Source organism: Vulpes vulpes, chromosome 1 (genome assembly GCF_048418805.1).
Source record: "Vulpes vulpes isolate BD-2025 chromosome 1, VulVul3, whole genome shotgun sequence".
Taxonomy (NCBI): domain Eukaryota; kingdom Metazoa; phylum Chordata; class Mammalia; order Carnivora; family Canidae; genus Vulpes; species Vulpes vulpes.
The window spans coordinates 21,306,871-21,450,673 of NC_132780.1; the positions used below are offsets into that span (position 1 = coordinate 21,306,871).

The window sequence follows — 143,803 nt, forward strand, 5'->3', positions numbered from 1 at the left end:
CCTTTCTTTTCTTTTGCTAGTAACTTTCTCAACCCCTCTCTTTCCCATAAAAACCCTCCACATTATAGCACTCCTCAGTGCTCCCCTGTACTCATTAGATAGTTTATTACCAGATTCACGAATTCTTTAATAAAGACAATTAGAGGGGAACCTGGATGGCTCAGTCTGTTAAGCATCTGCCTTTGGCTCAGATCATCATCTCAGGGTCTTGGGATCCAGCCCTACTTCTGGCTCCCTGCTCAGCCAGGAGCCTGCTTCTCCCTCTCCCTCTGCCTGCTGCTCCCCCTGCTTGTGCTCTGTCAAATAAATAAAGTCTTTTTAAAAATCAATTAGATCTTCTATATACTCAGCTGAATTTTGTTTTATAGCAGTGCCTCTGAAACTGGAGAAGTTTGACCTCATCTGCTTCTATCCGAGCCTGCAACAGGAGCAAAGATTCGGTTCCATCTTGAGCTGTTTACGGAGCATGAGTCAGGGAAGGCCTGAGGATGCCTAGCTTATGGCTAGTCTTCCTTTCCAATAGTCATCACACTATGATGATACACAATGGTTTTAATCACCTATCCTCTCCAGATACACCTCCACCGCACCGTCTGCTTGTATCACTATCACAGAAAGACGACACTTAGGAAATTTTACTGGAACTTGGAATGTGCAGATCTGAGCACCCCACTCTCCCCCGCAGCCCCGCCCAAGTCTCATCCCGGTCTTTCTCCAAGGAGAGGAAGCCACGTACCGAACCAAAATCTCCCAGGTTCCGGGCCAACCGAAGGGCCCCTTCACAGCCCGGCACCACCCACGTGCCACGGTGGCTTCTGTGTCTCCTAAGCCGCGGCGTGCGCAGGCGTGCGTCTACCGCCGTAGTCCTGGAATGCTGAACACGACACAGTCCTGACCAGTTAGAGAGGCCGAATTCGGCAGCGAGGAATGGATGTAGAACTGGAAATGCCTGGGTTCGTAAACGAGCTAGAAGCCTTTATCCAAAAAAGCATGGTCTCCTCTCCCGTGTGTCGGGGCTGGCATGGTGGGGGAGTTTTCGCGGCTAGGAACACGCAGGCCTCCTGTTGGCTGCGGAGGCGGGGCCTCAGCTCACTGGGTCTCCGGTGTGCGGGTCGGAAGGGAAGTCGTTTGCGAGTGTTGGTACGCGCATGCGTGCGGTCCTTGGGGGTGGGGGGGTGGGCGTGGTTTCGTTGTCTTAGGAGCGTGGTGGGCGTGTGCTGCGCACGCGCACAGGGCACCGCTCTCGGGTGTGACTGAGGTGTTCGGGAGCTGGAGGTAGGGGTATCCACGCTGTGTGAGGTGGGCCTTCTTGGGGGTCGCCCGTGGTGACGGGTACTGGGGGGGCGTTGATATGTGGGCGGCCTGTCCCTGAGCTAGCAGATCTCCAGGCGCCCTTGGGGGTGTTGCATGGACCAGTCTTTTAGCTGCAGAGACGCTGTGTGACTTTTCTTTTTTAAAGATTTTTATTTATTTATTTATTGAGACAGAGAGAGGCAGAGACACAGGCAGAGGGAGAAATAGGCACCACGCAGAGAGCCGGATGTAGGACTCGATCCCGGGTCTCCAGGATCAGGCCCTGGGCTGCAGGCGGCGCTAAACCGCTGCGCCACCGGGGCTGCCCGCTGTGTGACTTTTCGCTGATCATCTTTCAGGGCTCCAGCCTGTGCAAAATGGGGCGCTGCTTTTTTAAAAAAGATTTTTATTTATTAATTTGAGACACAGCAAGCTTGGAGGAGGGTCAGTGGGAGAGGGAGAAGCAGACTCTCCGCTGAGCAAGGAGCACCGTGCGGGGCTGAATCCCAGAACCCTGAAATCATGACTTGAGCCGAGGGCAGACGCTTAACCGACTAAGTCACCCAGGCGCCCCAGGGCGGCTGCTTCTTGAACAGCTGATAGTGTCCTGAGGATTAAATGCCTGAAATGGCACATAGCCCCAAATAAGCAGGGGCCTGGTTGGTGTGGAATGATTTTTTTTTTCTTTTTTTGAACTTGGATCTGGGGTTTCAGAATCCAATCTGGCAGTTAAATCTGTCAGAGGAAAACTTAATCTCTGTTTTGTAGCAGTTGTGCTGGTTAGAGAGATGACGTGCAGAGGGCTCACTTATGTTATGACAGTACCGCTATTACTGTTACTAAATGTGGGGTAGACATAGGCATGGAGAAGTGAAGCTGTGCACTGGAGCTTCTATGGAACATGCATGGAGTTGTACTTGCAGCCACTAGAGCTCACCGCTCCTTCAGAATCTGCCCCAGAGCTCTCTTTCCAGTTTGGTATCAGGTCTAGACCCAAATTAGGTTGATCCTGGTTCCTTTTCTGACTCTCATGGGCTGACGATACCAAAGTCCCTCAGTCATTAGTGTGTGGGTAATTATGTGTGGCGGTGCCTGTCCTGTCCCCAAGGATAGATGTCTTCATTTTTTTTAATAGATGTCTTTATTTTTAAGAAAGCTTTATTAAAATAGTACAGATCTTAAGTGTTTATTGTAAAGGGTCATTTTTTAAAAATTTTTATTTATTTATGATAGTCACAGAGAGAGAGAGAGAGAGAGAGAGAGAGAGAGAGAGAGAGGCAGAGACATAGGCAGAGGGAGAAGCAGGCTCCATGCACCAGGAGCCCGACGTGGGATTCGATCCTGGGTCTCCAGGATCGTGCCCTGGGCCAAAGGCAGGTGCTAAACCGCTGCGCCACCCAGGGATCCCTAAAGGGTCATTTTTTAATGAAGCAAATTTAATTTTAATATTCTGATTTATTGCCTAATGTTAGCCTTGAAAATTGAAAATCACTTATTTTATGGACAAAAAAAATTTTTTTTTCAGGAATAGCAGATACAATTGGGGATGTGCAAGCTAGGGCAGAACCACAGGCAAGTCTGGAGAACAAAGGTGAGGAAGGGAAAAGAAAGAGAGGGACGCTCTTGTACAGAGGAAGGGGGAGAGTTGGGAGACTTATAAACACAAAGTCCATGGGAATAAACTTGGAGTTGGGAGTACAGTGGCTTCCAATAGCTGGGCTGTTGCTAGGGGAGGAGGAAAACCTTCCTTTCACCTGCTGGGATAGTAAAGTGATCTCTGAGTGCAAGGTCCCTCTTTATCTGTTAGGTCTGCAGTTGTCCAGGAGAGCTCCTCCTGTTAGCTTCCCAACTCTATGTTAGTGAGGTTTCCTTTTTATTAATTTTCACACTAAAATAGCTAAAAACTATTTTACTTGGTTCTCAAATGCTTTCATTAGCAATATCATGAATTCATGTGGTAAGATATCACTTCCTTACACTTGGTTCAGAAACTCCTGGAGAAGAATGATATTGACAAAAGTGCCATTACCCTGCAGGTCCTCTCTCTCCTTAATATATTACTTGCCCCTCCTGAGGATTTTTTTTCCAGCCTAGAAACCCTCCAGCAGTTCATACTCTTACGTGATATCTAGCTTTACTGGTGGACTCTGGGTAGGCAGGCATAAAGTGTCCAATGCCCTTCTTCTTGAGCGGTCATTATACCTTCAGAAAAGTTTGTTTAGCAAACCAAGTTGATAGCTTACTTGGAAATACTCTGTATACCTAATTTCTATAAGGAAAGTTACTGTGAGAAACTTTTATACCTGGATGAATCACTTTCTCATCCATGTCTTTTTTTACTTTGATGGTTCCACTTTTCTTAAAAATAGAGGATAGAAGCAAAAAACAAAAGATGTGAAGACAAGAAGTTGGAAGGAATTGAAATGGTCAGAAGAACAGATGAAAATGATTTTATCCCAGTGAACTTGAAGTCATTTCCTTGCAGTATAAGCTGAGTGATACCAGGTGGGAGTGGTGCCACAGCTGGAGTTCCCACCACATCTGGCAGACTCTAAGGATTCCACCTTTTCCACTACCTCATGGTGTTCATTTGAAAGTTCATAGTCCTCCTGTGTCCTGTAATGCCTAGACTATCACAGGATTGAATTTGATACTGGAGCAGCATTTTATGAAGGATTTTAATAAGGTGGGAGGCCAGGATGATGGAGAGTCTGGAAATTCTGTCTCATGAGAAGGGGTAGAAAAACCTGTGTATGTTTGCCTGGAGAGGAGATGGTTGTAGAGATATGTGGAAGTATGTCTCTGGTAAAAAGGAATTTAAATTGCTGTTTTCTTCTATGGGTTCTAGAAGTAGAACCAGGTAGAAATAATAGAGTAGCAAAGTCTGACTAAAGTACTTTTCTTAATTAAAAAAATTTTTTTAAAGATTTTATTTATTTATTCAAAAGAGACATACAGAGAGAGGCAGAGACACAGGCAGAGGGACAAGCAGGCTCCATGCAGGGAGCCTGATGTGGGACTCGATCCCGGGACTCCAGTATTACACCTTGGGCCGAAGGCAGGCACTAAACTGCTAAGCCACCCAGGCATCCCCTCTTAATTAAAATTTTAAAATTGAAGTATGGTTGACAAAAAAAAAAAAGTATAGTTGACATGAAATGTTATATTAGTTTTAGGTGTACAACGTAGTAGTTAAACAATTCTGTATGTCTGTAATGTTCACTATAAGTATAGTTATGCAAAGTTATTACAATATTATTAACTGTATTCCCTATGCTATACTTTTCATGGCTGACTAAATACTTTTAACAAGTTGTAATTAAAAAATTGAATAAGCTTCCCAATGAGGTTATTACATGGTTTATTATGATGATGATGACTTTACTTTTTGGCATATCTTCAAATTTTAAAAAATGGTACAAGAAAAGTACAAAGAATTCTCCTATCCTCCTATTTCAATTCCTCAAATGCTAACCTTTTACTACCGTTGCTTTATTCATATATTTCTCTATACACATATTATTTTTTTTAACCCTTTGAAAGCAAATTGCTGATGTGATGCTCCTCTACCTAACCTAAGCATTTCAATTTCTTCCATAACTACAGTGAAGTTATCAAAATCAGTTAATTCACATTAATCGTCATCTAATCCTAGGTTGGTTATCTTTGTGATGTCTTTTATAACAAAGGAATATTGAATGTCCTACATTGCAGTGAAGTGTCATGTCTCTTTAGTTTTTCTGAATCTGGCCGACACTTCCTCAGTCTTTATATTTCATACATCCCTCTTTTAAAAATGTTATGATGGGGTGCCTGGGTGGCTCAGTTGGTTAGGCATCCAATTTTTTTTTTTAAAGATTTTGTTTATTTATTCATGAGAGAGACACAGAGAGAGGCAGAAACATAGGCAGAGGGAGAAGCAGGCTCCACAGAGGGAGCCTGACGTGGGACTCGATCCTGGGGCTCCAGGATCATGCCCTGGGCCAAAGGCAGGTGCTCAACTGCTGATCCACCCATGCATCCCTAGGCATCCAATTCTTAATTTTGGCACAAGTCATGACCTCAGCGTTGTGGAATCAAGCCCCACATCAGGCTCTGTGCTTAGCGTGGAATCGGCTTGTTCCTCTCCTTCACTCCTCCCACTCTCACACATTCTCTCTTTTTCTCTTTTTCAAATAAATAAATAAAATCTTTAAAAAACAAAAATGTTATTATAAATAATTTTGATCTTAGAGAAAATTTGCAAAAATGGTACAAAACTTCCACATTCCTTTCATCCAGCTGTACCTGAAGTTAACATCCTGCATAACCATCACAAAACTATGAAATTAATATTGATTAAATACTGTTAATTCATCTATTGATTTTATTCTAATTTGACCAGTTTCCCCACTTCTGTGTTTTTTTGTTGTTGTTTCAGGATCCAACCCACATTGCATTTAGTTGTCCTGTCTCCCAGGTCTCCTCCAGTTGATGACAATGCCTTAGAACTTTGTCTTTCATGACCTTAACACTTTCTGGAGTCTAGACCAGTTATTTCATCTTATTACTACTATTATTTTTAAAGATTTTATTTACTTATTCATGAGAGACACAGAGAGAGGCAGAGACATAGACAGAGGGAGAAGCAGGCACCCTGTGGGGATCCCAATGCAGAACTCGATCCCAGAACTCTGGGATCATGCCCTGAGCCGAAGGCAGATGCCCAACCACTGAACCACCCAGGTGCTCCTAAACCAGTTACTTTATAGAATGACCTTCACCTTGGGTAGGTCTGATGTTTTCTCATGATTAGATGGAGGCTATTCATTTTGAAGATGAATACCACAGAAGTCATGTGCTCTCTTAAGTACATCATATCTGTCAGGCAGCACATGCTTTCAGCTGGGAATGATGACTTTGGTAATATGGTTGGAGTGATGCCTGACAGGTTTCTCCATTGTGAAGTCATTATTTTAGTCCCTATAATTAACAAGTATCTTGAGAGGAGGTGCTCATAATTATTTGTTTTGCTCAAGCTGTCCCTAGTTTTGCTATTGGGAGCACCCTGTCTCTAGTTCCTGTGTGTTTTAGACATGTCCCATTAAGTTATGAGCACTTCCTTGCTTTCCGGTACCACAAGATGATAGAGGCACATTTTATACTTTTCTCTGTCCTAGCCCTGGAGTCTCTCTTTCTCCATGGCATTCTGTTTTTTTCTTCTTCCTCTCTTTCTCCCTCCCTTTCTCCCTCTTTCTTTTCTTTTCTTTTCTTTTCTTTTCTTTTCTTTTCTTTTCTTTTCTTTTCTTTTCTTTTCTTTCTTTCTTTTCTTTTCTTTTCTTTTTTCTTTTCTTTTCTTTTCTTTTCTTTCTTTTCTTTCTTTCTTTCTTTCTTTCTTTCTTTCTTTCTTTCTTTCTTTCTTTTTCTTTTTTTCAGGAGACTGGTACTTAGAAATCAAGAGGTGAGGCTGAGTAGGGGCTGAGTGTGCTTATTACTGGTTGGATGTTATTTCTAGGCCCTATTGTCTCTAGGACTGATGAAATATCCTTTTTATTTAAAAAGATTTTATTTATTTATTCATGAGAGACAGAGTGAGAGGCAGAGGCAGAAGGAAAAGCAGGCTCGATCCCAGGACCCCATGATCATGACCTGAACCAAAGGCAGACACTCAACTGACTGAGCCACCCAGGTGCCCTGGATGGGATATCCTTTCCTAATGGATATTCTAATGTATACATTCATATGCACATCTTTTATTTATTTATGTATTTTGAGATTTGACATTTGATCATATTTATTTGTTACTCTTAGAAAATCTCACTTGACAGGACTTAGAGGCAGAAGCTCTCAAGAGGACAGCCTCCATCTCTCAGCAATCTGTTCTTGGTGTTTTTCTTTGGCCTCTTCTCTTGGCCAAAAGTTTAGCACACTCTGCAGCCTCTTCCTTATTTTTCTTAGTATCGTATTTCTTCAGAGAAGCACACCAACGTTTGTATTGCAGGATGCGTGGAGTAACAAGACAATCTTGGAGGCTTTGATTCTAGATTTCTTACCTTCTTTGTTTAGGACTTTTCCACAACATACTGGTGAACATCATCTTTAGAGAGATCGGAAAGTTTGCATGGTAATATCAATGAGTCCAGGAGTATCTCTCTCTTTTTTCTAGTAACCAAGTTGAGAACACCCCAGTTGACATCCATAGTGCAACCCTAAACAGATTTGTATTTTCTTTCTCCAGTCCTCCTTGATCTGTAATGGGAATGCCCCTTTCTCAGTATCCAGTGGATATGGTCATGGGTCAAGACACCCTGCTTCATGGAGAAGCCTTGTTTGCTATTCCCAACACAGATTTGGACCACATAGCCCTTCCATTCCTCACCATCAGCAGCAACTTCTGTGACCGTTGACTTCTCATGAAAGGTATGAAGTTTGCGTTCATCATCTAGTTCAATGAGATTCTGGCAGCCAGTAGCTGGGAAAGAGATAATCAGCTTCATCCTGAAGCAGGCAGTCACCCATACATCTGTTTTTATATCTTGATTACATTTATTAAAACCAGTGCATTCAGATAACTCCACAGAGTTCATTCTATAATTCTGTTTTGTTCTATTCTATATTTCTCTTCTGTGATAGGAGGAAACCTGACCCTCGGTAACCACAACATATGAGTTACTTGCTTAGTCTCAGAATTACTTATTTGCACGGAGTATTGGGATTGCTAACACACAACCTATCTGGGGGGTATGGGAGCCTTCTTTCTTTCTTTTTTTTTTTTTAAGATTTTATTTATTCATTCATGAGAGACGCAGAGAGAGAAAGGGAGAGAGAGGCAGAGACACAGGCAGAAGCAGGCTCCATGTAGGGAGCCCAATGTGAGACTCGATCCCGGGACTCCAGGATCATACCTTGGGCCGAAGGCAGGCACCAAACCACTAAGCCACCCAGGGATCCTGACTAGGATGTTTTAAAGGGGAAATAGCAAGAGTTTAGGTTTTTGGTTTTGTTTTTTTTTTTAGATATTATTTATTTATTTGAGAGAGAAATAGCGAGACCACGAGCAGTGGGGAGAGGGAGAAGAATAAATGTATCCATCCAGGAGCTGCTTAGTGGGGAGCCAGATGTAGAGCTCTATCCTAGGATCCTGAGGTTATGACCTGAGCCGAAGGCAGACACTTAACCACTGAGCCACTCAGATGCCCCATTTTTAAAAATTGTTCCCTTCTTCTCAACCCTGTACCTACAGGACTCTGTTCTTCAAGAGAGCAGCTCCGTGAAGGGCAGGATAACCACTGGACTTCTAGAAGGCACATCACTAGTGAGTTTTGATTTCATTTTTTTCTTTCACACAATGAGACCATTACCAATGTGAACTATAGTCCAACTGACCTGACCCCATGCTTTATAGTTCAGACTAGAACACAGCTACATGCCATGAAAGAGGCAGAGTTAGCAAAGATGCTGGGAAATGAAAAGAATAAAGTCATTTAGTGAAATGGAGAGCCTCCTGAATAGCACAGACTTTTAAGTGTCCCAAACTTTAATTCCATGTCCAAGGACAAATTTAAAAAGAAGTGAGATTTTTCTTTCTTTCTTTCTTTCTTTCTTTCTTTCTTTTTTTTTTTTTTACTAGTTACAGCTTCCATTTCACACATATAGATTTAGGTAAGTCTGTTTCCCAGTATTTTAGAAAATTGTGAAATATGCTTACTAAAATTGAAATCCATACTCCCATAACCAGTTTTAACATTTTGGTGGATAATATAGTATAGTTGTTTCTATCCAAAGAGCTGGTTTTCACTGTCCAGATATATGTACATATACTTGGCCAAAAAAGATCTGTAGTACATGCCACAGCACCTATATACCATGCATGCTTTCTTTCAGCCAAGACTTTGTCCTTCTCTTCAAGGCCTTGTGAATAACAAAGTGTTTATAGTGGTCTATAACATTCCAAGATGTGGCCATTGACTTCTCCCAAGAAGAACGGGGATTCCTGAACCCTGCTCAGAGAAAATTATACACAGCTGTGATGTCAGAGAATTATCAGAACGTGGTCTGGCTAGGTCAGTGCACCGAGCCCTGAATTCAGCATCTGGTCTCTGGTGTAACTTCCTCCTTCCAGTGGAATTCCCCGGGGGAATTACTATGGCCTTTGCTTCATTTTTTTTTTTTTTTTGTTCCACGTCTCATAAAGAACACTGTTGGTAGTATATAGCTCTCTCATACTGATCCTTCAGAAAACCTTTAAACTTTGCCTGGCCATTTTCATTAGGGCTTTTATTCCTGATTGCTGTGGTAGAATGGCTTAATTTTTGGGTAAAAATGGCATGGCCAGTTGGTGTCTCTTTTTTTTTGCTCAGCCATTTCTGTCTCTAAGCCTGATGCAGCTTTCCTGTGGAGCAAGGAAAACAGCTCTGGGGGATGAGGAGCAAGAAAGCAAAATCTCCTTGAGCAGATGAGATCAGAGGAGAGGTGACAGGTGCAAAAGGCCAGCAGCTCTGACTTACAGCAGCTTGGAGGTGTTTGGACACCTCCCTTCATAGGGCCCTTTATTAGTTCAACTCCATTGATCCTCATTGATCACTGTCTGCTCATATCTTTTTAAATAATTTTTTCCAGCCTCCAGATGGAAGTGTGTTTCCCCTCCCTCCTTCCACCCATTTATGATGAGCTTCCTACCTTTACTCTCCAGGTGGTTTTTCACCAGCTCATCTTCCTTCATTCTTTCATTCATACAGCTGTTCTTTTGAAAATATTCCTCTTCTTTATCCGAAAAATACTCATTCTGTCCTCTGAGTAATTGAATAAATAAATGTATGCATCAAGAGTTATTCCATGAACAAACATATTTGATCTTTAATTCTGGACTAGAGTGGGGGTTATCTAAGAGAGTATAACTAACCAAGGAATTTACTATTTACTTAATTTTTAAAGATATTTATTTATTTATTCATGAAAGACACACACACACAGAGGCAGAGACACAGGCAGAGGGAGAAGCAGGTTCCATGTAGGGAGCCCAATGTGAGACTTGATCCTGGGACTCTAGGATCATACCTCGAGCCGAAGGCAGACGCCAACCTAGGCATCCCGGAATTTACTATTTAATAAAGGGAATGACAAGATGTTCTTAAGTACCTCATCAAAGTAGAAGCCAAAATTAAGCAGAGTGATGACTGTACAGGCATTGGAACGGCCAAGGGTTGGCACATCAGTGGTAGAAGGTATGGGAGTCTGGATATTTAATGTGTACCGCTTACCTGTATCCTCTAGATCTGTTCTAGCCCAATCCTGGATGTACCTCTTTTTTTTTTTTTCTGGATGTACCTCTTAACATCTCATGAAAGAATGCTGCTGGTCTACCCACTTGAGAGCTGGTGGTATGGACACTATCCAGTTCATGTTGGCAGCTTTGGCCACATAAATATAAGCATTTGATGTCTGTCTTAGTCTGTTTGAGCTTTTATAACAGAAAAAACACAGATGATATGGCTTAAAAACAAGCATTTAGGGGATCCCTGGGTGGCTCAGCGGTTTAGTGCCTGCCTTTGGCCCAGGACGCGATCCTGGAGTCCCGGGATTGAGTCCCACTTGGGCTCCCAGCATGGAGCCTGCTTCTCCCTCCTCCTTTGTCTCTGCCTCTCTGTCTCTCTCTCTATGTCTATCATAAATAAATAAATAAATCTTTAAAAAAACAAACAAAAAAAACCCAAACAAGCATTTACTTCTCTCTCTCTCTTTTTTAAAGATTTATTTATTTTAGAAAGAGTGAGAGACCATGCATGAGAGTATGCAGTGGGGAAGGGCAGAGAGAGAGAATCTTAGGCAGACTCCCCACTAAGCACAAAACCCTACCCAGGGCTCGATTTCATGAGATCACATGAACCAAAACAAAAGTTGGATGCTTAACTGACTGTGCTACCCAGGTGCCTCAACAAGCATTTACTTTTCATGGTTCTAGAGGCTGGGAAGTGCAAGATCAAGGCATGTATAGATTCATTGTGTGGTGGGGGTCTGCCTCCCGGTTCATAGATGTCGATCTTCTTAGTGTGTCCTCACCTGAAGGAAAGGGAGAAGGAACTCTCTAGGGTCTCTTATAAGGGCACTAATCTCATTTAGGAGGGATCCACCCTGATGACCTGATCACTTCCCAAAGGCCCATCTCCAAATACTGTGCCATTGAGAGTTAGGATTTCAACATAAGAGTTTGTGAGGGACACAAATATTCTCTTCATGACAGTATCCCTCAGGAAGAGGGTCTCTCTTAGTACTGATATCACGCTAAGAGATATTTTTAAAACGGCGTATAGTTGTCTGCTGTAGGTGGCATAAATCTAGGGTGTGAACTATGACTCCTGTTGACATTCCATATGGCATCTTTTTCTACCACAGATGCCTCTAGTCCCATGGGATCTGCCCAGTGATGGCCCAGGCAGCAAGACTGCTCATAACACAACTTGGACCTTGTTCTGGGTCTCAATAGAAACTGGTCCTTTCTGCATTACCCTGTAAGGGGATCAGAACAGTATTTGCAAGATGGAATGTTACCTCCTCTCAAGGTACCTCTCACTGTACCTCTTCCTTGATAGAAGGTGTGAGGTGCAAAGATGTATTCTTTACCTTGGCAGCAGTGGTCCACCATCCCTCGGACCATAGGACCCCTAAAATCTTTCCTGTGTGCTGGATCCCTGAGTCTTCGTAGTGTTTTTCTATCACCTTCCGGAGCAGATGTGTCCTACCAAGTCATCTGGATTACTTGCCACTTTGTGTTGTTCAGTTCTCATGAACATGATATCATCAACATAGTGGACCAGTGTGATGTTCTACAGAATGATCAGATACTCCAGAGTCTTCAGATTATGCTTTGATAGAGAGCAGGAGAATTGACTTCACTACTGGGCCAAGAGCCTTGGATCAGTCTGTTTGGGCTGCCATAATAAAGCTCCCTAGACTGGATGGTGTAAGTAGAGATATTTATTTCCTCAGGCTGGAAGTCTGAGATCAAAGTGTCAGCAGTGTTGGTTTCTCCTGAGGCCTCTCTCCTTGATTTGTAGATAGGCCATCCCTTTCCTGTGTCTTCTGTGGTCTTCCCTCAATGTGTGTCAGTGTTGTAATATATTCTAAGAATACAGTCATACTGTATTAGGGTCCATCCTACTTACTTAATTTTATCTCTTTTAAAGGTCCTGTCTTAGGGCACGTGGGTGGCTCAATGTGTGGTCCTGGGGTCCTGGGGTCAAGTCCCGCATTGGGCTTCCCATAGGGAGCCTACTTCTCCCTCTGTCTATGTCTCTGCCTCTCTCTGTGTGTTTCTCATGAATAAATAAATAAAATCTTTTAAAAAAATAAAGGTCCTATCTCCAAAGATCTGCCTATCTTTGAAATTTTGTATCACTCATTATCTATACCAATTGTATATGTACTCTTCTTGTGTTGTGTTTCATTGTGGAAATGATTGGATTGAGTGAGTAATGACTAGTTACAGCACGAGATGATAAAAATCTTCTAAAATTATAAAAATAAGATGGGTTTATTTTATTAAATATCCAGCGACATGCTGTAAAAAGAAAAAAATGATAACCTCTTTGTATGTTTTCATTCTCACTACCCTAGAGGACCAGTGCTGGTAATATAGTAGGTGTACATTCATGTTTTTTTTTTTTTAATGTTTTTTTAAATTTTTATTTATTTATGATAGTCACACACACAGAGAGAGAGAGAGAGAGAGAGAGAGAGAGGCAGAGACATAGGCAGAGGGAGAAGCAGGCCCCATGCACCGGGAGCCTGACGTGGGATTCGATCCCGGGTCTCCAGGATCGCGCCCTGGGCCAAAGGCAGGCGCTAAACCGCTGCGCCACCCAGGGATCCCCTACATTCATGTTTTTATCCATGCTAATAAATAGTGCGTGCACACACACACCCAGCCCCAGGGAGCATCTTACTATTTCTTGCTCTTAGAGAAGAGATATCTTTCTAGTTGTTACTCTGCAACCTGGTCTTTTCTGTCACCTTTCTCTTTTCCAGTCAACAGAGCTGAAACTCATTATTTTTAATAGATCTGAATGAGCCAGACTATTGGACATATTATCAACTCAAATAAATACTTTTAATGGTTGTTCCAGCTTTTTTTGCCAAATAGTGTGACAATAAATGTCCTTGTACATGTATATCTTTAAGTACTAGAGTCTTTAAGCTTAGATTGTCAACAGTGGGAGTATGTGTGGTTATTCATTTTAATATATTTACATACTCATTTTTAGAGAGTGAGTCAATAGGGAAGAGCAAGGAATTGCCTCTAATGAAGACTATAAAAGAAGAAACATTCCAATGTGAAATAGTGATGAAAAGAATAGGCAACACGTGTAAAGAATATGCAGAAACTTCCTGTACCAATACTTGCCTTCTTGTCAATCAGAAAATTCTCAAAGAGGAGTGCTGCCGCTGCCAAGAGTGTGGGAAATCCTTTAGCTGTCGATCAACCCTCGAATATCAGAGAATCACGCAGGAGAGAGACCCTATAAATGTAGTGAGTGTAGTAAAACTTGCAGTCAGAGGGCATACCTTAACCAGCACGAGTGCATTCTCACAGGAGAGAGGCCCTATGAGTGTAAGGAATTTAGGAAAACCTTCAGCCAGATGACACATCTTATTCAGCATCAGAACACACATACTAGAGCAGCCCGGGTGGCTCAGTTGTTTAGCGCCTCCTTCGGCCCGGGGTGTGGTCCTGGGGTCCTGGGATGGAGTCCTGAGTCGGGCTCCCTGCATGGGGCCTGTTCTTCCCTCTGCCTGTGTCTCTGCCTCTCTCTCTCTCTCTGTGTTTCTCTGCCTCTCTCTCTCTCTCTGTGTTTCTCATGAATAAATAAATAAAATCTTAAAAAAAAAAAAACATACTAGAGAAAAGTCCCATGAATGCCTTGACTGTGGAAAGGCCTTCAGCTGTTCCTCAGCTCTGATTGATCATCAGAGAATTGATAGTAGGGAAAAGCCCTACAAAAGTAAGAACTGTGGCAGAGCCTTCACTCAAAGTGCACAGCTTATTAGACACCAGAAAATCCATTCTGGAGAAAAAAAACCCTACGAATGTAGTAAGTGTAAGAAGTCCTTCATATGTCTGTCTTCCCTGATTGAACATGAGAGAGTTCACACTGGAGAAAAGCCGTATTAGTGTAAGGACTGCAAAAAGACCTTTTGCCATATTATGCAACTTACCCTACACAGGAGAATTCATACTGGCGAGAAACCCTATGAATGTAAGGAATGTGGAAAAGCCTTTACATATAGGTCCCCATTTTGTCATTCATAGGAGGAGTCATACAGGGGAAAGACCCTGTGAATGTCATGTTTGCGGGAAAACAACAGTAACCACTCCTCACTTGTCATGCATGATAGGACACATAGTGGAGTGAAGCCTTTTGGATGCCATGCCTGTGGAAAAGCTTTTAATACTTCCTCATCACTTTGTTTACATAAAAGGATTCATACTGGTGAAAAGCCCTTTGATTGCCATGAATGTGGAAGGCCCTTTAGATGCAGGTCACAGCTAACTCGACATCAGCAAATTCATGTTGAGGAATGTTAATGAAAGCTAACTGGGCATGGGAATGTTAATATTCTAGTTACTTAAGAGTCAAGAACTTGGTAACAAGCATAAATGATGTTGATTCTCTTAAAAAGCAGTTTATTCTGTGTCTTAAGTTCTCATTATATGGATGGAATAGCAATGAACCCACTTATGAAAATGGAGAGGAACAAAGTACATTTGGTTTAAGAGCAGAGAGTGGTTGAGCATCTGCCTTTGGTTCAGGTCATGATCCTGGGGTCCTGGAAAGAGCCCTGCATCAGGCTTCTGGCAGGGAGCCTGCTTCTCCTGCCTGTGTCTCTGCCTCTCTCTGTGTCTCTTATGAATAAATAAATAAAATCTTAAAAAAAAAGCGGAAAGTGAAACCACTACCCCGTGACATGGGCAGCTCTGGCCCCTTCCTCCCACATGAGGCCTACACTGTGCCATCAGTAATGAGCGGTAGTGCTCTACAGGTGAAACTTTACAGGTCCTCAGTCTCTGTCATGTCACATTAAGTATTCTGAAACCAAGACCTCAGTGCTTGTGTCATAACTAGCAGAAACTAGTCAAAGAGATCATCTCTTGGCTTTTGCTTCTATCCTAACAAGAAACACATTGTATCCTACTACATTAGCACACAATGGAGAGTTCCCCTCAAATGGGAGAACATTAGGCATCACACAACATGAAAGAACAAGCAGCTGCTACTTGCTTTGCATCCTAATAATGGCGCCCAAATATGGTTCCGAATGTAGGTTTGGATTACCTGACCATGGTGTCACCTGAGTTTTCTCCCACACTTCCTACAATTGCTGCATTTTAAAGATTTTGTCACTTTTTTTTTTTTAAGATTTTATTTATTCATGAGAGAGAGAGAGAGAGAGAGGCAGAGACATAGACAGAGGGAGAAGCAGGCTCCATGCAGGGAGCCCGACTTGGGACTCAATCTTGGGTCTCCAGGATCATGCCCTGGGCGGAAGGCGGCGCTAAACTGCTGAGCCACCTGGGCTGCCTGATCTTGTCACTTTTTATTGCCTGTGAACAAGAATAGAAGGAAAAAAAAAAAAAAAGAATAGAAGGCAAAGACCAATACAGAGGGGCATCACCAGGGCTACCTGTAAGAGGTGTCCTAGATAAATGTTTGGGATAAATATTCCTAAGCTGAACACACAGGATTTTTTCCTTGAATTTCTCTTAACTGCATATATAAAAGCATTTGTAAATTACATGTGCCAGTTTAGAGAAGAGTAAATATTCATGAATTCACCAACCAAGCTAATAGAATATTGCCAGTACCTCAGAATCCACCGAGTGCCCTTAAATGCCATTTCTTTTTTATCCTCAGTACCTCATTATACCTAACTAATTTACAGAGTTAAGTTACAGTTCTCTGGCTTTTCATTATTGTTTTACTACCTGCTGATGTAATCCTAAATGAAATGTTCTAGTTTTGAACTTGAAAGGGAATCACACTCTGCATTCTTCTATGACTTGCATCTTATTTTGAGATTTACATATACATTAAACGAGGTTCTCCTTTTCCACTGCATAGCCACACTATACAAATGCACCAGCAGTTGTCTCCATTCCTCTGTTGCTGAACACCTGGGTTGGTTGCTTCTTAGTTTTTGCTGTTCCGAAAAATTTACTAATGATCTCCGTATCTTCTGGGCCCATTTACAAGATTATCTCCAGGATAGAGTTCTAACAGGGGACTTCCAGATTATGCACACATTCAGTAAGAAGTTTTTTAAGTCCTTGCACTACTGTACGTGCTGTATTAGTTCATAGCAATATTTTGCAGTGGAAATGGTTCCCAGGGATGGATACATTCTAATGAATCTATGTGTACTCAGATGACACTAAGTGAGGCTTAGGTGAAACCCAACACATCTGTGGTCTTGTGCTGACTTTCCTCCTCAGATCTTTCTCAGACATTGTCTCAGGTGCCATTAAAATAGGTAAGCAGTTACTGCATGACACCATCAGCCTTGTGATTTCAGTATCATGACACTGTCTTACTTAATGACAAGACTCTGAAATATCAAGTAGTGGGGCACCTGGATGGCACGGTTGGTTGAGCATCTGATTCTGTATTTCAGCTCAGGTCTGATCGCAGGGTCATGAGATCGAGTCCTGCCTTGGGCTCTGTGTTCAGTGCAGAGTCTGCTTGGGTTTCTCTCTTCACCTCCCTCTGCCCCTCCCCTTCATGCTAGCTAACTCTCACTTTCAAAATCTTTAAAAAATAACCCACCCACCCCCCTACATATCAAGTGGTCATCTCATTTAAATTTTGTGCAAAGGACAAAGAATTAGATTTTATAGATTTCAAATTGCATATACAATTTTCAGTATAGGGGTGCCTGGTTAAGCGTCTACCTTCAGTTCAGATCATGATCCCAGAGTCCTGGGATTGAGCCCCACATTGGGCTCCCTGCTCATTGGGGAGCTTGCTTCTTCGAAGCTTTCCTCTGCCTTCCCCTCTGCCTACTTGTGCTCTCTCTCTCTCAAATTAATAAATAAAATCTTTAAAAAGAATGGCATAGTGTGCAAAGTGGTACACGAAAATGAACCTTGTCTAGAGTTCATCAAAAAGGGAATGAGATCAATCCTGAATTGGTTTTGAAATCCAGAAAGTTTCTCAGAGAACTGTTATATGGGTTAGACTTTTAAAAATGAACAGGTGTTTTCAAAGACAAGTTGAATAAATACATTCAAGTCAGAGGGGAAAGGCCTACAAAACTCACTGGGCTTGTGAAAGTCAAGACCTGAGTTTTACTCCCCCAGTAAAAATTAGATGTTACATTCAACCCTGTCAAGCAGTGTGCCCTGCTTCCCTCCCTGCATTATTTTTCTCTCTAACTCTTATTTTACTCATTAAGCCATTTAATATTTATGTATTTCGCAGTGCCAGGATGTAATCTCCATGAGGACAAGAATTTTCCCCAGTCCTTAGAAAGGTACCTTAGGTGTTCTGTTGTAGGTTATTAATAGATATTTATCAAGTAGATGAATAAATGAGTGGAAAGCCTTAATTCAATGACTTGATCTCCAGGTTTTATGCAGATCTGTTGAAAGAATCTCCTATTGCCACAAGCCTTAGGGTTGTCATTGCTGTCAACTAAATTCAGACGATGGTCCCGTGGTTTTCTTAGCTACACTAATAATTCAGATTATCTATGCTTGGTAGCTTGTGTGATGTTTAGAGCATTCAGTGGAAAAGAATTAGATCATTGTTATTGGAATAAGTACATCTGTCAGGATTCAGAGGGCCTAGAGAGCTTTCAGCCACAATGTGTCACTGATCCTCATGGAGGAGCCCCACCTCTCTTAGACCATCTCATTGTTTGCCTGGCTAGTATCCAGGGTATAGTTATAATACTGCCCAGAGTTTGAATTGTGGAAGGATAATACTGAAGATAAGAGTGACACTCAAGAAACATTAAAAGCATTCACTAGGACTTCTCATCCTAAGCAAGCAAGGAAATGTTTGTGGACATAAATTTGGAGGTGTTCATCTAAACAAAGTAGATCAAACTTTTGGCTTATCAAAATATATTGACATGGGTTAAATCAGGAGGGTTACATTACAGTTTCCTGAGTGACTGATGTAGACACGTAGTAGATAATATATGGGATATTGAATGACATGACAAGTCCTTTCCATACTCTCATGACAGGACTTGAAAGGATTGCAGAGCTGAAGTGGATGGTCCAGTAAAATTTCTGGGACCTTTGCATGAGGCAACACTAGGAGACTCTTCAAAAAGCATTTTCAGGGATCTCTGGGTGGCTCAGCAGTTTAGCACCTGCCTTTGGCCCAGGGTGTGATCCTGGAGTCCCGGGATCGAGTCCCATGTTGGGCTCCTTGCATGGAGCCTGCTTCTCCCTCTGCCTGTGTCTCTGCCTCTCTCTCTGTGTCTCTCATGAATAAATAAAATCTTAAAAAAAAAAATAACGAAAAGCATTTTCAGGGATAACTGTGTGGCTCAGTGGTTGAGCATCTGCCTTTGGCTCGGGGCGTGATCCTGGGGTCCCTGGATCAAGTTCCACATCGGGCTCCTTGCAGGGAGTCTGCTTCTCTCTCTGCCTGTGTCTCTGCCTCTCTCTCTCTCTCTCTCTGTGTGTGTCTCTCATGAATAAATAAAATATTTTAAGAAAAGCATTTTCATAGAGAATGGCACTGTTCTTGAAATGGGATCTCTGATCCCAGGAACTCCTCAGGTAGGGTAACTTTATTACACAGGTTTGATGCATGTTGGCAATAGGATTTTGCCCATGTAACAAATACAATCCCATCGCTCTCATAACTCCACCTTTACAGAAGACCACTTTGTTGTTTCTTCTTCCACATGGAAACAAGCATTGTGGGGTTGTATTGTTTATTTTGTTTGGCTTCCCTCACTGAACTAACATTTTGAGAGGTATTGATGTTGTATCTTTCAGTGTTTATTCTTTGCTGAGCAGTATTCTATTCTAATATACTATAATTTGTTTATCCATTCTCCTGTTGATAGACATTTGGGTTGTTTCTGGATGTTTGAATTATACAGTTCTTGTGTACATTTTTTAAAGATTTTATTTATGTGAGAGAGAGAGAGAGAAAGAGGAAGAGAGAGCATGAACAAGGGAAGGAACAGAGGGAAGAGAGGGAGAAGCAGACTCCTGGCTGAGCCGGGAGCCCAACATGGGGCCTGATCCTAGGACCCCAATATCATGACCTGAGCTAAAGGCAGATGCTTAACCGACTGAGCCACCCAGATGCCCTAAACATTCTTCTAGATGATCTTTTGTGGACACAAAATGAAGATACTGCAGATTGAGGTTTCTCAGCTTTGGCACATTGTAATTTTGGACAGATAATACAGATGGTACTTTATTGGCCAGGGGGTGAGGTGGTGGGGGCCACCCTGGGCATTGTAGGATATTCAGCAGCATCCTAGGTTCTAATCACTAGATACTAGGGAGACCCTCTTCTTCCAGTGTGACAACCACAATGTCTCTAGAGCTTGCCAGATGTCCCTGGGGGGTGTGTGTGTGCAAAAACCAGCCAGGGTGATAGTGGATACATTTGGGGAATATAAATAAATTAAAAAGAAATCTAAAAAAAATAAAAATAAAAAAAATAAAGATTTCTTAAATATCTGAGATTAAGCCTCATGATCCAATGTAAGAAATGGGAAATCTCTACTGTTTTTGCCCTAGGAAAGAGAAAGGAGCTTCCATGTCCCAATTTCATTTCTAATTATAAAATGCCATATACTGGCAAGAACTTTGACAGTACAAGTATATAACAGAAGAAAACAAAGGTTATCTGTAATCTCATAACTCAAAGAGCTACTTTTCACATTTTGATTTAAAACTTAGATACAGGGACACCTGGGTGACTCAGTGGTTGAGCGTCTACCTTTGGCTCAGGTTGTGATCCTGGGGTCTAAGGATCAAGTCCCGCATAGGGCTCCCCACAGGGAGCCTACTTCTCCCTCTGCCTACGTCTCTGCCTCTCTCGGTGTGTCTCTCATGAATAAATAAAAAATAAAATATTTGAAAATAAATAAAACAATAAAACTTAGATACATTTTTACCCCCATGTCTCTTTCACATAGTACGTGTGAGCATGGAATTTGCAAAACTGGCAATCTGTGTATATATGCTCATTTAAGCCAGATTTTTTTAAGGATTATATTTATTTATTCATGAGAGACACACACACACAGAGGCAGAGACACAGGCAGAGGGAGAAACAGGCTCCATGCAGGGAGCCCAATGTGGGACCCGATCCCAGGACTCCAGGATCACACCCTGGACCGAAGGCCGGTGCTAAACCGCTGAGCCACCCAGGGATCCCCATAAGCCATATTTTAAAAAATAGTAATAGAAGGTGATTTTAAATTAACATTTGGAAAAATGTGAAAGTGTGTATTTCTGCTACCATGGAGCACCTTGATGTTCATTGGGTTGACACAGCAGAAGTGTTCGGTGTGTTGGAGTCTGCTAAGCATTCACAATGGAGGCAGATGAGGTTTTCAGAATTATGTTGTCTTATTTATTGCTGCTTGCCAGACTACTCCAAACCGTAGGAGCCAGAGCAGGAACCGTTTTTAAAAATAAATTTCTCACGATGCTGTGTGTGAAGCATTCATATTGTACTTGGGGGGATGGGTATCTAACCTCTGGTCTATGTGATTCCTGCCAGGACTGAACATCCAAGATGGCTTCTTCATTTACACATCTGACACCAGGCAGGAGTGGCTGAGATTATAATTATGGAGCTTCTATTTCCACCATCAGCTGCTGCTTTGGTCCTCTTAATGTAGTCCCAAAGCCCTTACCCCTCACTGGTCTCATGTGGTCTGGACAGAATAGCTGGACTCCATACAGGGTAGATCAGAGCTTCCAAGAGTGCAAAACAGAACCTGCAAGGAACCTTTCATCTCTTTAAATAGCATTTTATAGTTTTCAGTTAATAGATCTTGCATAACTTTTCTCACATTATTCCTTACATATTTCATATTTTTAAGTTCTATTTGTCTTTTTTTTTCCCCTCAGAAAATAGGGCAACAGCCTTTTTAAAAGTATATTGCTACTACACCTGAGGCTCATTCTTCTTTTTTATTAAATTCAATAAGCTAACATATAGAACATCATTAATTTCAGATGTAGAGTTCGATAATTCATCAGTTGCCTATAACACCCATGCTCATCACATCCAATTATCTGCCCCCCCAACCCCCCTCTGCAACCCTCAGTTTGTTTCCTAGAGTTAAAGAGTCTCTCGGGGCACCTGGGTAGCTCAATGGTTGAGCATCTGTCTTTGGCTCAGGTCCTGGGATCAAGTCCTGCATCAGGCTCCCCACAGGAAGCCTACTTCTCCCTCTGCCTATGTCTCTGCCTCTCTCTGTGTGTCTCTCATGAATAAATAAAATCTTTAAAAAAAAAGTCTCTCATCATTTTTTCTCCCTTTCTGATGACTTCAGTTTTCCCTCCTTTCCCCTATGATTCTGTGTACTGTTTCTTACATTCCACATGTGACTGAAATCATATAATTGTCTTTCTCTGATTGACATTATTTCACTCCGCATAATACTCTCTAATTACATCCATGTTGATATAAATGGTAAGTATTCACCCTTTCTGATTGCTGAGTAATAATCCATTGTAATCCATTGTGTATGTGTGTATGTATATATATATATATAAAACAATGACAGATGAATGGATAAAGAAGATGTGGTATATATACACATTGGACATCTCAGCTTTTTCCACAGTTTGGCTATTGTGGACATTGCTGCTATGAACATTGGGGTGCAGGTGCTCCTTCACATCACTACATCTGTATCTTTGGGGTTAATACCCTCTAGCACAGTTGCTTGGTTGTAGGGTAGCCTATTTTTAGCCAGAGGAATGTTGAAAAAGAAAACCAAAACTGGTGGCATCATCATGCCAAACTTTAAGCTGTATTACAAAGCTGTGATCATCAAGACAGTATAGTACTGGCACAAACACAGACACATAGATCAATAATTCTATTTGTTTTTAAAATTTCAATTTTGGATTGTTCATTGCTATGGTATAGAAATACAGTGGATGTTTATTCCATCTGTATCTCACAACTGTACTAAATTCAGTTATTCCCGTTTGTTTTGTTTTTGGTACATTGTATATGTTGTTCAATCTAAGATGATCCAGTCTTCTTCAAAAATGGCGATTTTACTTTTTATTTCCCATCTGGGTGTCATATTTATCTTTCCTAGCCTTATTGCACTAGCTGAAGCCTTTAGTACAGTAGTAAGTAGAAGTGAGGGCAGATATCCTTGCTTTGCTCCTGATTTCAGGGAAAGAATCCAATTTTTTTGTCATTATGTATCAAATTAGCTGGTTTTGAAAATTTTTTTTTTTATCAGGATGAGTAAGTTCCTTCTTTCTTAGTTTGCTCAGTCCTTATCTGGATTGGATGTTACATTTTGTGAAAAGCTTTTCTGCATCTATTGAAATGATCATATGTTTTTTAATTCTTTGAGTTTTTTAACATGGTAAATTATGTTGCTTGATTTTAAAATACTAAAACAACCTTACATTCCCTGGAGAAACCTTACTTGGTTGTGCTGTATATGTATGTACTTAATGTTACCAAACTGTACACCTAAAAATGGCTAAAATGGTAAATTTTATGTACATTTTACCACAATTAAAAAAAAAATCCAAGCCCCCCTACCCCCCAAGAACAATCACACCTGCATTTGGCTACCTCAGTAAGCCAAACAGAATCACATTCCTTGAGGGAAAATCTGCAGACCCAGCTGTTAGGGAGAAAGGAGCACATGTTCCTTCACATTATGGGAGAGCCAGGTAAGCAAGGAGTAGGGACCTTATACCAGGTAGCCTAGTTTTGAACATTCTCTTAGGAATAGTGTCACCTTTTACTCTCTCTCTCTCTCTCTCTCTTTTTTTTTTTAGGGATTTTATTTATGTATTAGAGAGAGAGAGAGAGAATGAATGGGGGGAAGGGCAGAGGGAGAAGCATACTCCCTGCTTAGCAGAGAGCCTGATGCAGGGCTCCATCCCAGGACTCCAGGATCACATCCTGAGGAAGGCAGACATTTAACTGATTGAGCCCCCCAGGCGTTCCTCATCTTTTATTTTCTTGCATACAAATGTGTACCATGAGATTGGTTTTAGATTGTGAACTTGATGGTGTATGGTGGAATCAAATGTAGAGAAATGATGCCAGTCTTCCCTAGATAGGTCTTCAAGTGCCGGGAAATGAGCAGACTCTCTGGCTCACTCATCTGCCTCTTCCCCCATCTCCATCCTGCCACTAAGATAATGCAAGTCATCATGTCTGCACCTGACTCAGAAGCCTTTGGTGTCTCCTCATAACTACAGGAAAGGATTCAAGCCCCTGAATGTGGCCCACAAGGACCTCGATTTGATATCTGACCTCTTGTAAATATATTTACCCCTTGCCCTTCTTACTTGTGGAATTCCAGTAATGCTACAATGTGTGACTGTTCCTTTGAGTCTGGTGTCTCCTTCACCTGGAAAGACATTCCTCATCTTATTGCTTGGTAAGCCCAGCCAGATACCTCTCCTCTCAATGAATTGTTTTCTGCCCTCCCTGCACTTGGTACATACAAGTTGGTGGATTTGTCCCCCAAATGTGTGATGGTTAATGTTATGTGTCAAACTGATTGGGCCACAGGGTGCCTAGCTATTTGGTCAAACATTATTCTGGGTGTTTCTGTGAGGATGTTCTCAGATGAGATTAACTCTTTTAATTGATGGGTTTTAAGGACACCGGGGTGGCTCAGTCGGTTAAGCAGCTGCCTTTGGGTCAGGTCATGATCTCAGGGTTCCAGGGATTGAGCCCCAGGTTGGGCTCCCTGCTTAGCTAAAAGTTTACTTCTCCTTCTCCCTCTGCCTCTCCTACTTGCTTGTGTGCACTTGCTCTCTCTCTCAAATAAGTAAAATTTATTAAAAAAAGATTTCATTTATTTATGAGAGACACAGAGAGGCAGAGACATAGGCAGAGGGAGAAGCAGGCTCCTCAAGGAAACCTGATGTGGGTGGGACTCAATCTCGGGACCAGGGGATCACCTAAGCTGAAGGCAGACGCTCAACCGCTGAGCCACCCAGGCATCCCAAGTAAATAAAATTTTTAAAAAATCTTTAAATTGGTGGGCTTTGTGGAAAGCAGATTGCTCTCTCACTAATGTGGGTGGGCCTCAGCCAATCAGTTAGTTGAATGCTTGAGTAGAACAAAAAGACCAGCCTTCTCTAAGCAAGAGTGAATTTTCCAGCACATGGCCTTTGGGCTTGATCTGCAACATCAGCTCTTCCTGGTTCTACAGCAGACTGCTTTTAGTCTGGAATATCAGCTCTTCCGGATCTCAAGTTGGCTATCCCACCTGGTAGATTTTGGACTCTCCAGCCTCCATAATCATGTGAGGCGATTCTTTATAATAAATCTCCTTCTATGTCTATGTACATGCTATTGGTTCTATTTTTCTGGAGAGCTCTAATACTAAAATGCCTATCCGTGTTTCTAGCTTTATTATGAATTCCTTATGGGCAAGGATTCTATTTTATTGGCCTTTGCATACATGGGATCCAACATTTGTCCAGAGAGTATTTGTTGACTAGAGTTAAATTGACAGTACTTTAAAACGATGAAATTTCATCTTCCTGGAGTGTTAAGTAGGACCCCATCTGTACTGGATACATTTTCAATAGAGACTTTGTAGGAACTATTGTTTTATATAAAATATATTTTCTGGTTCTTAGGGAGAAAAGGCCTCATCTATGAACCCAGTAATATTTTAACAGAAATATGTTTAGTGTGGTATTGATTTGCCTATCTTCTCTCTTAAAATTGGGCAATTGCTATGACCCGTCTTTCCCTCTTTTACACAACTGCTGTGATTTTTAAATTATGTAAAATAACTAATAAAATTAGTTGCCCTTTCTTATGTCTTTTGTCTGAGTAGTAAGCAGGCCACTGCTCTTCCAGATTCTTAGTGTTTGTAGAGTCTGGTCCTTAGAGTATTTTCTCTTAGCCTGTTCTGCCACCTGACCCAACTGCATCAGTCTGTGTAGCTGCTGCCATTGACAGATACCATTCACTTTCACTTACCTGAAACATTAATGAAATGCACCCAGGCACTTCAGGGGAACCTCTGTAATTCAAAATCTTTACTGAGCTAGTGGCTCTTTAGAGAGAAGGATAAAATTTCCCTGCAAGGGTGGCTGCCACTCCTTCAGGTAAAACTGAGATGACGCTAGGACAAGGTTGGCTACACCGCTAAATAGACTATTTTCATTCGGCCAGCAAAGCCTTTTGCGTCCCTTGCTTGCTAATTATTCAGTCTAACTTAACTTCAGATTGGGATGTCACGGGGGAGAACCCCCAGGCCTACCTGCGAGAAACTTTCTAGATGGAGCTGTTGTACTTGGGCCTGTGTCCGGCAGGGGGCGATGTTGTACCGCGAAACAGCCTCTGAGCACTTTGCGCGTTCATTTTTTCTTTGATTCTGGGATTTTATTTTATATTCTTTAGATCACCCGGGAGGGGACAGGAATCATCTCTACATGGGGTCATCTTGGCACGGGACAAGCTCTTTTGGTCCTTTGTGAGTATTCAGAGAATATGCATAGAACACATCAATTTTCAATGTTATTTTTAAATTTATTTTTGTTTCAAGTTTTTATTTAAATTTTAGTTAGTTAACATAAGTGTAATATTGGTTTCAGGAGTAGAAGTTAGTGATTCTTCTACTCCTGAAACCCATATTACCCAGTGCTCATCCTAATAGCTATCACCCATTTAGCCCATCCCCCGCCCACCTCCCTGCCAACAACCCTGTTCTCCATAAAGAGTTTGTTTTACAGTCCCTCCCTCCCACTATTTGTTTTCCCCAATGTTCATCTGTTTTGTTTCTTAAATTCCACATATGAGTGAAATCACATGGTATTTATCTTTCTCTGATTTGTTTCACTTAGCATAATACACTCTAGCTCCATCTACGGCATTGCAAATGGCAAGATTTCATTCTTCTTGATGGCTGAGTTAATACACCACATCTTCTTTTAGACACAGGAGGAGGGAGAAGCAGGCTCCATGCCGGAGCCCCACGCGGGACTCCATCCCGGGGCTCCGGGATCACGCCCTGGGCCAAAGGCAGGCGCTAAACCGCTGAGCCACCCAGGGATCCCCCACACCACATCTTCTTTATCCAATCTTCAGTTGATGAACATTTGGGATCTTTCCATAATCTGGCTATTGTTGATAATGCTGCTATAAACGTCAGGGTGCATGTGCCCCTTCGAATCAGTTTGTGTGTGTGTGTGTGTGTGTCCTTTGGATAAATACCTAGTAGTGGGATTGCTGGGTTGTAGGGTAGTTCTAGTTTTAGCTTTTTTGAGGAACCTACATACTGTTTTCCAGAGTGGCTGCACCAGTTTGCATTCCCACCAATACTGTAAGAGGTTCCCCTTTCTTTGCATCTTTGCCAACATCTGTTGTTTCCTGTGTTAGAACACATCAATTTTTATTTTTTAAAAGATTTTTATTTATTTATTCATGAGACACATAGAGAGAGAGGCAGAGACACAGGCAGAGGGAGAAGCAGGCTCCATACAGGCTCCATGCAGGGAACCCGACGTGGGACTCAATCCTGGATCTCCAGGATCCTGCCCCAGGCTGAAGGCGGCGCTAAACCGCTGAGCCACTGGGGCTGCCCAGAACACATCAATTTTTAAAATGGACCCATTCAACATCTATTTATTGAGTACCCACTTTGTCCCAGGAAGTGTTCTAAACAGAAGTAAAACAAACAGAACTATCTTTGTAGAGCACATGCTTTAGCTAGAGAGTTAGACAATAAACAGATAAACGAGTAAATACATAACCTAACAAGTATAATAGCAATCATAACTCATGATGATAGGACATTATGCTAGATAGTGCCATTTTCTCACTATACACTAAATCAAGATCACTTTTGTTTTCTTTTTTTAAAAAATATTTTATTTATTCATGAGAGAGAGAGAGGCAGAGACACAGGCAGAAGGAGAAGCAGGCTCCATGCAGGGAGCCTGATGTGGGACTTGATCCCTGGTCTACAGGATCAGGCCCTGGGCTGAAGGCAGCGCTAAACCGCAGAGCCACCCAGGCTGCCCTCACTTTTGTTTTCAATCCCCATTGCAAACATTGCTTACATCCTATCAGTTGAATTTGGGCATTTTATTTCTCCTACACAATGTAGACCCAAGGAGTTTAACACATGCTCGGGGGTGCAGCAGCTACCAGGAGATTAACTGTTCTTTGATGGGAGCTTGAAAAGGGCAAGGAGTAAGAGTAAGAGAGGGTAGTCCGGATGGTGGAAGCAATGAGGAGGCTTTTTCCCCTCTCCATTTTCAGCACCCAGCACTGTCTCCTGCCAGAGGGCCATGGACGAGGGCTTCTGAATCCAACCCAACTGTAAAAGTTTAGGTCCCTTCTCTGCCTAAAATTCCTCAGCAGGCTCAACTTTTTGAATCTGTAATTTTATGCTTTCATCAAATTGAGAAAATTTTAGTCATTATTCTTCATTTTTTTCTCCTTTGCTCTCTCTCTGATGCTTTCAGATAACTGTTTTTCATATTTTGTGCAGAGTTTATATTTTTATCTGTAGAATTGGCCTAGATCTAGTGAAAGATGCCAGAAGCTCTGGAGGGTAGACCAAGATGTCGGGGTAGGAGAATCTAATGTATTCCAACCCAAATGATTTCTGTAGTTCTCCAATAACAAATACAGTATACAATCCTCCGTGGTTCGTATATTCTCACAAATCTGAGCATCTCTGACCCCAGAAATCAATGACGCTTAGTTACCAGGCACCCACACTACACCAACAGGAGGGTCAGTCGGTCAAGACTTGAGATGAAAGTATACAAAGAATTTGCTTAATATTCAGGACTTTGAGCCCAACAACAGCGGTTTGTTCAAATTACTTGTGGTAATCAATAATTTTGACAAGTATTTAAAAGTGGACTAAAGAATGCTTTTGGTATGCAACAATGTTCACCATACGATGTAGAAAAATGTTATGGAGTTTATGTACGACATACTCCCATTTTTCTTATCTGTTTATTTAGGTATGGAAATCGCAACCAGGGTGTGAAAGGAAAATATGTTTTATGCAACATGGTACAAATGTTAAGTGTTAGCAGCAGTTCTGAATTGTGGGATTGTGGATGGTATCTTCTCTCCATTTTTACTCTTTTATTCATTTCTCCAAAGCAAACCTTCTAATTTCCTCTACTCTCTATTTCTCCACCCTGCTTTCTGTTTCTCCATAGCCTTTCCCATCATTTGGGAAACTATTTTATTTTACTCATTCCTTTGTGTTGTCCATCCAGTTAATATCAGAACTCAAGAGGCTAGGGAATTTTGTCTTTTTTTTTTTTTTTTCTCTGCATGAGTTTTCCTTATTCTAGTTTTCTTAGTCCCCCATAGCAGGGGGCAGGACCGAGTTCAATCAAGCCCAGCAGGCTGGCTGCAGAGCCGTCGTCTCATTCACTGCCTCTCAGCAGTAAGGCTAATGATGACGCTCCCATTTGGCAGGAGAGACATTTCCTAATTTGCTGCCATCACTTTGGGGCTAGGACATCTTCAGGGTTCCCGGCCGCTGTTTTTCCTATTCTTTCCTGAAGAAAACCAGGCTCCCACGGAGGCACGAGGACCGCCCTCGGAGCCACGCCACGGTCCGCAGACACAGCGTGGCCTGGAGAAACCGCACCTGAGCGCGCTCAGAAACCGCGACAGCGCGGGCCTCTTCGCAGAACCCGCCACCGGGTAACCAGCGACGCTACCGGTCTCTAGGCGAGCGGAGGTGGCGTGCGCTCTCTGCGCGCCTGCGCACACTCCCGCCGGCTCCGCAATGCCCCCACCTCCTGGGCCACGCCTCCGAGTCCCGCGGCTTTCAATCGCAGGCACGCAGGCTCCGGCGCTCGGGTTCCTCCTCTCGTTCTCTACAACTCAAGGACACGCCCCTGCCGCTAGGCCCCGCCCCTAGCTCCTCGGGCTCCTCCCCCTTTACTCCGCCCGCCTCGGGAGGTTCACCGACTGCTCGCTCGGAGCCTGGGCGTTGGCCCCTACGGCCCTTCGGGTGAGAGTAGTGGTTTCCGGGCGGAGGCCGCTGGGCTGTTACCGCGGGTCGCAAGTCGGAGCCCGGAGGCCGGGCCGGACAGCCGAGGCGGGCCGCCCTGATCCCAGCGGTGCAGCCCCAACGGGGACGCCGCTGCGGAGCCTTCCTGCGCGGACTACATTTCCCAGAGGCCCGCGCGGCGCGGTTCTGCGGCCCGCGGGGGGCGGGTGCGCGGAGGCCGCAGCTGCTGCCCGGCTGGGGACAGGTGGGTGGGGCGAGCTCGCGGAGTAAGCGTGTGAGGCAGGCTGGACCCGAGAGGCCTGCGAGCGACCAGGTTATGCTGGGAAGTGTGAGAGCGAGAATGAGAGAAGTGGTGTGCATGTGTGTGGAAGGTGAGTTCGAGTGCGAGGCTCCAGGAGAGACGAAGTGGAAGGTGTGTGTGTGAGCTGCCAGAGATGTGGGATATGTGTGTGAGAGAGAGTGTGAGCTGCTAGAGATGTGGGACCTGTGTGAGAGTGTGAGCTGCTAAAGATGAGGGGCGTGTGTGTGTGTGAGAGAGAGACAGTCTGAGCTGCCAGAGATGTAGGACGTGTGTGAGAGAAAGTGTGCCAGAGATGTGGGACGTGTGTGTGTGAGAGTCTGAGCTGCCAGAGATGTGGGACGTGTGTGTGAGAGAGTGTGAGCTGCCATAGACGTGGGGTGTGTCTTGTGTGTGAGTGCAAGATGCCAGAGATGTGGGAGGTATGTGTGTGAGAGAAAGTGTGAGATGCCAGAGAGGTGGGACATGTGAGAAGGTGTGAGAAAATGTGAGATGCCAGAGATGTGGGAAGTGTGTATGTGAGAGAAAGTGTGGGCTGCCAGCATGTTGGTGTGTGTGAGACTGCAGTATGTGTGTCTGTTCTATGAGGTGCCTGAGTGTGAGAGAGGGCACTATATTTGGTGTGTGTGAAGAGGGAGCAGCTACACAATGTGTTTCTGTAGTGGTAAAACGAAAACTACAGGTCCAGTTTGGCACTTTTTAGGCCCACTTTTTAGTCCTCATATGGGCAGTTTTTACTCATCCTAACTGCAGTTTCACCCTACCCCAGAAATGGAGTTTTCACTGACCAGCCAAGAATTTTCTGGGTGGCACCAATGAGGTAACATGTCACAGGGGCCCTCTCCTAACCCCCAAAGGAAGATGAGGTAATCTACTTAAGAGAAAGTTATCTTGCCTGAAACAATCCTTTCCTTTCTTTTGCTCATAACTTCTTGCGCCACTCTCCTTCCTGTAAAAATGTCTGTTTTGTACAACTCCATGGCGCTCCCCTCTACTTGCAGGATAGGAGGTAGCCCTGTTCTTGAATTGATGAATAGAACCAATTAGATATATTTTTTAATTTGGGATTTATTTATTTTTAAAAATGTTTTATTTAAATTCAGTTTGCCAACATACAGTGTAACACCCAGAGCCAATTGGATATTTAAATTTTCCTCAGTTGAATTTTGTTCTTGAACAGTATTTCTGTGTGACAAACCCAGGTGTCTTTGAAAGGGTCCATTGAGAACATATGTGTTTGTGTGTGTGAGTGTGGAGTGTGAGGGACCATGTTGGTGTGTGAGAGAGAGGAAGCTAGTGGCATGGTTGTGTGTGAGACCAGAGTGAGCAGGAGAGAGACCAGGTGAACTGCCCATTGTCCCCTGAAGGCTTAGAGATATAGCCTCTGTTAGGTTGTGAAGTGTGTTTGAGTGAGCAAAACAGAAATGGGAGGGCAGTAAGCCGTGTTATGTGTGAGAGAATAAGATTGTGGGGTGTATATGTGATGCTTGTATTTCACCATGTATGTTTGTATCCAGGTCTCTGAGACCATGGTGTATGTGACTGCCTAGGATGTGCCTGCCTTTGGGTGCTTGGCATTCTGTCCTCTGTGGTCAGGAAGTAGGTGAGATCTTGTGTCAGGGTTTGTGTGTCATGCTGTATGCTTGTAGCTGCCCCAGAGTGGCTGATGTGTGTGGGGAGACTACCTGGAAGATTGATAGCACTAGCTTCTTGATGTGTGTTGGGTTTTGGTACTGTGTCAATGAACTAAGAATCCAAGAGCAGAGTTCCCTGCTCCCAGTTCAAGAATTCCAGTAAAAAGCAGTAGGTGAGGTGCCTGACTGGAGCCCATGACTAGAACACGAGACACCTTCAGTTTTAGGTAACAAAATGAGGGGAAACCAAGGGACTTGAAGACAAAGGTGAGAGTGAAGGTGGCAGAATCGGATGCTAGATTGTCCTGTTGTCCGTTGTTCCAGCGTGAGAGGCAGGCGAGGCCTGTGGATATTTGGGTGGAGTGATAACCCTGGCCTCTGATGTGCTGGAGTCAGATTTCCAAATTGTAGACTGTGTCAAAGCATGAAGCAGAGATGCAGGAAGGGAAAGACCCACCTTTGCTTGTACAAATAAGACCAAAGAAGGGGGAGGCAACTTTTAGGAGAAAGATTTAGGAACTCAAGCGTAAGAGAAATAGAATTCTAAGTTACAGTCCTCAGTAGCCATCAGTGACCTAGAATCTTCCAGTTATTTGGGCAGTGGCATCATGGAAAGCTGGGAGGAAGAAGGGAAAGACAGAATTTTTAGGCTGATGATTCTGGGAGTAGAGAGCAGGCATCATCATCTCACACCCCTTTCTCTCTCTCCACCCTGTCCTCTAGGACACTGCTGTTCTCCAAGAGAGAAGCCAGGAAGGGAAGGTGGAAATGACTGTTGAACTAGTAAAAGCCATATCCCAGGTCAGTTATTCCATTCTCATCCATGAAAGGCAGTCTTAGTCTTTAGGACTTAGTAAAGCCTCTTTTTTGAAAATTCCTCAAGTAACAGTCGTCTTGACAGGCCTGGTTCCCACTTTTCCCAGAGCACACTATCTAACTCAAACTGCTTAATGGGTAAGTAAAACTGAGTATGATGAGGCATAGATGTCGGGCTCCCTGCCTGGAACCTGCTTCTCCCTCTGCCTGTGTCTCTGCCTCTCCTTCTCTCTGTGTCTCATGAATGAATAAATAAAATCTTTTTTTTTTTAATTTTTTTTTCTTATTTATTTACGATAGTCATACAGAGAGAGAGAGAGAGGCAGAGACACAGGCAGAGGGAGAAGCAGGCTCCATGCACCGGGAGCCTGACGTGGGATTCGATCCCAGGTCTCCAGGATCGCGCCCTGGGCCAAAGGCAGGCGCCAAACCGCTGCGCCACCCAGGGATCCCTAAATAAAATCTTAAAAAAAAAATGATGAGGCATAGAGCCTCCTCTGAGCCTCCTCCTCCCACTTCTTCTTCTTCTTCTTCTTTTTTTTTTTTTTTTAAAGATTTTACTTATTTATTCATGAGAGGCACAGAGAGAAAGGCAGAAACATAGGCAGAGAGAGAAGCAGGCTCCCCGCCAGCAGCCCGATGTGGAACTTGATCCCAGGACCCTGGGGTCACAAACTGAGCCACAGGCAAACCTCAACCACTGAGCCACCCAGCCATCCCAACTTTTGAAAATTAAAAAAATTTAAATAGGTGAGATAGAATGAAATTTAAGACCCAAAACCACCCTTTGCTTTTCAGTTCTTAGGAGACAGATACATCTTTCAGGGTTATTTTGTTCATATATAGTTAGTTTTTTCCCTTCACAGCTTCTGTGTTTTGGGGTTCTGTTTAAAAAACCCTAGTCCATCCCAAGTATGTAGATTAAGTTTAGATTTGATTTTTGTGATTTTTTTTCCTGTGAAAGTAAGGTTCAAAATTACATTAAATTTAAATTGTTACATTAAATGTTTAACCTATGATAAGTGAAGCAAGGGTTCATTTTTTTCACCCACTTGTCTCTCCATTTGACCCAGTGGCATTTATTGAATAATTCATCTCTCTCTTTTTTTTAAGATTTTATTTATTTATTCATGAGAGACATAGAGAGAGAGAGAGAGGCAGAGACACAGGTAGAGGGAGAAGCAGGCTCCATGCAGGGAGCCCGATGTGAGACTCAATCCCAAGACTCCAGGATCACACCCTGAGCCAAAGGCAAACTCTTAACCACTGAGCCACCCAGGCATCCCTAATTCATCTCTTTCTTTTCTTTTCTTTTTTCTTTTTTTTTTTTTTTTAATTCATCTCTTTCTTAACTGATTTCTTAACTTGATTCTGTTGCTGGACAACATTCAGTTTGGTTTTTTTGTTTGTTTTTTTTTTTTTTTAAAGATTTAATTAATTATTTAATTAATTAGTACAGGGGAGCCAAGAGAGGAACAGAGGGAGAGGGACAAGAGACTGCACTGAGCATGGAGTCCATCTATGGGCTTGATCCTAAGACCTCCAGATCATTACCTAAGCCGAAATCAAGTATTGGAGGCTCAACAGATTGAGCTACCCAGGAGCCCTGGATTAAATTCAGTTTTATTTGTATTTCTGTTTTCTTTTTTAATTATATTTTTTTATTTTAGAGAGCACATGGGCAGGGAGGTGCAGAGGGAGAGAGATCTTTTTTTTTTAGATTTTATTTATTTATTCATGAGAGACACAGAGAGAGAGGCAGAGACATAGGCAGAGGGAGAAACAGGCTCCCTATAGGGAATCTGACGCAGAACTCAAACCCAGGGCCCTGGGACCATGACCTGAGCCACAGGCAGATAGATGCTCAACCATTGAGCCACACAGGTGCCCCATGTCATGCTAGTTCTTAATGGCATAGCATCAGAAAATTGCATTCTAATTATACTCATTATTCTTATTGTGTAAGAAAAAATAAAATCAGCCCTATTAGTTCAGTGCCCCTTCCCTTCTGAAACACTGGGATCTCATAGAGGACCATTTGCAAAATATCAACTTAGATCATCTTTTTTGTTTTTGTAAAAGTTTTTTTTTTTTTTAATTTATTCATGAATGACAGAGAGATGCAGAGACATAGGCAGAGGGAGAAGCAAGTTCCCTGCAGGGAGCCCAATGTGGGACTCAATCCCAGGACCCTGGGATCATACCCTGAGCCAAAGGCAGACACTCAATCAGATGTCCCATCTTTTTTGTTTTTAAAGGTTCAACCACAGGTATAAGTTATTCCTTGAGGCTTGTATTTACTGCCCTGTGGCCACCTGTCCATCATATTTCCACATGCTGAGAAATGGGTTAGCAGCCTTGCATACAGTGCAATTTAACACTTCAAGAACCATTATTTTAGGTTGGAACTTCATATTGTAATGGTTTAATTTTTTTCTCTTCCAAGGGCTATTTCTTACATAAAGTAGAAACAATTTAAAGGTTCAACTTGGAGTTATGCATGAAAATGGGCATTGGTTGATCAAAAGTGTATTTATTTTATTTTAGGACTTGGTGACATTCAAAGATGTGGCAATAGACTTTTCCCAGGATGAATGGGAATGGTTGAACCCTGTTCAGAGGAATTTGTACAAGAATATGATGTTGGAGAACTATCAGAACCTGGTATCACTGGGTAAGAATATTTTCCTCTCTGCATAATTTAGAATTATGTTAGGGACTCTTATTTATTATTAAAACATTTTTTAAAAAGATTTATTTATTTGAGTGAGAATAACAGAGCACGAGTGAGGTGGAGGGGCAGAAAGAGAGGGAGAAGCAGACTCCCTGCTGAGTGGTGCCTAACACAGGGCTTGATCCCAGGACCAGAGATCATGGGCATCTGTCTTCAGCTCAGGTCCTTGAACTGGTGAGACACAAACTATAAAAATGGCTTCAGATATTCTTAGGAAACTTACTTGGACCCTTCTCGGCACTGGGCCACCTCACTGGCTATTAAGGGAACCCTTTTATTCTGCTTGTGGTTCACTGATCTTGAAACTAAATGTATGCCTTTCATCAAATTTGAGTAATTTTTACTTTTATTTTTTCAAATAATTTTTTCTGTTGTCCCTCCTACTATTTCAATTACAAGTATGTTAGAACCTTTGATATTATGCCCTAGGTAACTGAGGAGGATCTGTGTTCATTATTTAAAATCTTTTTTCTTTGAATGTCAGATTAGATAGTTTCTACTAACTTAACTTCAAATTTACTTACTCTTTTTTTTTTTTTTTTTAAGATTTTATTTATTCATGTGAGACAGAGAGAATGGCAGAGACACAGGCAGTGGGAGAAGCAGGCTCCATGCAGGAAGCCCAGTGAGGGACTGGACCCCGTGCCCTGGGATCACACCCTAAGCCAAAGGCAGATGCTCAACTGCTGAGCCACCCAGGTGTCCCTTACTTACTCTTTTTGTGTCTTCAATGTCTTGTTAAGCCAATGTAAATTTTTAAAAAGATTTATTTATTTGAAAAAGAGAGAGTGAGAACACAAATGGTAGGGGAGAGGCAGAGAGAATGTCAAGCAGACTGCACTGAGCACAGAGCCCAAAACAGGGCTTGATACACAACACTGAGGTCAGGACCTGAGCTGAAACCAAGAGTTAGATGCTTAACTGACTGCACCACTGAGGTGACCCCAAAGTAGTGAATTTTTAAATTTCAGATACTAGATTTTTCAATTCTAAACTTTCCATTTGGTTCTCTTTTATAATTTCTATTTTTCTGCTGAGAAATTCTAAGCATATTTTCCTTTACTTTTTTGGGTATAGATATAATAGTGATTATTAAATCCTGGTTTACTAATTCCAACATCTGTGTTATCACTGATTAACTCTTCATTAATTGCTTATTTTCCTAAGTGTGATTCACTTTTTCCTCTTTCTACTTAGTTGTAATAATTTTGGATTTTATCTCAGACATTGTAAATAATACATTGTAGAGGCTGTAGATTCTATTATATGCCCCTGAAGAGTTTTCTTTTGTTTTTAAAAGCAGGCAGTTAACTTGACTCAAACTCCAAACTCTGTCTCTAGGGGTTCTTTACAATACATCACTTACTGGCTGTCTAATGATCCTGTGAAAATACTGGGCAGAATTTCTGCCCCTAGCCTCTTAGAAAATCCTTTAACTTATAGAGTTGACTGTTGGCAGTCCCACTAGACTATGCCAAAAGCTTTATGTAATCTGTGTCTAAAATGTATTTTACCCCTTGGTAAATGCCTGGGTGGCTCAGCGGTTGAGCATCTCTGCCTTCGGCTCAGGGCATGATCCTGTGTGTCTCTTTGTGTGTCTCTCATGAATAAATAAATACAATCTTTAAAAAAATAGAATGTATTTTACCCCTTGATCTAATCATTCATGTTATGTCATTCCATTGGTATTAAGGAACTGGCTTATAGTTCTGAAATACCCAAAACATGGCCAATTTTCAAGGCCTTTTTTTTTTTTTTTTTTTTTTTTTTTTTTTTTTTTGTATGCAGGTCTTTGCATCTCCAAGCCATATGTGATCTCTTTATTGGAGCAAGGGAAAGAACCTTGGGAGATGAAGACTGAGATGACAAGAAGCCCATTCCCAGGTGAGTATGGGAGAACCAGATAGGGGAATCCTTTCTAGATAATGGCTCAACTATTTTCAAAGATGATACATTCTCCCTTCTTATCATATTTGGAAACTCTTCTCATGCCTTCAAATCCTGAGGAGAAAACCGAAACTTTACTATGTACCATGGCTCCCCAAATGTCTTCTCTCTAATAGCTAACTCAATTTGTAAAAGTCTTTATCTGGTCTCTCCCATCTTCTCTTTCCTTTTGCCATATAGACTTAGATAAGCTTCTCTGTTTCTTAAATCTTAACTCCTAAAGTAGGTGCTTGAAAATCATAACCTGTCCTACTGCTTTAAATCTTTCTTTGTGAGGCACCTCGGTGGCTCAGTGGTTGAGCCTTTCTGGGAGGTTGTGGTATTGAAGACTACCTTCATGGGAGGAATCCATGATGTATCCAGCTTTCTGTTTTTCTGTCCAGTATTTCTCCTCTTAGTTGTCTATTTAATATAAACCATAGGTGGGGATCCCTGGGTGGCGCAGCGGTTTGGCGCCTGCCTTTGGCCCAGGGCGCGATCCTGGAGACCCGGGATCGAATCCCACATCGGGCTCCCGGTGCATGGAGCCTGCTTCTCCCTCTGCCTGTGTCTCTGCCTCTCTCTCTCTCTCTCTCTCTCTCTCTCTATCATAAATAAATAAAAATTAAAAAAAAAAAACCATAGGTGATTGATTCATTGAACTTTTGTGTCCTCAATTCTAGAATTACTGAAGGCTGAGTGTTAGGAAGGAAAGAAACAAGTAGGAAGGGGTAGGAAGCTAGTTAACCTCTCAAAGTCCTTCTTAACTGCTTTAGTAGATTTGATCTCTTCTATCTCTGAACTTTTATACGAGCTTTACTTTTTACCGTATGGGCTCACACTTGATATTTCATATTTTCATTTCTATGTTCCTCAAGAACAGTTGGCCTTTTATTATGTTAATGTCCATAATGCTTGACAAATAGTAGAAAACTGCTTTAGGGAGCATTGGATTAGTCAGTAATTTATTATGGATAAGATAGGAAAAGAAAGCACTTTCTCTTTTGCGTTTCTTGATAGCAACTTTTTCCCTGAAGTTTCCTCTTAGTATCATGTCTTCAATACAAATTTCTTCATTATGGGCAGCCCCAGTGGCGCAGTGGTTTAGCGCCGCCTGCAGCCCAGGGCGTGATCCTGGAGACCCTGGATCAAGTTCCCACATCAGGCACTCTGCATGGGGCCTGCTTCTCCCTCTGCCTGTGTCTCTGCCTCTATCTCTCTGCCTGTGTCTCTGCCTCTCTCTGTGTGTGTGTCTCTATGAATAAATAAATAAAAATCTTAAAAAAAAACAAATTTCTTCATTATATATTTATTGAGAACTTATATATGCCTGAGTTTCTGTGATATATGTTAAGTGACTTAGTAGCAGTGTTTAAAGCATTTTTTTATTTCTTCCCTGAAGCTTATATTCTAGCTCACAAGGCAAGAGAGGTATTTTAAGTGGCCATAAAAAGAACTTAATAATAGTAATACCCACCTACATACCATTATGAAAGTAGTTTATTCAAAAAGACTTATGGCAAAACCCCATTAAGATGTGGCCTGGCAAGGGTGCCTGGGTGGCTCAGGTCCTGATCCCGGGGTCCTGGGATTGAGTCCTGCATCAGGCTCCCTGCAGGGAGCATGCTTCTCCCTTTGCCTGTGTCTTGCCTCTCTCTCTCTGTGTCTCTCATGAATGAATGAATGAATGAATGAATAAATAAATAAATCTTTAAAAAAAAGATGTGGCCTGGGAAGTGACGCTCTTAGTAAGCTGGTGAAAATGAGAAGGTGAATGGAAAAATGCCTTACCATGCAGCCTGAAGTTCAAGGATCTCTGAGAAATGAAGAGTTCACTGTATTGAAACATATAGCAATGATACATACAAACACTATTTTCTAGTTATGAAAAGATTAGTCTAGGAGTTTTTCCTAAACCCCAAGGGAAGTCATGAAGCTTAAGGTGTTTATGGTTGCTGGGAATCTGTGGAGATTTTTGATTAGCAGAAATTATGTGATGATACTGATATTTGAGCAACATTAACCTACCTATATGTGTAAGTCGACTAGAAATGAGAAAAGATAGAAGAATGGGGGCACCTGAATGCCTCGTCTGCTTCAGTTAAGGGTCTGCCTTCAGCTCAGGTCATGTGTTGGGCTCCCTGTTCAGCGGGGAGCCTGCTTACTCCTCTCCCTCTGCTACTCCCCCTGCTTGTGCTGTCAAATAAATAAACTCTTAGGAAAAAAAGAACAGAGGAATGGTGTTTAATTTATCTGCTATGTTAATACAGGATAAAATAAAATATTATTATTGCAGCCTACTTTTCTGAGACCTCATTATCCTATAATTAATTCTCTTAATCAGTTTTTCCATGTTTCCCTGAGCTCTGAAATCCACTTGCATAGTTTTCAGTTGATGTGCCGTTACATAATAGATTTTTGTGGGATTCACTATTTTTGTCCACATTAAATATTTCTTTTGTTATATCCCATGATAAAGGAAGCATTTGCTTTTTTGATATTTTTCAGATTCGGGATCTACATATGAGACACAAGAATTACCTCTGAAGCACTTTATGTATGATAATGTGTTAATGGAGAGAATTACACGCTATGGACTTGAGTGTTCTACTTTCAGAAAAAATTGGAAATGTGAAGATATTTTTGAGAGGCAGTTGGTAAGTCAAGAGACGTTTATCAGGCAAGAAGTAATCACTCATAACAAGACCCTTACTAAGGAAATAGATCGCAAATACAACAAATCTGGGAAATTTGTCTATCTAGACAATGTAGAAGAAAATGTTTATAATCACAAGTTAGATAAAAAAAGCTTTCCCCAAAATTCTGTGGTAGTAAAACACAAGAAAGTCTATGCAGGAAAGAAACTTTTTAAATGTAATGAATGTGAGAAAACTTTTACCCACAGCTCTTCCCTTACTGTTCATCAGAGAATTCATACTGGTGAAAAACCATATGAATGTAAAGAATGTGGGAAAGCCTTTAACCAGAGTCAACACCTTGTTCAACATCACAGGATACATACTGGAGAAAAACTCTTTGAATGTAAAGAATGTAAGAAAGCCTTCAGCCAAAACGTACACCTTATTCAACATCAAAGAATTCATACTGGAGAAAAACCGTATAAATGTATGGAATGTAGAAAAGCCTTCAGCCAACCTGCACATCTTGCTCAGCACCAGAGAATTCATACGGGGGAGAAGCCCTATGAATGTAAGGAATGTGGGAAAGCCTTCAGTGATGGTTCATCCTTTGCCCGACATCAGAGATGTCACACTGGCAAAAGACCCTATGAATGTATTGAGTGTGAGAAAGCCTTCAGGCAGAACACATCCCTTATTCGTCACTGGAGGTATTATCACACTGGGGAGAAACCTTTTGATTGCATTGATTGTGGGAAAGCTTTCAGTGATCACATAGGCCTTATTCAGCATAGGAGAATTCATACTGGAGAAAAACCATATAAATGTCAAGTGTGTGGGAAAACCTTCAGTTATGGCTCCTCCCTTACTGTCCATCAGAGGATTCACACCGGAGAGAAACCATATGAATGTGTTGTCTGTGGGAAAGCCTTCAGCCATCATGCATCACTCACACAACATCAAAGAGTGCATTCTGGAGAGAAACCTTATGAATGCAAGGAATGTGGGAAAGCTTTTAGACAGAGTATACACCTTGCTAGTCACTTGAGAATTCATACTGGTGAAAAACCCTATGAATGTAAAGAATGTGGAAAAGCTTTTAGCATCAGTTCACAGCTGGCTACTCATCAGAGAATTCATACTGGAGAGAAACCTTATGAATGTAATGAATGTGGTAAAGCTTTCAACCAGAGGGCACACCTTGCCCAACATCATAAAATTCATACAGGAGAGAAACCTTATGAGTGTAATGAATGTGGTAAAGCCTTCAGCCAGACTACCCGCCTTATTCAACATCAGAGAATTCATACTGGAGAAAAACCCTATAAATGTAGTGAATGTGGAAAGGCTTTTAGTGATAGCTCATCCCGTTCTCAGCATCGGAGACTCCATACCGGCCAAAGGCCCTTTGAATGTGTTGAATGTGAGAAGGCATTTAGAACAAAATCATCCCTTATTTGTCATCAAAGATGTCATACTGGGGAGAAACCTTATGAATGTAGTGTATGTGGTAAAGCCTTTAGCCATCGTCAATCCCTTACTGTTCATCAGAGAATTCATTCTGGAGAAAAACCGTATGAATGTCATGAATGTGGGAAAACCTTTAGTCAAATTGGACACCTTAATCTGCATAGAAGAATTCATACTGGAGAGAGATCTTATGAATGTAAGGAATGTGGAAAAGTCTTTAGACAAAGTGTACACCTTACTCATCATCAGAAAGTTCATGCCGTAGAGTCATCTCAGGCATCCAGCTCTTCCTCACCTCCTATGTCACCAAGCCCCATGAATATATCTGCTAGGTATTTTTGGAATTCATCCACTTTTAATCTTCATTGTCCTACTCCAAAACACAGTCATTTCACCTGTACTGTTCCAATATAAAAACTTGTCTTACATCCTGTTTCATTCCCTTCAAGTTCATTCTTCACACTACTGTCATGGTGGTCTTTTTAAACACGTAAATGTAATCAAACTACTCGCCTCTTAAAACCTTGATTATGAAAATTTAAACTATCTGATGTGCATGAAGTGCTTAGCATGGTGCCTGACCCAGACTAAGTGCTTGGTAAATGTTAAGTCAGTATCATTCAGAGCCTGCTTCAAAATTACTTTTGAAGAGTGAATTCTGGAAAGCAGTATATCAGTACTGGGAGATTATAATAATTTTGTAACTGAAACATCTTAAGGTGGATAATGAGGATTAACATGTAGTAATTTTTAAAGTTTGCTATTAGAATAACAGTGGCTCTCTCATGACTCCAAGGCTGTGTTACCTTGTTGGTCAGAAATTCAGTGTGACCTGGTACATAGAATATGTTTGAGGAAGTATCTAAAGCTCTGGATGTGACTGAAACAATAGAATCTATTGGGAAGAAGATAAGACTATAGTTAATAAAGGCAAAAAAAAAAAAAAACTAAAAATTCCTTAGTATTTAAAACTGAAACAATAGAGAGCTTGAATAGTTTAGCCCTATTTTAAAACACCCAGGCTCACAGACATAGTCTAAACTTTAAAGGAACTACTAATTAAAGTGTTGTAGAGTATAGAAAAAATACTTAAAATGTAATAATTTGAAGTATTTGGATATTTTTTTTCATGAGGCTAATTCAGTTCTGTTATCAACCCCCCTAAATGAAATGATAGATTAATTTACTTATGGTTCTATATAGAAAGGAAATTATAATCTGTACTGAAGGAAAACGGAAGTTCTGAATAAATGGAGATCCATATCTGTTTCTAGATCTAAATGGAAGTTTCAATGCTATAAAGATGTCTACATTCATTCAGTTTCAGTCATGATAACTGTAGGATATTTTTACGTTGACATTTTTGTTCTGAAGATCCTGTAGAGAGGTAAATAGGCAAGCATCATAGGAAATTTTTGGAAAAGATCATATACCCATGAATTCAATTTATTGTAAAAATAGTAATTTTTTTAAGTTTCTACTTACTTAGTTTTAAGTAATCTCTACACCCACTGTGGGGCTTGAACTTACAATCCTGAGATCAAGAGTCACATGCTCCTCTGACTGAGCCAGCTAGGCACCCCACAAAGTGGTATTTTTGATTATCAGTGGGGGAGATGGATTATTTAAATGGTGTTCCAACAGTTAACCAACTGGAAGTAAAATCAGAGCCACATTTTACTCCTTAAAGAGAAGTTCCCTGAATATGGATTAAAGATGTAATAGGAAACACAAAGTTTTAGAAGAGGATATAGAATATTTCTCTTTGAGTTCAAGAAGACTTGGTAAGCTGGACACAGAGTCCAGAAGCCATAAAGAGAGAGTGACAGGAAGGGGCATGTAAAAGATTTAGATCTTTTCCATGGTATAAGGCTATGCAAAGTTAAAAGGCACATGACAGGCTATGAGATATTTTAAATGTATATGTATTGTGAAGGATATAGCCCTTATAAAAAATGCTGTTGAAAAACAGCAAGGATAAGATATAGTCTGACAAAGCACACCAACAAGCAACTCACAGTTGCAGAACATGAAATCGTCAAATAAAATAGAGGAAGTTCCTAACTTTAATAATGATCAGATAAATTAAAATTTCAAAAAGCCTTTGCCACCAATATAACCCAGCACAAATTTTATGGATAATATCCAGTACTGTTGCAGATGTGAGAAATCTATTTTTATATGTTGGGAGGATAAATTAGTTAAAAGCCATTTTAAAAGCTAATGTGTTACCTGTCAACATTTTAAATGTAACTAATCATTTTGCTGAGATTTTAAATCTAGGAATTTATCTTCTTGCAAAGCACAAGTACAGAAATATAGATGCATAAGCACATTTATTATAGAATTGCAAGAAATTTGGAGCAGCTTAAATGTCTAGCACTAGTAAACTAGTTAAATTACAGAAAATTCAGTAGATTACGCAGTCACTAAAAAGATTGAGGTAGATTTTTCTACTCACAGAAAGACATAATTTACTAATTGAGGGTGTAATTTTCATAATTATGATTGCATGGCTATATCAAATATTTATAAAGTTAAACTTATGAAAATACATACACATCAGATATTTGTTTTTGTCTATGATACAAATTAAACCCATGCACACAGAAATACACATAATTTTTTCCCTGATGTCATTAGGTGAGGTTTTGTGTTGCCAGTTGCACCTGGTTCATTTTAATCCAATCAGAAACTCCTTGGGACACAGGAGAAAGTTGAAAATGAGTCATCCTTTGGCCACAACTTAAAGATACTATGTTCCTGCTGCTCTGCTCACTAGAGCTGACCTGTTTCATGTTCTTTCCAAGTTGTATCCTACTAGTATGTTGTTTTCGTTTTAAAATTAGATTAAGGTCTTTTGCTATCAACCAAAGAAGCCTAATCAATACAGAAGTTGGTATCCTTGAATGGATTTCAGGCAAAACATCCTGAGAAAATGTGCGTTATTATTAAAGATTGATTATAGGATGAAATGGAGCAAAGGATTATAAGGCTCCTAATTCATATTTTGTGCCATGCAAGTAGCATGCTTTGATAGCAGCAGTAAAACAGTTAATCAGCTATGGTTGAGATCATTTTTAGATCACTTAAAAGGACAAAAAATGCGTCTGAGGGGTTTGTATGAAGCTTGTTCATAATGGAATTGGAGATTATAAAGCAAAAGCAATAATGACTTTTTAAAATCTTTGCTTAAAGCATGGACTAGGACACCAGCCATTTTTGTAACATAGTTAAAAGACTCTTAGTTGTAGCTCTTTGTCTATGATTGCTATCAAAGAATTAGCTACAATGCGAAGTGAATTCACAATTGTGGCAGATTTCGTAAGTAAAATGTTTGACATTAAGGGGCAGTTGGTATCCTGGTTATTGGAATGATGATTTGCGGAAGAATTTGGGGATTAAAACTCTTAAGACCATAAGAAACCTTAAGAAACCATACCAACTACTTATCCTTTGCCTGAGATAGCTGTGGATGAAGGTTAAAGGTTAGCCTATTTCCCTTTTAGCTTACTGTGGCTCCATGATTTAAAAAAGAAAGGGAAAAAAAAATCTGATTCTAAAGTGACCTAGAGGTTGATAAAAAGAGATTAGGGAAAGGTTGAGAGACTCCTCAAAGTATCAACATTTATATCAAAGTCTAGAAAATGGCTGGAAAAATGGGTTTTAATGGTGCTTGGCCTCAGATATTAAACAAAATTTTGAACTGGGCTGAATTTATGGTATACACACAGGGTATTACATATTTGATGTGGTAATTTATGCAGTTTATGCTCTTCTCATAGTTTTCTGGGTAGATTAAATGCAAATCTCTTAAGTCCTAACTGAAACTAAATGATTTAAATTGCAGAAATGACCTTGCCTGATACGCAGGAAGGAACTGGAAAATTTGGGATGCTGAACTTGTTTTCTTATGCCTGAGTTTCTCTTACCTTGTCATTAGGCTCCCTGAGACAGGGCCAAAATGCCTTTCCTTGAACCTGTGCCACGAGAAAAGAAAGCATTACTATCTTTAGAGAGTACTTTACTCTCCAACCTTATGATGTCTGGCATGCTGGGAAGGGAGATTGCTTTTAGAAAGGGATTTCTGATCTCTAGCAAGTGGAGCAGCCCAGGGAATGCTGAGCCCTAGCAGCAACTCATCAGAAGCAGAGCAGTTGATTTGGTGGCACACTTGGGCAGGCTCATTCTGGCTCTCAAGAGCTAATTGTTATATTTTTAGGAGTTTTTGTGAACTGGTTGTTAAAAGTTGAATGTGTATGTGTGTTTATACATGTGTAGACATATATACATGTAAATACATGTTTGTACTAGGTAATGTATAACATATTGTATATATATATGTTTATAGTCTAAATTTATACTATAACCAGCAAGTTATATTAAAAACAGACAATAGTTTGGAATCTGAGTTTTGAGCATTTATTTACCATATTTTATTTATATGACTAAAATGTATAGAAGAGACATATCACATAACAGTTGCTGCTGTGCGTCTTTCCAACTCTGCATTCAGTGACAACATGCTGGTAACTTTAACTCAAGTACGATGGGAGTATTTAACAGCATACACTACAATTCAAGGCTGGTCGACTTTAAAAGTTGACAGAGAAAATGTTAGGAATTCAGGTTAAACTTAAAAATGTGTCATGTCTGTACATTGTGAACTGCACAAACAGTAGAGGAAATATTCTTCCAGTATTCAAAAGCTATTATTTAGCAAAGATAATAATAGTCCTATCATTGACATAACAAGTGAAGTGCTGACCTATGTCCTCCTCATGTTTCACTTTGATCTTACTCTTTAAAGTAAACAAAAATATCAGCCAACATTGTCAGAATTCTACCCATTTGTCAGTTTTAAGCTTACATAGCTAAAGTCAACAGAATCATTCTAAGAGAATCAATTGCTATACAGAATTGACAATCCAAGAGTATTGCATTTTGCTATTATTTCTAAATGTGTGCTACACATCTGTAAAATTACAATAAATTTATTGCATATAGTATACACACACCTCTTTCCCTTGGGGAGCCTCGTGTCAAACTTTACCAGCATACCACTGATGGTCTGACAGATTGCTGGCTGTGATTACTAGCAAGTCTACAAATCAGTAGTCAACCACTGAAAGTTTACTTTATTTTCCTATTTAGCACTTCATTTCTGTTGTCTAAAAGCCTCACTCAGTCCAGTTATCACCCACACTAGAAACTGTCTGTCATCCTGTTCCCAGATCTGGGTTTATGGACAGGAGGCTTGGTACCCCTGAGGAAAACCTTCCTGTAACACCACTATGACCTTTATTCTTAGGATTTGCAAAAGAATTGCAGCCATTTACCCAGGTAAGTGCATACTAAGGAAAAAGAAATAACCAGCATTTTTGGAAGAATTCTGAGCTATAGGGACATGTACTGCAGTCATTCTGGAGGACTATAGAGCAATTCTTGTGTAGGCCTGTGGAATCCTGTGACAGTCGTTTGCCTGTTCTCTGTAAGATCCATTTTCTGCCTTATCCCCTGTTCTACACTCTATCCCCTGTTCTACACTGCCTTATCCCCTGTTCTACACTCTATTGCATGTGTTTAAGCTCTGCAGGTGACATTTCCTAGAGTCCTTTGCCACTGGTTTTCTGTCTAGTTTACTAAGTTGGAGGCACTAGCAATATATGGAAAGGTGAGAGTTGGGGAGAAGTCGGTATTTCTCTCTCACTTAATCTGCTTCGGGTGGTCACAATGATGATAGCTACATTGCCTCTACTTCCCTCCAGTCACCTCTTCTTACAGTCCCAGTTCCCGCTAGGGAATTCCCTGTGGATTGGTCTATCTCTTCAGGTGGCCCTGATTCATGGCTATGATAATATCCCCTCTACCCTTTGGCCTTCAAGCTCTCGTGTTGGTAACTGCTCTCCCATTACTGATCTGAGTGACCTCCCTGTTCTTCTCTCACTTTTCCCAGCAGCTTTGTCATTAGTTCCCTGCATTAAATTCCCTTTACTGAGCCCCATGGTGTATGTGTTTCCTGACTAAAGCCTGGTAAATAAACTCAAAACTAGTTATTCCTACTTGGTTTGGTAACATTCATGCTAGTCTGAATCAAATCCTAAGACAACACTGGGAGTTGCCACCTTAGTGATGTCCCTGTGTGCTCAGTGGTTGGAGGAATATTGAAGAGTTAGTTGCTACTCCTTGCACCCCCATCACTGAGAAGCAGATACACTAAGTATACTATAAAGAATAGTATTTCAACATTAGGCTATCAGACAAAGCACACTCACCAGTTTATGCAGCATAACAGTTTCTAGTCAGAGGCTATCATGTGGAACAAATTTGAATTGCATGCCATATGTACATGAACACAAATATTGTGCTTTTTAATGCATACTGGCAAGAGGTATGTTTTGTATCACTTCATTTAGACTATTTTTTGCTTTTTTTAAAAAAGATTTTTAAAATTTGCTTATGAGAGATATACAGAGAGAGGCAGAGACATAGGCTCCCCTGTGGGGAGCCCAATGCAAGACTCGATCCCAGGACCTTGGGATCACGCCCCAAGCTGAAGGCAGATGCTCAACCACTGGACCACCCAGGTGTCCCTATATTTTGCTTTTTTCTGTGACATGACTACTCTGTAGCAGAAACAAGTGAGATAATCTTAAGTCCCCCAAAAGGTTGAAACACTGAGGGGGAGCCAGAAAGAGGAATATTCTTCCTGAAAAAAATGACTCCTTTGCACCACCACCTACCAAGTCTTCTGTTTCCACTTTTTTTTTTAAGATTTTATTTATTTATTCATGAGAGACAGAGAGAGAGAGAGAGGCATAGACACAGGCAGAGGGAGAAGCAGGCCCCATGCTGGGAGCCAGATGTGGGACTCAATCCCAGGTCTCCAGGATCAGGCCCTGGGCTAAAGGCGGCGCTAAACCACTGAGCCACCCTGGCTGCCCTTCTGTTTCCACTTTAGCAAGTAAATGAATCTTAATTACATTACATTTTATGTGTGAACTGTATTTTTGCTCTCAATATTTTTTTGCTCTTATAGACCTGTGTTCATTGTGCAGTTAATCTATTTTTCTATCTGTAAGAATTGAGTACTTAGGGTTGGGTTGTAAAAGCCTCATCATTTTTATATTAAATGTATTGGAAATCTTTCCTTAGCTTTTCACTTAGTGGCACTTTTATCAGGAATGCATTAAAAATCCTAAGGAATGAGTAGGTGTATGCTGAATGGTTCTTTATCTCATGCTTCTGGATTCTGGTGATATGGAGGTTTGTTTTCAGCACCCAACAGAGGAATTCTTCCATTAGGGCAAATGGTAATGATATCATTAAATCAGAAGCTGCATGCCACCTAGCCATTTTAAGCTCCTGCCATTAGGAGAGCAGATTTTTTTTTAAAGAAGGGGAAAATATAGTATTTGGTTTTATAAAGTTAAAAAGGTGGGGGGTGGGGCTGCTTTATATACTGGAAATCTGAAAAAATATATATTGAAAAATATATATTTATAATACTGGAAAGACATTATGGTTGGGGCATTTACTTGTAGTAATTGCCATGTCTGGGTATAATGTCCTATGTTCAAAATTGTTAGTTTCTCTTTCCCAATTCTGAATTATGGTTGTGCTAAGGTTTTAATCCTGGGAGGAAATCTTCAATCAGGAATGACAATGGGTACAGTAATGACCTCTGTCCATTCCATATGTCTCATGCCACTAGAGGGATAGATAAGCCAGTGGTTGATCCTGACAGGCAAGAATAAATAGAGCTGACACTGACTAATGGGGCTTGGGAGGATTACGATGGTTCACTTCCTTGAACTATCATGCACAATAGTAAATGGAAATGGAAAACACTTGCAATACCACCCAGGCCATTGATGGTTTGGGTCAGGTTATCCCTAAGAGGTTGGTCAAGCCTCAGAGAAGCATGGCATTATATAAAGTAGAAGTTGTACACACCAGTTATAACCCCAAGGCCAATTCCAGAAAGAAAAGGGACAGGCTATATTCTCTACCCATGGTTTTCTATTTGCTGGTTCATAATTGAGCTCCCTCCCCAGGGTCATTTCATTAATTTAAAGAAAGTATTTTAGTTAAAGTGATTTATTTTTTTAAGATTTTATTTATTTATTCATGATAGACACACACACAGAGAGAGGCAGAAACACAGGCAGAGGGAGAAGCAGGCTCCATGCAGGGAGCCTGACGTGGGACTCGACCCTGGGTCTCCAGGATCAGGCCCTGGACTGAAGGCGGTGCTAAACCGCTGAGCCACCAGGGCTGCCCAGTTACAGTGATTTTTTTTTTCCAGTTACAGTGATTTAAACTCAGTTCTATTATGTCAGTGAGGGCTTTATGACATTTTTTTAAAAAAAATTTTATTCATTTGAGACAAAGATAGCTGGGAAGAGGCAGAGGGAGAAGCAAGCTCCTCCTGGTGCAGCCACTCTGGAAAACTGTGTGGAGGTTCCTCAAAGAGTTAAAAATAGAACTGCCCTATGACCCAGCAATTGCACTGCTGATTTGCCCCAAAGATACAGATGCAGTGAAACACTGGAACACCTGCACCCCAATGTTTATAGCAGCAATGTCCACAATAGCAAAACTGTGGAAGGACCCTCAGTGTCCATCGAAAGATGAATGGATATAGAAGATGTGGTATATGCATACAATGGAATATTAGCCATTAGAAACGACAAATACCCACCATTTGCTTCGACGTGAATGGAACTGGAGGGTATTATGCTGAGTGAAAAAAGTCAATTGGAAAAGGACAAACATTATATGGTCTCATTCATTTGGAGAACATAAAAATTAGTGAAAGGGAATAAAGGGAAAGGAGAGAAAATGAGTGAAAATATCAGTGAGGGTGACAAAACATGAGAGACACCTAACTCTGGGAAATGAACAAAGGGTAGTAGAAAGGGAGGTGGGTGGGGGTTGGGGTGACTAGGTGATGGACACTGAGGGGGACACTTGGCGGGATGAGCACTGGGTGTTATGCTAAATGTTGGCAAATTGAACACCAATAAAAAAAAAAAAAAGAAGAAGAAGAAGAAGCAAGCTCTGCGCTGAGCCTGGAGCCAACATGGGCCTGGATCCCAGAACGGGAGATGAGGATGTGAGCTAAAGGCAGACACTTAACCATCTAAGCCACTCCAACTTTATTTTTAATGAGAAAATATTTACACAGATATTAAGTATAAAATTTAATGAGTTTCTAAAAGCTAGTGCAGTAAAATGTACTCACCTTAGGTGTAGAATTTTGACAAATTCATAGTTGTGTAACGGCTCCGATCAAGATATATAAGACCTTTGTTTTGAGTCTCCTGCTCTTGCCCCCAGCCCCTGGCTACCCCTCATCTCTCCCCTGTCTTAAATAACATTACAAAATGTCCTATAAATGTAACAGGACGCCTCTTGGGTGTGTGATGCTGAGTGTCACAACCGCATTATGCCAGTGCTAAGTGAGGTTATGCACTGAGCCGAACGAGGCTCTCAGCTCCAGGGTTAGGACTGGCCCAACCGCGTGAATGAATAAAAACATCAGTTAATTCAGATAACGAGGAAGGTACCGCAGCAGATTTCAGAAGGTCACGAGGCGACCGGCATTCGTGACTGCGAGTTGACAGTTGGGAACGAGCCCCAACGACAGTGTGGGGGAAGGCCACAAGCGGAGGGGAGTGGCACATGGAGGGTGGGGGGTGTAGGGGCCGGGGGCCCGAATGTCCAGGACACGGGCGCCACCTGGGGTCAAAGGCGCGCCGCGAGTCGGACGGGAAGGCACGCTGTGCTCACATGGCCCCAGCAGAATCACACTGCAGATGCCGCCAAGACCCAGCGCTGTCCTGCGCCCACACTCGGTCCACCGGGACACCTGCGTGGCGCGCGTCCGAGGACCGCGCCACCTCCACCTCCCGCAGCCATCACGTCAGCCCCGCGGCTCCGCCCCTCACCGCAGCCCCGCCCCTCACGCCAGCTCCGCTCCTCAGGGAACTGCGCCTGCGCGAATCCGAACCCAGCGCCGATTCCCAGAAGCCCGTGGGGCGTCGTCGAAACATGGGGGAGGCCCTTACTTCCGGCCAGGCCTGTGTCGGGTGTCCACAACCACCGGAGGCCGCGCTCAGGAAGAGCCAGAAGCGGCCAGCCCGGAGAGGAAACGACAGACGCTGGGTCGGCCCAGGGAGGGCCGACGCATTGTGGCTTGCGCTTCGCTCAGTTTTGCCTCCGCTCTGGCCGGGACTACGTTTCCCAGAGAGCGTTGCGGTGGCCGCCTACGGCCACTTCCGGCGGCGGTCGGCGGCCGGGGTTCGTGCGGCCGGCCGGGTCGGAGGGCTCGGCGGCCGCAGGGGCGCAGGGAGGGGTGGGGCGGGGCGGGGCGGGGCCCGCTGGACGCCGGGCGTGCCCGCGGTGGGTGGGGGCAGCGAGCGCGCGCGCCTCTACGACATGCAGGGAGCGGCGAGCGCGGGGGCCCGCGGGCGGGGGTCCCCGCTCCGCCGAGGCGCTCCCCGCACAAAGCCCGGGTCGGGCCGAGGCCGGACTGCGGGGACCCCGGCCGCCTTCGCCCGTCCTGCTCGGGGAAGGCTGCGCGCGAGGAACGGCCTGTCCTGCAGGGGCCCGCGAGCAGCGGTGACTATGGGGCCGGAGAACCGAGGTGAGGGTGACAGGTGGTCGGGGACGGAGTCACCCCCTCAGAGTGTGGGGAGGCTGAGGTCTGGGGCAGAGGCCTCTCGGGCCCACGTGCTGCTGAATGGGGGTCCCTCGGCTCTGGGGCTGGTATATGGAGGAATCATCCCTCGAAGGTATGGAAATTTACCCTGAGTCCGAGCATCAAGCAGCGGTGCAGGGAGGGAGGGCGGCCTAGCCAGACACCATTCTAGTCCATGCCCCCGAGAGAGGAAACCCCTCTCCCTCCTTGGCAGCCCCTAGGTGGAATGATGGTCGTGTACAGGTCCGTCCCTGCAAGACTGGTCCTATCCGCTCGTGCCCGATAGCATTTCATTCTTCACTTGTTGAAGCGCTTCCTGATGTATGGTTGTAGTTTAAGGCTCTGCAAGAAGGGGCCGATTTCAGGCAGGTGATGAGGAGCGCGGTGTAGACTCCTTCTCCAGCTCCTCTCTCTCCCCCCAGTTCTGCCCTCTAGGGCCACTGCCCTTCTCCGGGAGAGAAGGCACAAGCAGGAGGCAGCAGGGGCGAGAACTGAACTGAAAGCCATGTCTCAGGTGAGTTGGCATTTCCACTTTCTTGTCTGAAATGCAGCCGTGCTTTTCAGGACTTAATAATGTTTATTTTCTTTTAAAAGTTTTCCGTTTAAGAGAGCTGTCCTGGGAGCTGTTTCCCATTTCCTTACATTCTGGTGAGTGATGGGCTACAGGGGTAGCCCAGGGCTTCCTTCCCTGCTTCCTCTTCATCCCATTCAGTGTTCATTCTTCATTGGTGGAGTGATTCAGCACTGCGCTGTGCCACTGTTCTGAGACAGACTCTGAAAGGGGACTCTGATGGAGCCAAGAGGTTCTCCTTGGGGCAAGCACCACAGCTGCTTGTGCTATACATGTTTTATTTGGTATCCACTTGGTGCCTGTCCCTGGAGAAACAGATGGTTAAGCCCAGTCCCTGCTCCCAAGTTGCTCACAGTCTGTCGGTGGAAAGTCATGGAAGCAAGCAAACAAGGTTCTAGAGGGCAGGTGAGAGCTGCCTAGAGGAGCTCTTGGCTTCTGGCTGCCTGTGGGGGAAGGGAGGGGCTCTCTCCCCAGAAGGTGATTTTTGAGCCATGTTTTGAAGGGAGAGGAGATCTTTGGCAGGCAGAAGAGGAAAGGGCAGCACTGGTGCAATATGAGAAGCTGTCTTTTTCTTACTCGATTATGTGGCTTCTTAAAATACCATCAAATAGTTTTGTTTGTTTCTGTTTTCTGTGCCTCATAAATATGATCACGGGCTCATAAATATGTGGACTAGGTTCCAGTTGTACCACCCAAAGTACTTTTAACCAAGTTACCAGTGATCTCACATTACCAGATGCACTGCCCAGTCCTCAGTCTTTTTTGACTATCGTTGGCATTTGAAGTAGCTCAGGGGTTGGCAAACTTTCACTCTAAAGGGTAGATAGTAAATATTTTAGGCTCTACAGGCCATAAGGTCTCTGTTGCAGCTGCCCAACTCTGCCTTTTAGAACTGAAGCAACCATAGACAATAGGTAAATGAATGGGCAGGGTTGTGTTCCAATAAAACTTTATTTACAAAAATGGGGGGCTGCCAACCCTTGACATAGTTCATCCCTTGCTATCCACAGGGCCCTTTATTCCCTTGGCCTCTAGGACACAACACTCAACTGGCCTTTTTCCCACCTTCCTGACTTCTCAGTTTTCACTGATGGTTCCTCCCCTGACCTGCAGCTTTCGGTGTGCCTCCAGGTTGTGTTCTTGGCTCTCCTTTCTTGTCTGTGTGCACTTGTTCCCCTGAGGAGGTCAGTTTTTTTCTCATCTGTAGAAACTGGCCACAGGAAGGCTTCTTCCAAATTCGCCTTTCCAGCTCGAACCTCTGCTCTGAGCTCCATGCCTGAGTGTCCAACGTGACTCCTCCTTGAGGAGTATTGAATATTGAATATCGAATAAGTAACTCATACCTAACACATTCACATTTGAATTCTAAGGTTCCCCCCAAACTGGCTGCTCCCACAGTTGTCTCTGTTTCAGACCATGGCAATTTCATGCTGTCAGTTACTCAGGCCAGAAACCTTTGCATCATTGTCCCCTCTTTCCCCACTCCTTGTGTTTATCTCATTGCAAATCCTGTCAGTGCCATTTTCACTTTATGTTAGAAACTTGTCGATGATCATCACACCTACAGCGACCATCGCTGCATTGGTGCTTGTTATCTTACTATTGGCCCCTGGGCTCTGCTTCTGTGACTTCCTGCTTCTACTTGTACTCCCTGCAGTCACATCCCAGCACTGCAGCCAGGCAGGGTCTGTTCTAACTGCCATGTCACTCTCTGTTCAGAACCCTCCCAGGGCATCCCCGAATGAAGGACACATCCTTGATGTGCCGACAGCACCCTTACTGACCCTAACTGGCCCTTTGTTTTACCATCCTCCTCCATCACTCACTTTGCTTCCTCAAAAATTGCCTTCTTATTTTCCTGATTGCGCTCTCTGTACTTTCAAAGACTCCCACACAAATTCTTCACATCTTCTCTGCTTTACTCTTTTTTTAAAAAAAACTCTTAGCACATTTCAGCATACTGTATATCTACTTAATATATCTGGTTTTTTGCTCCAAGTACACCTAACATAGGCATGGATTTGGAACACCCTGATGCCTGATTCAGAAAATATTCGGTAGAAGAATGTATAAACCTCTCTTATAGCCAGTGTTTTGCTATTTAATAGTATTATGGTAATCATTTTTATACCCGGAAATGTCCTTTATCCCTGATTATTTCCTGTGAATACATTCCTAGAAGTTTTTCTTAACTTCGTGGGTTAAAGTTTATTAAATTTATATGAAATCCAAATACTTTATTTTTATTTTATTTTATTTTTTTTAAGATTTTTAAAAATTTATTTATTCATGGGAGACAGAGAGAGAGAGAAAGGCAGAGATACAGGCAGAGGGAGATGCAGGCTCCATGCAGGGAGCCCTACGTGGGACTCAATCCTGGGTCTCCAGGATGACACCCTGGACTGAAGGTAGCGCTAAACCACTGAGCCACCTGGACTGCCCTGAAATCAGAATACTTTAAAAGTTGTATTTGGATGGAACAATAATAGAGCCTCAAAAGCTAGAATTTTTGGTGTAAAAAAGTAGACTTTACAAGAAGAAAATTACTGATTTTTCATTCACTTGCCTTAAAAATTAATTGAATTGAACAAAAAAAAACCTTCTTTAAGACATTTTGTCTTACAAAAGACTTTCATTTTTTTCCTATTGAGTATTAATACTGAGTATCTTTGTGTAAGGTTAGACTTGTTTTTGTTTTCTGTTTGCTTTTATAATCTCTCTCATCTTTAAGATTAAGAGTGAGACCACCAGATCAAATTCTTATATTGAGTGTACCATTATGATTTCTCTCTGGTATAGTGTGACGTTTGGAACCCTTTTGGAAATCTGCACATGTCCATGCTAACAATGGGAATGAGTATAGGACGTGCACATATGAGAGTATTTTGCGTACCCTTGAATGAAGCAGGTTGATCTGGACAGGAGTTGGAGAAAATTTATTTTATCTGAAAGCCACGTTGCCTAGTCCATCTTGTTTCATCATCAGCGTGAATGGATATCGGGCGTTATGGCTGCTGTCTGAGTAGAACCTTTTATTTATTTTTTTAAAGATTTTATTCATGAGAGACAGAGAGAGGCAGAGACATAGGCAGAGGGAGAAGCAGGCTCCTTGCAGGGAGCCCAATGCAGGACTCAATCCCAGGACCCGGGGATCACTCTCTGAGCCGAAGGCAGAAGCTCAACCATTGAGGCAACCAGGTGTCCCTGAGTGGAACATTTTAATCGAGATATGATAGTGTCATGGTACAGGTGTGGACTAAGGAACCAGGCTGCCTGGGTTCAGATGCTAGCTCTAGCATTTGATCACTGTATAATTTAACCTCAAGGCAACTTAAATGGCCACATTTTCTTCATCTGTAAAAATGGGGATGATAATGGTACTGGCTTAATATGGTTCTTAGAAGGATTAATTAAGTTAATGCATGTACAATGTCTAGAAAAACGTAAAGGTTCCTGGCACGTAGTGAGATCTCAGTAAGTGTTAGTTGTCAGCATCCTCATGTCACTGTCATTTAGAAATTTACAGACTAGCCCTTTAGGTGACACACAGTAACACAATATATGATGTTGGACAGGAGTTGGCAAACTAGCCTAATCTGGCCTGCCACCTCTTTTTTGTATAGCTCATGAGCCACAAATGGTATTAACATTTTTCAGTGATTGAAAAAGAATGAAAAGCAATGTGAAAATCACCTAAGTTTATATTTTGGTGCTCATAAATGATATCTTCTTGGAGCTTGGCAAACATAGTTTAGCTGTTGTCTGTGGCAGCTTTTATGCTGCAAGAGCGGAGATGAGTCGTTGTGACAGAGGCTCTCTGGCCTACAAAGCCTAAAATATTTGTCCTCTGGCCCTTTACAGAGAGACTTTGCTGACCCCTGATGTAGATGTTAAGGGTGTGGACGATGAAGCCAGACTACTGGGTTCAGAATCTTGGCTCTGCAGTTGACTGTGTGATCTTGGGCAAGTTACAGCTCTCTGTTTTCCTCATCTATAGAATGGGAATGGTGATAGTACCAACTCCCAGGGTTATGGGGGTTGAATAAGCTTATATGTAAGTATATAGACTTCTGTCTGGAATAACCTAAGTCCTGTGAGCAATAATTGTTACTGTTTAGAGTAAAAGACATTTGCTAGCTCTTTTAGTCTGTCCGGTCTGCTATCACAGACAACCATGGACTGGCAGCTTATACACAACTGGAGGCTGGGAAGAACCAAGATTGTGGTGTTGGCAAATTATATGTGGTGACTGATGCAGACCCGCTTCCTGTTTCATAGCTGGCACCCTCTCTCTGTGTCCTCATATGGAAGAAGGGGCTAGGGAGCTCTCAGGGGTCTCTTTTATAAGGACACTAAGACCATTAAAGAGGATTCACCCTCATGACTAAAGCACCTCTCAAAAGGCCCTACCTCCAAATGCCATCACACTGGGTGTTAGGATTCAAATGTATAGGTTTTGGGGGGACATAAAGCATTCAGACCATAACACTAACAGAAATCATTGATTCTTTTTTGATCAGTTGCATTTCTTTTCTTTTTCTTTTTCTGATAAAATGTCTTACCTGGAGGCACATACACCATTAATGCTGGGTCCCTCTGGAACATAGAAGTAGAGAGAGAAAGGACATTCTTATTAAGCAAAAAACCAGGCCCCCAAAAACTCAGTTGCCCAGGTATAAGAAAATATTGGAACTTATACTCTTCTTTGTAGCAAGAGCCTCAAATTCCAGTTTTCCCATCAATGACAAAGTAATAACAAGGGCTAGAAATTTGGGCATCATTTTCTCTTGCACCAACAGACTTCTAACGTCATTGTAAAGATGCTGTAATTATATTGTAGATTTAAAAAAAGTATTGTAATTTGCATACAGTATATGTACTGTATACTGTATATAATACTGTATACATTATATATACTGTATATAATGTTTCATTTAGTAAACAATATGTGAAAGATTTTTGAATGTCTGAAAAAAATAAGTGTAAGACTCGCCAGGCAAGGAACATGTAGTTAAAACTATAGGGTTAGGGCGGTTTAGTGCCAGCTGCAGCCCAGGGTGTGATCCTGGAGACCCGGGATCGAGTCCCACATTGGGCTCCCTGCATGGAGCCTGCTTCTCCCTCTGCCTGTGTCTCTGCCTCTGTCTCTCTGTGTCTCTATGAGTAAAAAAAATAAAAAAATAAAATCTTTTTAAAAAAAAAAAAGAAGAAGAACTATAGGGCTGGAATCTGTGAAAAGCTGGCTTTTAGAATCAGGTCAGAATAAAAGCATAGAAGTAGCATGTGTCTGAACAATTATATCTTTGGAAATACTTGCATTGAAATGGTTTTTTTGGGGGGCCTGGGCCCAGTCAGAAGAGCATGCAACTCTTGATCTTGGGGTTGTGGGTTTAAGGCCACACTGGGTGTAGAGATTACTTAAATAAATATTAAAAAAAGAAGAAATGTTTGTGTGTTTTTTTTTTAAGCCACTTTATGGAGGTATGATTGACATGTAGGAAGCTGCACGTTTTTAATGTGTACAACTCAATGAGTTTGAGGATGGGTATATACTGGTAAAACCATCACTAACATCAAGGCCATAAACTTATCATCTTCCAAATGTTCCTCCTACTCTTATTATTATTTTTTCTTAGCAAGAACACTTAACATAAGATCTACCTTCTTAAAAAAAAAATCTATCCTCATAGTAAATTTTAAGGAAATAACAGAATATTGTTAGCTATAGGCATAATGTTATACATTACATCTCCAAAACTAGTCATCCTTCACAACTGAAACTTTGTTCCCTTTGACCATCACCTCCACATTTCCTTGTTACCCAGCCCCTGGCAACTGCCATTCTACCCTCTGCTTCTGTAAGTCGGACTATTTCAGCTTTCACATATAAGCAAGATCATGCAATGTTTGTTTTTCTGTGTCTGGCTTATTTCATTTATCATCTGCATTGAAACGTTTGAATTTCAGGATGCTTGAAGATTTCCACTGAGTCTTGCACAGTGAATTTGAAGGCATTTAACTGCTGGTACAGATGAATATAAACAACCCAGGGAACCAGAGCTGAACCTTTACAACAAAATGAGCACTCTTGCTACTTATTTGGCCAGCAGATCAGTTCCTTTGCTCTCATGACCAGATGCTCCAAGTTGACAGCATTACTGAGAGCAGCCAGCACCATCTGAGACTTGCTTGTTCAGGTCGACATACGAGCATGTTCTTGGCTCAGGACTTATAATATGCAGTTCTTGGCTGTTTCCTGCAAGTATTGCCAGCAGTTTTCTATGACCTGGCACCTTTCAGTCTCCCATTTAGGAGATTTATGCTATCAAAAGTTTACTGTCTGCACAAATCAAAGATACCACTTATAAAACCCTTTTGACTTGTCTTTACATGGTTTGGTTGGAAATATTTTCAGAATTGGTGCAGGCTAAAGAGCATGTGATAGCATATCCCCTCACAGGGACTTTTGTTGCCGCTAGGATTTTAAAATCCTAGGGCTGCTGGTCATTTAAATCTAGAATTATGTGGAGCTGAAAACAGGAAAGTTGGGTTGTTGGTAGGAGTGTGGTAGCCAACATTTATTTAGAACTTTTGTGGAACCCGTGCCAGTCCCCAGTGCTATGCCCATGCTATGTTTGGTCCATGATTTGTGAGATTTTGATTTTTTCCATTTTGCAGATGGGGAGGTGAGACAGGTTAAGTGAGTAGGTGAGATTGCAGAGCATTCAGGTTTTGGGCTCTGCTGCTTATTGATTTCACTATTTACTTTTTTTTTTTTAAGATTTTATTTATTTATCCATGAGAGACACAGAGAGGCAGAGACAGAGGCAGAGGGAGAAGCAGGCTCCCTGCTGGGGGCCTGATGCAGGACTCGATCCCAGGACCCCAGGATGATGACCTGAGCCAAAGGCAGATGCTCAACCATTGAGCCACCCAGGGGCCTCTCACTATATACTTTTAAAATCCTAGGGCTGCTGGTCATTTAAATCTAGAGGGCAGCCACTCATGGGATTCCCACGGTGAGAATTTGAATTAAGTAAATGTTTAAAATACATTGGAATGTATCAGAATTATACACTGAAATCCTAAAAATATGCTACATAAAAATTGGCCAGGAGAGGACGAGATGAGCTGCATGCTCACCATCACACATGTGTTCATGGTACCTTTCGACACTTCTGCTTCTCTGAGATGGCACCTTGATTCTTGAAAGTGTTCTGTAGTGTTTTTCCTTTTTTTTTTTTTTTTTTGTAGTGTTTTTCTTAAACATCTTTATGTCAGAAAAAAGAGGATTTCGGGGGGATCCCTGGGTGGCGCAGCGGTTTAGTGCCTGCCTTTGGCCCAGGGCGCTATCCTGGAGACCCGGGATCGAATCCCATGTCGGGCTCCCGGTTCATGGAGCCTGCTTCTCCCTCTGCCTGTGTCTATGCCTCTCTCTCTCTCTGTGTGTGTGACTATCATAAATAAATTTTTAAAAAAAATTTTTTAAAAAGAGGATTTTGTTTAGTGTATTTTTTTTCTTATTAACACGAATGCTCAACATCTAATGAACACTGAAAGTGAAATAGAAATCCCTAGAACCCGCTTTGAGGGTTAGTCTTCTCTGCCTTTTGAGGCTCATCTTCACATTGATTTCCACATTCTTGTGCTGATCCAGGCCACTCATGTGTCGTCATGTTGAAAAATGCTCTTATATGTTGTGCCTGGAGCAGTTGAGCCTCCATTATTTATGGTCTGAATTGCTGTGTGTACACCTGCACAAAATTGCCAGCTCTCTGAGGGCAGGGGCTGTTTGTGTATTTTTCTCTTTAGATATTATTCCTTATACATATAGTCTCTCACCCAAACTGAGGAGAAAAGTAGTCCTGAGACCCCTATCTGAGTCTGCTCAGGCTGCTGTAACAACACACCGTGGATGGGGATCTTGAACACATTTATCTTCCCAGTCTGTTCTGGAGGCTGGGAGTTGGAGATCACAGTGCTGGCAGGCTTGGGTTTCCCTGAGGCTTCTCTTCGACTTGCGGATGGTCTCCCTGTCACCATGTCTTTGCACATGCTTTTCTCTGTGTGGTAGCATCCCTGGTGTCTTCCTCTTACTATAAGGACGCCAGTAACATTGGATTAGGGTCCAACCACAGGACTTCATTTAACTTTTAATCGCCTCTTTTAAGGTTCCACCGCCAAATGAATCACATTCTGAGTTTCTGGGTATTAGACTTTGAGTTTGGGGAACACAGTTGAATCCATAACAACCACCTCCCCACCCCCGTTGATGGGGCATGAGCACTGATTAAACAAGAGTGTGGTTTTGTCCTTTCAGAGCTTGGTGACATTTGGGGATGTGGCCATCAATTTCTCCCAAGAGGAGTGGGAGTGGCTGAACTCTGCTCAGAGGAATCTGTACAGGAGTGTGATGTTGGAGAACTACAGGAACCTAGTTTCACTAGGTGAGGATGTTCCCTGCTCATTCTCCAACCTGCCCTGGTGGCTTCTGTAACTCGGAGCCCTTTACTCCTTCAGCACCATGCCCTTCCCTGCACTCTTTCATCAGGCCAGGGAGCCAGCATCTTCAGTCTGCACAGACCCACAGTATGACCACCTCCTCCCTCTTCTTGTGTACTTAGGACTTTGCGTTTCCAAGCCCGACATGATCTCTTCATTGGAACAGAGGAAGGAGCCCTGGATGGTGAAGAGAAAGTTGACAAGAGGCCGGTGCCCAGGTGAGCGTGGGAGGCCTGGCTGGGGTGAAGGCCCTTTGGGTCACGGCTCAAGACCCCAGGCATATGGGATCAGCAGACTTCCTGAGCCTCCAGGCCTGAAGGGAGAATTGAGGCCTCTTGAGCCAGGCTGCCCAAAATGTTCATCCTACCTGATCTCTCCACCTCTGCTCCCCTCCCTCTGAACATGACTTCTCTCCTCTGCTCTGGATTCCATTTTTCCTAGCTCCTTCTTAGACCCTTTGTCATGCAAGCTTACATTCCTGTACTTTAAAAAATCCTTGGCTGATTCCAGTGTCTTTATTATCTTATTTCTCTTTGATTAAATGACTGTTCTGTGTATAGACGTCTTTCACTGACTTTTATTGTCACTTTTGAGTAAGGCCATCAGGTGCTGATTGGTGGATGAGTGTCAGCTATTGAAGAATTAACCCTGTCACTGGGGAAATAGGGCATATCCTTATGTAGCTTATGTGAAGTAGAAACTGCTGTCCTATGTATGGTGAGTATAAATAGGGACCGAAGAGGAAGAAGAAAAATCACTCCCAGTTTCAAGCCAGAGAAACAAGAATGAGAGTAGAGTCTTTAGCAGAAATGTTAGAATGACAAGAAAGAGATCAGCAGGCGAGGAGCGGGTCTGGGTGGGGCCGTCATTGATTTGGGCAGGTGGGCCTCCCAGTACAGACAGGACCGGACAGGACAGTGGAGTGACTGGCTCTCAGAAGGAAAGAACACTGATTCTGATTTGACAGAGAAATCTTACAGATCTTGTGATGATATTTCTATCACTTGGGAATACAGTGGTTTCAACTACAGCATTATCTGTGGAACAACAAATTGACCAAGTAAGACAAGGGATCAGAATTACAGGCTTCTATCAGGGGTTACTACAAGAGGAAATGGCAACGATTTCTAAAGAATTGAGAATCTTGTAAAACCTCTTTGTTTAAATCATACAAGGGAAGACTTTGTATCGACAGAACCGGAGAGGCTGCTCAAAGATACAACTTCCAACAAGATTCATGGGTTGTTAAAGGGTACAGGAGAACTAGCAGGGTGTATCTGTGAAACTTTTCCATTTCACATATTAGATCACATTCTCTGAATGAGTTTAATAAAACAAAATAGCTATTTTCTTCTGGCAGTCCTTTGTCTCTTGTGGAGATTCTAGTTGATTATTGAAGACTTGCACTTTTCAGGCTGGGATTTGAACTTTTGTTAGTTAACATTGTAATAAAAGAGGCACTCTTAAAAAGAGAAAATAATTTTTTCTGAAAAACTGGAGAAAGATTCAAAGTGAATTTTACTTAATAATGTTGAGATAAGGATCATATAGCAGTTTTCTTCCTTAGCCTCCCCTCTCTTTTTGTTAGCCACATTTTATCTTAGATTTAGGTAATAAAGCTCATGTTGTATCCTTTAGGATGAAAGCTACACAAATATGGGAATATATGGTTGGTTAGTCATATAAAAAAAGCTTTTGATATGATATGTTTCTTTGAGAATTTTAATTCCTCTGATTATGTTTTGGAAGTTTTCTTTATACTGATACATAATGGAGAAAGCTTGCTTTTTTCATATCTTTCAGATTTGAAGGCTGTGCTGGAGACCAAGGAGTTACCTGCAAAGAAGGACATCTCTAAAGAAAAGTTATCCCAGGCAGTGATAGTGGAGAGACTCACAAATTACAGCCTGGAATGCTCTATATTGGAGGAACATTGGGATTATGGTGCTCTGTTTGAGAGGCAGCCGGTAAGTCAGGAGATCAGTTCTAGTCAAGACACAGTATCCTTCCAAAAGAAGCCTGTCTTGAGGGGAGAGATCATGACCACAGTGAGTTTGGGAGAAGTTTTCCTTTGAATACAGTGCTTCCTGTAGACAGAGTATCCTGCAAGAAGGAAGAGTGTGCAGTCATGATGCCCACTAGAAGAGGGGCTGCAATTCAGTTGTAATGAGTCACAAACAAGTCTGTCTTAATCAAAAACATTCAACATGTGATGACATGAGAAGGCTCTGAGCAGGACCTCAGCCCTGCTCTGTCATCAAAGCTTACATTATGAGAGGGACACCTGGCAGACTTGAGTCTTGAAGGTGGGGAAAGCCTCAGTCAGCATTAGGAGATTCATACTGTAAGTTTGTTCTCTGCAAAATTACAGATTCTTTTTTTCCCCCCAAACATAGACATTATGCCTAGACCTGGTCATTATGTGACCTGCGTTGCTCAGAACTTGAGTGAGAATTCTTGCATAGGTTGTGTCTTTCACATCCTTACCCACAGCCTTTGCAGGTTTGTGGGCACATTTGACCAAAAAGTGTGTTGTACCATTTCAGGGCTTAGTGACTATCACGAATATGGCCGTAGACTTCTCCCAGCAGCTGGACCCTGCTCAGAAGAGTTTCTGTAAGAATGTGATATGGGAGAACCGTAGTGACCTGGGGTCAGTAGGTAAGGATGTCCCTCTCCTAAATCTGAACCTGTCTTCAGCAACTGCCACTTTCATTTCTCAGGGGTTTTATTTATTTATGTATTTATTTATTTATTTTTTTTTTTGAGAATGAGAGAGAGGGCAGCCCGGGTGGCTCAGCGGTTTAGCACCTCCTTTGGCCCAGGTCGTGATCCTAGAGACTCAGGGTCGAGTCCCATGTCAGGCTCCCTGCATGGAGCCTACTTCTCCCTCGGCCTGTGTCTCTGCCCCCGCCACCCCTCTCTTTCTCTCTCTCTCTCTCTCTCTCTCTCTCTGTCTTTCTGTCTCTCTGTGTCTTTCATGAAGATATAAAATCTTAAAAAAAAAAAAAAAAAGAATGAGAGAGAGCATAAATGGGGGAAGGGGCAGAGGTAGAGGGAGAAGTAGGCTCTCCACTGAGCAGGGAGCCCGATATGGGACTTGACCCCAGGACCCTGAGATCGTGACCTGAGCCGAAAGCAGGCACTTAATTGACTGAGCCACCCAGGTGCCTTTATTCAAATGTCAGTTTTGAATTTAGAGGTGGAGGAGGGGTCTTATGAAGTTTTGGGCTGAATTTTTGTCGTGATTCCTAAGATGAGAATTTGACATTTGTAGAGTTGAAAGTTGGTATGTTCATTATGCTTGAAGCATCATCTTTAATGTCTTTCAGATACTGCTCACTTTTCTTTCTGCTTCTTCCTGTAATAAAACACTTTTCTATCAAAACCACAGAACTGGTTCTTGATTAAGAATGTCCAGTGTATGACAGAACCCCATATCTGCCCATATGCAGGACCCTGTGTCTCTAAGCCAGATTTGGTCTCTCTGCTGGAGCACGGGAAAGAGCCCTGGATGGTGGAAAGAGAGCTGACAAGGAGCCTATTCTCAGGTGAGTGCAGCAGGCCTGGGTGGAAGTGCCACTGCAGGTTAGAGCAGAACTTTCGCCAAAGAGGCTGAGTCCTCACTAATGTATAGGAGAAGATGCACAGGACTTCACAAAGTCCTCCAGGTCTAGAGAGAAAATAGAGGTCTCAGACTTCAAAATTATTCCCTTTCCTCCCTTGCTACCCTCTCTTGAGTGATTGCTCATTCCCTGTAACGTTTCTCCTTTGGCCACTCATATTTGCTCAGCTCCTTACACGATTCTGTCCTAACCCCATGTACTTTTGAGCTATTTTTCGTGATCACATGGCCCACTCTTCATTCTGCATCCATTCCTGTAAGAACCATGAATGGAAAGTTATTTGAGGGAGCCATTGTGCTTGGCATTGGTAGGTACTTGGAGAAAAAGGGAATTTACACATATGTTGTGATTGTAAATGGTCACTCCAGTGGAAAGGATGAAACATGTTTATGGATGAACTGGATGAAGTAGAGTTTGCAGAATTTCCAATAGGGCATTGCAGAGACAAAGGAGAGGATTAATTTCCAGTAGCTTCCTTGTTTGAGTCAGGGTGGATAGAAGTTGCATTGCAAGAAGATAGAAGTGGAAGGTCTCTTCTTTTTTTGAGGCAGGGAGTTCTATTCCTCTTTTGATACATAAGGGAAAGAAGAATTTCTTTAGAAAACAATGATTTATAGAAAATGTAATCCTATCACCTGTTTGGAAGCAGAATGTAAAATCATGACTGATAATCCCAGTATGTTAACAGAGCAAGTGTAGACTTCTTCAAGTTGTGAAAAACACATATTTTTTCATGTAATTGGAATTATAGTGTGTATTCCCACATGCACAGAGATGTTTTTTCACATGCATTCTGTGCCCTATATCTCATTGCTCAATTAGGATGCTTCATATTTTTTGGTATTAAAAATATATTTGCAACAGGTATCTTTATGTACATGAAAACCACTATTTTGGGATTGTTATATCCCTGGATGTGAACATATGTTAGGCTCTGAAAGTTTAGTTTGCTTTCAGCAGCTGCTGCAGTGATTAGATGACTTGATGTATAGGATTAATTGTATCTTCCTAGCAGTGGGTATTTTGATGAAAATAGTTGCTTATTTTTTGGTGAAAGATTATGCCCTAAAGTTATTTTTTTTATTATGAAAGAGATTGAATACTGTTTCTACATGTTTATCCTCTTTATCCTTTTGTAAAATATATCTCATATATTCATTTCTCTATTTGTGTGTTAAAAGCTTTCTTAACTGTTCCAGTGATTTTTTTTTTTTTTTAAATATCAACATACTTTCTCACATATGGTTAATAGGAGTTTCTGTTTAATTAGACCTTTTAGGGATCCCTGGGTGGTGCAGCGGTTTGGCGCCTGCCTTTGGCCCAGGGCGTGATCCTGGAGACCCGGGATCGAGTCCCACATCGGGCTCCCGGTGCATGGAGCCTGCTTCTCCCTCTGCCTATGTCTCTGCTTCTCTCTCTCTCTGTGTGTGACTATCATAAATAAATAAAAATTTTTAAAAAAGTAGACCTTTTTAAATTGTGATGTGTAAAGATTTTAACATTTTTATGTGAACAATACCTATTTCTAGACATCTTTACCAATAGTGAGTATTTTTTTTCAATTTTTGCCAAGCTCTTGGGTGAAAAGGGGTGTTTAATTTGCATTTCCTGCAGTACTTATAATTTTGAGAAATAGTGCACTTTAAATCCATTTAGAGTTCATATTCTGTTAATGGTGTCAATATACTTATCACCCACATTTCCTTTGGATCGTATTTCCTTGCCTTTATATTGTATGAATATAAATCCTATCTCAAAAATGTGATACATTTTCTTCCCACTTTCATGTAGCCTGTAAGTTTGCACATGGCTGTTTCTTTTCACCATAAGGTGTAGTTTAAGTTGGGTGGTATCTTTATAGAAGCCTTTACTTTGTTGACCTTTTGTTTCACTTACAGTTTTTTCTTTTTATTTATAGAGGCATCATTCCCATTTGTATCACCTCACAAATTTGGTCTTATTTCCATTACTTATTTAATTCTTACTCTCTTCCTGTCCATGAACACAGGATGTCTTTCCATTTATTTATATCTTCTTAATTTCATTCAGCAGTGTTTTGTAGTTTTCAGTGTACAATGTCATACCTCCTTAGGTAAATTTATTCTTAAGTAATTTATTCTTTTAATGTTATCCCTCATAGAATTGTTTTCATAATTTCCTTTTCAGATTGTTCACTTCTAGGGTATAGAACCAAAACTGATTTTTGTGTGTTGTGATCTTGTGTCTTGTAATTTTGATGAATTGATTTATTAGCTCTAGTACTTTTCTTGTGGATTCTCTGGGGTTTTCTATATAAAAAAACGGGATCATGTTATTTGCAAATAACAGTTTACTTCTTCCTTTCTAACTTGAATGTCTTTTATTTCTGTTTCTGATTGCTCTGGCTAGAACCTCTGGTACAGTGTTGAGTAGAAGTTGAAAAAGCAGGCATCCTTGTCTTATTACTGATCTAAGAAGGAAAACTTTAAGTATTTAGATTTCATGAGAAAAAACTATTTTCCCTTTTTTTAAGATCATCTTTTTGATAACTTTTGATTCTCTGCATCATCTCCCCAAAACCACTTTCATCTGTATGTATTTATTGAGATTAACTACACATGCACAAATTTTTGGTGCATGCTAAGTGATTTAGCAGGAGGACTTTAGGCATGTACACTCTTCCCTGTAAGCATTAGAATCTGAGATAAGACACATGCTTGCTCAGTAGTGTGTATGATGTGATTAAATATAATGGCAGCACTCACCATTTTTTAAAAAACAGTTTTGAACTAAGACAGTAAATGGCAGGTCCTATTCATTAATACATGGCCAGAGAAGTGAAGAATTAATAAAAGACCAGAAAAGTGTCAGGCCTATGAAAGCATGCAGGTAAATGTAAAAATGATATTATGTTGCTAAATGTATTAGTTGGTAATGTAGGTTTTTGTTGAAATTAAATAAGATGTGGTTAGCAGAAACCTTATTTTCTCATTTGAGGGGAAAGACCAGCTTTCAGATAATCCTGATAAATGCTAATGAGTACTTTGTCACTTTTGTGCTTTGGTGTGCTTCTTGGAACAGCTTTCATGATGTGATGACTGCTCTGGCATTGAAGCAAGACAGAGTGGGAGAGAGATTAAAGGCAATGAATGTCAGAATTTTTAGGTGGTGTGATTGCAGAAAAATTTCCCAGTTCCTTTCTTCTAATATGTAACTGATTCCACATGTATTTAATTCTTTTCTGCTCACCTCTTGTAGGCTCCTATATAAATTATGCTGGAGCTTGCTTACATACATTGTATACTGCATGTTTACATGTTTTAGAGACACATAGTTTATGTAGTTTAATTAGGGTTTATTTCACCAATTAATGAATTCATCATAGCTTTCAAAAACTCTTACCAGGGATCCCTGGGTGGCGCAGCGGTTTGGCGCCTGCCTTTGGCCCAGGGCGCGATCCTGGAGACCCGGGATCGAATCCCACGTCAGGCTCCCGGTGCATGGAGCCTGCTTCTCCCTCCGCCTGTGTCTCTGCCTCTCTCTCTCTCTCTCTCTGTGACTATCATAAATAAATAAAAAATTAAAAAAAAAAAAAAAAAAAAAAAACTCTTAGCAAATTCTTTTTTTTCTAGCACACAATAAAGATACTTGTTTTCTTGTTATCTTTCAGGCCAACAGTCTATACATGAGACCCAGGAATTATTTCCAAAGCAAGATACATTTGCTGAAGTAACAGATAGAACTTCAAACACTAATTTGGAGTGTTCCACTTTCAGAGAAAATTGGGATTCTGAGAGTGTGTTTGAAAGGAAGCTGGTAGGTCAGGAGACACAATTCAGGCAAGAGGCAATCACTCATAATAAAAGCCTCTCTAAGGAAAGAGAACGTAATTTTAATAAATCTGGAAGATGGTTTCATTTGGACATTTCCGAAGAGAGAGTTCATAATCGTGATTCAGTTAAAAATTTCCCCAAAAATTCAGTGGTAATAAAACATACGGGAATTTATGCGGGAAAAAAACTTTTCAAATGTAATGAATGTAAGAAAACTTTTACCCAGAGTTCATCCCTTACTGTTCATCAGAGAATTCATACTGGAGAGAAACCCTATAAATGTAATGAATGTGGAAAGGCCTTCAGTGATGGCTCATCCTTTGCTAGACATCAAAGATGTCACACTGGCAAGAAGCCTTATGAATGTATTGAATGTGGGAAAGCTTTCATACAGAACACATCCCTTATTCGTCACTGGAGATATTACCACACTGGAGAAAAACCTTTTGATTGCATCGACTGTGGAAAAGCCTTTAGTGATCACATAGGACTTAATCAACATAGGAGAATTCATACTGGAGAGAAACCCTACAAATGTGATGTATGTGACAAATCCTTTAGATATGGCTCATCTCTTACTGTACATCAAAGGATTCATACTGGAGAAAAACCATATGAATGCGATGTTTGCAGAAAAGCCTTCAGTCATCATGCATCACTCACTCAACATCAAAGAGTGCATTCTGGAGAAAAGCCTTTTAAATGTAAAGAATGTGGGAAAGCTTTTAGGCAGAATATACACCTTGCTAGTCATTTGAGGATTCATACTGGAGAGAAACCCTTTGAATGTGGGGAATGTGGTAAATCCTTCAGCATAAGTTCACAGCTGGCTACTCATCAGAGAATTCATACTGGAGAGAAGCCCTATGAATGTAAAATTTGTAGTAAAGCATTCACCCAGAAGGCTCACCTTGCCCAGCATCAGAAAACACATACAGGAGAGAAACCATATGAGTGTAAGGAATGTGGTAAAGCCTTTAGCCAAACCACACACCTTATTCAGCATCAGAGGGTTCATACTGGAGAGAAACCCTATAAATGTGTTGAATGTGGGAAGGCCTTTGGTGATAACTCATCCTGTACTCAACATCAGAGGCTTCACACTGGCCAAAGACCTTATGAATGTATTGAATGTGGGAAGGCATTCAAGACAAAGTCATCACTTATTTGTCATCGCAGAAGTCATACTGGAGAGAAACCTTATGAATGTAGTGCATGTGGCAAAGCCTTTAGCCATCGTCAGTCCCTTAGTGTACATCAGAGAATTCATTCTGGAAAAAAACCATATGAATGCAAAGAATGTAGGAAAACCTTCATCCAAATTGGACACCTCAATCAACATAAAAGAGTCCACACTGGAGAGAGATCCTATAACTATAAGAAAAGTAGAAAAGTCTTCCGGCAGACCGCACACCTTGCTCATCAGAGAATTCATAGTGGAGAGTCAGCAGCACACCCGTCTTTGCCTTCCACGTCAAGTCCTGTGGATCTGCTTCCCAGATTTCTCTGGGGTCCGTCCTCCCTCCCATCAGCATAGTCTCAACATTGTTGTTTCACCTGGACAACTCCATTAGCTTAAAAACTGGTCCCTCTGTTTGGTTTAGTTTTGTTGTCCTTGAGTTTGGTCTTCCCATTGCAGAATTTTTTCTTAAGTGTAACTATAGTTCATTCACTTCTTATGTAAAAACTTGTGTTGAGATCCTTTAAATTGGTTAATACATAAGATGTGCTTATTCATTAGCACAGTGCCTGGTGCGGATCAAATATTGAGTAAAACATTATTTTGGGACATTAAGGGTTATCACAGTCAGCTCTTGAATAAAAATGATGTATAGAAGGAGGCCAGGAGAAACCAGTTTAGATCAGGAACAGAAGTTTCAAAGTAGTCAATGAGGTTTTGCCAATGGTGGTTTAAAATTTGATTTCATCACATTGAGTTTGAATTGGGGCTTTCCATCTCATCTGCATAAATGTAAGGTGATGTGACTTTATTGGTGAGAGAATTCAGCTTTCCTGTATGTCTAACATCAGTCTTAGAAAGTATGTGGAGAGCATGGATGAGTAGGCCTCTTGGAACAAAAGAACTGAAATGATCAGAAAAAAATGCAAGATTTATTTGCCTAAAGTTAAAACTACGACATGTTACTAAAAAATTAGAAAATTTGGAAAGATTTGATTTAAAATCACTTGGGCTTATGAATCAATTCTATTAAACTTTTAAGGAACTGTCAACCTTAAAGTAAACCAGTCTAAATTGACCAAAGTCTCTAGTTTTGTATGGCCCATGATCTAAATTAAAAAAAAAAAAAGGTTTTATATGATTGAACAAGTGAAAAGAATATTTTGTGACAACATGAGAATTTTATTAAGTTTAAATGTCAGTGTCTGCAAAGAAAGTTTTATTGGCATACAACCACACTCATTTGTTTACATTTTTCTGTGGCTGCTTTCACACCACAGTGGCAGAGCTGAGGAGCCACAACAGAGCCAATATGGCCTGCAATGCCTCAAATATTTATTCTATCCTTTTACAGAAGTTTGCCAACCCCTGCTCTGGTACAGAGGAGAGTATACAAAAGGTTCTAATTATTTCTAAGAGTGTAATACAACTCCTACTTCAAAAACAAGACAAAATTCTAAGGCAACTTATGAATAGAGTTGAAAAGGAATTATTAAACTATTGAAATACAAAAATATGTCAATAGAGGAGAAGTACTTTTTCTAGATGAAATACTCAATACTGTTAAAATGTTTGTAAATTGTCATTCACAACAGTCCTAGTAGGATATATTTACTTTGACAGTTTCAGTGGAAACAACACAAGGAAAGATAATTTGACAAGCATAGAAGGACATTTTTGAAATAGGTTCCTCTGCATATCAGATTTTACTATATCATAAGGCTGGTTTTTCATTAGTGGGGAAATATTTTGATAGTTGGTAATCCACCCTCTTTCAAAAAAACACACATACCTTATAGAGAAATATGCAATTGTATTTAACATTTCTAATTATGAAATGATATGTAAGAAGCAAACAGAAAGGAGGAAGGCTTTACTAAATAGGACATGGGGTCCTAGAAGACATGAGCAAGAGAATAAGTTGGCCTGTACAAAGATTAAAAAGGTAAGCATGGTGGAAGGCACCAAAAAGACGTAAAAGACAATTGATAAATAATACAAGTTATATGAAAAATATGTCATGTAGGAACAAAGTGCCATTACACCTACAAAACAGTGGGAAAAAATTGGTGATGTATACCAAATAGGTATGTTGTTTGAAGAATTCAAATGACTAAACAAAGTGTAAATTTCTTAGCCTCACTAGTCAGAAAATAACTAAAACAAGCTTTCCTGGCTTTCAGATGGATTAAAATCTAAAATTTAGATAATGTCCAGTACTGGCATCAGCACGAAGACAGATACCTGATCATTAGCAGTGTAAAATTGTCTTTTTGGATGGCAACATAGTATGACCTATCAACATTATAAATATGCATTCCTTTTGAAATAGTAATTCTAGATCTAGGAATTTTGTCCCATTGGAAGAAATTTCTGTAAATAATGTTTATTGCAACATTGTAATTATGATAAAATAAGATTTCACTGTCCTGCCAAGCAGGTTCATTAAATTGTGATTATTCAATACTGTATTGTCTGGTTAGTAGAAAGAGTTTAAATCCTATGTATGCTTCTATGGAGAATTGTCTGTCCACAATATATTAAATGAGATTTGTGCAACTTCCAAAACCTAAAGTGTAAAATCATGTCATAGCATCAAAATTAATATTGAATATATATGTGTGTGCGTGTATCTATGTGTATATTTTTTTCAGTATATATGGTGAAATCTAGTTTTGTCTTTGACACACACACTTATCCTAGCTCTTTGTTGGCACTTGACTTTCTTCATTCTGTAGTAATCTACAGTCACACATGGATCCAATTAAACCAATCAGATTTTTCATTCTTTTTATTTTGGTTGGAGACACAGGGACAGGAGCAGGGCCAATCAATATTCAGCCATATATGTGGCACAACGGATGTTTTCTTTTCATTGTGATTGGTTGGGGCCCTCTTGTAACCAACTGTTAAGAGCATGAAGTATCACTCCTAGGCTGAAGTATTGCAGTTGAGTTGAGGTCGTTAGTCATCCTTTGGCAGCAGTCTAAAGATTTCTGCATCCCTCTGTATCACTCTGATCCATTAAATGGATCTTTCCTGCTTTCTCACATCTTAGTTCAGTTCTTAATATCTGTGAGGTACTTGATATTCTTCCACTATATAACTTCTGATTTTAAGTTAAAGTCTGCTTTTGTTCTCAACCAAGCAATGCTAGCCCCCATGGCAGCTGATACTAGAGAATAATTATCAAAGGATAGAGAAGTGGAGTATTAAGGATTATTGAATGAGATAGATCAAAAGAAAAACTTGTAATTCTATTTTGTATTAGGAAAGGCTATTCTTTTTTTTATTTATTTTTTATTTTTGAAAGGCTATTCTTTTTTAAAAAATTTTAATTCCAGTATAATTATCATACAGTGTAATTTAATTTTAGGTGTGCAATATAATGATTCAACACTTCTGTACATCACCCAGTGCTCATCACAAGTACACTCCTTAATTCTTATCACCTATTTCCCCCAGCCCCCTGCCCAACTCCACTCTGGTAACCATCAAATTTCTTAGTGGTTAAGAGTCTGTTTCTTGGCTTCTTTTCTCTGCCCCCCCTCGTTCATTTGCTTTGTTTCTTAAGTTCCACATATGGAATAATATGGTGTATCTCTGACTGACTTCTTTCACCTAGCATAATACTCTACCTCTATCATGTCATTGCAAACAGCAAGATTTCATTCCTTTTCTGGATGAACAATTCATTGTATATATATATACCATGTCATCTTTATGCATTCATCTGTTAATGGACAGTTACACTGCTTCCCTAATTTGGCTGTTGTAAGTAATGTTGCTGTAAAAATAGGGATGCATATATCCCTAGAAAAGGCTATTCTTGATACAGCAGGATTATGAGCTCATAGCACATTAGGGACTAGATAGCTCCTACCAACAACTACAGGTGATGAGGATTCCTAGTTCCAAAAGCATGTGTGATGCTTATTTATAATTAAATTAGATAATTAAAAGCCTGCTTGAAATTCTGGCCTTAAGCAAAAATTGAAATCAAGGTCTCTTAATGATTGTGTTGAGAAATCTTATTCTTTCTAACCATGGGGCTGCAGATGCTGAAAGCCAAATGCAACAGTAGATTAGTTAGTTGCTAAGCTAGCATATTTCCTGAATTCCCAACCTTGCCACTTTTACATGAAATTTAAGTCTTAGGAAAGATCTGAATCTGCATTACTGAAATCGGGCTATCATGAGAGATTCAGTCATCTTAGAAAACCTTACTCTCTCAAACATTAAGAAACCTCCCTATATCTCCCTTGTGACAGAAAACTCTTAAAATTGAGTCTGCTCTTCTAGTTCCACCATTATTGCTTGGTTGGTAAGCAAAATCTGAGTTTACTGTGACCTATGGTTTGAAATAAAGATAGGAGTTTAGCCCCACCCTGAATATTTAATATTCTTTGCTAATTATACCATCAAAAATCTAGGCAATATTTTTGGGAGTGTATTTTGACAGTTAGAAATTACTTGCATAATACATAAGGAAGTGAGATAATTCAAGAGTTTATAATGCTGGCTTGGACCATTTATGTCCATGCCCCTTACTTATCTTTTGCAAGATTTCCTGTCTGGGCCCAGTAGCATTTCCATGTTTTTTTGACATGAAATGCTAGCATCTTAAAATTTTTCCTCAAATCTCCTCCTTTAGGTACTGGGACTTCTCATGAGAGATTGCATTTGAAAGGGTTATTGAAGGGGCACCTGGGTGGTGTAGTCAGTTAAACATCCAACTCATTTTTGGCTCAGGTCCTGATCTGGGTAGTCTTGAGATCAAGTCCTGCATCAGGCTCCACCCACAGCAGTGAGTCTGCTTGAGAATATCACTCCTCCCTCTGCCCCTCCTCCTTTTGTGCTCTCTTTCTCTCAAATAGATAAATCTTAAAAAAAAAAAAAAAAGTGTTACTGAACTATGGCATGTGTGGTAGCTGAATTAGAGTAATGGTTAACCACAGGAAGAAAGTGAAATGGTTGTGATAAACCACAGAACTCCAAGAATGTTATGATACCTGATATTTCCAGTGTGTTTAACAATGGGTTCCCAGGGTTGAAACTACATTAGGGTTTTGTTTTAATTAATGACATTTCATGGCTTGGCTACCAAGTCACACATTGATAAGTGTCAATAGAAAAGGGATCGAGTACTCCTCAATGATTGTAATTCAAATCACTATGAACACTTCAATGGAATTCCTAAAAGACTTGCATTTATTCAAGTGAATGCTTAGAGGGGAATTATTATCTAGTGTAGTTTATAGCAGGTTCAATTACCAAAAACCCATTATGTGATTATTTGCCAAGGTCATGGGTATTTGTTAATATCTGTGTTATGAGTAGATGACCACTGAAAGTTTGTGCCTCTTTTTCTGTTGTGCCTACGTTATTCAGCCATTATTGCTTCTAGTTATGGCCATTAGACTAATTTTCTTCAGTGTGGTTTGAATAGGAGTATGTCAGTTGGGGCTTTGTTAAGATGATCAGGCAGTCCAGGTGGCTCAGCGGTTTAGTCCTGCCTTTGGCCCAGGGTGTGAACCTGGAGACCCGGGATTGAGTCCAATGTTGGGCTTCCAGCGTGGAGCCTGCTTCTCCCTCTGCCTGTGTCTGCTTCTCTCTTTCTGTTTCTCATGAATGAATTAATAAAATCTTAAAAAAAAAAAAAGAGGATGTACTGTCCAGCTGGAAGAAGGAGAATCTTGATAATATGGAAGGGCAAAACTGCAAGAAGGAATTCTGGGTCCCTATACCACTATTTGGAGGAAAGCCATCAGTTACCCAGGAACACCAGCAGTGGATTATTGTGTGAGTAGGAAATAAATACATGTGTTAAGGTAATGAAACTTGGATTTTGTTTGTAGTAGCTACTGTAATTCTAATCCCTGTGGTATCTTTGACTACTGATAGGATCCTTACTTTTTTTTTTTTTTTAAGATTTTATTTATTTGAGAGAGTGAAGAGTGAGAGAGAGTGAATAAGGAGAGAGAGGGACAGAAGGAGAGGGAAAAGCAGACTCCCCTCTGAGGAGGGAGCCCAGTGTGGAGCTCAATCCCTGGGCCCTGAGATCATCACCTGAGCCAAAGGCAGACGCTTAACTGGCTGAGGCACATAGGTGCCCCAGGATCTTCACTTTAACTCGCTGTATCATAGAGTAAGAGTTTTGTGGTAAGTTAGCTGTTGTGTAACAAATTACCCTAAAGCATAGTAGCTTAAAACAAACATATGTTTATTATCTTACAATTTCTTTGGGAACCTTAATGTAGAAAACTGTCAAATAGACCACAACAAAACATTATACATAACAGCATAATGTACATTATACACAATAGTACCTGATGCTCTCACTTGATACTAAGAATAGGACAGTAACATCCAGTATTGCTACTACTGATTTACATGGTACTGGAGGTCCAGGTATCCTCTAAGGAAAGAAGGATTAAGAGATGTACTGGTAGGGGGCACTTGGGTGGCTCAGTGTTTGAGCGTTTGCCTTTGGCTTGGGTCATGATCCCTGGGTCCTGGGATCAAGTCCCACATTGGGCTCCCCACAGGGAGCCTGCTTCTTCCTCTGCCTATGTCTCTGCCTCTCTGTCTCTCATGAATAAATAAATAAAATCTTTAAAAAAAAAAAGATGTACTGGTAGGAAGAGAGCAGATATAACTGTTATTAGTGGTAGATATGAGGATCTACCTGTAAAAGCCAACTAGAGCCTGTAAGAGTATTAGCAAGAATTCTAGATTGACAGTCAACTCACATAATATTTTGTTTCCCCTTTTCTTTATGCCATCTTTGGTTTTATTTTTATTTATTTTTTTAAAAGATTTTATTTATTTATTCGTGAGAGACAGAGAGAGGCAGAGACATAGGCAGAGGGAGAAGCAGGCTCCATGCAGGGAGCCCGATGTGGGACTTGATCCCAGGACTCCAGAATCATGCCCTGAGCTGAAGGCATATGCTCAAACACTGAGCCACCCAGCCATCCCACCATCTTTGGTTTTATTTATTTATTTATTTATTTATTTAATTTTATTTATTTATTGATGAGAGACAGAGAGAGAGAGAGAGAGAGAGAGGCAGAGACACAGGCAGAGGGAGAAGCAGGCTCCATGGAGGGAGCCCAACGTGGGACTCAATCCCGGGTCTCCAGTATCAGGCCCTGGGCTGAAGGCAGCGCTCAACTGCTGAGCCACCCGGGCTGCCCCATATTTGGCTTTAATTGAGACTTTTATATTATTCTATTTTCTTTCCTCTCTTAGGTGTTTTCTTCCTCTGACTTCCTTCAAGATTTTCTTTATATTTGATCTCATGCATTTTGAATATGATATTTCCTAGGTGTATATTGTTTTGTGTATATTTATCCTGCAAGGTATTCTCTGTGCTTCCTAGATCTATGGCTTAGTGTTTGTCATTTTAACTTTGTAAAACTCTCAGCCATTAGTACTTCACATATTTCTTTTCCTTTCTTCTGTTGTATTACAATTATGCATATGTTACACTTTTTGTAATTGTCCCATAGTTCTTAGATATTCTGGGTTTTTTTTAAATTTTTATTTATTTATGATAGTCACAGAGAGAGAGAGAGGCAGAGACACAGGCAGAGGGAGAAGCAGGCTCCATGCACCGGGAGCCTGATGTGGGATTCGATCCCGGGTCTCCAGGATCGCGCCCTGAGCCAAAGGCAGGTGCTAAGCCGCTGCGCCACCCAGGGATCCCCTGGGTTTTTTTTAAAAACATTTTATTTATTTATTCATGAGAGATACAGAGAGAGAGAGAGAGAGAGAGAGAGAGAGAGAGGCAGAGACACAGGCAGAGGGAGAAGCAGGCTCCATGCAGGGAGCCCAACGTGGGACTCGATCCCGGGTCTCCAGGATCAGGCCCTTAGTTGCAGGCAGCGCTAAACCGCTGAGCCACCCGGGCTGCCCTCTGGGGTGGTTTTTTTTTTTTTTTCATTCTTTTCTCTTTATATCTCAGTTTGGAAAGCTTCTATTGACATACCTTCAAACTCACTCATTCTTTCCTCAAGTGTGTCTGGTGTATTAATGAACCAATCAAAGATGGTCTTCATTTCTGTTATAGTGCTTTAACTTTCTAGCATTTCCTTTTAGTTATTTCTTTTTTTTTTCTAAAGATTTTATTTATTTATTCATGAGGGACACACACACAGAGAGGGGGGAGAGACACAGGCAGAAGGAGAAGCAGGCTCCATGCAGGGAGCCTGATGTGGGACTCAATCCCAGGACTCTGGAATCACGCCCTGGGCTGAAGGCAGGTGCTAAACTGCTGAGCTACCCAGGGATCCCCCTTTTAGTTCTTTCTTAAGGATTCTATCTCTCTGTTTACATTATTCCTCTGTTTTTACATTATCCCTGTGTTGCAAGTTTTTTACTTTTCCTATTAGTTATCTTAACATATTTTTAAAATATTTTATTTATTTATTTGAGTGAGAGAGAACATGAGCACAAGCAAGGTGGGGAGGGGCAGAAGGAGAGAATTAGACTCCCCACTGAGCAGGGAATCCCATGTGGGGCTCAATCCCAGGACCCTGAGATCATGACCTGAGCTGAAGGGATGACTGAGCCACCAGGCATTCCCCACCCTGTAGTCACTTTAACCTATTAATCATAGTTATTTTAAATTCCTGGTATGACAATTCCCAAATCTCTACCATGTCAGAGTCAGGTTCTAATGCTTGCTTTGTTTCCTCAGACTGTTTGTTTTTTTTTTAATGATAGTCACAGAGAGAGAGAGAGAGAGGCAGAGACATAGGTAGAGGGAGAAGCAGGCTCCATGCACTGGGAGCTCGATGTGGGATTCGATCCCGGGTCTCTAGGATCGCGCCCTGGGCCAAAGGCAGGCGCCAAACCGCTGTGCCACCCAGGGATCCCAGACTGTTTTTTTTTGTGCATGACTGGTAATTTTTTGTTGAAAGCTGGACATGATGTACTAGGTAATAGTAACTAAGGTAATGAGGCTTTTGGTGTGAGGTTTTATGTTAGTTTGGCTAGGCTCTTGTCTAATGTTTCCTGTACTGCTGGTGCCAGAGGGTTTGGTTTACTTTAATTTTTTACTTCTTTGCTGTCTTTGGGTTTCCCAAGAAGTCCTTCTTAAAAAAAAAAAAGATTTTATTTATTTATTCATAAGAGACACACAGAGAGGCAGAGATGCAGGCAGAGGGAGCAGCAGGCTCCCCATGGGGAGCCTGATACAGGATTCGATCCCAGGATCCCTGGATCATGACCCGAGCCAAAGGCAGATGCTCAACCCCTGAGCCACCCGGGTGCTCCTAAAAAGTCCTTCTTATGTATCGTGCAGCTTGTTGTAATCTGCTGATATTACACTGAAGCCCTGTTGGTGTGGTAGTCAAGTATTGGGAAGGGGAAATATTGTATAATCTTATGACTCAATCTCAGCTTTTCGATGAGCTTGAATCCTTAGGCTGTGATCTTCAGAAGTGCTTCTTAGCCCCGACTGAGAGAGGAAGGAGTTGGAGCTACTGTCCCTCCTCCAGGTCCAAAAAGGCTCCGGTATATAGTTTTCCTAAGAATGCCGGACTTTGTTTCAGACCATGTTCTGAGTGTTCTAAAATGTTTACTCTTCTTCCCCTCCCTGCCCCAAACTGAAGGAGTTACCCCAACCCCAATCTTAGTGTTAGAACTTGGTGGAGTTTCTGGCGGTAAGATCATGAAAGTGTGGGGGCCCATCTAAGATGAAGCCCTCAGGAGTTTTGAACTCACAAGCTAGTCCACACCAAGCCTCCAGTTCACCCAAAGTACCAGTTAAATGTTTGCACCAGATAATGGCTCCAGCACCTTTTGCTTCAGGTAAGCTCATCCTTGCTATGATTTTCTGTAGTCGCCTATCTTTCCAAATTTTGGGGTGCTGTTTCCTTTGCGACTTCAATTCTCTGATGGTGTTTTAAAAATGTGGTTGATTTTCAGTTTGTTGAATGTTTTTCTTGTAAAGATAAGAGTGCAGGTCTTTATACATTATTTCTAAAACGGAAAGTATCAATATAGCTTTTAACCCATTCCAACCACACACCATCACAAACACTGAGATTCCATTTGCAGTTCTTAAAAATGGCACCCTCTGGGCTAGAATTCACATCCTGTTGGGGTCAACGGAGTCAGGGAGACTGGAACCTGGGAATCCAGCTCCAGATGGTGTTGTGCAGCTTGCCATGATGTCTGGTGGGCCAGTATCTACACACTCTGTAACTTTATTTTTAAAAAGATTTTATTTATTCATCAGAGACACAGAAAGAGAGGCAGAGACATAGACAGAGGGAGAAGCAGGATCCTCCTGCAGGGAGCTGGATGTGGAACTCGTTTCCAGGACCCCGGCATGTAAGCCAAAGGCAAATGCTCATCCAGCAACCCAGGTGCCCCTGTAATTTTATTTCTTCCTGAGCACTTACTATGTGCCTGGAACATAACCCTAACCAGGACCTACAAGCAGCGTCTTCATGGGGCTCTCATTCTCACAGGCTACAGAAAATGGGCTGGGGGCTTAGATTCCACCAGAGAGAGGACTAGACATGAACTAAGACAGGCCACACACACACACACACACACACACACTCAGAAGGTCACAAATCACAGAAGTGCACAAAACACGCAAAGCCCAAACCTTCACTCACCTCCTATTCCCAAGGCTCCGCCTCTGAGCCCTGAGCCCCGCCCACTCTCTCAGGCGCCTGCGCACCGCAGGACGCCTGTGACCCTCTGTGCACAGGGGCGGGGACCCATGCCTCCGCGTGGGGGTGCCTCTGGGAGGCGCCTGCGCATTCCGAGCTTGGCGGAGGCGGGGAGAGGGACTCCCAGAATTCCCTGGGCTCGGCTCGCTTCCAGGGGCTTTCTGTAGTTCAGGTACCCAAAGGGCCGAGAGGACGTTTCTGTTCTGCACCAGGGGCCTCTACAGGAGCTGAGGGTTGCGGTCCCTAGGCCGCGGTGGGGGGAACCAGACCGGCAGCGCCCCGCCGGATCTCGACTACCCTCCCCAGGGGCCCTTGCGGCGGAGGACGCGCCCGCTTCCGGCGGGCACCGGGCTTTCTGGAGCCAGAGGGCGGGCAGCTGCTTAGGAGAGAGCGGGGCGTCTCGGGAGCCGGCGGCTGCCTGCCTGACGGGGGGAGGCGGCTGAACGCGTCCGGCAGCCCGAGGGCGGCGGGGCGTGCGGGGACGGGTGGCGGCGGAGGCCGGGCTCGGGACAGCTTCCTGGGGGAGCCTGGTGCGGGCCCTGTGGGTTCCGTGAGACCTGAGTGGCGGACCAGGGCTGAGTGCACAGGTAAGGGTGACAGGAGCTGGGGCTCGGTGGCGCGGGTCCCGGACCAGGGCGGCCCCAGGAGTCCCAGAGTCGGGGGGTCCCCGAGGCCGGAGTGTGCGGCTGACCTTTCCACAGAGTCGGGGGTTTCCGGTGCAAGAGTGTGAGGCTGACCTGTCCACAGGGTCGGTGGGTCCCTGTGCTCAGAGTGAGGCTGAGCTGTTCACAGAGTTGGGGGGCCCCCTGGGGTGGAGAGTGAGGCTAACCTGCCCACAGAGTCGGGGGCGGGGTCCCTGTGTCCAGAGAGTGAGGGTGAGTTGTCCACAGAGTCTGCGAGTGCCTGGGGCCGCAGTGTGAGGCTGACCTGTACAGTCACCTGACCAGGTCTAAGGCCCTAGCCCCCAGGTCATTGTGGGGTGGGGCTTGCAGGGGAAGTGATGTTCGAAGCCTCGTCTGGAAATGGAGTGACCCCCTCCTTTCCAGAGCGAGGTCACAGAACTCTTCCCATTCCTGCTTGCCACTTCTCTGTTGCACCCCTTTCCCCACCACCAGAGCCAGGAGAGAGAGACAGGAGGAAGCACTGCTCACAGCCATACTGTTCTTTGCTGGTTTTGCTGAGTAACACCAGGTAGCATATACATATATCACATCACAAAGCGGAAACTTCCTCCTTTTTACAGAGAGGATGTAAGCATGTGGAGGACAAGTAATTGCTAGTGAGTGGAGGGACCAGGATTCAGATGCAGGACTGGCTGACTGTGGAGTCCCTTCTGTACTCATCTCATGTAATCCCCTCTACAACTGCTTGAGGTCAGTATCCTGAACCACTTGGGACAATTGCAAAAGTGACTCTGAGAGGGTAAATAATCTCAAACCTCTACCGAGCAAGTTTTTGTTTCTCAAACTTTCTGACCCAGTTTCTCTTAGGTAAGATGGAGATGAGAATGTGAACCTCATAGGACTGTCATAAGGATTAAATGAGCTCCATAAAGCACCTGTAGGTCCTGCCCTGTAACAAGTGCTTAATAGTGTTCATTCTTATTATCATAATAATAAAGCTTTGAGGAAAGTGGAGTTTAGAGGAAAAAACCAGAATCAAGTCAGATACTTTATATTTTTTAAAATTTCTTTTTTATTTTTAAAGAGTTTATTTATTTATTCATGAGAGACACAGAGAGAGAGAGAGGCAGAGACACAGGCAGAGGGAGAAGCAGGCTCCATGGAGGGAGCCTGACGTGGGACTCCATCCCTGGTCTCCAGGATCACGCCCTGGACCCCAGGCAGCGCTAAACCGCTGAGCCACCCGGGCTGCCCAAGTCAGATACTTTAATCCTCTTTCTGATTGAAGAAACTTGGCTCGGAGTGGGTAGGGGACTTTTTTAAAACTATAGTTTGTCACAGAGCAAAATGGGTCTCTGGATGGTTTTGGTTTGGTTTGGTTTGGTTTGTTTTTTGGTTCAGTCTCTGTAAGCCACATGAATTCTTTCTGACAGAGGTAGTACTTCCCTCTGGGGCAGATGGCTTTTTCCAAGTGTTAACGAGTAGGTGGCTGTGAGAGAGGAGGAGATTGTACTCAGCCTGAAAAACCTGGATCAGAGAAGAACCCCAGCTGTAAATTATAGGTCTCCCAGTGAGTGCCTGGACTGTGAGTGGAGTTTGTGATGGGAGTTGGGGAGTGAGAACAGTTGGAGTTGAAGGGAGGAAAGAGTTTCTAGGCAGTGATTATTCGAACTACTAAGCTTCTCAGTACTCCTTTCTCCTTTCCCAGCTCTACCTCTCAGGGTAAAGCCCTTCTCCTAATGAGGAGCCAGGAAGAGGAGGAGGTGATAGGAGTTGAACTTCTTAAAGCCACATCTCTGGTGAGTTAGTATTCCCTCTCCTTAAAATACAGTCTTGCCTTACAGGATTTGGTAATGTTTGTTTCCTTCTGAAGATTATTTGCTTAAGAGTTCCACACTAGGTGGGGCCTGTTTCCTATTTTTTCCCTTTCTGATGAGTGGTGGGTCCATAGAAAGAGACTCAGATAACCCAGAGCCGTCTCAGAGCTTCCTCTTCTTCCTGTAGCTGTTTAATCTTTGTTCAAAAAATGACCCACTCTGAGCTCTTCCATATGCTCAGGTTTTTTATGAGTAGATGATAACGCAGAAGGACAGTCCTTAGAGAAAATTTGAGAGCCATGATTTGCCTACTTCCTTAGTAGCCATCCTGGCTTTCAGAGAGCTTATAATATGTTGGAGAAACGAAAAGGCAGTGAACATTTATTTATACAGTGTGATCAGTGCTGTAGGTATAGATTTAGACTTCCTCCAGAATAGTGAGAAAGGACCATTCATGGGCCATATGAATACCTTCCAGTGAGTTAGAAAAAGGTGTCCCTTCCTCTGGACTGGTAAAGCTCTGTAACAGGCCACAATCTAGTAAGAGGAAATTACTTTGTTTTTACCTTCTTTTTGCCTTTTGGTGAGAGATCCTTGATGGCATATAGCCAGCATAATCATAGTCACTGTTGGAGAGAGGAGGGGTTGGAAGGTACAATTCCTGAGTTGTATCTTTTTAATTAATTAATTTTTTATTTTTAAAGATTTTACTTATTTAATCATTAGAGATACAGAGAAAGAGGCAGAGACATAGGCAGAGGGAGAAATAGGCTCCATGCAGGGAACCTGATGTGGGACTTGATCCTGGGACTCCAGGATCACACCCTGAACCAAAGGCAGACACTTAACCACTGAGCAGCCCAGGTGTCCCATGTTTTATTATTTAATAGAGATTATTGCAGTGATAATCTTTGTTGTTGAATTTTTGCCCTCATCACTGATTATTTTTTTGGACTAAATTACTAATTTTTCATTTCTTGTGGATTAGAGCTTCTCAAACTTTAGAACATTTTTAATTTTAATATTTTTATGACCAATAATAGAATTAAGAACTGTAATTCATGTTGTAATTAAAGTGAACTACTAAATGAGTGTCAGCAAATTTTATAAGAAATTATAAAGTTTTATTAAGCTTAAAAAGCCTATCAAAAAAAATAACATGATAGTAGAATTTGTCTACTTTTGTTTAAAAGACCATGAGCAACTTATATCAAAGCAAAACCCCTTTTCTGATCAGATATAATGCCACAAAACATACTATCAAAGGAACTTGTTTCCTAAGCATTTAAATATTTTAGACGATAGCAGTGTTATTTGTGAGGAAAATATCTTAAGAGTACAGAGCATGGCATAAAGATTAATAACATGATTGTGGCACCAGACTGCCTGGGTACAAATTCTAGCTCTAATACATCCTGGATATATTACCTTAATTTCAGTTTCCTCAACCATAAAATGGGAATAATACCAATACCTAATTCATAGTACTGTTGTGAACATTAAGGAGTTAATGTATTTTGTGTTTAGAAAATACTTGGCACATAATAAGCACTATATGAACATTAGCTTTATATGCTACTATTAGCTTTTGTGCCCATGTAGTTCTTCATACAATATATACATTATATACATACTGTAACAGAAATGTGAAAAACCTACAGTATGATGTTTGATGCACAGGAAGCCCTAAAGATCAGGAGGCTTTTTATTTCCAATGGAATATTAATTTAAAAACTAATAATAATTTACACTGAATATGAAAGTCCTTGTTTTGGGCTGACACTACCCTGTCTTTCCCACTGAAAGTTGCTATAGAATCAGAACAGCATGCATGAAGTAGCAATTTGAAGTCTCTAAAAAAGTAAATTGTAGTAGGGTGATTAGGGAAGAAACCCAAGATGTGATGTGTGTACCTTTTTTTTTTCTTTTTTCCTCCCAGTATCTCCTAGCATGGATTCAACAAAGCACAAAACTGAGAAGGGGGTTTTGGCATGGATAAAAAGAATTGGCAGGAGAAAACTTAGTTCAGGCTCAAGAAATAGGAAGGGGATCTAATAATCAGAGAGGGTGAATGGAAATCTTCCTTTAAAAAAATTCTCTTTTTTCGTGCCCTGAGACAGTTGCAGTGGGGTCTGCAGAAAAATTCTGAAGGAGAATTTTCTGTTATTGAAGAAGCTATGTTCCCTAGAGGGTGGAGTAAACTTATTGCCTCTTTTCCCACCCCTGTTTCTGTTCTTTCCTTGCTTGGCCCCAGGGGTGGGTACAGTCAGGGTAGCTGAGCCTCACAGTAGAGTGGAATAAATAAGCCCCAGTTATCTGCCCAGAGGACTGAAAAGAGGAACCCCCTAGGAAATAGAAGACACTGGAGAGACCAGACAAGGAGGAGCTTTGGAAATCAACCATAAAAAGTTGTTTATGAACTCCTGGGCTTCCTTTAAGTAGCTTATGCATGTATTGGGCCCTGAAGAGCATACCATAGCCTATGAGAAGTGGACTCCAGGATAGACCATTGGCCACCAAGTGGTGCATCTGTAGTACAGAGGCAAATATCACTTCACAGGCTTTGGAAATGGAGCCTGAACAAAGTATCAACATTCTCTATATATTTTAAACAGGATATAGAGTTTCATAATATCCAAAATGTCAAGGATACAACCTAAAATTACTCAGCTAATGAAAAATTAGGAAAATTTGAATTCACAGCGGAAAAGTTAATCACTAGATGCTAACATTTATGTGACGTAGATGTTGGAATGATCTGATAAACAATTTTAAAGCAGCTGTTATAAAAATGCTCCAACAAGTGAACACTCCTAGAGCAAGGAGGTTGTCTCAGCAAAGAAATAGAAAATATCAATAAGAAATGAAAAATATAATTACCAGAATAAGTTCAATGGATGGGCTTAGTGGCAATATGGAGATGACAGTGGAAAGAGTTAGTGAACTTAAAGGTAAATAGAAACTGATCTGAACAATAGATAAAAGATTGAACAGAGCCTCAGAGCCCTGTGGGACAATACCAAAATGTTCAACACTTATATCATTCAAGTCCCAAAAAGTGAAGTGTAGAAAAAATATTTGAAGAAATAATGACTGAAAAATTCCCAATTTTAGTGAAGGACATAAACTTGTGAATCCATGAAGCTCAGCAAATTCCAGCATAGATAAACTCGAAAGAAATCCTTGCGTGGGAGCTTCATAATGAGACTGCTGGACACTACAGCCAGAGAAAAATGATGCTTAACATAGAGGGCAGCAGCAATTTCAGTTCTGTGGATTGTTCCATCAAAAATTATGGAAGTCAGAAGACAGTAGAACAACTTAAAAAGTACTCAAAGGAAAGAACTATCAACCCACCATTATATGTCCAGCAAAAATAACCTTCAGAATTGAAGGTGAAGTAGTTTCTCACATGAAGGAAAACTAAGAAAATTCGTTGACAGATTTCTAAAAAAATTGCAAAAGGAAGTTCTTCAGATAGAGATTATAAGAAGGGAATTGGAACATCAGGAATGAAGAAAGTACAACAGAAATGGTAAATATATATGTGTAAATACAATAGACTGTGCTGAGTTATTTAAAATATCTTCAAAGGTTAAAAGCAAAACTGTTGTCTTCAACTTACTGAACAGAATAGGATTTGAGCATAGTCTGGCTTCAGAGACCATGTTCTTTATTACTATAGTATACTGAAATTAGATAAAATAATAAGTAAAACTTTTGTTGAAGTCTTAAACCAAATGTTTTCACCTGTTCTTGGCTGCCTCCTCCTATTCCTTCTTTCCTGTCCCTCCTTCATCATCATCATAGGTTGAAATTCTTGAGCACTTAGCCAGGTACTACGACTGTTACTTCATTTAATTCTCAAGATGCAGCTATGAGCTGGGTTCCAAAATTATTCCCATTTTTTTGTGTGTGGGGAAACTGAGGCATGTGCAGTTAATTAACTTTGCCAAGATCACCTAGTTAGTTAGTGCCAGAGCATGAATTCTTTGGAATAATCTGATTTTTTTCTCTGGTTTTATTCACAACAGGTGTTTATTCAAAACTCATTCTTAAATGTTGATATAGGTGAAATCACAAAGTAAGAAATGGAAAATCTGCCAGCAACCACAAATGAGTGACTGATACCTCTTGCTGGTTGGTTAGAAAATTCAGCCCATGTAATAAAACAGGTTGTACTCATCTCATATGATTCTTTTGATATGTCTCAGCAGATTATCAAAAACAACTTTACAAATGTGTTTCCCTTTTTTTTTTTTTTTGAGATTTTATTTATTTATTCATGAGGGACACAGAAAGAGAGGCAGAGACACAGGCAGAGGGAAGAGAAGCAGGCTCCTTGAGCCTGATACTAGACTGGATCCTGGGAACCTGGGATCCGGCCCTGAGCCAAAGTCAGGCGCTCAACTGTTGACCCACCCAGGTATCCCTCAAATGTCTTTTCCTAATGCAAATATATTTTTATGTCAAAAGGAAAAAATATTGCTAGGTATTTTTTTCTTTTATTTTTGTAGACACACCTCTTAACATCTCAGAACACTAAGATTTCTTAGAATATGTTGTGGAGGTTGAAAACATGTTCATCAGGTCAGCATCTTTCCTTGAATCTTCCCCCCACAGTCCCAGAGCTATTTACTTTTTCCATGTAGAAAAGTGATCTAGCTCCTAACATAGATAAACACAGTTGACCTTTGAACACCATGGGGGTTGGGAGCTTTGATTCTCGCATAGTTGAAAATCTGCATAGAACTTTGTTTCCCCCAAACATAACTACTAATTACCTACTGTTAACTAGAAGCCTTACTGATAATAAAAACAGTTGATCAATAGATATTTTGTATGTTATGTGTATCATACATTATATTACAATAAAGTGAGCTAGAGAAGAATTGTTAAAGTCATATGGAAGGGAAAATATACTACTGTACTTACTGAAAAAAATTCACATGTAAGTGGACTTGTGAAGTTCAAACCTGTGTTGTCCAGGAGTCAACTGCAATTTAGTACTTGATAGTCTGTTGTAAATGCAGTCAATATTTTTCATGAGAATATCTTCTCACCACCATAAAATTGTAAATGTTTGAAGAGCAGAGAGTGTCTTTCATATTTTTTCTTTTTACTAATATGTATAATATAACTAGACAGAAAGGTTGTCCAGTAGCTAACTATATGACCTAGATGATTTAGACCTTGGTATAATTACTTATGCACAGAGTTTGTTTTTTCCTCCCATCATTTGAACAGCATAGCCCTTTACCCCTAGAGCCAGCTAAGAAATGGCATGAACATTGAGCAAGATTATTTTTGTGTCATTTTAGGATTCGGTGACTTTCACAGATGTGGCCATAGACTTCTCCCAAGATGAATGGGAATGGTTGAATCTTGCTCAAAGAATTTTGTACAAGAGAGTGATGTTAGAGAACTACAGGAACCTGGTTTCATTGGGTAAGGGTATCTTCCTCCTTCCACCTCCCCATTGGAGTCTTTCCACCTCAGTAGTCTTTCATGTCTCTATGAGCATTTTCCTACAATATCCCTTTTCTCTCAATACCGTTTGGATTGGGTCATAGCTCAGCAATATCCATAACATAGCCATTTTTTTTTTTTAAGATTTTATTTATTTATTCATTAGAGACAGGTGCAGAGACATAGGCAGAGGGAGAAGCGGGCTCCCTGCAGGGAGCTCAATGGGGGACTCAATTCCAGGACCCTGGGATCATGTCCAGAGCTGAAGGCTGATGGTCAACTGCTGAGCCACCCAGGTGTCCCTCTTATCTTTTCTTATATGCAGGTCTCTGCATTTCTAAACCAGACATAATCTCCTTATTGGAGCAAGGTAAAGAGCCTTGGATGATGAAGGGAGAGATGACAAGAGATCTCTACCCAGGTAAGTGCAAATAACTATAGAGTTGGGGTACTATTCTCAAGATGTTTCTTAAAAAAAAAAAGTTTCTGATACTTCTTGGAAAACACCTCTCAAAATCCCTCTCAAATTGAACTTTTCTAACACCATATTTAAATGGATCTTCTCCACTCTGTGACATACCATTTTTACCTTTACTGATTTCCTGCAAATACCACAATCTGTGAACTCATATATTCTATGATGCTTACATAGTTCTTAATAATCTCTGATGGTCAGCATTTCAGAATTCTTTAGACAAATTTATGTTTAGTTTTTTGAACTAGTTTAAATATTTTTTTAAAATATAAGCTTATCAGGTTTACAATTGTTATAGCTATGCTCTTCCTTTTGCTTTTAATTATTTTTGTCTTTGATGATGTTTCTGTTTTGCTATTTATTTTTGCTTTATGTCTTTTCCCCCCCTTCATGCCATCCCACTCCTTGAATTGAAAGTCCTACAAATTGTTACCCTTATATATTTTTAAAGATTTTATTTATTCATGAGAGACACTGGCAGAGGGAGAAGCAGGCTCCATCCCAGGAACCCGATGTGGGACTCGATCCTGGGTCTCCAGGATCACGCCCTGGGCCAAAGGCAGACGCTCAACCACTGAGCCACCCAGGCGTCCCCTTATATTTTTAAACCTGTGTTTTAAAATCCATTCACTTGAGATTCAAAGCATCATCATTTGACACTTGTATAAAAGAATAAATCAGGTAACAAGTATTACCTACCTTTTCTTTGTCCATCATCACCCCACTTTTGTTGTACTCACTGGGATTTTTGGCCCAGTTTATTTTTTAAAATTTATTTTTTCCCTGCCTTGCTTGAAAGCTGTATTTCTGGTATGAAAACTAGATAAGAGTTTATAGATTATATATTACAGTGGAATCCGCCTCATGTGAGATGTTTACAATTTATTCTGTAGCTTGTAGTACGGCTTTTTCATGCTTCCAGTTCTCATAGGTTCAAGAAGATGATGTTGGTAGGATACCTATAGGTACACTTATAATGTACACTTAATGGTGTACATTAGTAAATAAGAAATAAAAAATAAATAAGCATGCAATTCAAGATAGTAGAAAAAGAACAAAATGAGTCTAAGGAACACTTAAAATAAATTATAAATAGTGACTTACACTGCCGGGAATACAAGTAGGAATAAATGAACTAGAAAATAGTGTATTTAATGAAAATAAATCAAATTGGTGCTATAGAAAACCAATAAAGCATATAAACTATCAAATACATAAACAAATGAGAGAAAATAAGTAAAATAACAGTAAGTAACCATTGATGTATAAGTACTTAAAAGAATAATGTATAAAAAAAGAATCATGTGAACCTGTTTTCCTCAATTTTCTGTAAGTAATTTGAAAACCTGGATGAGATGGACAGTATTTTAGGAGAATATAAATTACCACCACTGACACCAGAAAAGAGAGAAAATTTCAACAGATTGATTACTATTGAAGAAGTGTAGAAAGGGGATCCCTGGGTGGCTCAGCAGTTTGGCACCTGCCTTCAGCCCAGGGCATGATCCTGGAGCCCCGGGGATCGAGTCCTGTGTTGGGCTCCCTGCATGGAGCCTGCCTCTCCCTCTTCCTGTGTCTCTACCTCTCTCTCTGTGTGTCTCTAATCGATAAATAAAATATTAAAAAAAAAAAAAAAAAAGAAATGTAGGAAGTTATTTCAAAACTGCCTCCCCAAGAACAGAAGCAACAACCTCCAATAATTTCACAAATAAGTTCTATAAAACCTGTAAGGAAAAATATCAACATTGTTTAAAATTTTCTACGACAGAGAATAAAAAAGAGAACTTTAAAAAATTGTGTTTATGAAGACAGCATTTGATGCCCAAATCTCACCAAAATAGCATCAAAAAAGGAAAATACAGACAAATATCAATTATGAACATTGGTACATAATTTTTAATAAAAAGTCATATTGGAATCATATACCAAAGCCTGGGAGGGTTTATTTCAGAACTGCAAGGATGGTTGCGTTGCCTAACTTTATATAAGAATTGTCAAAGACCTCTGTGGTCTTCCGTAACTATTTGAGTCACATGGATTCATTTTGGAAGTTTCCATTCTTCTAACAATAAGTAAAGGAGACATTTGCTTTCTCAATATTTTTCAGACTTGAAGTATGTTTGGATGACCAGGGAATTACCTCCAAACCAGGACATTTATGAAGAAAAATTATCCCAGGCAATGATAATGGAAAGACTTCCAAGCTACAACCTTAAATGTTCCACATTAGGGGTAAGCTGGAAATGTGAAGACCTATTTAAGTGGGAGCTGGTAAGTCAGAAGACACACTTTAGTCAAGAGACAGTCACTCATATAGATAACCTTATTGAGAAAAGAGACTGCTTTAACAAGTCTGGGGCAGTTTTTCATCTGAATAGATTATCTTATCTAAAGCAGGTATTTCCCATTGAAGAGAGAATATATAGTTTTGACACAGATCAGAAAAGTTTAAAAACACATTCATTTGTAAAAAAACACAAGCAAGTCTATGGAGAAAAGAAACTTTTGAAATGTAATGACTGTGAGAAAACTTTCAGCAAAATATCAACCCTTACTCTTCATCAAAGAATTCATACCGGAGAAAAACCCTATGAATGTATTGAATGTGGGAAAGCCTTTAGCCAGAGTGCCCACCTTGCTCAACATCAGAGAATACACACAGGAGAAAAACCTTTTGAATGTACTGAATGTGGGAAAGCCTTCAGTCAAAATGCTCACCTTATTCAACATCAGAGAGTTCATACTGGAGAAAAACCTTATCAATGTAAGCAGTGTAATAAAGCCTTCAACCAGCTTGCACATCTCGCTCAACATCAGAGAGTTCATACTGGAGAGAAACCCTATGAATGTATTGAATGTGGGAAGGCTTTTAGTGATTGTTCATCCCTAGCTCATCATCGAAGGATTCACACTGGGAAAAGACCATATAAATGTATTGACTGTGGGAAAGCTTTCAGGCAGAATGCTTCTCTTATACGTCATCGGAGGTATTATCACACTGGAGAGAAACCATTTGATTGTATTGATTGTGGGAAGGCTTTCACTGATCACATAGGACTTATTCAGCATAAGAGAATTCATACTGGAGAGAGACCTTACAAATGTAATGTGTGTGGGAAGGCTTTTAGCCATGGCTCATCCTTGACTGTACATCAAAGAATTCATACAGGAGAGAAACCTTATGAGTGTAATATATGTGAGAAAGCCTTTAGCCATCGTGGTTCACTTACCCTTCATCAAAGAGTTCATACTGGTGAGAAACCTTATGAATGTAAGGAATGTGGGAAAGCTTTTCGGCAGAGCACACACCTTGCTCATCATCAGAGAATTCATACTGGAGAGAAACCTTATGAATGTAAGGAATGCAGCAAAACTTTCAGCCAGAATGCGCACCTTGCACAACATCAGAAAATACACACTGGAGAGAAACCTTATGAATGTAAGGAATGTGGTAAGGCTTTCAGTCAAATTGCACACCTTGTTCAACACCAGAGAGTTCATACTGGTGAGAAGCCTTATGAGTGTATTGAATGTGGGAAGGCCTTTAGTGATGGCTCCTATCTTGTTCAACATCAGAGACTCCACACTGGCAAAAGACCATATGTATGTCTTGAATGTGGAAAGGCCTTCAGACAGAGGGCATCCCTGATTTGTCACCAGAGGTGTCATACAGGTGAGAAACCTTATGAATGTAATGTTTGTGGGAAAGCCTTTAGCCATCGTAAATCCCTTACTCTACATCAAAGAATTCATACAGGAGAGAAACCTTACGAGTGTAAGGAATGTAGCAAAGCCTTCAGCCAGATTGCCCATCTTACACTTCATAAAAGAATTCATACTGGAGAAAGGCCCTATGAATGTAAAGAATGTGGGAAAGCCTTCAGGCAAAGTGTACATCTTGCTCATCATCAGCGAATTCATACTGGGGAGTCCTCAATTATTCCCTCTTCCCCATCCCCATACCACCAAGTCCTCTAGATTCAATCTTCCAAATGCCTTTAGGATCCATCCAATTTTTTCCATCATCATAGTACAATATGGAGTCACCTCATTTTGATTTTTATAGTATTATAACCATTTTCCCTCCTCCTCTCAAGTGCATTTTTAACACTGTGGCAGCTTAATCTTTTAAAAATAAAAATCCATACTTACGTTGCTTTCCCATTTAAAACATTTGTCTTTAAGAGTATGTTAGTCCATTTAAAAGGCTTAGCACACCATTCTTGACATACAGTCAGTTAGTGCCATTAAGGTAAAGGTTTCTTTGCTGTCCTGTTCAGCTGCAAGTAAATCTGCAGTAGGTCAAGACTAAGAAACCTAAAGATTTTAGAGCAGACAGAGGACTCTTTACATTCCCAGGAGGTAGAAAACTGAACACATTCAGAATTGAAAGATTCTGTGATGAACAAGGGTAATGTGGTGGCTCACCACTCCCTCTACATGAATAAACACAAGGACTGATAGTATTGCTGATGAGAAACTCTCACTTTGCCTGGCACTTAGAAGTGAGAATAGGCCAGTTAGAACAAAGGCATTTGATAGAATGTAGGACTAGCCAGATATTAAAAAGAAACTAAAGTCTCAGTAAGCTATGAAAACTTGAGTAGATTAATAGCTATGAAATAAGCTGAAGAAAGTAGTTTAACACTTTTTTGTTTGTTTGTTCTTTAGTTTAACGCTTTGACCTCTAGAAAAGCACAGACAATTCCTGTGGTGTTTGAATTGTTCTAGAGCATAAAATAAAGTAAAGCTGCCCATCTTATTCTATGAGATTGACAAGACTGGTACCAAAACAAAAACATATGCTGCAATTAGCTTATAAATGTAGATGTTAAAACTTGGAACTTTTTAAATATTAAAAGGTAGAGTAAATGGAGAGCTAGACACATCTTTGTATAGAAGGAGTCTGGCAAAGATATTTCTGTGTTAAATATGTAAATTAATTGATAATCCAGTAAAACTCCCAATATATTTTTAAGTTGATATGCTGATTCTGATCATGTATAGAATTATGGTATGAGAAGGAATATAGTACTCACTTAACATTAACTGAGCATTAGCTAATGTGCCAGGTCCTGTTTTAGGTGCTGAGGATACAGCAGAGTGCAAAATATGCAAGTTTTTGCCCTTATAGACCTAGTGGGAGAAGACAAAGTTGAAGTACATACCATGTGATAAGTATGTAATATGTACCATGATGAGAAATCACTGAAAGCTAGGGAGTAATGGTGGAAGTAGTGCCTTAGTATTCGCAGGACATGTGGGCATTAGAGGCAGGTAACTCAGACACAACCGGCATAATGAGAATAGTCATTTTGGTCTAAAGGTAGATAATTATGCTTTCAGTATTGGAGGAGGAGAGAATTGATGGTTTAAGAAAGATCATGAGAGTTCTCTTTACTCTTTACTAATAGTGATTTCAGGACTGGTGGAGGTTGTTCTTTTTGTTTGTTTTGTCTGTTTCTGTTTTTTTTTTTTTTTGGTAGCAGTTTTATTGAGATACAATTCACGTATCATCCAATTCACCCGTTTAGAGTATACAATTCAATGACTTATAATTTTCAGTTATGCCATCATTACTACATTTCATTACCTAAAAAAGAATACTCCCACCCCTGGAGGAGTACCCTTATTTGGACCACACTGTGCTTTTGGATTCCCTCTTGACTGTCCTATGGCAGCATAGAAGGCCATGTGAAGGGAGCTTGTGGCTCCGGAGGGCATGAGTATGAAAGTGGAGCTTTGGTGTTCTCTTTACTTTGGGATAGAGACTAGGGGATGGGTGGTCTTATTAGACTCCCACTATGTATGATAAAAATAATTTTTCATTGCAGTGGGGGGAAGATGGATTAATGAAATGGTGGGGGGACACTTTGCTCTCTGGAAAGTCCTATATTTATACCTTGTACACAAATGAAGCTCTAAGATCAAAAATCTAAGTACAAGAAAATATTTCTATAACTTTGAGGTAGACCTTCTTAGGTATTTATTACATGTAACCCAAGAGCTGACATTAAGATAACATTTATGTGTGGAAAATATCAGTCATACAAATAATTAAGTCAGGGCATCCCTGGGTGGCTCAGTGGTTTAGCACCTGCCTTTGGCCCAGGGTGTGATCCTGGAGTCCCAGGATTGAGTCCCATGTCAAGCTCCTTGCATAGAGCCTGCTTCTCTCCTTCTCCCTGTGTCTCTGCCTCTCTCTCTCTCTCTCTCTCTCTCTCTCTCTGTGTCTCCCATGAATAAATAAATAAAATCTTTTTAAAAACCAAAACAAAGTCATACAAATATGAGATTGAAAGAAAATATTTGCAAACAAATATAACAAAGGATAATAGTCCCTGATATTCAAAGCATTATTACAAATCAATAATAGTAACATCTGCAATTCAGTAGAAAAATGGCCAAAGTGGGCAGCTCTGGTGGCTCAGTGGTTTGGTGCCGCCTTCGGCCCACGGTGTGATCCTGGAGGCCCAGGGTCGAGTCCCATGTCGGGTTTCCTGCATGGAGCCTGCTTCTCCCTCTGCCTGTGTCTCTGCCTCTCTCTGTGTGTCTCTCATGAATAAACAAAATCTTTAAAAAAAAGAAAAATGGACAAAGCTAGTGGCCAGTTCAAAGAGGGAAAAATAGCTAAGTATCACAGTGATGAAAGAAATGAAATGCAAAATAAAGTGTTATATTTCTACCTTTTTCCCCCCAATAGGTTGGTTTTATTTTTTTTTAATTTTTATTTATTTATGATAGTCACAGAGAGAGAGAGGCAGAGACACAGGCAGAGGGAGAAGCAGGCTCCATGCACCGGGAGCCCAACGTGGGATTCGATCCCGGGTCTCCAGGATCGCGCCCTGGGCCAAAGGCAGGCACTAAACCGCTGCGCCACCCAGGGATCCCAATAGGTTGGTTTTAAATAATAGAAAAGTGTGATTATATCTAGTGACTGTCAAAAACAAGACAATTCCATTGTCAGTTATATAAATTTATGTGTGTATATGCCATTGGAATCATTCCTCAGAAACCAAAGTGTACAAAGGTAGGTAAATGTATAATGACAAAAATAATTTTTAATGGTGAACTCTATTAGAAACTGTTAGAGTACTGGGTAAATGGGTAAGTCAATTATGGTGTAGGCGTTCAATAGAATTACATGCAGCTGTTGAAAAAAGAACTATAAATGTGAATAATAGCCATAGAAGGATAGTTATACTAAATGAAAAAATTTTCAAACCTGTGTTCTAGTATAAACCTCATAATTGTAATATCAAAAATAAAACTTAAAATATGTATTTTTGTTTTTGTCTGCCCAGTTTTCCATGCTTCCTTCTTTTGACACTACCATCTCTTCTTTTCCTTTGAGCAACTGACCAAACTGTATCATATGGCTTCGATGGTCTTGGCTAATCAAATTCTCTCTGGAGTTTGAAAGGTAGTTGGTCTGTGTTATCCAATGGCAGCTCTCTAAAAGGATGATGCTGGTGTTCTTATGGCTGAGATCTTTGGGGGTCACTCTAGTTTTTGTGCTTTCTAAGCCTGTAATTCCTCAAACTACCTACTATTCTTCCACTACTTCGTTTTTTACCTACATTGCTCATCTGCTTGCAATTAAAGAAGCTTAACCAATATGGAATTTGCTATGAAGATTAGGTGACAGGCCATAGAATCTTTGGAAAATTGAAAGTGAGTGTTAGGGATCTGTTTTTAGGTGAGATGGGACAAGTAAAACTTCCATTTCTTTTCTAGCCTAAGAAAGTGAGAGCTTGTGGTGTGCACTGGGTAAATATCCAAGTGAATTATTATTTGTAGTTACCTAAGATGAATAGAAGTCAGGGAACCTGGATAATGGCAGTTTAGACCTGGATAATGGCAGTTTAAACAGAAAGAGGAATTCTAAGTCCAAAAATGTGTATGATGCTGGTATCTAATTGCTTTGTGTAGTTTAAAACTCAGATCTGGAACTTCTGGCATCAAGAAGTTCCAATCAAAAAATTTCAACTAGGAGTCTTTGTATTATATTTTTTGGGGGGGGGGGGTCTTTGTATTATATTGTTGAAGATGTCTTATGCTTTTTTTTTTTTTTTAATTTATGATAGTCACAGAGAGAGAGAGAGAGAGGCAGAGACACAGGCAGAGGGAGAAGCAGGCTCCATGCACCGGGAGCCCGATGTGGGATTCGATCCCGGGTCTCCAGGATCGCGCCCTGGGCCAAAGGCAGGCGCCGAACCGCTGCGCCACCCAGGGATCCCCTGTCTTACGCTATTTGAAGTCAGGGTTAAGATTACTCAACGAAATTAAGAGATTCCTTTTATGGTTTGCTAAAGTGGGATGCTGTTAAATTCCATATTTTATTGTAGAGTGGTTGTTATGGAATGAATTGTATCTCCCCCCCTCCCCGCCCCAAATTCATTTGTTGAAGCCCTTTAAAGGAGGGCTTCAAATTAAGGAGCCCTTTAAATTAAGAGTAGATGATGTGACGAGGGTGGGCCCCTAATCTGATAGGACTAGTATCCTTATAAGAAGAGGAAGAGACACCAGAGCTACTAAAGAGAAGTTATAGCAACAACTGAGAGATGCTTCTGACAGTTTACCCTGAATGGACTGATCTTGACCTTTACAGGAAGTTGGTCTGAAGGTAACACTGGGGCCATGTGATAAATTGAAGGAATCAACATTTCTAGATTGTAGCATGGAAAATTCTGATGCTTAACTCCAGTTGTGGCCTTCACACGAAGTGTGTTTCTTGTATCCGAGGAGCCTGCAACTCCCAAGTACATGTACGTCATGGGCATTCTGGAAACTCCTCATAAGGGCAATATGTGGTTATCTCTGGGCTGCTGTTCTTGAGTCTAGACATTATTAATATGGTTTTCAAAAGAGGATAGTCTGATTTAGAAACAATCCAGAGTAGCTCAGATTGGGACTGACAACCTCAAGGATTTCTTTCCACCCAATATTCCTGAGATTTTATTTAATATCATTATTGGAATTTTAAAATATAGTGTTTTCAGAGGAAGTAATGGACTTTAACCAAATTACAAATAATTTTAAAGGAAAAATGATCAAAGGAGAGAAAATGTGCCTCAGCAAATTAAGAAGACATAAGTGGAAAAAAAATAGACATAAGTGGCTTAAAATGAATGAAAAATCAAAATAATTTAGAAAGCACCCATTGTTTTGAAAACATGAAACATAAAAGTTTTTCTTGGGGTCTATAAAGTCAGTCAATTATGTAAACTTATCAGTTGAAAATTTATTTTTTAAAAATCTCAGTATTTTCTTTGAGAAACAAAATTTTAGATAGCCTAAAAATGTTGCTTCGATAAGTAGAACAAGAACAGGGTCTTGAGAAAACGAGTCTAAAGATGAAGTGACCTTTTAAAGTAGACGAAGTAATCTTTTAAGATGTATGAATATTGGGGTGCCTCAGTGGCTCAGTGGTTGAGCATCTGCCTTTGGCCCAGGTCGTGATCCTGGAGATCTAGGATCGAGTCCCGCATTGGGCTCCTTGCATGGAGCCTGCTTCTCCCTCTGCCTGTGTCTCTGCCTCTCTCTCTCTCTCTCTCTCTCTCTGTCTCTCTCTCTCTCTGTCTCTCATGAGTAATTAAATCTTAAAAAAAAAAAAAAAAGCATGAGTATTTTGTAAATGGCTACATACACAAAAAGTTGCCATTCTAAACTTCCAGAAAATGACAAGGGAAAAAAAATAATCTAATTTTAAAAAGAAGAAAAGACTGCGTATAAACATTAGGTACCTCTTAGACTCTCCTGTGTTCCTTGTTCTGAGGGTGGGTGGGACAGCTTAGCCTGGCCACCAGATCTCACTAGAGGACCTCTGCCTCTGGTAAGTCACACAGTTCTTAAGTGAGAGACTACAGTTGCTGAATTCAGGAACATAGACCCCAGCTCTAGGATTTGAAAGGTTCTGGAAAGAGTCCTAGAAGGGGTAGGGATGCTTTACTGCTGTAGAAGATCCACTTGAGGCCATAGGTAATTAGGAAGCTAACCCTCTGACCAGGGTGAGGCCCTGGGGCCAGAGCTTCCCCTGTTCCACAGGAACAGTGCTACAGACTGAATGTGTCTCTCCCAAATTCTTAGTTGAAACCCTAAGGTGATGGTATTAGGAGGTGGGGTCTTTGGAAAGTGGCTAGGTCATGAGGGCAGAGAGTCCTCATGAATGAGATGCCAGGTCAGCTCATGGAGTAGAAGGGGCCAAACACTCCCTTGTGTCCTCAAAACCAACTTCTCACCTAACACATGTGGTAAGAGCCTGTAATATTGATAATGCTGTCTGACAGGTCCTCTCCCTCCCTCCTCTTCCTCTCTCCCTCTTCCCCTCTTCCTCTTCCTCTCTCTGCCTCTCTCCTTCTCTCCTCTCCCTCTTCCTGAAATGATGTCCCCTATCTGGGCATCTCTGATATTCTGGGCATCCCTGATCAGGCAAATTGCATTTTTTGGGCTGAGTCATTTGTGGATTATTCAAATAAAAATGGACCTCATTATGGAACCAGTACTCATGATCTGGGAATGCGTAAGACAACCTAAGGGATGGGCGGAGAGGAGCAGGACATCAGGCCCACAGACCTGCCTACAGCATCACTGAACTCCCACTTACTGGATGGAATCATGGATCCTGATTCAGGTGCTCTGGAAGAAACGGGTTCAGCCTGCAGTCCCCACACTCCCTCCCAGGCTTGCCCCGTGTGCGTCCATTTACCCTTCACACACACACACAAAGGCGGCAACAGCAGTGGTATCTGCATTGAAAGAGCTAGGTACCTGCCTTGGTACCATCTGGAGAAGCTCCTTCCGGGAAGAAGAAAGACAGAGAGGGTTAGCCCCCAGCTGTTAGTCTCTGGGTGAGGTTGTGCCCAGAAGAGGAGCTTCAGACCCTCAGGGCCTTAGGGCTTGGGCAGCTCTGAATTCAAGAGCCTCTAGAGCCACCTCCCCAGGTGCCTTAGTGTAGGAGGGCTGTCCTACACTAAGGCAATACAGACTGAAATACAGACTGGGTGACTTAACCATAGAAGTGTTTTCCCACAGTTCTGTAGAGGTTGGACTCAGGGTTGAGGGGCTGAGGCCTCTCTCTGGCTTGTCAATGGCCACATTCTCACTGTGTCTTCATGTGGTCATTCCCCTGTGCTGTCTGTGACCTAAACTCTTACCAGGACACCAGTCTGATTGCATTAGGGCCCACCCTAAAGGCCTTTGTAACTCAGTCATGCCTTTAAATACCTTATCTGCAAACATGGTTACATTCTGAGGTACTGGGGGTGGAGGCTTCAACATATGAATTTTGTAAGATTGTAAGCTAGCCCTTAATACCAGTATTCAAAGTCTCTTGAAATGTTTTTGATGTAAGTTCAGAAACAGTACAACAGTAGTTTCTTATCCCAGTAAATGTTAGTTTATCACAGCCGGTGAGGGTTGGGGGCTCTGCTCTACTTGGTCTCAAGGGTGTAGACCTCACCCACCTGTGGCTCCTTCATCCCCCAGGGACTCAGTTCTCATTTGAATCCTCCAAATTTTGTAGGCAAATGAGGGATGTAACACAAAAGGACTTTTATCCAAAATCTACAGTGAACTCCTAAAACAACCGAAAAGCCAATTGAAAACTGGAGAGACAGGTTACCAAAGATACACAGATGGCAAGTAAGCATAGGATATGGTCACCATCATGTCATTTGTACACCACAGATTAAAATAAATAAATTAAAAAAAATATATGTGTATATATATATTTTTAGAAAGTGGGTGACCAACTGAGTAGGAGGAGGAGCAGAGGAGAAAATCCTCAAGCTGACTCCAGGCTGAGCACCTTCAAGCTCTATGAAGGGCTTGATCCGAGGACCTATGAGATCATGACCTGAGCTGAGTGCTCAACCCACTGAGCCACCTAGGTGCCCCAAGAAACCACAGATTAACAAGATGTCACTACACACCTATTAAAATAGCAAAAATCCAAAAGGAACTCAGTTGGCAAGGCTGTGGAGTGACAGGAGCTCTTATTCATTGCTGACGGGAATGCACTTTGGAAGAGAGTTTGGCAATGTCTTTGAGGCTAAACCTAGTTGTATGATAACTTCCAGCAATCACACTCCTAGGTATTTACTTAAATGAGTTGAAAGCATGTCCACACAAAAAGCTGAGCATGGATGTTTATAGCAGTTTTATGGAAGCAAACAAGATATCCTTTAAGGTGAATGGATAAGCAGACTGTGGTACTTAGATTATTGTTCAGTGATAAACACAAATGAGCTATTAAGCAAAAAATTAAAAAGGAACTTAAATGCGTATAAACTGCTAAGTGAAAGAAGCCAGTCTGAAAATGCTATCTATTGTCTGATTCCCACTATATGACATTCTAGAAAAGGCAAAACTATGGAGACAGAAAGAATATCTGTGGTTGCAAGAGGGTCCCTGAAGATGGAAGGTGATGAACAAGTGGAGCACAGGGCATTTCTAGGGCAGCGAAACTATTTTTGTGTGGGACTGTTATGGTGGATATGTATTATGCATTTTCCAAAATCCACCAAAGTGTAGGACAAAAAGAGTAACCTTGATGATGGAGTTTAATTAGTAATATATCAATAGAGGTTCATTAACTGTAACAAATATGCTGCATGAATGCAGGAGTTTAATAGAAATTGTGTGGGTATATGAGAACTCACTGTACTATCTGCTCAATTTTTCTGTAAATTTAAAATTGTTCTGAAAAAGTCTGAGTAAAAAACAAACAACAACAAAAACAACCACACAACAAAACCACAATGCAATATCAGTACACACCAGAATGGCTACAGTTTTTAAAATATGGCAACATCAAATATTAGAAGGATTTGGAGAAACTGTGTATCTCGTAAATTGCTGGTAAGGATGTAAAATGGTACAGCTCTTCTGTGAAACAGCGTGGCAGTTTGTTTAAACAAGAAAAAACTAAAAATCCAAATACCATATGACTCCTGGGCATTTATTGCAGAGAAGTGAAGATTTATGTTCACACAAAACCTGTCATAAGGAAACAACAGTGAAAGGGCAGTCTGTGGAATGGGAAAATTTTGCAAACCAAATACCTGATGTTTTAGTATCCAAAATATATGTGTTTTTACCACAATGAGAAGAAGAAAAAAAAAAAACCCACTTGGAATAGCCCCAAGCTGGAAATATCCCAGATGTGATACCCAAGTTATGTCAATAACATGGAACAGAACTTGGCAATAAATAATAAACTATTGATACATATAACAACTTGGATAAATCTCCAGAGAATTGTGCTGAATGGGTGGGGTGAAGCCTGTAGTATAACATTTTTGAAAACAGAAAATTATGGATGTAGAGAACAAATTAGTCATGGAGTTAAGGACAAATGGGATCTGGAGGAAAAATGGGTGTAGTTATGAACGAGCCACATGGAGGGACCTAGTGGTGATGGAAATATTCTCTATCTTGACAACATCCACATTAACATCCTAGTTCTGATAGTGCAAGATGTCACCGTTGGGAGGTACCAAAAGATACATGGGGTCTTTATGGTTTCTGTTCTATTTTTTTTGCAACTGCATGTGAATCTACATTTATCTCAAAATATCTAAGAAATGATAAAGGGTGCCTGGGTGGCTCAGTGGTTGAGCATCTGCCTTTGGCTCAGGTCAGGTTGTGATCCTGGGGACCTGGGATTGAGTCCCACAGGGGGATCCCCGCAGGGAGCCTGCTTCTCTGTCTGCCTATGTCTCTACCTCTCTGTGTCTCTCATGAATAAATAGAAAATCTTTTTTAAAAAATTTTTTTTATTTATTTATGATAGTCACAGAGAGAGAGAGAGAGAGAGAGGCAGAGACACACGCGGAGGGAGAAGCAGGCTCCATGCACCGGGAGCCTGATGTGGGATTCGATCCCGGGTCTCCAGGATCGCGCCCTGGGCCAAAGGCAGGCGCCAAACCGCTGCGCCACCCAGGGATCCCCAATAAATAGAAAATCTTAAAAAAAAAAGAGTCATCACCTAAGATTAGCTAATTTTTCTATTTTTATGGTCATTCATTCACCAAATGCTTTTGTACCTGGCTTCCTGGTTTATGAGGTAAGAGCATCCCACCCAGGAGGCCTGGTTCCTCCCCCAGCAGCCCCACTTTGCTCTTGTGTGACCTCTCTTTCCTGCACCACTTTCCTTACGCAGAAAGTAGCTTGGTTGTGGGGATTACATGAGTTCCTAAGTCATAAAATCCCAAGAACAGAAGCTGGCACATAGGAAATAAAAGGGTCAACATTTTTTCCTATTATGACCCCTTCTTTGCATCTCTGCCAGTTGGCGTGATCCTCGGTTCTAGAAAGCTGTCCTGTATTGATGAAGTTTTGGAATATAGGTGAGTTCCAGAGCTGATGAACAAGAAAGAATTCTTGAGACATCTTTGGTGCTACATGGTGGTTTTATTAAAGCACAGGGACAGGACCCATAGGCAGGAAGAGCTGCTGCCCCTGGCCTGTGAGGGGTGGTTGATTATATACCTAGGAGTTGGGAGGGGTTTGAAGATAGCCTAGTCTCTGAGGAATTTTGGAAGCAAGGTTTCCAGGACCTTGAGGGGGCTAGCTATTGTTGGGAAAAGGTCACTTATTACCATCTAATAAAACCTGAGTCATGAGACCTTTCAGATGTGTATCAGTGGGCCATGTACTTGGGGGATGATTACCAACACGTACCTTGAGGGTTTAGAATTAAAGGAAATTTCAAAAGGAATTTTTATATGTTAAAGTAGGCTTGGAGGCTCCTGGGGGTCAGGCTAAGATTGCCTTCTGCCCTTAGCAAAGTATGAACATCGAGGCAGTTGAGTCCATAGAGGAATGTCCCTTTCCTTGTTTCAAGGACTTGTCAATGTGCTGCCCCAAGCTCTTGCCTTGTTCTCAGCTAGTCCCCTGTTCCCCCAACAGTATTCCTGCCACTTTGGTCCTTGTGCAGTTCACAGGCCGGGCTGCAGGACCAGGACGACTGCAGAAGATGCTCTACGGCCCCACCTTTGCTAGGAATGTTCCCTACCCACTTCTCTACTGCTCCCTCTCCTCCTCCGATCTTCTCTCCTCCCGCCCCGTGCCTCCTTCTTAGAGATCCACCCTCCCCCTCCTTCCACTGTTTCTTCTTCCTTCTTTCATGCCCTTCCCCATCTTCCGCCCTCCTCCTTGGCCCCTCCTCCTCCTTCCCTGGCCTCCCCTCTCATCCCTTTCCCTCCCCGGCCCTTCTCCTTTACCTCTCCCTTCTCCCTCTCTCCTCCGCTTCTCCCTTTCATCCTCCTCCGTCTTCCTCCTCTTTCCTCCTCCCTCTTCTCCTCCCTCTCGCCCCGCCCCCTTCCTCCCTCCTCCCCACACACAGGCCATCTCCTTGGCAGCGGTGCTGCTGGGACCTCTGGGAGATGGAAGGGCGCAATCCGGTCTCAGGTGGGCTCGGTTCCGCTCGGTTGGGCTCGGCTCTGCTCGGTTTCGTTCCGTTCCTTTGGCGAACACCAGAGTGGAGACGGTAGCGCGCGGGTCTTTGGGTAGTGTAGTCCGCCCGTCCGCGCAGGCGCAGTGCGGCCGGGCGGGCCCAGCGGGCGCGGGTCATTGTCCTGGCCGAGCCGCGCGGGTGAGACGGCAGCGGGCGGGGCTGGAGGAGAGGGGGAGGGGCGGGGTCCCTCATTCCGCTCACCCAGCGCGGACCGACCCTGGCCTGGGGGAGGGGGCGTGCGGGCGCAGGTGAGTGGCGTGCGGACTGCGGGCGGGGTGGATCAGGGGAGGGGCGCGGACCTGCGAGGGGCAGCGGAGACTGGGCTCCCGTCGGACGGAGGCGGATCCGTGTGTCTGACCGCGTGTGCGCCGGCCCTGCAATCGTACCAGTGTGTGAGTTAGTGTGAGTCCGGGCGTTCTCCTGTGGGCTTGCCTCGCTGTGCCTGCACGCCTGCCTATCGTGGTGTCTCTGGGCGCACCTGTCTGGTCCTGTCAGTTCGTGTCTCTGCACCTGTCTGTCTTTATCAGCAGGACCAGAGTGTCTGTGAGGGTGCCGTCCTGGGGCGCACCTGTCTGGCCCTGCCTGTCCATGCTTGTGCACCTGTCTGCCTTTATTAGCAGGGCCAAGAGTGTCCTTGAAGGTGCCATCCAATGGCACACCTGTCTGGTCCTGCCTGTGCATGGCCGTGCACCTGTCAGCAGGGCCAGAGAGTCTCTGAGGGTGTCCCTCTGTGCATACCTGTGTCTGCTCCTGGCCTCTGGATTTGTCTCTGTCCCTGGATGTGGGGTGTGTTTCTCTATCAGTGCATCTATCTGTGTCTCTGTGTTTGGCCATTACTCTGTGTGTGTGTGTGTGTGTGTGTGTGCGCGCGCGCGCGCGCGCGTGGGCGTGCGCACGTGAGTGCATCTGGGTGTGCCTCTCCCAAAAGTAGATGTGAAAGACCTGGCATATCTGGATAGGCGGGCCTGGCCTGGGGCTCCCAGACTCCCCAGCTCCTTCCATGCCCTCACAGACTTGTCTGGCCCATAGAAAGCTCTGGAGGGGCTAGGAATCTGCTGCAAGGCAGTGTGTGGGTGACAGCATGTGGGGCTGAGAGGAGGTGATCCTTCTTTCCCTGCCTTCTCCCACAGTGTTCTCCTTAAAAGGGAGTCATGATCTCTGCCCCATCCTGACCAGAGGTTTATGTGTTCAGGGAATGTGTATTGTGCACTCAGAGTGCCATTCTGGCACTTCACTGGGACTACCTCATTTAGAAGCCTTCTGGTAACAGGCGGGAGCCCTTATCACCCTCATTTTACAAATGGGGAAACTGAGCACAGAGACTAATGAGTCACCTGGCCCTATACCCAGGCATCCAGTTCCAGAGCCCCCATGCTAAACTACCAAACAAAAGGGTATTTTTGTTTGAAATTTTCCTTTCAACTTGCCTGAGACAAAGTTCCAGGATTTGTCCTTTCAACTTGCCTGAGACAAAGTTCCAGGATTTTTCCCCATGGGATTCTCCCCTAGAAACAATGGAAGGAAGGAAATGCCACACCCGGTTCGACAGTTACCAGGCCCATGCACATGTCACCTCACAGGGCCAGTCACTATGAGTTCATGGGCTTCGTTTAAACAAATTTTTTTCTTAAGATTTTATTTATTTATTCATGAGAGACGCACACAGAAAGATAGGCAGAGACATAGGCAGAGGGAGAAGCATGCTTCCTGCGGGGAGCCCGATGTGGAACTTGATCCTAGGACCCCGGGATCATGACCTGAACTGAAGGCAGATGCTTAGCCACTGAGCCACCCAGGTGCCCTAAAAATATCTTTTTAAAAGTTAAATGTTGTTTCAAACATCAGGACAGTAATGTAAAATGACTACATCCAGGAAACAGAACCGGAAAACAATGAATAACGCCTACTTCTCATCCCTACTTTTTCCCTTCCCCAGGCTCAGAAATGCTGCACAGAAGCACACTGCACTTGCCCCCCGCCCCACCCCGTGTGCTGGCTTGTTTTTACACAGAGAGGTTATTAAAGTTCAGTATAAAACTCTTATATGAATTGCATTTCTCATTTAGTGACATTACAGATGTGAGTAAATGCAGAACAGACTCCTCTTCTGTAGAGATGACATGATCCTTCATAACACAGCTTCTCCCTTCCCAATGGGTACTTCTTATATTGTTTCCAGGACTTTTTGTTGGTTAGTTGGTTGGTTGGTCGTTTGCCTCTAGGAATGGCGCTACAATAAACGTCTGTTTTCTATGTAGAACTCTGCTTTGGGTAGAGTCTCAGACAGGGTTGGTGGTTTATGGGGTTCATATATTGCTGCCTCACTTTCTGGAGAGATGAGGGACTCTATTTCTTTTAGCTGTGTGTGAGAGGTCTCGTTTCTCTGTCTCTCTGCCAGCACTCAAGTTTGCTCCTCTGTTCATTCCTCTCTATGTTTCGGTGCTTCCTTTGTGCCGGACGTTGTCCTAGATGCTAAAGAGCCCGTCCAGAAATGATCATCTCTGCTTCCTAGGGGGTTGCATTCCAGTGGAGGGAAGACAGATGAGAAATCTGAGAACACTTCATTAAAAAGTGTCAGCTGTCAATGATCATGTGTGTTATAGGAAGATGGCAGAAGGGGTGGAGGCCACTTGAGCTCAGGGGTCTGGAGGTAGAGGATCTACTTCTCCAAGTAGGCCATGAGAAGAGCTAGTCATGGGAAGAGCATCCCTGAAGAGGGAGCAGCTGTGAAGGCCAGAGTGCCTGGGGGCCTGTGCTGGAGGGGATAGTGGAGGGGGATGGTCAGCAGGGGCAGACCATGATGAGGGCCACCTGGGCAGCTGGGACAATTGTGGATGATTTCTAATGCTGTGGGAAGCTACAGGAAAATGGTTATTGAGGGCTATCTGCAGGCCAGACGTGGTGCCGTGGAGTCTACAGACTTGAGTATTAAGATACCTGAGCCTGTGTCTTTGTGATCTGTGCCTGGGTGTCTTAGCTTCCGTGCTATTGGGAGTCTTTGCTGCGGGGGCTGCCTCGTGCAGCAGAGGATACTGGGCAGCATGCTTGGTTTCTGCCCACCAAATGCCCATAGCACACACTCCTCCAAGTTGTGGCACCTGCAGATGTCTTCAGATGTTGCCAGATGTCTCCTGGGCCCCAAATCACCCCCCTGGCAGAGAACTGGTGTTCTAAAGGCTTCTGCCAGCCTGTCCTTATGTGCAAGTTAAAATTGCAACTTTTTGCTTGTTAAAGTGGGTGGCCCTTTGGCTTCACACTCCCAAGAATTTGCCCAACCTATGCCGCCTGTCCAGTATTTTGTCTTTTAATTTAAATTGGCTCACTGACTTTTAAAATTATTTATTTTGGTAAATAAATCAACTGAGTTTATTTTTAATATTTTTAAAAAAGATTTTATTTAGAGGTGCGAGCAAGCATGAGTGGAAGGGGGAGAGGGAGAGGGAAAATCTCAAGCAGACTGCACACTGAGTGTGCAGGCCCTGATGTGAGGCTCGAACCCAGGACCCCCAGGTTCACTAAGTGAGCTGAAACCAAGAATTGGACACTCTACCAGCCATGCCACCCAGGCACCCCTAAATCAGCTTAGGAGCATGAAGGACATTCTGTGTAACCATCGTAAACAGCAGTGGGGCAGTGCTGTGAGAAAGAAGACCCTTGAATAGGAAGCTGACTGCATCCCACCCTTCAGAATATATTTAGCCAATGGCAGGAATAGCAGCTGCTGTGTGTTGATCTCCTACTGTGCGCTCTCAGGCACCAGGTTCCTCTTGTCTGTTGGTTGAATCCTGAGGTGTAGGGGCGCCTACAGGGCTGGGGTGTGGGGCTGCAGACCCACACTTAGATCTGGGAAGGACGTCTGAGCAGGTGGCTAGGAGCAGGCAGGGGGCCCCAGAAGCTTGTGGAATGGATGCGCGGGTGTCAGCATGTGCTTTCTGTGCGGAGGTGTGTGTGTCAGTATGTGCATGCAGGGGGTGTGCAGGTGTTGGGGTGTGCGTGTGGGAGGGGGGGTGCTTAGAGTTTATTACTAATGTGTGTACTTCTCCTTGCCTGTCTTCCTGGTGAGTTTGAGTCTGTCCTGTGAAGCAGGCCCAGGCCTGGTCTCTCACAGTGTGTCTCCTCTCTCTCTCTCTCTCTCTCTCTCTCTCTCTTTCTCTTCTCTCCCAACCATAGTCCGCCCATCCCGGTGACCTGGGCCCTGGAGGGATGGCCACCCAGCTGCTGATGGCTGAGGCTCTGGTGAGTCCTGCCCCCCCCGTCATGCTCCCTTCCAGAGGCTCCCACCCAGGGATGACCCTCTGCGCCCCCAGCCCCCTTAGGGGCTCACATTCTTGGCCCTGTCTGTAGAGGGGGGATGGTGGCATGCATGGGTGCTGCTGTCCTCTGCTCTGCCCTTTCCAGGTCTGTCAGCCCCTTGCCTGCCCGTGATGCTGCCTTGGCTCAGCCAAGGGGGATAGGGCAGCTTGGGAGGGACCAGCCCTCTGCTCGGGACTTCCAGGAGACAAACGGGCACCTGGGAACTGATGGTTTAAACACCTCATAGCAAGCATGAGAAACGCCCCTGCAGAGGCTCCTGGGCAGTGCTGTACCAGCTTCATGAGAGTCACTGTGAACATCCACATGCATGTAAAGGTGCAAAACCGGGGCTGGAATGAGCAGTTGCCTCTGGGGAGAAGCGGGAGGACACCCAGGGACAGTGCACCTGGGTGTCTGTGGCTCTCACCACTAGGTTCTCTGCTTTATTGGGTGGTACTTGTACCCGTATGGCTGTGTGTTGTGTTTTTCTCTAAACCTCCTTTTATGCCAGGAATATTTAATAATAAAAAAGTAACCTATAAAACACTCCTTATAGAAAACAGAGAAAACCCAGTAAGCTGCAGGTAGGACAATATAATTTACCCATGGTCCCTCTCCCCATATATAAATCATGTCGGTATTTGTGTATTCACTTATTTTCTTCCTTCTCTGATTATTATTTTAAAACACTGACCAAGTATTAGCTCTGCCATTTTAATATTGTTTTTCTCTCCCTGCATCCAACTTTAATCAATAAGGATTTCCCTTGTTTTGAAACATTATAAACTTTACAGACATCACTTGCTTGGCTGTGTGGTCAATGTACCTAAATGTTGATCTGGTGACTTTGACTTTCTTAAAAAAATAAATTTTTTATGCTGTACATAGCCAATCATAAAAGGAAGAGAGAATTCCTTTTTTTTTTTTTAAGATTTTATTTATTTATTCACAAGACACACACACACACACACACACACACACACACACACAGGCAGAGGGAGAAGCAGGCTCCATGCAGGGAGCCAAACATGAGACTCAATCCAGGGTCTCCAGGATCATGCCCTGGGCTGACGGCGGCGCTAAACCGCTGAGCCACCCAGGCTGCCCAGAAAAGAAAATACCTGGTAGAAAAGGAAATGCATGATCATGATGAAGAGTCTAGAAAAATCCAGAAGAACACAGAGAAGAGAATCAGAGTGACCTGTGATCTCACCCCAGGAGATAACTACTCGAATGTCTGTGTGTCTTTCTCTCCCTTGGATGCATGTTGTTTTGCAAAAATGAGAATCACCCTGGCTGAGCAGTTTTTATATCTTGGTTTTTCTCCGTCGAAGATTTTATCCTAAGTGTTTCTCCACGTGTTTAAAAGCTCCCTGTCACATCCATGTCAATAGCTGTGAGAATTCCACTAAGGGCCATAGCTGACTTCTCTCATGGTTCCCCTGTTGTAGGATGTTTATTGGTTTCGAGTTAACTGATGGTTGTGAATGTCAGGAAGGACGTGGCTGGCACATAAGTCTTTCTGTGCATTTCGTATGATTTCTTAGGGGGTATTCCTTGAGGAGGAACCCTGAGTTGGGTGTTTCTGAGGCCTTCCACGAGGCTTCTAACACCTTCCCAGCCAGTGGCGGTGGTATGCCTTCCAGCCAGGCTAGAAGAGAGGTCTGCGCCGGCCATGGCTGAGATTCCTTCTGCACGTGGGGTATAAGTGACACATGGAATAGACCTTGGGTGTGATGGGTGACAAACAGTGTCACACTATCTCTTTCTGAGTAGTGTTGCCTGTATTATGATTAGTAAGAGTTTATTTTCAGAAAATGTTAGCCACTTTTGTGGGTGGGTAGATTGTGTGGCGCCTTACCAGTTTATGGGACTCTGTCTTCTTGAAATTTTAAACGTGTGTGTGTGTGTGTGTGTGTGTGTGTGTGTGTGTGTGTGTGTGGTGTCACGGCAGATATTTTCCCAGGCTTGCTCTTTGTTTCTTCATTTATTCTATACATATTCTTAAAGATTTTTATTTATTCATGAGAGACTCACAGAGAGAAGCAGAGACACAGGCAGAGGAAGAAGCAAGCTCCCTGTGGGGAGCACGATGCAGAGCTCAATCCCAGTACCCCAGGATCATGACCTGAGCCAAAGGCAGACACTCAATTACTGAGCCACCCAAGCATCACGTATTCTGTATTTTTTTTAAGATTTTATTTATTTATTCATGAGAGACAGAGAGAAAGAGGCAGAGACACAGGCAGAGGGAGAAGCAGGCTCCATGCAGGGAGCCTGATGTGGGACTCGATCCCCAATCCCTGGGATCAGGCCCTGGGCTGAAGGCAGTGCTAAACCACTGAGCCACCTGAGCTGCCTGAAGGATAAGTTCATGGCCTTGATTGTGATGGTGATTACATGGGTATGTACTTTTCAAGCTTATCTAATTGTATTAATTAATGTTCACAGCTTTTTGTATGGCAACCATACTTCAATAAAGTGGCTTTTTTTTAAAAAAAGATTTTATTTATTTATTCACAAGAGACACACACACACACACAGAGAGAGAGAGGCAGAGAGAGAAGCAGGCTCCATGCAGGGAGCCTGATGCGGGACCCGATCTCAGGACTCCAGGATCACACCCTGGGTCGAAGGCAGGCGCTAAATCGCTAGCCACCCAGGGATCCCCTAATAATCCCTTCTTTAAAAAACCACTTTATGGAGATCCCTGAGTGGCTCAGCGGTTTAGCGCCTGCCTTCGGCCCAGGGTGTGATCCTGGAGTCCTGGAATCAGGTCCTGCATCAGGCTTCCTGCATGGAGCCTGCTTCTCTCTCTGCCTCTCTCTCTCTGTGTGTGTGTGTCTCTTGTGAATAAATAAATAAAATCTTAAAAAAAAAAAGAAGGGATTATTAGGGATGTCTGGGTGGCTCATTGGCTGAGCGTCTGCCTTTGGCTCAGGTCATAATCCTGGGGTCCTTGGGATCAAGTTCCATATAGGGCTCCCCACAGGGAGTCTGCTTCTCCCTCTGCCTGTGTCTGTTCCTCTCTCTCTGAGTCTCTCATGAATAAGTAAATAAAATCTTTTTTAAAAAATAAGAAATTATTAGCAGGACTGGCCAAAGGATGTATTAGGTCAAAGAATCAAATAATATCATATGATAATTATTATTAATAAAAAGTATATATAAGATATATATGAAATGTCAAATTAATCAAATGACAATAGCAAAAGTTGGCATTCATTAAGAGCTTACGTCAGCTGTACCAGACACTGTGCTAGAAGGCATATATGCCTTCTCACCTCACTTAAGGCCCATGACAACCACGGAGGGAGGACATTGTTGTTATGAAGCCCATTGACCAAATGAGGCCCAGAAGGGTTGAGACTGTTGCCCAAGGAAACACAGCCCAGGAGAGACAGAACCAGGATTTTACTGCAGGCTCCCAAGCTTCCAAGTCCAAAGCCTTAGCCACTACCACATGCTGCTTCTGCGTTGAGTGGTGGTGGCCCCTGAGACAGGGAGGCCAGCATGAGGCCAGGATACTGGGCAGGCTCTGGGACAATGAAAGAACTGGCCAACAGATGAGGCCTCCTCCCAGGGATGATGAGCCATGGTTTGGGTTTGGGGAGAGGGGTGTTCAGTGCCCAGGAGGGAGTCAAGGACCTGTGGGTGGCAGTAACAGTAGCTGACGGTTATTGAGCACCTATTGTATGGATATACTTTTCTGAGCAGCAAACATGGATTAACTTAATTCTCACGCCATCCTTCCTCATTGATCCATTTATTCACTCAGGAACTATTTATTGAGCGCCTACTAGATGCCAGGCATTGTGTGAAGCACTGGGGATAGGATAGTGAGCAGGACGGGTATACTGGTTTGCTAAGGCTGCTGTAATAAAGCACCATGGACTGGGGGACCCCCAGTGTAAATCTGTCTTCTCCCAGTTCTGGAGGACGAAGTCCCTAAGGTTAGGGTGTTGGTGGGGCCCTGCTTCCTCTGAGGGCCCTGGAGGAGGAGCTGTTCCAGGCCTCCCTTCAAGCTTCTGGGAGTTCTTAGCTCGTGGCAGCATAGCGCCAGTCTGCACACAGTGTTCTTTCCATGTGAATGTCTGTGTCTAAATGTCTCTTTTATGAGGATGCCAGTCATGTAGGATTAAGGACCTACCTTGCTCCAGTATGATTTCATCTTGGCTAATGAGATTTGCAGTGTCCCTGTTTCCAAATAACATCCCATTCTGAGGTGCTCGGGGTTCGGACCTGCACATGGGACTTGCAGGTGGGCATGATTCAACGTATAACAAGCACTTTGGACAGGACCCGGGCCCCAGCAACTGCATAGTGACAGGTCTTGTCACTGTGTGGTTGACATCATCACTACTATCATTCCCTACCATGCTACAGGGTATTCACTTTATGCACTGGGTTTACAGCATCAGCTGGGAAGGCACGGAGGCTTCCACTGCGGGAAGTGCCCACCAATCCCCATGGCCTCATCTGCCTCTTATGCCTTGGGTCTTGATCCAACCTCCCCCACAGCCCCAACTGCTCCGACCACCCTCAGACCATATTCGGTATCACCTTTCTGAAGTCTTCCTGGACACCTCCTAAAGCTGCCATTGTTCAGGCACCTAGAGGATTTCATTAATACCTTCACAGCGTATTGACCAGATTCGTGTACATGTTCATATGCCTCATCCATGAGGTGCTCGTTCTTGAACTTCTATGTAAGCACCTGGCTCAGTGCTTACAGCCCTGTATGGTCTCTGGACAGCGTGCTGAACTATTGGATCCTATCTAGAAGTCTGCCTTTACTGGGCAGCTAACACACCTGTCCGATCATGGGGTTACAGTCACTGTACCTTTTTTTTTTTTAATTTTTTTATTTATTTATGATAGTCACAGAGAGAGAGAGAGAGAGAGAAAGAGAGAGAGAGAGAGAGAGGCAGAGACCTAGGCAGAGGGAGAAGCAGGCTCCATGCATGGGGAGCCCGACGTGGGATTCGATCCCGGGTCTCCAGGATCGTGCCCTGGGCCAAAGGCAGGCGCCAAACCGCTGCGCCACCCAGGGATCCCCTGTACCTTTGATTCCTTCTCTGTTTCTAAAGTGTGTGACTTTCTGTTCTAAACAGTCTTACGTTTGTTTTACTTCTGTCAGGGGACCATCCCAGTATAAGCAGACACGAAGAACACTGAGTGGTTGGTCCCTTCAGAACTCCACACCTTATTGAAATCAATTCAGATACATCCTGTGTGCCTCCCCTAAATCTCCTTGGCTTTTCTGGCTATTTCTTCAGATCTGTGTGAGCAGGGCCCTGTGGTGAGTGGTTGTGGGTTTCGTCTTACAGGAATCAGTGACGTTCAGGGATGTGACAGTGGACTTCACCCAGGAGGAGTGGCAGCAGCTGGAGCCTGCCCAGAAGGACCTGTACAGAGATGTGATGCTGGAGAACTACAGGAACCTGGTGTCTCTGGGTAAGGGGGCAGCTTCACTGAATTACCATCGGCCTGTCACTTGAGGACTACAAAGAAGTAAGAAAAAGGATGGACATATTTGACTATATAGAAAGTTAAAAGATAAAAATAAAATTGATAGGTAATGAAATGGGGGAGTAATATTTACCACATGTATAACAAAGGATTATAATTATATAAAGAGCTCCTAGGAATAAACAAGAATGAAACAAGAAACAGAATGATAGAAAGACCAAACATGAGCTGGCAGTTCATAAATGTATAGATACACAAAATTACACTTTATAAAAGATTTATAAACCTTACCAGAGTCAAAGAAAAACAAATCAAGTCAAAGAAATATAGTTTTTGCCAGTGAGGAATGATAATAGCATATATGTGAGGGTGTAAGGAAAAGAACTTTCCTGTTTTAGGAATATAAATTTGGGGCAGCAATTTTGGAGGACAGTTTGGCATTATCAAGTACATTTTGAACTGTTCCATTTTTAGAGATCTGTCCTTTAGATATCTTCCTTAAGTGTGCAGACTTTTACATTGGAAGAAAAGGAGAAGTGACCAAAATGCCCATTTATTCAAGAGTGAGTAAACACATCAAATCGTATCAGTATGATGGAGACCATGTAGCTCTTCAAAGAGGAGCATTCTTTGTAGATGCTGACATGGAAAGATGTCCCTTGATTCAGTGTTAGGTCAAAATCACTAACTTCCAGAACAAGAATATGTTCCCATTTTTCTTAAGAACTTTCATGGGAGTGTAAATGATCTACAATTAACTGCATATTTAAAGCAAATAGTCTGATGCATTTTGACATCTGTGTACACCCAGCAGGAAACCATCACCATGATCCAGATAATGAATATATCTGATTCCCCCCTGTAACATCTCCCCATGCTTCCTGCACCCATCCTCCATTCCCCAGGCAACCACGTTATGTGCAAATGCTTTACTGCAGCAGCGCTGTGGTTTAATTTGCATATTTTGGAATTTTACATATATACACTCATACAGTGTGTGTGCTTTTTTTTTTTTGCGTCTGATTTCTTTGACTCGGCATAATTATTTTGAGGTTTACCCATGTTGTATGATAGTATCATTAGTTCACTCCTCTTTATTGCTGAGTAATATCCTACTTTATGGATAGACCATGATTTATTTATCCATTCACTTGGGTTTTTTTTTTTTTTTTTTTTTTAAAGATTTTATTGGGCAGCCCCAGTGGCTCAGCGGTTTAGCGCCACCTTCGGCCCGGGGTGTGATTCTGGAGACCTGGGATCGAGTTCCACGTCGGGTTCCCTGCATGGATCCTGCTTCTGTCTCTGCCTCTGTCTCTGCCTCTGTCTCTCTCTCTCTCTCTCTGTTATGAATAAATAAAATCTTTTTTAAAAATAAAGATTTTATTTATTCATGAGAGACACAGAGAGAGGCAGAGACATAGGCAGAGGGAGAAGCAGGCTCCCTGTAGGGAGCCCAATGTGGGACTCGATCCTGGGATCATGACCTGAGCCAAAGGCAGATAGATGTTCAACTGCTGAGCCATCCACATGTCCCCTATCTGTTCCCTTGATGCACATTTGGGCCGTCTGCAGTTCTGAGCTGCCACAAATAAAGCTGCTATGAAGCCGTGTGTGCAATGTCCACTATGGACTTTTGCTTTCCTTCCTCTTGAGCAAACCCCAGGGAGTTGAATGGTTGAATCACATGGTATGTGTATGTTAACCTTTGAGGAGACTGCCAGACATTTTTCCAGGGTGGTGGGATGGTTTTACATCTCTGCCATCAGTGCTTGGGAGTCCCAGTTGCTCCGTGTGCTTGTCCATACTTGGTGCGTGCGATCGTAGTCACATTAGCTATTCTTGGGGGTGCGCGTTATGCATGCTTTAGCTAACCTGTCCGACAGACCAGTGCCCAACCCAAGGTCATGCAGATCCACTCCTCTGTTTTCTTGTAAGACTTCTGTAGTTTGGGTTCTTCATTTAGGTTAATTTTGAGTTAATTTTTGTGAATTATGTAGAGAAGGGGTCTAATGTCACTATCGAATGTGGGTATCCAAGTACCCCAGCACTAATTGCTGAAGAACAGATGGTTTTAATTTGATTTTGTCCAAGTTATGAGCCATTTTCCTTAGGGATCATGTTTTTGATACCATATTGGGGAAATCTTTGCTCTTTCAAGGCCACAAAGGTGTTCTTCTCTAAGTTGGATAGTTTTAGGTTTTGTGTTTTGTTCTGCGATCTCTTTAGAGTTAATTTTTGTAATGATGCAAAAGTGTTAACTGAAGCTCTTTTTGTTCATCAAGTGACTCTCTAGATGTTCCAGCACTGTTTATTGAAAAGGCTGAGCATTTCCACTGAATTTCCGCTGCTGAATTGCCTTTGCACATTTGTCAAAAATCAGCTGTCTGTGTATATGTATGGGAGTCTAGTTCTGGGCTCTTCTGTCTCCTCCATAGGGGTCTGTTGTGATGCCAACACTGTCATTGGTCTGCTCTCAGTTTCTGGCTCTATGACCCATGCTCAGTCTAGACAGCTTGCTTTCCCCATGACCATCTGAGTGGCCCACCTGGTGCCAGTGAATTAAATGGTATGAGTTATGTGGCTGGCTGCTGTGACAGGGCACTGTTCCCAGCCTTGATTGGCTCTGGGTACATTCTCAAATCCTCTTGGGTGATTTTTCCCAAGTTTGGGTAGTTTCATAGTACACACGCTCTGATCAGGGATCCAGTGCTGGGACATTGCAGATCTCCAGAGCACTCTCTATGCTCAGGGGAGTCTGCTAGGCTATGCCTCAGTTTCCCTGCCCTGCCCCCCACCATGCCACAGCCTGTATAGCCTTTCCCATGAGTAGTAAACTGGGTGGTCATAAGACCTGCCTCTGTGATCCCACCTCTCAGGTAATGTTGCCCTTTACTGGCTGATGTCCAGTGTCTTAAAACCTTTGTTTTATATATTTTGTCCTCTCCCCCTCCACTGTGGACTGAACAGAAATCTTACCGTTTTTACTCTTTCTGGGACAGAAGCCCCATTTGAGGGAAGAAAAAAGTGTGCATTCATATGTGTGTGTGTGCCCAGGTGTGTTATATGTATTTTTTTTTAAAAGGTGTGCTATAGGGAAGGAAGTTCTAAAAATACACACCAAACAGCTAACACAGACAGATGAGATGGCAGGACACATTTTACATTTTTATTAAAGAATTTATTTATTCATGAGAGACACAGACAGAGGAAGACACACAGGCAGAGGGAGAAGCAGGCTTCCTGTGGGGAGCCTGATACGGGACTCGATCCCAGGACCCTGGGATCATGACCTGAGCCAAAGGCAGATGTTCAACCACTGAGCCACCCAGGCAGGCATCCCTCTCCTGATGGGTTTTGATCCATGAAAGGAAGCTCCTCCTCACCCAGCCCCATAGACTGACTGTGTTGTGCTGGCATTGTGCCTCCCAGCTCCTGACTTCTCAGCATTTGCTCCGAAAGACTTAGAACTGTTTTCACAGCTGAGACTTTGCCTACTTTGATCTCGGCAGCGACGGCCAGTTTATCTCCCAGTAGGTCTCAGACCCCATTGGTCCCCCCAGAGGGTCGCCATCCCTTCCTGCCCTGACCCCAGGGCCTTCATGTCCCATGCCATCTGCCCTGACATCTGAGCATCATGCCCCAGGTGACTAAGCCACCATCATTCTCCTGCCTTGAGTATCTCTAATATCTCTTCCTCTGTGATAGGAAAGCAACCCACGGCAAAGCAGTGAGTCATCAGGGCCCATGGCTCTGGGATCCGACCGCGAGAATCCCAGCTCCGCCTCGAATGTGCCGTGACCTTGAGTTTGTGACTTGCTTCTTGGATCCCTCCGTTCCCTCATCTGTAAAATGCGCACAATCGTAAGAGTACGTGACTTGCGTGTGATTGTCAGGACTACGTGGAGGGACCGTGCAGATCGCTCAGCGCCACGCCAGGCATGTGGCAGGCACCCATTGCGTGTTCATCTGACAGCCTCCGTGTGCCAGGCACTGCTGTAGGAGCAGGGCCTGGACAAGGTGCCCTCATGGAGCTCACTTTCCACAGGGAGCCTGGCAATAAACAGAGCCAAGGATAGAGAGAGTCACCATAGACTGCAATGAGTGCTCACAGTGAAACAGGCAAGAGATGAGCAGGAGGGGTATGCCTTCCCATCGTGGGATGGATGGGGAAGGCCTCCCCGTGGAGGATGTTAACAGAGAGGGCTGAAGAACGAGCGTCAGTGGGAAGCTAGGTGGGGCCGTGGCAGGTGCAAAGGCCTCAAGGCAGGAAGAACTTGGTGTGGACAATGTGGCAGGGAATAAAAAGGGAACCTTAGGGCAAGTGTGGCTGACAGCAAGTGAGCAGGGATGGATGATAGGAGGCAGGTTAGGAGATGGGGCCTGGCTCCATCCTAAGGACCCTGCAGGCCAGGGAAGGTGCTGGCTTTGACTCTCAGCAGCACATGGGGAGGACACTGGAGGGTTTGGTCTGACTCTTAAGAAGATCCTCTTGCTGCTCAGTGGAAAATGCATTGTAGCAGGGTGAGGGTTCTGGGTTTGCTTTGTTACAGGCAGGAAATCTGGGGTGGCTGACAGGATTGTTGGCAGGGGTGATGGTGAGATCTGGTCCAGTGACTCTTGTTAGCATTCTGGATGGCAGGAGAAAGGGGGTGAATCAGGGATGCCTGCTGAGTCAGGGATGCCTGCTGAGTCTTTTTTTTTTTTTACCTTAATTTTTAAGTGGTAAGGTAATACATAAAATTTACCATTTTAACCATTTTTAGGTGTACAGTTCAGTGGGACTGAGTACATTCATACTGATGCGCAGCTCCCACCATCCACTAACAGAAGTATTTTCATCTCGCAAAACTCAGACTCTGTTGCCATGAAAGGCCATCCCCCATGCCCTCCCCCAGCCTCTGGTGCCACGATCTCTCTCTCTCTCTCTCTCTCTCTCTCTTTCTCTCTCTGTGAATGTGATAATGACAAGAACCTCACATGACTGGAGTCATACACTATCAATCCTTCTGTGTCTCATTGACTTTGCTAAGTCTTTTTGCCGTTGATTTTGGAGGGGCGGGGGTTCCAAACCCACAGGTTCCATCTCAGACGTGCAGAACAGGCCTGCAGGATCCCAGAGGGACACCAGGTAGACTTTTGAATGTTTGTCAGCAGAGCCTAGAGGAGGTCAGGGCTGGAGGTCCAGACTCCCTCCGCCCCACCCCACCCCCACCACCCCTGGCATGGCCCTGCATGATTTAGGAGAGAGGCCTCAGAGATCAGTGGTGCTGGGCTAGGCTGGGGTTTTAAATGGGCCAGCAGAAGCAGATGCCAGTCTACACCTGCTTCCTGTGGCCTCCTTGGAAGAAGCACTCCATGTGGCCCTATCTTTACATTTTTATTTTTTACTTTTTCAAAAATATTTTTTAATATTTTTATTTATGAGAGACACAGAGAGAGAGGCAGAGACATAGGCAGAGGGAGAAGCAGGCTGAGGTGGGACTCAATCCCAGAACCCTGGGATCAGGCCCTGAGCCAAAGGCAGATACTCAATTGCTGAGCCACCCAGGTGCCCCATAGATCTCATGGTTTTAACATGAAGCTGTTGATCCACACACGGAGTCCAGAACTCAGGAGAGTTTCCCTAGACTGGAAACAGAGATTTAGAAATGAATAGGCTATACATAGGCAGGGGTTGGAGCTGCCACATGGCTGTGAGCGCCAAGGAGGGAGGAGTCTGCAGAGGCAGAGGGGCCTGGAACCAGCTTCTGGGGACACCTGCCGCTTCGGAACCAGGCAGCAGAGGAGGGGGAGCGAGCTTGGCTGGCAGGAGGGGGGCAGGAGGGTCGGCAGCATGTGCCACATGAATGTCAGCTGTCCTCTCACCATTTCTAAGAAAAATTGATGCTTTGGGAAGCTCAAGAGGTTGGGGATGTTCAGGAGGAACCCATTGTGGTAACTCCTTGCTGGGGTCAGCAAGAGCATCTGGTCCGCCCCATCCAAGCCAGCTCACCACCCGTTGTTTCTCTTCAGCCATCCCTCCATGGGAGCTCCTGCCTGCTGGCTGCCTGCTGGCTGTCCTTCACTGCCCTCTCGCCCTCTTGAGGGGACACTTCCTGCTCCCTCAGCCTCCTTAAACCGCCTTTGTGGCCAGCTCGTTGCTTCCCCTCTGACCAGGTCACCTGCTGGTATCTCCATTCCTGCCCTGCTGTGTCTCTGTTCCCATCCTGCTACATCCCTCAGGCCCAGCATTTATAACCACCTGCCTTTCCCTTCTCCTTCTCCTCCCCCAGACTTGGAGACTAGAGTGGAAATGAAGCAATCGGGGCCAACAGAGGACAACGTGGAACACTGCTCGCCTGTCAGGGTGCTTGGGGAAGGCCCTGCAAGGCATGGTGCCCACGGCATGGCATATGAAGGCATGTGGATGCGGGACCTGAGGGAGAGGCAGCAGGGAGAAGCGAGGACCTGGCTGGAGCATGAGGAATGTAAGGCATTGGTGCCGCGGAGCACCCACACGGCCCCACTGAGGGAAGAGGGCTCCCCGCCGTTTGTCCTGCGCAGGGAGGCCTTCTCGGGTGACCTGGATCTCAGCCAGCCGTTCAGACGAGACGCGGAGAAGAAGTCTTATGATTGCAGCGCATGTGGTAAGGCTTTCAGCCGCAGCTCGTCCCTCATGAAGCACCAGCGGATCCACACTGGCGAGAAGCCCTATGAGTGCGACGTGTGTGGGAAGCACTTCATTGAGCGGTCGTCCCTCACCATCCACCAGCGTGTGCACACTGGGGAGAAGCCATATGCATGTGGGGACTGCGGCAAGGCCTTTAGCCAGCGCATGAACCTGATTGTGCACCAGCGCACGCACACGGGTGAGAAGCCATATGTGTGCGACGTGTGCAGGAAGGCCTTCCGCAAGACCTCGTCCCTGGCACAGCACGAGCGGGTGCACACAGGTGAGAAGCCATACGCCTGTGGGGACTGCGGCAAGGCCTTCAGCCAGAACATGCACCTCATCGTGCACCAGCGGACACACACGGGGGAGAAGCCATATGTGTGCGATGTGTGTGGCCGTGCCTTCAGCCAGAACATGCACCTGACCGAGCACCAGAGGACACACACGGGCGAGAAGCCATACGCTTGCAAGGAGTGCGGCAAAGCATTTAACAAGAGCTCGTCCCTCACGCTGCACCACAGAAACCACACGGGCGAGAAGCCGTATGCATGTGGTGAGTGTGGCAAGGCCTTCAGTCAGAGTTCCTACCTCATCCAGCACCAGCGCTTCCACATTGGTGTGAAGCCCTTCGAGTGTAATGCATGCGGCAAGTCCTTCAGCAAGAACTCGTCCCTCACCCAGCACCAGCGCATCCACACCGGAGAGAAGCCCTACGAGTGCTACATCTGCAAGAAGCACTTCACGGGCCGCTCGTCCCTCCTTGTGCACCAGATGGGGCACACAGGTGAGAAGCCGTATGCCTGCGGCGAGTGCGGCAAGGCCTTCAGTCAGAGCGCATACCTCATCGAGCACCAGCGCATCCACACTGGCGAGAAGCCCTACAAGTGCGGCCAGTGCGGGAAGGCCTTCATCAAGAACTCCTCGCTCACCGTGCACCAGAGAATTCACACAGGGGAGAAGCCCTACAAGTGTGGCGAGTGTGGGAAAACCTTCAGCCGGAACACCAACCTCACACGCCATCTGAGGATCCACACATAGGGGAGGCCTAGGCTGGGGGTCTTCTTGTGTGGGGGCTTTCCTGCAGCAGATGGATGGATCCCTCATGCCTGCCGTCAGTGCAACAGCTCTGACATGGTTGCCCAGGGTAGCATGGGCCAGAGGGGTGTCTCCCTTCGAGGCACCTGCACATTCCTCTTCATCTGATGCCCTGGGGACCATAGTCAGGGTCAATGTGGCTGAAGCTTCCAGGAGTGCCAGGAACCTGGGCATCAGGGTTCCAGGACGTGGCAGTGAGCTGCAGGACCTGGGATGACGCATCCAGTGTCTTTGGGGCAACAGTCAGTTGTAAAGTGCAAGATGGGGCTGGCAGGGAGATGGATTCAAGATGTGAACATGGGGACATTTCTGGACCCTAGCTTTAGTCCAGATGTCAGGTGGTCACCCTCTGTGGTTCCCCGTTGGGGTGGAAGCCAGAGGGGCCCTCTCTCTGTCCCTCTGTCTGGCCATCCCCCCCTCCCACATCCGGCCATCCCCCTCTCTGTCCAGCCATCCCCAGGCTACAAAGCCTAAGACTCTGGCAGGCTGTAAGCGGGGCGGGGAGAGGGGGGAAGGTGGTTTTCAGAGTCAGCAGATAACAGTAAGCACTGCAGATGCCGAAGTTTCTCAGAGTCTGTTAAATTTTTTTAAAATAAAACTTTTAATTAAGAGACACCAGTGTAATTTTAGACTGTTGTCAGGTGCAGAAGATACAGGCCCAGTGGTCCTGTCAAAATCCGCCTCAGTGCCTGCGGGAGGAGGGAGGGCAGGCGAACACCAGCAGGCCTGATATTCGGATTTAAATACTTACTAGGTTGAGTGTGTGTATCTGAGGACACAGTGTCCATTTTTATACTGATTTTTGCAGCTAAATTTTTAAAAAAGATGTTATTTATTCACGAGAGACACAGAGAAAGGCAGAGACAAAGGCAGAGGGAGAAGCAGGCTCCCTGTAGGGAGCCCAATGTGGAACTCGATCCCAGGACCTTGAGATACTGACCTGAGCCAAAGGCAGATGCTCAACCACTGAGCCACCCAAGCATCCCTTTGCAGCTTAACTTGAAGGCAGCTCCAAGTGAGCCTTCTAAGGCTGACCTGACACTGTGTACATTGAGGGCCACTGATGCTGTCCTTCCTTTTTTTTACTTTATTTTATTTTATTTTTTATTTATTTATGATAGTCACACACACACACAGAGAGAGAGAGAGAGAGAGGCAGAGACATAGGCAGAGGGAGAAGCAGGCTCCATGCGCCGGGAGCCCGACGTGGGATTCGATCCCAGGTCTCCAGGATCACGCCCTGGGCCAAAGGCAGGCGCTAAACCGCTGTGCCACCCAGGGATGCCTGACGCTGCCCTTCCTGTTTAACATTTGATGCTACTTGTCGCCAGTGTCCCGGTGTTTCCGAATGTCCCATGCATCTGGACACTGGTGCCCACAGAGTGGACAGCTTATTTTAAGAAATCATTTATATTATTGAGCACTTCGTGTTGGGAGTAGGAAACACAACTACTCGGGAGTGCATGACCAGGCAGACGGGCTTTGGGATGTCTGGCAGCCAGGTGGGCATCAGGCTAGGTCTGTTCCAGTCATAGCATCGGGAACACAGCTCTGGTGCTCTCGTTCTCTGGCTTTCCCTTCCTGTGCTGGCCTCATCCTCAGGCTGCCTTCCCTCTTCATTTCGTGGTCATGTCCACGTGAAGACAGACCTCTTGCAGTCAGTGACACAAGAACACAAAGCTTCATTCTGTGGACTTACCTGCCAGCTGATTGCTGTGACCTGAGAAGTGCCGAGTGTGGAAGGGCCTACGTCTGGGTCTCTCCCTCATTCTTGAAATAGTGGCAGTGGCCCCAGGATGAAGCTGTTCATGCCCTGACGTTCCCATCTGGTCATTCCATCCAGATCCCAGTCCACGGGAAGGAGGGAGGATCCAGGGAGGTGGCCCTGTGGCATCAAGTGAACGGGCTTAAAATCGCATGGCTGCTCTGGCCTTAATCATCAGACTGAAGTCTTGCTGCATGTGGCATTTCCTTTGGGAAGTGCTGTCACTGCCATGGTCACCAGGAGAGCCCTCAGTCCCCTCTGTGGCAGGGGGCTGGCCAGGGGCGCCCCCAGGAGCTAAGAGTTGCAGCCTCATGCCTGCTTGTCTCAACGTGCCTGGCACACCTCTGTCCCCACACATCCCTTCCTGTCATCTGCATGAACTATCGCTCAGGCCACTGGGTGGGGGGCACTGGGAGAGACGGGGGTTGGTGGGGGATGAAATCTGCAACTGCACGTGCGGAGGCCTTTGTGGTGAGCCCTGACCAGTGTGGAAGGTGGCTGGGAAGGACCGCAAGTCCGGCCATGTGAGCCTGAGCAAGTTTCCCCCCTCCACGGGCGCCTCAGCCTGAAATGGGGCAGTGAGCGTTTCAACAGGGGGTTCTTGTTCCAGTGGAAGTCCTACTACCTCACAAGTGGACCCAACCTTTGAGAACAAAGCCCACCATCCTATTGGCCTTCTGTTTCTGTATCTCCTGCTTCCTCCCTCTCGTTCTCGAACAAAGAAAACAGACATTTTGGGCCCCCCACCCCCATCCCCGGGGACCCCCATCCAGGGCTGGTCAGAGCTGGGTTGCAGGTGCACGCGTGCCGCAGCCAGCGGCCCCAGGGACAGCGCCCAGAAGAGGCAAGTCTGGTGCCTTAGGACCTGCAGCAGAAGTGGCCCACGTGGCGCCTGCTGGGATTCCACTGGCAGCTGGCTCCCCTCAGATCTGTGTGCAGGCTGGGGGGCATCTGCTGCAGGTCCCAGAGGAGGCAGCCAAGACCAGCCAGTCTGGCAGACCCAAGTCAGTGTGGTCAGGAAGCGGCACGGGGAAGCTTGTTGCCTCTGGCCCATCTGGGAGCTGAGAGACCAGCAGCCACTGTCTCCAGGCCCCTGTGCGTCCCCTGCATTGTCCTGGTTCTGCCAGCTCCTGGCATCTTCGTCCTGGTGGGATGAGGCTGTCTCTTCAGGTTCCCTTGTCCTGCACAGTGCGCTCGTGAAAGGCACAGGGCAGAGAGTGGAGGGGTGAAGTGAGGAGTGCCAGCTCCCATTTCACACATGGCCACCTGGTCCCAGAAAGTGGGACAGGATGTGGGAAACAGGCCTGGGACGGGGCCTGGCGGCCCCTTGCTCTACAGCAGTCCCAGTGCACCTGGGCACAGTTGCCTGGAGCCGAGGATGGGGGTGCAGCACCAACAGGGATGCGCTCCCCAAGTGCTGAGCTTACATTCTGGTGGTGCCAGGCAGCAGTGAGTGGGTCAGAGAAGCATGAGACACGGAGTTAGGCTACGGTGGAGAACAGGGCAGCAGGAGAACCGGGAGCCAGCTAAGGCCTGAGGCGGGGGCACACTGGGCAGTCAGCAAGTCTGCCCAGGAGTGGACATCTGACACCAACCCGAGGACACCAGGGGAGTTTTAGTGAGGTGGAATGAGATTTCCCTCCCCCGGAACAGCCCAGAAGAGGGGATCTGAGTTCAACACCATTCCCCATAAGGCAGTGGTGGCAGCACCTTGTCACTATAGTTGACATTTGTTGAGCACGTGGCACGTGCTCCAGACTTGTCACAAACACTGGTGTTCTCGCCACGTCATCCAGTGCACAGATGGGGAAGCTGAGGCTCAGGGAGGCTCGGAGGCTCGAGTGAGATCGCACAGCGTGGATGTGAGGGGTGCCGGGGGTGACATGTGGGGCTGCATCACCCTGAGCCTTTGCCCCGACCCCACTGCAGGCCGTCCCATGCTTACCAGCCTTCACCAGATGCCCTAGAGGAAGACATATAGTATTTTGATCATGTTGTGTAAATGTCTAGAGTCATCGGAATGAGTTAGTACTCGTGAAAATGTAGAATGGAACCTGGCACGTGGTACTCCATACTCCTAGCAAGTACCTGCTGTCAGCCACCACTGGATGAGAAACGAGGCCCTCACTCAATAAATGATGGAAAAGGAGTGGAATACTGGAGCCAACATGAACAGAAGCCCTGAAGCCAGACTGCCTGGATTTAAATCCAGATTTTACTTCTGCTGTGTGACTCTGGGCAAGTTTCTTCACCTCTCTGAACCCGTTTCCTCATTTGTAAAATGGAGGTGATAGTAGTCCTTGCCTTATGCATTGGTTGTGGGGAATAAATGAGATGGTGTATGTACGCTGCAGAAAACAGTGTTGTAGATGGAATGGTTTGGGTCTCCTTGAAAGATAACAGGAACATGTTAAATAGATTCATGGGATTCCTGGCCCAGAGCTCCTCCATCACTTGGAATTTCCTGGGTGATAGCAGTGTCTTCTGTTCCGATGAGGTGACTGGGTGGGCTGGTCACCGGAGACCAAGCCGCGATTTGAAGCTTGGGATTCTCAGCTTCCCACCCACCTCTTCTCTAGCAAGGGGAGAGGGCTGGAAATGAATTTAATGATTGTGCCCAGGTGAGGAAGCCTCCATAAAATCCCAGAAAGCACAGTATTCAGAGAGCTTCCAGCTAGTGAACACCAGCTCCACAGAGACAGAAGTTCCTGCCCTCAGCGACCTTTCCAGACCTCGCCCTGTGTACCTCCTTGTCTGGCTGTTCCGCTGTGTCCTCTATCGGATCCTTTTATAATAAACCAGTAACCTAGTGAGAAAAATGTGTCTGAGTTCTGTGAGCCCCACTAACAAATTAAACCCAAGGATGGAGACTGGGAACCTCTGATAGGTGGCCAGTCACTCGGAGAGACAGGTGACAGTGTGACAGTCTGGACTTGTGAGTGGCATCTGAAACGGTGCGCAGGGTGGGGGGACTGTCCCATAGGACTGGGTCCTTGACTGGTGAGCCCTCGACCTGTGGAATCAATGCTACCTCCAGTTGAGGTGAACTGCGGGACATCCAGCTGATGTCTGAGAGCTGGATGGGGTGGGGGAAGCCCCACACATCTGGTGTTCAGGAAAAATGGGGTGCTTTTCTACTCTCTCTATATATGTATATATGTGTACTTAAATATAAAATAACACATAATATATATAATATACATATATAACACATACATTGTATCATAATTATACAATAAATTATATAATGCAACATCCATTATATATTTTATGTAATACATGTACACTATATGTAAAATAATTTGGGGTATATATATGATATATACAATGAGCTATATGATAGCATATGATATATAATAAAATACATGATATATGAGATATATATAATAAGACATACACGTCTAATGAAATATGGCTTTTCTGGAGAGCCCTGAATGACAAAGGTCCCTCCTTAAACATTATCTTCCTCATTTCCCTCTGAAATTGTAGCTTCGGCCCCTGCCTCATAGTCCTCCATGGGACAGACCACAGCCTGTCTTACCACTAATTTGTCATCCGTCTTCTCCGCTAGAGGGAGGGCAGAGCTGTGGGTGTGGTCAGTTCAGTCTTGCTCACTTGTCTCCCCAGGACTTAGAACAGTGCCTAGTACACAGCAGGCCCTTGGAACTTGTTTACTGGACGAATGAGTCAAGGATAGCACTCCATAAATGCTAGCCAGCTGGATTAGGAATAAGCAAGCAGGTCTTCCTGAGCACATTCCGCTCCAGACCTAACACAGTCCCCGGAGACCTGAATGTGGCTTGTGTCACTTCGGCCCACAGAAAGGAATAAGGTGTGGTGGAGGGAGGAACGGTGAGTGGGTTGAGGGTCTGTGGGGCGCATGGGGGCTGCCAGAGTTGTCTGGCACCTGCCCTGGAGGGCTGAGGGCAGGCCAACAGAGGCTGGAGTGTGAGAGCCTCTCAGGGAAGGTTCTTGGGATGTTGGCTCTGGAGGGCTTGGCATTTGAAAAGCATATTTAGAGATGAGTTGTTTCCTGTCTCTAGGAATTAGCTAGTTCTGAGAGGGCAGTCCCTCCAGGCTCCCTCAGCCTCAGCAGGGGTGGCTGGACAAGGCCACCTGGAGGCCTATGGGAGGTGGCCCTTCTGCTCTACCTGCCTACACACTGCCCCACCGAACCTCAGGGACCCAACACACCTGCCCCAGAATATGAGGAAGGGGTCTCCTGGGTCAGCCAGTTCCCCCTCACAGCCTTGGATTCCTGGTCTGGCAATGGTCAGACCAGAAGGCTGGGCCCCCACTGACAGCCTCAGAGACAGCGGAAAAGGAGGCTGGTCCTGCAGAAACCTAGGGAGGCAGTGGTGAGCCTTCCCAGGCAAAGCCAGGAATCTCTTGGAAATCTTTGGAAAGACAGACCTCTCTCATGATTCACAGACTAATCACTACACCCACCCAACCCATCACAAACCCCAATGCCCTGGATGGAATTCATGCAAACATAAAGTGCTATGAGTTACACATGTGCATTATCCAGTATATACCACACCCACAACCTTAATATTTTATTATTGATATTATACTCTATTTTGTCAACAGTAAATAGTAAATATAATGGTGCTCTATTATTATTTTTTTAGATTTTATTTATTTATTTATGAGAGACAGAGAGGCAGAGACATAGGCAGAAGCAGCAGGCTCCCTGCAGGGAGGCTGCTGCAGGACTCGATCCCAGGACCCCAGGATCACGACCTGAGCCAAAGGCAGACCCTCAACCACTGAGCCACCCAGGCGTCCCAATAGTGTTCTATTATTATCATTAATAAAATATTTATTAAGAACTAGTAACCAGACTATTATTATCTCACTGTTCCGATGGAGGAAACAGGCTCAGGGGGTCAGAACTGGACAGGCCACACAAACCACGTGTTGGGGGAGAAGCTGACTAGACCCCTGGCCAGTAGCCTGTGTAGCGCGGCTGGCAGTGTGAGCAGGTTGGCTGCAGGGTTGGCAGATCATGGGTTCTGTTGCATCCCCACACATATGAGGTGGTGATAGCTGAGCTCCCTTGGGGCCTCCTTGTCTATTAAACATGGATGAATGGAGCCTCACCTCCCACTCAGGGTGGAGGCGATGGGCAAGGTCACAGACCTGGGACCTTATTCCTCAAGGTCAATTTGAAGGAGGACAGGTTTATGGGGCTTGTGGTGCTGCTCCTGGAGGGGGGTGGGGATCCAGAGGATGGTGAAGGGAAGGGCAAGTGGCAAAGGCTTGGCCATTTCTGAACATATCCCTCTCTCTACAGGTGAGGGGTAGCCCTTGTCCCCCCACCCCCAGATGTGGTGGGGGAAATTCGGTCTCTGACAGGACTGCTGTGTCCCCAGACCAACTTTACATGAAGTAAAGGGTTGCTGGCCCTCCCTGCCACACAAACAAGGCACAGGTGGGTGCTCAGTTAATGCTTGCCACTACCATGTAGACACTAGTTATCATATAAAATGTCAAATTTCTAGCCATTTGGGGATGTCATAGATTGAATATGTCCACCCCTCCTCCCCCAGAATTTTATGTTGAAATCCTAATACCCAGGAACTTCAAAATGCGACTGTATTTGGAGACAGGGCTTTAAAGGGATCATTGTGGTTAAATGAGGTCATGTGCGTGGACCTTAATCCTATGGCTGGTGTCCTCATAAGGAGAAAAGCACCAAGGGCTCACATGGGCATGGAGGGACCCCACCATGCAAAGCAGCACTGGGAGGGCTGCCATCTATAAGCCAAGGAGAGAAGCCTCAGGAGAAACCAACCCTGTGGATACCTCGATCTCAGAATTCCAGAGCTGTAGGAGAACAGATTGCTGTTGGTTAAGTCCCTCAGTCTGTGGTGTTTTGCCAGAGCAGCGAGAGCAAACCAGTACAGTGAACACAGGGATCTACAAGAAGCCCCCATTGGGCAAACTTTCCTTGCATGAGACACCCAGTCCTGCTGCACACAAGCAGCCACTGAACAGAGAATCACATTTACTCTATTCTCGATTAAGTGCCAGGTACACAGACAGCTGGTGGGAATCAGGACCAATGGCAGCAGCTGGTCTGGCCCACAGGAGGGCATAGAGATGAAAGAAGTGAAGCCATCCCATTTCAGAATCCCGCCACTTGATGTGGAGGAGCCCACCCAGAGAGGACCGGGGAAGGAGACAGTGAGACCAAGCAGGGACCCTGCCATAGTATGGTGAAAGAGAGTTCAGAGTTCCTACAGGTTACTCTTGGTTGATGTCCAGTGGTTGGTAAAATTTCTGTGAAGGCCTCAATGGTCCATATTTTACCCTTTGTGGGCCAGAGGAGCTCTCTGTCTCATGCTCTTTTCATTTGATCTTAACAACCGTTTCAAAAGGTAAAATCCATTCTTGTCTTGTAGGTCATGCAAAGGCAGGTCTTCTGGCTCTGTGGGTTGTGGCTTCTCAACTCCTGGTCTGATCTCTTCCCTTGGATTAGCCAATTCAAGGTGGTGACAGCAGAGCATGAAACACATGGTCATCCTATGTGGTTGCATGGGTTATGCACCCATAAGGCAGGCCCTGCTGTCACGTATCCTCGCCAGGTTCTCAGGAATGTGGCATCAGCCTCAGAGGCATCCCTTAGGATCCCTAAGTCAAGTCTAAAGAGAAAGAAGGCTGGCACTTGGCCATGAGGCCTATCACCCGGGCTCAGCTGTTGGGTACCTGAGGGGAAGGCCTTCTCCCCAGCTGCCCGGCCACATGGGTCTTCTGGTGACACGTGAGGTTTGTGATGTGCCCAAAGGTCCTGCTGCAGGCCTGGTGTGGATTCTCTGGTGCGCTGCCAGCATGGGCTGGTGCCAGAAGGCCTTGCTGCACTGCCACACGAATAGGGCTTGTTGCCGGTGTGGATGCGGCCATGCTGCACCAGTGTGGCCTTGCGCATAAAGGCCTTGCCACACACGTCACAATGGAAGGGCCTCTCATCACTGTGGATGACTTGATGCTGGAAAAGGAAGTACACCCTCCAGAAGCTGCGCCTGCACTCACTGCAGCGGTAGGGCTTCTCACCTGTGTGGATCTGCAGGTGGATAGGTGCGCCTTCTAGCTGAAGGTCTTGCTGCAGTCCTGGCAGCGAAAGGGCCTCTCTCCGGTGTACATCCACCGGTGCACTGTCAGGTAGCCCTTTTGGCTGTAGGCCTTGCCGCAGGCACTGCTCCGGAATGGCCGCTCGCCCATGTGGCTGCGCTGGTGCACCACGAGCTGCACATTCTGGCTGAAGGCCTTGCCACAGTCGGCGCAGCGGAAGGGTCTCACTGCTGTGGATCCTCTTGTGCAGGATCAGCACACAGGGCTTGCTGAAGCGCTTCCCACGCTGTGGGCACAGGTACGCGCGCTCACTGGTGCGTGCCTTCTGGTGCTCCACCAGGGTCATGCTCTGTGAATGCCTTGCCGCGTTCACTTGAAGGACCCTTGCCAGCGTGTGTGCGGTGGTGGTTGACCAGGTCGGATTTCTTTCGGAAGGCCTTCCCACACACCTGGCACGCATGGGGCTGGGCGCCCATGGGGGCCCGCTGGTGCCCGAGCAGGGACGAGCTTTTGCTGAAGTGCTTGTCACACACATTGCACGCCAAGGGCTTCTCCCCAGTGTGGATATGCTGGTGGTCCACCAGGCTGGTGACAGAGCTAAAGACCCTGCTGCAGTCGCCGCACCTGTAGGGCCACTTGCTGGTGTGTGTGCACTGGACCAGCTGCATGTTCTGCATGAAGGCCCAGCCACACTGGGCGTAGTGGTAGGGGCGCTTGCCCGTGTGGATGCACCGGTGCACTGTGAAGTTGGCATGCTGGCTAAAGGCCTTGCCACACTCAGCGCATGTAAATGGCTTCTCCCCCAAGTGTATGCGTGGGTGCACGCTGAGCCTGGCATTCCCGCCGAAGCGCCTCCTGCACTGGCTGCACGTAAATGGCTTGTTCGGGCGTGCGTGTGCTGGTGCTGTGCCAGGTCGGCCCGCTGCTTGATGGTCTCCCTGCACTCGCTGCACACACAGGGCTCCGCACCGCCAGGGGCTCCGTGGGGACCCTCCCAGTCCAGGGGCCACTGGTCGCCACTGCGGGAGGCACCCCCTTCTGAAATTCCCGGCTGGGATTCTCAGGGCTGTTCTGTAGTGGCCCTTCCTGCCGCCCCCTCGGCCTCTCCCATCTCGGCCAGGGCCAACCCAGGAGGCTCTCCTGCAGGCACGGCTGCCTCTGGGATGTCCCTGTCAGGCCAGGATTCCAAATCTGAAAGAGACCCAAAACACAAAAGTCATCCATGTAGGCTGCTCCCAGAGTTGGGAGAGCTGGGGGTGGGGAGCTGGAAAAGCAAACAGAAGCCCCCTCAAGCACTTCCCAAGAGTCCTAGGGTAGGCCTGGTGGACCCACTGTGGACTGCATGTCCACATTCATCCTCCCCCCCATTCATATGGTGAAATCCTAACCCCCAGATGATGAGACTAGAAGGTAGATAGAGCCCTCCTAGATGAGATTAGTGCCTTCATAAAAGGCACCCCAGAAAGGTCCCCTGACCTTGCCTCCATGCAGGACACATGGAGAAGGTACTGGCCCTGAGCCAGGAAGAGGGCCCTCCCCAGAATGGTTGGTCTTACCCAGTGAGCTCAGGTTCTGGAAGTTCTCCAGCATGACGTCACGGTACAGATCTCTCTGAGTTGGCTCCAGCTGCTGCCACTCCTCCTGGGTGAAGTCCACAGCCACATCTTTGAAGGTCACTAGGCCCTACAACCACAAAGTCATCTGATCCATCCAGGGAGCTGGCTTCAGTGTATCATCCCAGGGAAGACTGTCTACATACCAGCACAGCACAGGGCACATAGTAGGTACTCAAAAAATATCAGCTGAGATGATGATGACTATTATTATTACAGGGCTGGAGTTTGAGGCTGGGTTAGAGTCCCTGAGGCCATCCCTGGGTTTGATGATTTTTTATGAGGACACACGGACTCAACATAAAATCATACTGTGGCTGTCCTCCCCAGGTGATGGAGAGATGGGCCCTGGAGGGGACTCAGGCAGCCAGGGGCTCATTTAACTCTCTGGCCACCCAGCCTGAGCATCCATGAGGAGGGCAAGGGGACGTCACTACTCACCAGGGCCTCATCAGCCAGCAGCTGGGTGGCCATTCCTTCACTGTCCAAGGTGATGGGGGCCTGGTGGCTGAGTCTGGGGGCTGATGGGGTGAGGTGGAGCCAGAGAGAGAAAGAGAAGGACAGTGAGGGACCAAGCCTTGCTCTGCCTCTGGGATGTGCACATACACACCCACGTGTACACCCTCCCACCCCCTTCTCATCCACAGAAGCACACAGACACAGCAGCCACAGTATGTGGGCTCACACTACCCAGACATTGGCAGAGTGGCAGAAGTGGACAGTGGAGATCTCTCTCCCAGGCAGGATCAGACCAGCCCCACTCTGCCCAGGCATCCCCACCATCTCTGACCCAGCTCGTGGGGCTCTGGAGAGAACCCACACCTTCTACACAACTCCTTTGACATTTGTCACCCTGGGCTGAATTGTGAGACTACTGGAGCCAGATACCTGGTTCAGATCTCAGCTCTGCCACTTACCCACTGTGTATCTTTGGGCAAGTGACTTAACTTCTCTGTGCCTCAGTTCTGTCATCTGGAAACTGAGGATAAGGTACCCATCTCACAGGGTCGTTACAAGATTTCAGCAGGTGAGTATAAGTAAATCCCTTAAAATCTCATGTGCCATGTGGTAAAAATATAGAAATGTTTTAATTTTTTAAAAAATATATATTTTTTAAGTAGTCTCTACACCCAACATGGGCATTGAACTCAACAACCCTAGGACCAAGAGTCGCATGCTCTACTGGCTGAGCCAGCCAGGAACCACTGTTTTAATTTTATTATCACCATCTGCATATATAACATCCCCCTACCCCACTAAACAGATTCCTGTTATTAGCCTCTATCCCAGGACTCTGCATAGGATTTGGTCTACAACAAGCCTCCCTGTTCTATTCTGCTCAAATACACATAACATAAAGTTTATCACTGTGTGAACAGACTGTTATCCATTCATCTGCTGGTGGACACTTGGGTTGTTTCTCCCGTTTGGACATTGGGAGTAATGCTGCTGTGAATATGCACGGTCAAGTGTTTATTTCAGTCCTTGTTTTCAGTTCACTGGGGTGTATACCTGAGTGGAATCACTGGGTCATGTGGAAATTCTGGGTTCGACTTATCAAAGAACCACCAAACTGATTTTCCACAGCAATCGGCTTTAAATTAGAAGAAACTCTGGAAAACCAAAGTGGAGGAGACCAGGGTCTTTTAGGTCCTCTGGGGCTACAGGGTCTCAGAACCTGCATTTTTAACTGGTCCTCTTCCATTACCAGGGACCCTGATATGGCTCCCGCTCCCTCTTCAAACTCTTGTGATCACAAACCCCAATCTGTAAAACAAAACAAAACAAACAAACAAACAAACAAAAAAACAACGAAAAAAAACTGAGCCCAGGCAGCAAAGTCTGGGTCTTCCTTTCTTTTCTTCCTTTTTCTTTTTAAAATTTTATTTATTTATTTGAGAGAGAGAGAAAAGGAGAGAGATTGGTGGGGGAGGGGCAGAGGGAGGAGGAGACTCCCCACTGAGCAGGGAGCCTGATGAGGGACTCAATCCCAGGACCCCAGGACCATGACCTGAGCCAAAGGCAGACACTTAACCTACTGAGCCACCCAGGCGCCCCTGGGTGTTTATTTCTAAATGATATACAAGTACCACAGCATAAAACATGGTATATTATGAAACAAAATAGAGACTGTATCTGTGTATAAAATGTGTATAAAATATACTCTATATGTACAATACTAAATACCAAATATACAGGTGTATAAGGTACACACACACAAATATATGATATTTACAAGTATATAAGGTGCACACATACTCTAAAGACAATATTACTATAGGTATCCATGAGACATAATCACACAGTAAATCCCATATATGCACATATATGAGGTATATGTGAACTGATATACATGACGTGTATATAAGAAATATAGGTAATAAATAGCATATATACATTATATGTAGTCCAATCACACACTAAATACCACATATACCTATATATGTGACCTTATTATTCTGTGTGCTATGGTACCAAATACCATATATACCTGTATGTGGCATGTAATCAAGCACAATAACCATTATATACACATGTATAAGATAGATGTAAACTGATTATACATGTATCATTGTTCTGAATACCATACGCATAGGCATATAAACAGGTGAACATACAACAAATACCACATAAACGTGTATATACGGTGTATAAATACTACCATATATACTTGTAAATAAGGTGCATATACTAAATACTGCATATACATTTATATAAGGTGCATATGTACACACACATTAAATACCATAATTACACTAATACATGTAACTACACCAATACTGTATATTTGGGTATTCCACTAAATACCGAATTCGGGGGGCACCTGAGTGGCTCAGTGGTTGAGCGTCTGCCTGTGGCTCAGGTCATGATCTCTGCCTCTCTATCTCTCATGAATAAATAAATAAGATCTATAAATACATACATACATACATACTGTATTTCAAGAACTCCTTATCTAAGGAAAAAAATCTGCCAATTAAACCACAACATACCATCAGTGGTAAGACACACCCTAATTTTGGAAATGTATAAAATAGGGGGGAAATGTGAAAAAATGCATCTTAAAGTTGAAATGCTCTTCCTGCTCATAGTGAAACGAGCGGTGAACACAAGCTGTACCACATTCTGGCTTCATCCCACTGCGTGGCCTGGCACAGCCCATGTCGGATGGAGACCACTGTCCTGACAGTGCAGACCGCAGGTCCAGGCTGCCTGGGCTGGACTCCCTGCCTGTCGCTCCCTAGCTGTGTGCCAGGGAGGGTCACTTAACCTGTTTGCTCATCTGGAAGGTGCGGGACCCAAGACCCCTACTTTGTAGGGCTGTTGTGAGCTGGTACCCACATAGGGCTTCCTAAGTGTGGTTATTAAATTGCACTAACCCTCCCACCACTGGGGGGGGGGGGCTCTTTTCACTTTTGTGCCTCAGTTTCTTTTTATTTTATTTATTTATTCATGAGAGACAGAGAGAAGCAGAGACATAGGCAGAGGGAGAAGCAGGCTCTCTGCGGGGAGCCCAATGTGGGACTCGATCCTAGCACCGCCAGGATCACAATCCCAGCCAAAGGCAAACGCTCAACCACTGAGCCACCCAGACGCCCCCCTACCAGTACTTCTCTTAATCCTTCTTTCCTTAGAGGATACCTGGACCTCCAGTACCATGTTAATCTGTAGCAGCAATACTGGATGTTACTGTCCTATTCTTAGTATCAAAGTGAGAGCATCAGGTAGAGGGAGAAGCTGGCTCCCTGAGCAGAGCCCTATGCGGGACTCGATCTAAGACCCCGGGATCACGACCTGACCCAAAGGCAGACACTCCACCACTGAGCCACTCAGGTGCCCCTTGTGCCTCAGTTTCCACATCCGCAAACCCGGGGATGTTCTAGTGCGGAGGGAACCGGCTCCCGGAGGCTTCAGCGAGGTCCTGCGGCGTCTGTCGGGGTTTCGCAGCGTCCGCACCAGCACCGCCCGGAGCTCCAGAAGCCCCGCCCCGGATCCGGGCCGGTCTTCCCCGGGCGGCTGCACCCCCGAGGAGCGCAGGGCGCCGCCAGTAAAGCGGGAGGGGGATCCCGCTCGGTGGGGCGATGATCCCCGCTCGGTGGGGCTCTGACTCCCGCACGAAGCAAGTGGACGCCCGGAAACTGCCGGCGGCGGCGCTGCCGTTACTATTACCTAAACAACAGCGACAACGAGAGCAGCTCCGGCGGCCGGAGCCCAGCGCGCCGCCCCGGCACAGCGGCACCCGCAGATCCACTGTCCGGGCGGGAAAAGTGAGGTATGCAGGGGCGGCGGGATTCACAGCCCCTTCCGCGCCCCTCTGGCGGCCCAGGGTGCGTAGTCCTGCCCCCACGACGAAAGCCTGGAGGACCATCGAACCCGGCGGGCGGCACCCACTCACCGGCGGTCACGTAGCCGCGGCAGCCGAGCTCCGGCCACGGTCGGTCCCGCTCGGTCTGCGCCTGCGCGCCTCGCCACTCCCGCCCACGTCCCGCGGCACCACGCCCCCTCCGCGCTCCCACAAGCCTCCGCTGGAAACAGGGGGACCTAGGAGAGGAGGAGGGCGGAGATGGGGTTGGGGGAGGAGCTTGGAGGGAGGAGGGGAAAGGGAAGGAGGAAAGGGAGGGATGATGGGTAGGGGCTTGGATGGAGGAGGGGAGGGAGAGGATGGGGGAGGGGCTTGGAGGAGGGAGGAGGGAAAATAGGGAGGGATTTGGATGGAGGAAGGGAGGGAGGGGCTTGGAGGGAGCGGGAGGGGATTGGAGGAAGGAGGGGAGGAATTTGGAGGGAGGAGGGGAGGGGGAAGAAAGAAGAGGGGAGGCGGTGGGGGGACTGGAGGGAGGAGTGGGGAGAGGATGGGGGAGGGGCTTCGATGGAGGGAGGAGGGAGAAGGGAAGATAGGGATGGGAGGCGGGGTGGGGCTTGGGACTTGGAGGAGTGGGAGGAGGGGAGGTGCAGAGAACTTGAAGTGGGGAGGAAGGGATTTAGGATGGAGGGAAAGAAGGAGGGAAGGGAGCATAGGAAGACAGGATGAGGAAGGAAGGGGTAGCAGGAAGGACAGGGTAGGAGGACAGCTGTAGGAAAGCAGAGAGGAGGGGAGGTGGGGTAGGAAGGAGGAAGAGTGAGGGGAGGGGCACGGGGAGGAATGGGTAGTAGAGGAATGGGAGCAGAGTGGGAGGAGGTGATGGCGGGGCAGCAGAAAAGGGGCCTGGGGAGGAGCAAGGAGGAGGAGTGAGAGGTGTAGAGAAGCAGGGGAGGAGGGGGGAAAAGGGGTACGAGGAAGATGAGGGCATGAAGAAATGAAGGAAGGGGATAGCCTCAACAACACTGGAAAGAACTAGAAGGTGATGGGTGAGAACTGGGTAGGAGCAGGGTCTCTGGCCCCAGGTTCGCCTGGTTCAGGTCTCAGCCAGGTGTCCTAGGACCTCTCAGCCTCGGATTTCTCACCTGTAAGGAGGTTGTGAGGAGGGAAACCTAGCCTGTAGGGTTGCCCTATGGGTTACACGAAGTAATTCCCACTGAGTTCTTCCGAGAGGACCCGCTAGCACACCGCTGTCCTGAGGACCTTCCTGTGCTGGTGGAAATGTTCTCTAACCCATGCTGTCGGAGCAGGTGGCCCCTAGCTGCAGGTGGCCAGTGTGGCCGCAGCACTAGATTTTTAGCTGCACTGTATTTTAATTAATATAAAGTTTCATGGTTCTACGTGGCTCCTGGTTGCTGCATTCAACAGTGCAGCTCTAAAGCCTTATTATTTTTATTATATGTACTAAGCTTCTCTTGCATTTTATAACAGTAACAATAGCAATACTGCACTTCTTGGTGTTTGTTTATTTATTTGTTTATTTATTTATTTATTTATTTATTGGTATTTATTAAGTGCCAGGGACTGTTGTTCTAAGCACTCAGCATGGATTAACTCTTTGGAGCTTCACCATTTATCTCTGAGGTGTGCCCTCTTATGGTTTATCTAGATTACTACCACCATCACTTACTGAGTGTGTACTATGTGCCAGCCCCCCTGAGAGACTTTCAATACCCATATAATGTCATTTAACTGCAGGAGGAGGAGAAGGCTTAGGTGTAATGAATTTGGGAAAGGCCACAGGACAGGGTCAGCAAGACGTAGATAGCGTGTGGTTGTGTTTTTGTCTCTACTTGGATCTAAGCTAGAAAATGCTGGAACTAGGGATTCCTGGATGGCTCAGCGGTTAAGTGTCTGCCTTTGGCTCAGAGCGTGATCCTGGAGTCCCGGGATCAAGTCCCACATCAGACTCCCTGCATGGAGCTTGCCTGCTTCTCCCTCTGCCTATGTCTCTGCCTCTCTCTGTGTGTGTGTATCTCTCATGAATAAATAAATAAAATCTTTAAAATAAGTAATTAAGTAAATAAATTAATAAAATCCTGGAGCTTGCAGAGAAGGGATGGGCAGAGCAGAATTCACCTGCCCTGGAGGCTCCACCCACTGCCCAAGGGGCACCTGAGTGGTCCTACACTACCTCTTCCTAAGAACTGCTTTGTTCTACTTTGTTTTGTTTTGTTTTTCATTGTTTGTTTCTCTTCCCTGCCCCCTGCCTGCCTTTCCATTTTCTTTTTAAGTTTTTTCTTTTTGGATATTAAAAATGACACACTTTTTTTTTTTTGGTAGCACCTGCTATCAAGAATTGGACTCTGTTTTCCCATTCCTTGAATCTGTGCTGTACGTGTGGCTTGCCTTGACCAGTAGAATATGGCAGAAATGATGCTATAGGATTTTGCAAATTAGATCTTCTGATTCTGTCACCAATTCCAGTACATGGTTCCCCCCCACACACACACACACACCAGCAAGCAATTCTCTGACTAGCTAGCTGGCTGTTGGAGACCCTATCTACCTGGAGATAGTATCATTTTGAAATAGCTAACTGGTACACCTTCCCAAAGTAATTTCTCTGTTGTCACTCCCACTGCCAATGTATTAGAATGCCTGTCTTATTTACTGCCCCACCCATTATGGGCAGTTGCCATGAGCTCCTAAATTTGGGATCTTAACCACATGGAATAAGGTTTAAATGTGTTTGGGGGATGTGAAGACTGCTCATTGTTCCCCAATATCTTGTCTCCACTTCTTCCAGGTGCTAGACCCCCTACGTTTTAGCTGAGTTTCCCAGACTCCCCCACAGCTAGGTGTGGCCTTGTGACTATTCTGACAGGTGCCTCTGGCAGCCCCAGGTGAGAGCTTCCAGGCAGTGCACAGGTGTATTCACATTCTGGGTTTGTCACTCCCTTGTTAAGGAACCTTGGGAAAGTGACTTAATTTCTGTACAGCTTAGTTTCCTCATCTGTACAGTGAGGTAGGGAATAGTATCTACCTTAGAGTGGTGTTGTGAAGGACAAACGGAGTTGTACAGTGAAGCATTTAGAGCAGATCTTGGCACATAGGTTCTCTTCCATGTGGTCATTATCACTATAATAATTTTATTATCACCTCCTAAGACTGATATGAGGTTTGAGTGCAACCCTCCTCTATGCCTATTACCAGGACAAGCCTCCCTAGTGTTTATTGATCTCCCAAGACCAGGGAGAAATATTAGGAGGGAATTATATCCATCTGCCTACCCCCACTTACCCCTACCAGCACCACCACTCCAGGATAGATCGATGGATTTCATCATGGACACTCATTCGCCCTGTAGATGCTTCCCAAAGCATGAAGATTTGTAGGAGGATGTTGTGCCCAAGATTGCAAATATGAGAAAACCACCAAGGAGCCGACACTGATGCAAGTACACGAGGGTTTATTAACAAGCTTGAGCTTGGGTCCAAGTATACCCTACACAGCAGAGCAGGGACTTGGACCCTGAGGTGGGTTACAGCTCGTTTTTATGGGCTGGTCTAGGGGTAAGGTGGGGTTTTTCAGTAAGGGTGGGGGTGTGAGAGTCTCCAGTAAAGAGGTCTCACAAGCTCTTGCTTCCTTATTCTGATAAGGGCGTGCTTTGTGATTTTGCCTGTAGCCGGGGTAAGGTAGAGTTCAGTACCTGGTCACAGTGGCCTGGTCACAGTGGCCTGAGATGCCTACCAAAGCTACAATGGCTGTACTTGTGCCAATGTTAAACTTGAATGGTCCTAATTTTCTCAGTCTCCACAGAGGAATCTTTCTTTTGCCCAAGTTTCTTTAAAGAACTGCCTACCAGGATGTGGATGTTTATTTATAGATGATCACCTGCTTCACAGAAAGGGTGAGAGGTAGTGAAGATGTGGAGGAGGAGAGACAGGTGTGAAGGCAGGTGTGAAGCTGGCATTTTTTCACTGCTGAATTTAATGTAGCACAGAGTGGTTGGTGTGAGTGGAAGTGTGTGGAAAGGGGGAGGAGATAATTGAGTCAAGAAGGAGCCTGAGATGTTTTTCTCTTCTTTTCCCCTTAGGAGCGGGAGAGAGGTCATCTAAGAAATAAGAAAGTGGTTACCTAATATAGAAAAATACTTAGATCTCCTACATCTGCTCATAAGCAGAAATCTCAAGGGACAAGAAGCTTCAGGGTGAGCAGGGAATCATTCATCCGCAAATATCTGAGCACCTCCTCTGTGCCAGACACTGTTCTAGGACCTGGGAGTCCAGCAGGGAGCAAACCAAAGCCCCTTGTCTTAGGGAGCCACTAGTGTGCTAATTTCTGAGTGTGAACAGAGGTAATGAGGTGAAGAGGAGGGGAGGCTGCTTCAGCTTTGGAGTCAGGGAGGATCTCTCTAAGAAGGTGACATTACAGCAGAGCTCTGATTAGCAAATATACATAATAGTAAGTAGTACCATTTCTGTACAGGTTATTAATCTCTTGAGATGCTTCTGCAGAAGTTGGTAACTAGTTGATGGGAGGTCTCTGACTCTGCTGCCTTGTCCTGTCCTACAGATCACCAAAAGGGTGCTAGCTATCAGTGATTAAAATACTTACACTAGCTCCTACTGCTGTGCAGATTGCTGATTTATTGAAATTCTTCAGTGAGAGAGACAGAACAGAGGTCCCTACCCTATCGTATCTGAAACTGGGACCCTCATGGTTCCTTTCAAAAGAGTGATGATGAAATTATATAAGCCTACAGGGTAGCATAGGAACTAAGAGTGTGCCTCCTAGGTATTTACCACTCAGATTTTTTTTCATCATGTAGGTACATGATTTTGATTTTAAAAAGTAGGTTTTTAAAAGATTTATTTATTTATTTTTAGAGAGAGACCAAGCAAGCAGTTGGGGGGCGGGGGGAGGCAGGGGAGAGAGTGTCCTAAGCAGACTCCATACCGAGCACCAAACCTGACTTAAAAATAATTTTAAGGGATGCTTGCGTGGCTCAGTGGTTGAGCGTCTGCCTTCGGTTCAGGTCATGATCCCAGGGTCCTGGGATCAAGTCCCACATCGGGCTCCCTGCAGAGAGCCTGCTTTTCCCTCTGCCTGTGTCTCTGCCTCTCTCTCTGTCTCTCATGAATAAACAAATAAAATCTTTAAAAAATAATTTTAAGCCACCATACATCTCATGTTGACATTGCCTTCAATTCTTTTTTTCATTTTATCCTAATCCTTTAACAATTTACCTACTTCTGTACTTTATTTCTCATTATTCACTGAAGAGCTTATTTGATACAAAACTCAAAGGGGCAAAAGAATATATGACAAGAAAAAAAAAAGAATATATGACAAGAAAGCAAGTTTCTCCCTGCCTTCCAACCCTGGGTTCTCTTCTGGCAACCATTACTTGGGAGCCTTCAAGAGCTGTTTTCCATGTGCATATACACATACACCTCTCATCTCTTCAGATCCTAAAAGGGCCAGCAAAGAAGGAAATCAGATGCTAGGACTTTCTTTCCCTTAGCTCGTGGTCTGCATCTGAGAGAGGGTCCCCTGTGGCAATCAATCATCTCTCCCAGATGGAAAGAAAAGACAGATTGGCTGCCCAAGAATGGATCCGGGATCCTCTCTGGGGGAAGAGGACTGCTGTGAAGACCCGGACAAAGACTGAACACAGTAGATACAGTCAGCCATGCCCTGTTCCCCCCTCCTCTCGGGAATGTGCAATCCTGAGGGTGAAACTGAGGAGGAGAGAGATCTCCCCTGGTGTTGAAGAACTCCAAAAATAGTCTGCCCCATGGAGCAGGACAGGGGTGGGTTTTAAAGCCAGGCTCTCAGGTCTGAATCACAAGTCTGCGATTTACTGGCTGTGTGAGCCAGGTGACTCAGTTGAATAGCTATCAGAAGGTGTTGAGAATCAGGGGTGAGCAAGGCCATTCAAATTCCATCTGTTGGAGGGAGACTCACCTTCTCTGAATCCCTTTTTAAATAGTATTATTTTATTTCATTTCTGGACAGTTAATAAATAAAAATATTTTCTTTGTTAAAGGTCAAAACAAACTGATAGAGCAAGACTTCCTGCTGATCTCACTTCATCAATCCCAGCCCTCTGCTCTAGAGGTGAGTAACTTGCAGATTTGGGGTGCACTGGAGGGTGCTTTTCCTTCTCAAGTACATATGTGTCTGTGCCCATAGAAATAGATGCAGCTTTTATGTGCATATCTAGGAATGCATTGATTCTGAGCCTCACTTTCCTTATCCATAGAACAAGCTGGGCTAATATTACTCATGTCATAATTACAATGCCAAATGTATATAAACCTTTTAATATGATATATACACTATTATTACTTAACAAGTTGTAATAATTATATCTATGTATCATATTTCTTTGATGCTAAGATACACTTTTAATTTTTTTTACAACATTCTAACATCTCTGACATTGAAGTATGCCTTTATATTGTCAATATCTTTGGATTTTAGGATTTTAACTTTTTATTTTATAAGCTATACACGTAGAAACAAAACTGTCACATTCATGGCATATCCTAGTCAGTAAGAGAAATTAGTTTGCACTCTAAGATTAACCAAATAGAACCCAGCCTCCCTGTCTAGTCCTGATCCCCACATAATAAAACACTTCCTGAAACCCTATAATCCAGGGTAAAAAAAAAAACTTAATTCCCAAGTTCTGCCATGCTGAGACTTGAAGATATGTCTTCTGGCTGTGATAGTCATTTAACAAAATTACTGGTTTTTCATCATGAATGAAAAATGAAACCTTGATCATTGGTAATCTTGTGTGCCTTTTCTTAACACCATTCATGTTTTAAATTTGGCATACCTTTATATACACATCTATGCATCCATAGAAAATATCTGACATTGTTTTATATGTTGGTGGGTTTTCTTATGAGTGATGTCAGACTGCATCTGGTTTTTCAACTGGCTATTTTCTATGCAGTAATGTGTCTTTAAGATCTTTCCATATCAGTCCACAAAGATCTATTTTGTTCTTTAAAATGAGTATAACAGCATTACCCAACTGATAGCATGGAGGAGGGCACATATTTCTCTAAGCAGACTTGGCAATTCTGCCATTTTTCTGTTTCTCTCCATACCCCCCAAGTGACTACTTCAGGGTTTTAGGTGACTAGGTGAATTCTCTCACTTCAATCATCCATCTTTTCCCCTGCTCCCCTGTAGCATAAACTGAGAAGTTTTCAGTAGTAGCAAAATAAGATCTTTGGTGACAGATTGCCCTGGGTTAAATCCTGGCTGTTTACAAGTGGAATTTGTGTCTTTTCCAAGAGATCTGAGGCTCCCAAATGATCACTCTCTGGAAAGAACCTTCATATCTGCTAGTTGGGGGAAGGACCACCATAATTAAATGCAGCCACATAGTGGGATTAATTCCTTCTGGTTGTTTTAAAAAAATAGGTAGATTCTTTCCCTTGTGGGATGATCCTTGCAAACAGGATTCCTTGCTTAATGCCACAGCCCTGTCTTCTGGGCCACAGCCACGGGACCACAATGGGGAACAACAAATCAACTGCCTATGAATGGGCTCATGGCAGCGTTTTGGTCAATAA

The 143,803-nt window shown here is 43.7% G+C and overlaps 4 protein-coding genes across 29 annotated transcripts in view; all 4 read left to right on the forward strand.

The window, feature by feature from the left end:
• Positions 1-1,173: 1,173 nt before the first annotated feature.
• ZNF471 (zinc finger protein 471) lies at positions 1,174-41,708 on the forward strand. Of its 9 annotated transcripts, none has more exons than XM_025985359.2 (7): positions 1,174-1,275; positions 7,511-7,692; positions 8,516-8,587; positions 32,143-32,220; positions 34,783-34,909; positions 36,758-36,853; positions 39,404-41,708. In XM_025985359.2, exons 4-7 carry the CDS (start codon positions 32,188-32,190, stop codon positions 41,416-41,418), a joined length of 2,271 nt encoding a protein of 756 aa, XP_025841144.2. In that variant the 5' UTR covers positions 1,174-1,275; positions 7,511-7,692; positions 8,516-8,587; positions 32,143-32,187; the 3' UTR covers positions 41,419-41,708. The 9 variants fall into 9 exon arrangements, with proteins under 9 accessions (XP_025841144.2, XP_072616132.1, XP_072616160.1 ...); XM_072760031.1 differs by having other exon boundaries at positions 1,230-1,299; XM_072760059.1 differs by lacking the exons at positions 1,174-1,275; positions 7,511-7,692; positions 8,516-8,587 and adding an exon at positions 29,275-29,487 and having other exon boundaries at positions 39,404-39,552; positions 39,801-41,708.
• A 9,345-nt stretch (positions 41,709-51,053) lies between these two features.
• LOC112909435 (uncharacterized) lies at positions 51,054-92,649 on the forward strand. The gene is given in 16 exon segments (XM_025985362.2): positions 51,054-51,655; positions 52,132-52,223; positions 60,601-60,727; positions 60,905-61,000; positions 62,586-62,749; positions 63,329-63,443; positions 64,238-64,333; positions 68,058-69,756; positions 72,459-72,480; positions 80,342-80,681; positions 81,350-81,467; positions 82,426-82,516; positions 87,856-87,982; positions 88,329-88,424; positions 90,586-92,327; positions 92,329-92,649. Coding segments are annotated over 16 exon segments (5,727 nt in total). The 5' UTR covers positions 51,054-51,060; the 3' UTR covers positions 92,536-92,649.
• Positions 92,650-103,578: 10,929 nt separating this feature from the next.
• ZNF71 (zinc finger protein 71) lies at positions 103,579-126,034 on the forward strand. Of its 13 annotated transcripts, none has more exons than XM_072760176.1 (5): positions 103,579-103,892; positions 108,109-108,174; positions 113,562-113,688; positions 117,409-117,570; positions 119,976-126,034. In XM_072760176.1, exon 5 carries the CDS (start codon positions 119,996-119,998, stop codon positions 121,391-121,393), a length of 1,398 nt encoding a protein of 465 aa, XP_072616277.1. In that variant the 5' UTR covers positions 103,579-103,892; positions 108,109-108,174; positions 113,562-113,688; positions 117,409-117,570; positions 119,976-119,995; the 3' UTR covers positions 121,394-126,034. The 13 variants fall into 13 exon arrangements, with proteins under 13 accessions (XP_072616277.1, XP_025841153.2, XP_072616281.1 ...); XM_072760180.1 differs by having other exon boundaries at positions 103,854-103,892; positions 117,409-117,639; XM_072760174.1 differs by lacking the exon at positions 103,579-103,892 and adding an exon at positions 104,019-104,076.
• A 9,861-nt stretch (positions 126,035-135,895) lies between these two features.
• The window catches only part of SMIM17 (small integral membrane protein 17), a 27,004-nt gene continuing 19,096 nt past the window's right edge, over positions 135,896-143,803 (forward strand). For 2 of the 6 annotated variants that reach the window (XM_025985392.2, XM_025985396.2), the window contains exons 1-3: positions 135,896-136,178; positions 140,302-140,415; positions 142,258-142,328. The gene's annotated coding sequence lies outside the window, so the exon portion shown is untranslated. Of the gene's footprint in view, positions 136,179-140,299; positions 140,416-142,257; positions 142,329-143,803 lie in introns of those variants that run through there. The other 4 variants (XM_025985391.2, XM_025985397.2, XM_025985395.2 and 1 more) reach the window with 3 other exon arrangements.

Coding starts and splice junctions, on each gene's coding strand:
- ZNF71 (XM_025985366.2), top strand. CDS start 108,484: ATGAGAAACGCCCCTGCAGAGGCTCCTGGGCAGTGCTGTACCAGCTTC. Junction 108,568..113,561: donor ACATCCACATGCATGTAAAG/GTGCAAAACCGG, acceptor TTCGTCTTACAG/GAATCAGTGACGTTCAGGGA. Junction 113,689..119,975: donor CAGGAACCTGGTGTCTCTGG/GTAAGGGGGCAG, acceptor CTCCTCCCCCAG/ACTTGGAGACTAGAGTGGAA.
- ZNF471 (XM_025985359.2), top strand. CDS start 32,188: ATGACTGTTGAACTAGTAAAAGCCATATCCCAG. Junction 32,221..34,782: donor TAGTAAAAGCCATATCCCAG/GTCAGTTATTCC, acceptor ATTTTATTTTAG/GACTTGGTGACATTCAAAGA. Junction 36,854..39,403: donor GACAAGAAGCCCATTCCCAG/GTGAGTATGGGA, acceptor GATATTTTTCAG/ATTCGGGATCTACATATGAG.